At 40.1% G+C, this 144,179-nt stretch overlaps 7 protein-coding genes and 1 pseudogene across 11 annotated transcripts; 6 read left to right on the forward strand and 2 right to left on the reverse strand.

Annotated features, from left to right (window-relative positions):
• Positions 1–11,127: 11,127 nt before the first annotated feature.
• Positions 11,128–12,054, reverse strand: LOC116406816 (olfactory receptor 1Q1-like). The gene has a single exon (XM_031891729.1). It carries the CDS (start codon positions 12,052–12,054, stop codon positions 11,128–11,130), a length of 927 nt encoding a protein of 308 aa, XP_031747589.1.
• Positions 12,055–23,546: 11,492 nt separating this feature from the next.
• LOC100496443 (olfactory receptor 6N1) lies at positions 23,547–45,332 on the forward strand. 5 transcript variants are annotated; one of them, XM_031890926.1, is made up of 5 exons: positions 23,547–23,656; positions 24,672–24,762; positions 24,933–25,059; positions 25,804–25,902; positions 44,388–44,618. In XM_031890926.1, the coding sequence occupies exons 2-5, from the start codon at positions 24,673–24,675 to the stop codon at positions 44,522–44,524; spliced, it is 453 nt and encodes a 150-aa protein (XP_031746786.1). In that variant the 5' UTR covers positions 23,547–23,656; position 24,672; the 3' UTR covers positions 44,525–44,618. The 5 variants fall into 5 exon arrangements, with proteins under 5 accessions (XP_031746786.1, XP_031746787.1, XP_002942776.2 ...); XM_031890927.1 differs by lacking the exon at positions 44,388–44,618 and adding an exon at positions 28,733–28,876 and having other exon boundaries at positions 23,551–23,656; XM_002942730.5 differs by lacking the exon at positions 44,388–44,618 and adding an exon at positions 28,758–30,096 and having other exon boundaries at positions 23,552–23,656.
• On the forward strand, positions 36,043–37,298 carry LOC100496592 (olfactory receptor 6N1). The gene has a single exon (XM_002942731.4). It carries the CDS (start codon positions 36,121–36,123, stop codon positions 37,054–37,056), a length of 936 nt encoding a protein of 311 aa, XP_002942777.2. The 5' UTR covers positions 36,043–36,120; the 3' UTR covers positions 37,057–37,298.
• A 14,996-nt stretch (positions 45,333–60,328) lies between the features above and the next one.
• or12d3 (olfactory receptor family 12 subfamily D member 3) lies at positions 60,329–66,005 on the forward strand. The gene is made up of 2 exons (XM_002942733.1): positions 60,329–60,509; positions 65,059–66,005. Exons 1-2 carry the CDS (start codon positions 60,329–60,331, stop codon positions 66,003–66,005), a joined length of 1,128 nt encoding a protein of 375 aa, XP_002942779.1.
• Positions 66,006–75,790: 9,785 nt separating this feature from the next.
• Positions 75,791–76,750, forward strand: LOC100497081 (olfactory receptor 12D2). The gene has a single exon (XM_002942734.3). The coding sequence runs from the start codon at positions 75,791–75,793 to the stop codon at positions 76,748–76,750; it is 960 nt and encodes a 319-aa protein (XP_002942780.3).
• Positions 76,751–81,251: 4,501 nt separating this feature from the next.
• LOC100497240 (olfactory receptor 12D1-like) lies at positions 81,252–93,708 on the reverse strand. The gene is made up of 2 exons (XM_012968810.2): positions 93,108–93,708; positions 81,252–82,177 (listed from the first exon to the last, which is right to left on the reverse strand). The coding sequence occupies exons 1-2, from the start codon at positions 93,706–93,708 to the stop codon at positions 81,252–81,254; spliced, it is 1,527 nt and encodes a 508-aa protein (XP_012824264.2).
• A 20,648-nt stretch (positions 93,709–114,356) lies between these two features.
• Positions 114,357–114,946, forward strand: LOC100497403 (annotated as a pseudogene).
• Positions 114,947–117,561: 2,615 nt separating this feature from the next.
• On the forward strand, positions 117,562–120,286 carry LOC101731754 (olfactory receptor 8D1-like). The gene is made up of 2 exons (XM_004917471.3): positions 117,562–117,570; positions 119,327–120,286. Exons 1-2 carry the CDS (start codon positions 117,562–117,564, stop codon positions 120,284–120,286), a joined length of 969 nt encoding a protein of 322 aa, XP_004917528.3.
• The last annotated feature ends 23,893 nt before the right edge of the window (positions 120,287–144,179 follow it).

A 144,179-nucleotide genomic window follows, 5' to 3' on the forward strand; every position in this document is an offset into this window, starting at 1 on the left:
GGGTCCACACTTACTTTCCATGCTGCATAATGTATGTTGGATATCCTAATAGTTTAAGGTCATTAGAATTTGGGGATAAGATGTTCTTTTCGTCACTCTTACTGGCTGAAGTACATTGTTCCTAAAATAAATGAAACATAAAGGTATGGGGTTGGCTGTGTTTGAAATAATTTTCAAAGTAGACCAGAAGCCATTCAATTTATAGTAGTACAATGAAAAAAACAACAGTAGCTAATGGCAAGTCCCTAATGGTTAAGGAGCCTCGAGAGATCCAGAAAACTACTGACTGAGTGCTACAGTCTTACTAAGATGATATAATTACAAAAATATTATAGTGGTACAGTCATGCATTCTATGGATAAAAACAAATAGAAACATAAGCAGATCATTAAACAAATGATATTATATATGATATAATAACAACATTTTAAAAAGCTAATTTAGTCAAAATTTCAGTCTTCAAGACAGGAAGTTTTTTGGCGGTCCAAAATGTATACTAAATTCTTTTTAGCTTTTTTTATCATTCATAAAGTTGTGCGAGTGCTCCATTTATTTTCATTTATTAATATAGTACTATATATATTAATGTCATTGCTTAACATGTATGAGCAATGGCCTGCTATGAAAGGTTTGAGCTACATGAGAAAATGTTTATGTGCATGTGCCTGCTGCGACATAGAAACTCGCTAAGACAGTGCTGTCCTACTTCTGTGATACAGAGGGACAGAATTTTTCTGAGCTACGTGGTGGAGGGCCAGTAATGGAAGCCAGTTTTGACCACTCTGTCCACACACAGGCAGCATAGGGAAGGCAGAGTATGGCACACATAGGCAGGGTAGGGCAGGCAGAGTATGGCACACACAGGCAGCATAGGAAAGGTAGAGTATGGCACACACAGGCAGCATAGGGAAGGCAGAGTATGGCACACACAGGCAGCATAGGGAAGGCAGAGTATGGCATACACAGGCAGCATAGGGCAGACAGAGTATGGCACACACAGGCAGCATAGGAAAGGCAGAGTATGGCACACACAGGCAGCATAGGGAAGGCAGAGTATGGCACACACAGGCAGCATAGGGAAGGCAGAGTATGGCATACACAGGCAGCATAGGGCAGGCAGAGTATGGCACACAGAGGCAGCATAGGGCAGGCAGAGTATGGCACACACAGGCAGCATAGGGCAGGCAGAGTATGACACACACGCAGCATAGATCAGGCAGAGTATGTCACACACAGGCAGCATAGGGCAAGCAGAGTATTATTAAGTGCTATTCTCATATCTACTACAAGGTGAGGCATGGGAGCATTTTTAGCAAGCAAGAACAGTCTGAAACAGCACCACCTGTATTCTTGTTTAAAATTCCTTTATTGCACACATCTTAGGGCATTACAGCATTTATAGCAATACAGGTGTCTGGTGTAGTAATATGTGTGGGGACTAGGTGTGCATACCTTAATGTGTATGATATTAATATTATATGTCTGCATTAATGTACATAGTGTTAGTTATTTAATTTTGAATCACTCTGAAGTAACATTTTTAATGGTGAGGCTTTAGTTCATCAACTGAATTATCATTTTTAAGTGCCTACTGATATAGAACCAATGAGAAAATAAAAAATGGTGCAGGGTGTGAATAGATGTCAAGCATTACCTTATGTAATAAACATACTTCTTTTTGCATTTCAAGTGGATTGATGCCTTTTTTCTCTATACTTATCTAGAAGTCAGCATGTAAGGGTACAATATAGAGTGAGAATGTATCCTTAATGTATAAAATGTTGATATTTTTTTAAATGTGTAAATGCTTAAATGTTTAGTTAACTTTTGGTACATGCTGAGGCCAGGGGGTGGAGTTTGCTGTTTTTCTGAAGGAGCAGAAAGGCAGAGTAAGTTGGTTATGACTGGTAGGTCATCTTAGGTGACTGGAGCCAGAGTGAGGGAAAACCTGTAATTCAGCTCAACAAGGGAGGGTAGTCCTGGAGGAGCCCTGGAGATACAAGGTCTGTGGCTGGAGCAGATGGTAGAATTGGGCTCTCCTGCACCAGTATTGCAGCACTTCTGGAAGTTTATCTATGTATAAATAGATGGAACATCTGAACAAGGACAGGTTAAGAACATCTGTTGCATCAAACTCTGCACTTGGTTGTCATACCTTTGGGCATGTTTGCTGGATGTCTTCATCAATACCAAAATAATAAAGAAAATAAGTCCAACATGTTAAAGCATTTTTACAAGCCAGCAGGTTTACTGTAATGCTAGTCTTGGTAGCTAAGAAAATATTAATAAAACACAAATAGGTATACATTTACTATACATAGATTATACACAACAATGTATTATTGCCCTATATCACAATACTAAAAAATCATCACACTAAAGAATATTACAAGCTGGCGATCAAAAATATGTGTAAAAAGTATTAAAATGATTAATGCAGGAATGTCAAATATTTCTTAAATATAAATGGCAGTTAAAGTTTATTAAAATATACTAAAATAAATATCACCCCACACTCCGTGAGTCCTTAAATAGAAATCCAGAACAGGGAGACATTTTTAGATCAAAAATGTGTGGTATGTGAGCCCAAAATACTTAATTTTGAAATTTGACATAGGGCTACACATATTCTTACTTTTCCAGTTGCCCACAGTCATGTGACTTATACTCTGATAAACATCAGTCACTCTTTACTGCTGTGCTGCAAGTTGGAGTGATGTCCCACCCCCTTAACCCCACCAGCAGCCAATCAGAACAATGGGAAGGTAGCAAAATAGAAGCTCAATGACACATGTACTGCTAAAAATGCTCTCATGCCCTAGTGGACCACAATATTTTTAATTTTAAAAAATATTGTCTTACAATGAATACATTCTTGTTCCATGGTATCTAAGACAGCAAAAGAAAAAAAAATCCGATTTGAGTGACACTCAGGATGGTCACCAACAATAATTCCTTTTGCTGCCCCTATTTTGGCTTTCCCCACATATAGTGGACCTCTGCTCTTTTGGGTAAAGATTTTGCCAAATAATAGTACTCCTTATCCATGTGTATGTGTCAGTAGAAAAGAACCAAAAATAAATAGCTCTTCTGATTTACCTAGCAGCCTTGCTATATGTTTCAGATATATTAGATTCACCTTATATTCCAAAATTTAAACAGTGACAGTTTTACATCTTTATTTCTAAGAGTGTAGATGAGAGGATTGCATAAAGGTATTAGGACAGTGTAAAGAAGGGAAAGTGACTTTGCTTTAGCTGAAGAATAAAAGGATATAGGGCTCATATGGACAATTAAAATGGTTCCATAGAAGATAATGACCATGGTAAGGTGAGATACACAAGTAGAGAACGTTTTCCATCGCCCCTGAGCAGAATGGATTTTCATGATGGCAGATACAATACACACATAGGAGGAGAGGGTAAGTATAAAAGCAGGTATTCCAAGCACAGACCCAATAATATAACTTATTAAATTAATAAAATAGGTGTCATCACAAGAAAGTTTCAGTAAAACTGTGACATCACAGTAGAAGTGGTTTATAATATTAGACCTGCAAAAGTTCAGCTGAGAAATGCAAACAGTGTGTGCCATTGGATCAAGGAAGCCAACCAACCAACACATTATTGTCAACAGGGCACACATTTTTTTGTTCATTAACATAAAGTAATGAAGAGGGTTGCAAATGGCGACATAGCGATCATAAGCCATGGCTGTTAGAGACAAAATCTCTGTAGATGCCAGAGACAAAAAAACATAGAGCTGCAATATGCACTGATTGAATGAGATTACTGAATCATTTGTTAAGAGCATGGAAAGAAACTTTGGCTGAGTGACGGATGAGTAAGAAATATCCAGTAACGCCAGATTGCATAGAAGGAAGTACATGGGAGTTTGAAGCACGGGATCCAGGCATATGATACTTATAATCAGGACATTTCCTGTCAGAGTGAGGGAATAGAGAGACAAAAATGCCAAAAAGCATGGAATCTGGAACTGAGGAAGGCATGAAATTCCCTCAAGTATAAACTCCATGGTTTTGTTCTGATTTGGAATAGACATGTCCCACCCTGTAAATGTAAGAAATGAATACAAATCTTCATTGGAAATTAGTTTAAAAAATTCTAAATAAAACTTTAGTGTTAATTCTATTTTGTTATCTGCAAAGAGCCTTGTAAATACCAATAGATAAACATTTGTTTGGCACATTGCTCACATAGCACACCGTGGCACAGGGTGTTACAGCATTCAAGGGACGATTATCTATTGACGTAAAAGGGAGGGAAATCATAAACATGGTCAACCTGTTCAAAAAAACAATGTGTTAAGTGATAACAATCTTTTGTGAATCAGTCCCTATGTGTTAGTGTAAGGGTGTGTGCTGTTTTGGGGTTTACCAACCTAGAATTCAGTTTTCTTGCCCACTGATGTCTTTGATCAAAAATCTGAGAAAATCATTTCGATAAGTTTTGCTCTGATTTTTCTCCCTTATGAGTACCAGCCTTTAAACTGCCCCAGGTTTTTTTAAGAAAGACTTACATAAAGTAATTGTAGTAGGTAACATAGAAAAAAAATTAACTTTATATTACTTGTTATCTAGACCTAAAGGTGAGTGATGTTGGTTATATGAGATCAGCTCATTGTGTTAATCAGGTATCCACATACAGTGTAGGATCTGAAAGGGATGTAAAACAGCTTGTCCTGAACTGAACTGAAAAGGTCCACATGGGAAAGGTTTCAGAAAAGTACCGAAAGTGCGACTTTTTCGAACTGTTGCACAAAAAAGCAGCTTTAAAAATCCAAAACCACATAAGTTTCAAAGCAAAAGATGGATCCTCCAGGGAAGGGACATCTGCCATTGACTTCTACTCGGCAAGTGTTAAGGTCCCCATACACTATAAGATCCGCTCGCTTGGCGATGTCACCCTGGGGCCAAGCGATCGGATTACATTTGCGGCCATGGGGCAGTCGGTTCGGGGACCGCATCAACGAGCCGATGCGGTCCCCGATCCGACTGTATTTTCTAACCTGGCCGATCGATATCTGGGCAATTTCATGCCAGATATCGGTCGGCCAGGCCGCTCGGTTCTGCCCATACACGGCCCGATTAGCTGCCGAATCTGTCCAAGGAACCGATATCGGCAGCTATAATCGGCCCGTGTATGGGGACCTTTAGCTGGCCAATTGTAGGATTTGGTAAGAATTTCCTTTTGCCTTTGGATGTTACTGTTTCTATTTTTCTCAGGCAGCAGGTATAAATGTCCTTTTCTTGAACATTTTACTGTGGTCCAAAAAGGACAGAATACAAATTTGTGATAATATTGTTGACACCATAACATCCATGCAGCTCAGCAATGTTTGTAAATAAACCCCTGTGATCTCATACAGTCATCTCTAAGCAAACACTCATGAAGTTAAAATACCCACCCCTGTTCTTTACCAGAATAAGTCACCAGTGTGCCTGACTGTGCTTTTTATAACCCGTTCATACTATAGCCCAGATTTACTAAAGTATGTAGTTTGTTCATTTTGATGAATCCTAATTTTTAGCGCTAAAAATGTGTCTTTTACTAATTTTTCATGGGTGGGTTTATATGTATTAAGCTTTAAATTCACATTTTGATAAATCTGCCCCTTAACCTTAAACATATGGATGGCAACTGAGATTAACAGGGGTGCATTTACTATCATCAGTTCACATTTCACTGTATTTAAACAATAAGCAATTAACAATTAGGCACAAGCTATTTAGCACTAATAATACACCACATGTTGCCAGCTTTCAGCATTAATATTTACTCGCTCCCATGCTTATATAGTGCATGGGAAAATGCAACATCCTGTGCATCGGGTCCTCCGATGCCCTTCTGCCCATGCTCTAAAGTAAACCTATTGGTCTGTATTTTGTAAGCCAAAATACTGTATTGGCAAATATATTATATAACATATACTCACTATTAGTAGAAAAATATTATTTGTTGCTGCAATATGTCAATTGGCACTGGTTACATTTAATACCAACTACATTGGCATCCTTCTACTGCTTCTCAGCACTCAAAAATACCAAGTATTTATTGTCTGTGAGTGGCTCTGGGAGCATTTCCCTAGTGACCTTGGCAATGATGATAACCTTGTTTAAAAGACACTAATCATAATTCAATATCTTAATATTCAGCAATTCAAAAAAATAACTGTAGATGATGTATATAATGACTTGTGAGAAGCACAATGGACGCCATTTTGGATGTGGCGCCAAATATTATAGAAGCACCATTGGCGCTTCTAACATGCACAACCGTAGAAGCGAGGTGCATTGTGTATTTTGGACAAGCATTAATAATAGGGTTCTATTGCACTCATGAGTGTTGTGCTCTAGGCCTTGCCCCAGATGCACTAACAAAGGTGTAACAAAAGCACAGAACACAACATTTGTAGACACAAGTACCAAATAAATGGTGCTCTAAGGGCTGTTACACATGGGGAGATTAGTCGCGGGCGACTAATCTCTCCGAAATGCCATCCCACCGGCGAAAATGTAAATCGCTGGTGGGATGGCATACGAGGTGGTGTGATTTGCCTAAGTTGCCTTGAGAGGAAACTTTGTCGACTTTGGCAAATCGCGCTGCCAAATATGACAAGGATCTCTCACCAAAATGCTTAGCACACAAGGCAATGATAGCTACTTATAATAGAGTTTGACAGCATAAACTGGTAGACCCGAATCACTCTAATTAGTCAAGAATGTAACTGCACCCATTGTGTAAACACTAATTATTTAAATGTAAATACATTGTTAAAGGACCTATAAAGGCCTGGACCAACTACTTGAAGGATCATTTTTAAATGCAGTGTGTAGAGTGCAATTTTGGACACAAATTGGCATATTTCCTTATAATTCTAGTAGTATTCCTAACTTCAGTCGCATTCCATGTTATGCCACAATTGTTTAGTATGTGTGAGAATGATTGTAACTGTGTTTGGATGCAAAATGTATGCATGTTGTGCCTAGCAAGCATTTCAGTGAATGGCGTTTTGCAGGCTTTTTTTTCATTTTTGATATTTAATATTTTAGCATAACCACAGTGAGGTGGGAGGTTCAAGTAGAAAAAGCTTTCTTCCTTCCTGCAGCAGAATGGATCTCAATAATAGTGGACAGGGTCAGACTGGGCCGCTGGGACACCGGGAAAAAACCCAGTGGGCCCGAGCCCTAATGGGCTCCGGCGGGCCAGACCCGATCCCTGTTGATGCTTCTCTTGGCTGCCGATGTCCTCCCCTGACACTTTTCACTGACGCACACTCAGGGGAGGGCGTTGGGCGGGTGGTGGGGGCCCCTGCAGAGGGTTAGGGGGGTGTGGTGGGGGCCCCTGCGGGAGGTGTGGGTGACACAGCTGGTGGGGGCACCTTGGGGATTGTGGGGCCCCTGGAGCGGCAGCCCCAGAGGGCACTGCACCATGGGCGTCCACAGAAGGGGGCAAGAGGGGGCACTTGCCCCCCCCTGGAAAAGTAGCAAAAAAAACAAAAACCTTACTCCGTTTCTGCACTTTCCCCTCAAGCCCGTTTTTGCTGTGCTCCGATTGGATCTTTCTTCTTGTGGATTCACCAATCAGAGCACAGCTTCCTTGACAGACAGTAAAATTGACCAATCAGAGCACAGATGCACACAGGGATCGGGAGATTTTGCAAACTGGAAACAGAAATAAAGACTGAAAAGATGAATCTGCAGCTGTAACTTTACCTAAGAACCAACTCTCAACTTTTGCTGCAGTTTTCATCCCACAGGTACTATACAGTTCTAAAGAATCACTAGCTGACATTAAATTGTTCAATTTATAATCTATCCCCTACCCTAACACATGGAGGGTAAGTTAACTCTTTCCCTCTGAAAAAGCTCATTGTGAGTTTATAAATGTGTTGTTGTTTTTTGCACTTACTATTTTTTTTTTTTTTTTTTTGTCATTGTTTTGTTCATTTATAGTAAGTTACAGTGGGGCCAATGCTGTGTATCAGTGCCAGTGTTATAGTGCCAGGGCCTGAATATCTGCCATCAGTACCCACTGCTCCTCATGGCATATAATGTGCTGGGTTTGTAAATACGGACTGCATCTCACTGTATATAATGGGGAGTCAGTACCCACTGCCTTTCTTGCTATAAAACTAACATAAACACATCTAAAGGGGTGGTTCACTTTTAAGTTAACCTTTAGTATGTTATAAAATGGCCTATTCCTAGCAACTTTGCAATTGGTCTTCCTAATTAATTTTTTTGAATAATTTGCCTTTCTCTTCTGCCTCTATACAGATTTCAAATGGGGGCCAAAAAATATTGTATTATTATTATAATTTTGTATTACTTATTTTTCCAAGTAGGCCCCTTAACTATTCATATTCCCATCTCTTGTTTAAATCACTACCTGGTTGCTAGGGTAAATAAGACCCTAGCAACCAGATAGCTGCTGAAATACCAAATGGAGAGCTGCTGAACAAAAAGCTAAATAACTGAAAAACCATTAAAAATAAAAGTGAATTCGAATGCGAACTACCCCTTTAAGCTAACTGATCCCAAACACAAATGTTTGCAGATCCCCTAACAGAAGTGCGCGTATGAATACTTTTACTACTAATACTAAACATTTTAGGGTAAAAAAAAAAAGCACCCCCACCCGCACTTTTGTACAGTATCCCTGGGAGTCAGTGGGAACGGCAAGAGGTAGTTGGGAGGTTAACTTTTTACGTCAGCAGTGAATCCACTAAGTGTCACATTAGCTGTAGGTCAGTCTGTGTATGGGCCATATTTAGCCTCCCCTAGTATCATCTTGCAAAAAAAAAAAATATATATATATATTTATCTGTTGCAGGATGATGCTAGCTTACTTGCCCCCCCTTGGAAAATTTTCTGCGGACGCCCATGCACTGCACCCACCAGTCTGACCCTGAAAGTGAATATGATATAGTTTTAAAACTGGCCATACACGCACTGATAATATAGTACAAAACCTCATTTTGTACGATATTCAGTGCATGTATGGCAATTCGGCGAGGTGATCGATATCGCAGAAGGCTGCTGAGCAAAATCTGCCTTCAGGGCTGAATCGACAGAAGGAGGTAGAAATCCTATTGTTTCTAACTCCATATCTGTCGATTTAGCCCTGAATGTCAATGGAGGGTTGAAACAATCTTTCGTGCTACTGATGGTCGCATGAGAGATCGAAAATCGCCACGTGTGTGGCCAGCTTAAGAGGCTACTCTAAGTGCCACCAATGAGCCCAAAACAATGTCAGCAATGCAATCGAAAAAGTGTTTGCAAAAGACAGGTTTAATAAAATTAAAAAGATCACAAAAGAATTGACCAGTTGTCCTTGATCTGCAGATAGGTACATGGGATATGAGCACAGTGTGTAACACTGGTTCTGAAAAACTAAACATCCAGCAAAAGATGACCAAAAACCCAGACCATGTGTTCATCACAATCAAATACCGCTAAGGATTACAAATAGCAACATAGCGGTCAAATTCCATGACAGTCAATGAGACAAATTCAGCACATGCCGTAGATAGAAATAAGCGTCGTTGGGTCATGTAGCCACTAGAAGACATTGCATTGCCCCCTTTTAAGTGCATGAAAAGAAGTTTAGGATGCTATTTGCCCTACATGGAGCCCCTGCTACCTTCTAGAGGCTCATGGATAAGATAGTACTCCCTCCTGCAGGTTATGTTGTTTCCTTGATGAAGCCAGCCTGATAGCAAATCCCAATAAATGAGCATTGGGTACAACTAAAGGTGGCCATACACGCTAAGATCCACTCGCTTGGTGTCAGTCGCAAGCAATTGGATCTTCTCCTGATATCCCCACCTACGTGTGGGTGAAACAATCGAATTAGAATGGCGGGTATAGGCACCCGTTGATTCGGGGACCGCATCAACGAGCCAATGCAGTCCCTGATCCGGCAAAAAAATCAAACCTGTCCGATCAAGATCTGGCCTGTCATTTGTGCCCATACATGGGCCGATACGCTGCTGAATCGGTCTAAGGGACCAATATCGCAAACTAGTATCGGCCCGTGTATGGCAACCTCAAGACAAAGTAGTTGCTCTCAAACAAATTCAGTTCCAAAGACAAAAACAGAGGTAAGGTCTTTTTTGGGGTCTACTATCTACTACCACAGCTTTGTCACAAAACTTTAATTGGGTTAAGCATCCCATTCTCTTTACTATCAGGAAGTGTTTTCCTAGCGAAAATAACTACTCTAGGGAAAGAGTGTTTGGCTGCTAAATGGGCAATTAAGGCACTATAGTATTACCTGGCAGGGGTACAGTTTGTATTGGTTACTGACCATGGGCCTTCAAAATGCCTTGATGCCATGAAGGATACAAACCCCAGAATGAAGAGGTGGTATATGGCTCTCCAACCCTATTCCTTCAGGGTTAAACACATGCCTGGAAAGGAAAATCATAATGAATATTTCCTTTTAAGACAGGGCTTGTAAAGTCGGGGTTCAGCCACGGGAAGCCAGGACTTACCACAAACTGGGAGGAACATAGCAGAGTGAGGTGCTACAGGCTGACCAGCTGGGCATGTTTAGATTCAGGTGACTGACATCATTTCTATATACAGTACCTGTGCAACTATTTTACAGATCTTCACAAGGAGCAATATTTTCTAGTTGACAACATAAAATGATTCCGCAATCTAGAAGACAATAGGCAATTTTACTATAATGCCAAAAAAAACATTCACCTCAATTGGCACTCAGGGCTGCCCCTACATATTGTGAGCCTCTTTTCTTTGGAGTGAACATACTGCCAAATATTTCCTAGAGATAATACTGCCTGGACCAACCTATTAGCCTGCTCTAAACTATGCTTCTGGGTCCTGATTCTGTACTCCACTGCCTGTTTGGTTTTGACTCAAGCCTGTTCTTCCTGACTCTGCTTTGCCCTCAACCCATTACTTCAGTAAACATCTTGGTTCCCTTGTCTGCCCAGAACACCTGCAACAATTTTCATCACAATGATTGAAAGGTGGAAGTTATAGGCAAAAGAGTGAGCCTAGACTGGAATCTCAGCACTTGTTCTGGGTTTGGGAGTCTGTACCTGACACCTTCACTATATGTTGTAGATATAGCAGATTCACTTTACATTAAACAACTTCCAAAGTGACAGTTTTACATCTTTATTTCTGAGAGTGTAGATGAGAGGATTGCATAAAGGTATTAGGACAGTATAAAGAAGGGAAAGTGACTTTGCTTTAGCTGAAGAATAATAGGTAATTGGACTCATGTAGACAATTAAAAGGGTTCCATAGAAGATAATGACCACGGTAAGGTGAGATACACAGGTAGAGAAAGTTTTCCATCGCCCCTGAGCAGAATGGATCTTCATAATAGTTGATACGATACACACATAGGAGGAGAGGGTAAGTATAAAAGCAGGTAACCCAAACACAGACCCAATAATATAGCTCATAAATTCTATATAATAGGTGTCATCGCAAGAAAGTTTCAGCAAAACGGAGACATCACAGTAGAAGTGGTTTATAATATTAGACCTGCAAAAGTTCAGCTGAGAAATGCAAACAGTGTGAGCCATTGGATCAAGGAAGCCAACCAACCAACACATTATTGTCAACAGGACACACATTTTTTTGCTCATTAACATAAAGTAATGAAGAGGGTTGCAAATGGCGACATAGCGATCATAAGCCATGGCTGTCAGAGACAGAAACTCTGTAGATGCCAGAGACAAAAAAACATAGAGCTGCAATATGCACTGATTGAATGAGATTACTGAATCATTTGTTAAGAGCATGGAAAGAAACTTTGGCTGAGTGACGGATGAGTAAGAAATATCCAGTAACGCCAGATTGCATAGAAGGAAGTACATGGGAGTTTGAAGCACGGGATCCAGGCATATGATACTTATAATCAGGACATTCCCTGTCAGAGTGAGGGAATAGAGAGACAAAAATGCCAAAAAGCATGGAATCTGGAACTGAGGAAGGCATGAAATTCCCTCAAGTAGAAACTCCATGGTTTTGTTCTGATTTGGAATAGACATGTCCCACCCTGTAAATGTAAGAAATGAATGCAATGTTATGTGCAAGGAGTCTTATAAATTCCAATGGGTAAATGTTCGACACATGGCTCACACAGCACACCATGCACAGCATTTAAATCAGTGGAAAATAAGTGACATTTATTGAAGTATCATGAAGGGACATAGCGAACACGGTGAACCCATATTATGTAGCTAATAACTAAACAATTTAAATATGGGGTTCATAAACAAACATGCCTAAACCAGGAGGCAGAAATGATATATCCATAGTAGAACTACATCTCTTGGGTTGAGACAGTAAACCGGACGCCAGTGGTTCTTGAACCTAAACGGTAAAGGCTGAATTAACTGGATTCATATAGGAGTACTTAAAGAGTTAAGCAAGAGATACAGAACACAGAAGCTAGGCATATACTTACAATTATAGCTTCAAGTATTCAGTACATGGCCCCTCAGGTTCAATCATTGAACAGAGGATTAGTTCACTTCCAGCTTACTGCATCTTCTTTCAAGTGGAACCAGTCTGTACACTTGGTCCCTACTATGGGCAGTAGTGCACCGGGACCGGGGCCCAGGGATTTTAATCCCCCAATGTCTCCTCAGCAGAGCTTCAGGATGCTTATCTAGCTAGCACTAATCCTATCTGTCACACTTAGGGGCTGATTTATTAAAGTACGACAGGTGCGAAAAATTTCGTATTTGTACTGTGCATATTTTCTGCAACTTTTTCGTATATTTGCGCAACTTTTTCGTACTTTGTGACAAAATCGTATTTGTCACGCCGAGTACAAAAGTTTCGGATTCATTCAAGCTTCAGTATTGTGACTTTCCTTGGGCCGGGTTGGAGCTGCAGAGTGCCATTGAGCCCTATGGGAGACTTTCCTTGGGCCGGGTTGGAGCTGCAGAGTGCCATTGAGCCCTATGGGAGACTTTCCTTGGGCTGGGTTGGAGCTGCAGAGTGCCATTGAGCCCTATGGGAGACTTTCCTTGGGCCGGGTTGGAGCTGCAGAGTGCCATTGAGCCCTATGGGAGACTTCCCTTGGGCCAGGTTGGAGCTGCAGAGTGCCATTGAGCCCTATGGGAGACTTTCCTTGGGCCAGGTTGGAGCTGCAGAGTGCCATTGAGCCCTATGGGAGACTTTCCTTGGGCCGGGTTGGAGCTGCAGAGTGCCATTGAGCCCTATGGGAGACTTTCCTTGGGCCAGGTTGGAGCTGCAGAGTGCCATTGAGCCCTATGGGAGACTTTCCTTGGGCCGGGTTGGAGCTGCAGAGTGCCATTGAGCCCTATGGGAGACTTTCCTTGGGCCGGGTTGGAGCTGCAGAGTGCCATTGAGCCCTATGGGAGACTTTCCTTGGGCCAGGTTGGAGCTGCAGAGTGCCATTGAGCTCTATGGGAGGCTTTCCTTGGGCCAAGTTGGAGCTGCAGAGTGCCATTGAGCCCTATGGGAGACTTTCCTTGGGCCAGGTTGGAGCTGCAGAGTGCCATTGAGCCCTATGGGGCCGGGTTGGAGCTGCAGAGTGCCATTGAGTCCTATGGGGCCGGGTTGGAGCTGCAGAGTGCCATTGAGCCCTATGGGAGGCTTCCAAAATCATGCACAGAAGGATCAAAGTCAGAAAGGTTTTCCTGCCGTTTACGATTGTTCGGATACGAAAATTTTGTGACTTTCGGATCGCCAATACGATATTATCGTGACGTTAATATGATTTTTTTATAAGCATTTTCTTGATACTTGCGATCATCAGAAATTATTGTATTTAATCCAAATTTTTCCCATTTCGGGATTCGAACTCGTACTTTGATGAATGTGCCACTTAGTTTGATCTATATCCTAGCACTTATTAGGCCCTACTTAACCTATCTTCCAATCTGGTTGCCCCCGGTCTGTTCAGTTGGAATTTCTCTTAGAAAGAACCACAATCATGTGTGCCTTAGTGATACCCTCTGGAATACTTCAACACAGGCACTTAGGTCCCTTCTCTAACTATAACCATAGCTGTCTAAGATATAGGGAATTGCCTGAGAAAAGGGGTAGCAATATCAGTCCCCTACACTAGTTAGAATCAAATAATATTCATATGGAGATACACGTGTATGTAAAACTTGGATAATTCTTCAGTTTACAGAAATAATTTTCTGTGTCAGCTATAGTTAGATGCCACAGTCAGAAACAGACAACAAACTGTTAATGATAGAGGGAAAACACAAGATACAAGGGCTAATTTAAGATCACTAGATGCAGCAATTGTTGGTAAAATTGGTGCTGATAAACACATTAGTGTTAGGCACTTCATTGTGTTCTGAGTTCTGTGGCATGCAACAGGTTTCCAGTACTGGTGCATAAGACAGAAGCAAGATGCTTTGGGAGATCCCTGCAACTAACACCAACATTAGCCTGGGTGAAAGTACTGGGCTCCCTTCCTTTGTTTACACACAATCTAGTGAGGGAGGGCACTCTTTGCACCTCTGGTATCTGGCACAAGGGTCTGTACATAATCGCTCACCCCCTATTGTCAGCCAGATACACACATATTTTATAGAGTTCCTTTGTAAACAAAGGCAGCAAGCTAAAATACTGCACTGGTAATATATTGTATGTTATATACTGTATACTCACTGATAGCTGGAAAATATGTGTTGCTATAATACATCAATTGGTGCTGGTGACATCTCTCAATACATTGGCAGCCTTCTACAAATTCTCTGCACTCCAAAATACCAAGTATTTATTGTCTGTAAGTGGCTCTGGGAGCATTTCCCTAGTGACCCTGGGAATGATGTTAACCTTAAGGGACACTAATCCCTTAAGAGACACTTAACATAGAATACCTTAATATTCATATAATAATATAATATGCATATATTAATAGTGTAAGATTTACAGTCAAAAATTAGGGTTTTATGTTTAATATACATGTGCAACAGTAGGAGCAAAGTGTATTGTAAGCTCTTGCACAAGGAGCATTGATTACAGGGTCCTACTATCACTGCGCTCTGAATCTCACACCAGTTGCACTAAGAAAAGTGCAACAAAAGCAAAGCACACAGCGCACTTGGATTGCCCCATTGTTAGACACAAAGGCTTAATGAATGGCGCTCTAAGGGCTGTGGCAAACGGGACGATTAGTTGCCCGCAACAAATCTCCCTTGTCGCGGACAACTAATCTCCCCAAAATGCTATCCAACCGATGGGATGGCATACGCAGCGCGGCGCTTTGCCAAAATCGCCACAGTTGCCTCAAGAGGCAACTTCGGCGATCGCAGCGCCGCGTATGCTATCCTACTGGCGATTTACATGTGCCTGCACCCAAATAAATGAGATACGCTTGGGTGCAGGCACATGTAGCCGATATATGCATAAAAACGGGAGACTTTGCATTATCTTGCGTTTTCATGCGTATATAGGCTACATGTGCCTGCACCCAAGCGTATCTCATTCATTCAGGTGCAGGCACATGTAGGAGGCATAGGGTGAAATTCTCAGCAAGCGTTTTTCCGCTTGCTGAAAATATCTGCCCTATGCCTCGTCTGGCATTAGCCTAAGAGTTGAAGAGCTATAAGCTTCAAAATCCAGGCTCGTCAGTTTGACTAAGGCTAATGTCAGATGAGGCAGAAAAGCGCTTGCCGAAAATACATAGTTACATAGGGTTGAAAAAAGACCAGTGTCCATCAAGTTCAACCCATCCAAGTAAACCCAGCACACCTAACCCACACCTACCAATCTATACACTCACATACATACACTATATATACAACCACTAGTACTAACTGTAGATATTAGTATCACAATAGCCTTGGATATTCTGATTGTTCAAGAACTCATCCAGGCCCCTCTTAAAGGCATTAACAGAATCTGCCATTACCACATCACTAGGAAGGGCATTCCATAACCTCACTGCCCTCACCGTGAAAAACCCCCTACGCTGCTTCAAATGGAAACTCCGTTCCTCTAATCTAAAGGGGGGCCTCTGGTGCGTTGATTGTTTTTATGGGAAAAAAGAACATCCCCTATCTGCCTATAATCCCCTCTAATGTACTTGTACAGAGTAATCATGTCCCCTCGCAAGGGCCTCTTTTCCAGAAAAAACAACCCCAACCTCGACAGTCTCACCTCATAGCTTAAATCTTCCATCCCCTTTACCAGTTTAGTTGCAGTCTCTGCACTCTCTCCAGCTCATTAATATCCTTCTTAAGGACTGGAGCCCAAAACTGCACCGCATACTCAAGGTGAGGCCTTACCAGGGACCTATAAAGGGGCAAAATTATGTTCTCATCCCTTGAGTCAATGCCCTTTTTTATACAAGACAGCACTTTATTTGCTTTAGTAGCCACAGAATGACACTGCCTGGAATTAGACAACTTGTGATCTACAAAAACCCCTAGATCCTTCTCCATTAAGGAAACCCCCAACACACTACCATTCAGTAGATAGTTCGCGTTTATATTATTTCTACCAAAGTGCATAACTTTGCTCTTATCAACATTGAACCTCATTTTCCAGTTAGCTGCCCAGTTTTCCAATTTTGTCAAATCGCTCTGCAAAGCGGCAGCATCCTGCATGGAACTTTTTTTGCACAATTTTGTGTCATCAGCAAAAATAGAAATGTTTACAGGGTAACCCTTTTGAAATAAAAAATAACAAAAGTGGTATAAAGGTGATACCTTTATTGGCTAACTAAGATACCATAGCAAGCTTTCAGAACATTTTAGTTCCTTTTTCAAGCTGATGTTCTGAAAGCTTGCTATGGTTATCTTAGTTAGCCAATAAAGGTATCACCTTTATACCACTTTTGTTATTTTTTATTTCAAAAGGGTTACCCTGTAAACATTTTTTGACTGGCTAACACGGTACATCACCTTTTCCTGCATCAAAAATAGAAACAGTACTGTCTATGCCCACCTCCAGGTCATTAATAAACAAGTTAAAAAGCAAAGGACCAAGGACTGACCCCTGCGGTACTCCACTAACCACACTGGTCCAATTAGAAAATGTTCCATTTACCACCACTCTTTGTACTCTATCCTTCAGCCAGTTCTCTATCCAATTACAAATATTATGTTCTAGGCCAATATTCCTTAATTTGATCATTAACCTTCTGTGAGGTACTGTATCAAACGCTTTAGCAAAGTCCAAGTAGATGACATCAACTGCCATTCCAGCATCAAGGTTCCTGCTCACCTCCTCATAAAAGGCGACTAAATTAGTCTGGCAAGATCTGTTACGCATAAAACCATGCTGGCACAAACTAATAGTATTGTGAACTGCAATGTATTCAAGTACCCTATCCCTTATTACCCCTTCCAAAAGCTTTCCTACTACTGATGTCAGACTAACAGGCCTATAGTTTTCAGGCTGAGAACAGGATTCCTTTTTTAAATAACGGCACCACATTAGCAATCCGCCAGTCTCTCGGCACCATGCCAGACCTCAACGAATCCTGAAATATTATGTGAAGAGGTTTGGCAATCACAGCGCTCAGCTCATTTAATACCCTGGGATGAATCCCATCCGGCCCTGGACCTTTGTTTACCTTTACATGTTCAAGTCTCTTTTGAATTTCCTCCCGAGTGACCCATGCCCAGAAGCAGTACCCATAGCAACCAATAAGATGTTTACTTTTAAACAGGTGACCAGTAAATTAGGCCTACTAATTGGTTGCTATGCGTTAATGCTCATGTGAAAACCTAGTGCCTTTTATTACATAACCCCTTAAAAGAGAAAGAGATAGATCAAGGTCTCTAAACTGAACCTACAGAAGTCTATGTATCTGTACACACTAGGGCTGATTTCTAAACAAAGCACATAATTGAATTATTCACACAGAGAAAATTAGCCCTGCACATGTTTAAAAAGCTGGATTAGTGTATTTAATGTGTAATTCCAAATTGACACACTCTGAACCTCCATCTTTTTACTATTAATATATTTTACAATAATATTGTGATTAGTTTTTGCAAGCCAAGCAATCTGTTTCTCATTTTCTAATGTTGCCTTTCTGATTGCTGCTTTACACTTGTAAGATTCATAGGCCCTAGATAGCATCTTCCCCTCTGACCTCATTTTTTAAAAATACTTTCATCTTCATTCCTATTTGCTTCTCTACATCTTAGTTAGGCCACCTACTATGGTCCTTAATGATGTCATATTTCTTTCCTAAGGAAATACATGTAGACCAGTAATGGTTCAATTTCAAATGCTGCGTGCAATTAGCTGAAAACCTTCTGTCACAATCTACCTGTTAAAGTAATGATCTTGGGGTGCTAACGTTTGCTTCCTGAAATTGAGAGTCTTTGTTGGGCCAATGTTTTATGTTTGTTTTTGCAACAGTTATTAAGGGCTGCAATTTAAAACCCACTTGGTCAGCTTAAGCCTACAGGGTATTCCATACATGTGGAAAATTTAGAAGGGATTCAGGGTTTCTTTTATTCATATTGTAACTTGGTTGGTTGATTAACCAGTGAACTCCAAATGTAAATTGCATCACAAAAAATGAATAACTTATTTATATTAATAATCATTACAATAATTATTTCTGATAAATAGATGGTGCATCTCTTTGCTAAGCTCAGCCAAATGTAATTCGTTCATTTGTTTTTTTTTTTGTACCAAGCATTCAGATAATCAATGTGAAGTCTGTCATCTTGTGGTCTCCTTAGAGTATTGCACTAACCTATGAGTCCATATGGCTAATGAAGAGCATGCAATTTATGTATGAAGCTATTCTATGGGGCTGATTTACTAAGACACAAATTCGAATCCGAATTGGAAAAATTCCGATTGGAAAACGAACATTTTGCGAGTTTTTCGTATTTTTTGCGATTTTTTTCCGTCGCCGTTACGACTTTTCGTAAATTGTCGCGACTTTTTCGTAACCATTACGATTTGCGCGAAAAGTCGCAACTTTTTCGTAACCGTTACGATTTGCTCGTATCTTGTTGCGACTTTTTTCGTATTGAGCGCTCGTAAGCGGCGGGCGAAACTTTCAGACTTAGCATGATTTTTCAAGCCTCCCATAGGACTCAATGGCACCCTGCAGCTCCAACCTGGCCCAAGGAAAGTCTCCCATAGGGCTCAATGGCACTCTGCAGCTCCAACCCGGCCCAAGGAAAGTCTCCCATAGGGCTCAATGGCACTCTGCAGCTCCAACCCGGCCCAAGGAAAGCCTCCCATAGGGCTCAATGGCACTCTGCAGCTCCAACCCGGCCCAAGGAAAGTCTCCCATAGGGCTCAATGGCACTCTGCAGCTCCAACCTGGCCCAAGGAAAGTCTCCCATAGGGCTCAATGGCACTCTGCAGCTCCAACCTGGCCCAAGGAAAGTCTCCTATAGGGCTCAATGGCACTCTGCAGCTCCAACCTGGCCCAAGGAAAGTCTCCCATAGGGCTCAATGGCACTCTGCAGCTCCAACCCGGCCCAAGGAAAGTCTCCCATAGGGCTCAATGGCACTCTGCAGCTCCAACCTGGCCCAAGGAAAGCTTCCCATAGGGCTCAATGGCACTTTGCAGCTCCAACCTGGCCCAAGAAAAGTCTCCCATAGGGCTCAATGGCACTCTGCAGCTCCAACCCAGCCCAAGGAAAGTCTCCCATAGGGCTCAATGGCACTCTGCAGCTCCAACCTGGCCCAAGGAAAGTCTCCCATAGGGCTCAATGGCACTCTGCAGCTCCAACCTGGCCCAAGGAAGGTCTCCCATAGGGCTCAATGGCACTCTGCAGCTCCAACCCGGCCCAAGGAAAGTCTCCCATAGGGCTCAATGGCACACTGCAGCTCCAACCCGGCCCAAGGAAAGTCTCCCATAGGGCTCAATGGCACTCTGCAGCTCCAACCTGGCCCAAGGAAAGTCTCCCATAGGGCTCAATGGCACTCTGCAGCTCCAACCCGGCTCAAGGAAAGTCTCCCATAGGGCTCAATGGCACTCTGCAGCTCCAACCTGGCCCAAGGAAAGTCTCCCATAGGGCTCAATGGCACTCTGCAGCTCCAACCCGGCCCAAGGAAAGTCTCCCATAGGGCTCAATGGCACTCTGCAGCTCCAACCTGGCCCAAGAAAAGTCACCATACTGAAGCTTGAATGAATCCGAAACTTTCGTACTCGGCGTGGAAGCTGCAAAAAAGTCGCGACAATTCGCGAAACATTCGGAATGGCTACGAAAAAGTCGCGACAATTTTGCGAAAAATCGCAAAATACCGATCATTACGAAAAAACGCATTCGGGCACATTCGGCCCGTTCGTGCATTAGTAAATATGCCCCTATGTGTCATGGGAAGGGTTAAGTTTTCAATTTGGAAGTCTGTTCAGAACCACATTTGAGGGAAACCCTTCACAGTAGGGGGTAATTCACAAATACCCCCTAAAAGACACTGAAGACGGACTGGCTAGGAGACTGTGAGGTGTGAAAAGCCAGACAGGGCCAAATTAATCAACAAGGTAACTAAATGGTCATATCTGTACTACAGGAGGTGGTCTATCTCTTCTTAGCAGATTCCTAGCTAATATTTCTTTAGGCCCATAAAATAAATACTTTTACTAAAGATAAAAATCACGGCACCCAGTCATTAGCTTGTAGCTAGGGCTCCCACAGACTCCAAACACTCCCGTGTTATGATGATCCATCGCGGGATTATCCAATATTCAGGTAAAACCAGAATAATATATGTTAGGCCTGGTTTGTTTGGTGTCTATGAAAAGAGAATTCCATTTCCCACATAATGCTCATGGTTCCATAATTTAGTTGTATACCCATAAGTATTTAAGGCTAGCTGGAAAATAAAAATGTCACCAGAACAGCCAGTTACCAAATGGTGACCTGCCCTCACCTTTCTCATTGGACCTACCTTGTAGCCTGTATATCAATGGCCCAGACAACTGGGAAGATATATGCCTTTGGGGACCAAGCTGCTCGGGAGGTATAGGAAACAGGAATTACATAGGACATTTCTATTGGTGATGTATGTAGGTTTCTGCATTTTTATCCCTTTTTATTTTATAACTGTTTTGCAACTTGTGTGTCATTTTTGTAACCTTAACTGTTTTATATAATATGTGCACTGTCCACTTTGGATTATAAAATTTAATATGTTTTTCTTTGTGCTCTAAATGAACCTTTATGCCTTACGCAGAGTGTGTATGTTAAATGTGTTTTAACCCCTTGCTAGTTATAAGGAAAGTGTGTTTGCTTAACCCTTTGTTTGATTGCGGGAAAATTGTTTATTGTCTGTAGACTAACTTGCATTGTCTGTTGGAGTGTCTGCTAGAGTGTTAGAAAGTCTAGGGTGATTTGCCTCTGTGAAGCATCAGTGTGCAATAGAACAGCTAGACTTGGGTGCTGGCAGCCTTTAAAACGCAGTGGTGGCAGTAAATAAGTTTAGGTAGGTTGGGGCTGTTTGGGGTTTGATTGCATGAGTTAGCGAGAAACTGTGTAGTTGATGTGTTAACCATTACAGTCGCCTGCCTGGTCACGTATGTCTGTGGTGGCGTTCGTGACACTATGTTTTGACATTGACTGTTTTATTAGTACAATAAAAAGGAAATCATTTCGAATTTTTGATTAGAAAGGAATCTATTGGAGATGGCTTTTCCGTAATTCAAAGCTTTCTGGATAACCGAGCCTATGTCTGTACTATATAAATCATATTTCAAAATGTTTTTTAAATTCTTAATATCAATATAACATGACAGAGTGATATTATTGGCTATACACAGAATGATAAAAGTTGCAGACTTCAGACCGTGTGGGGCCTCCCTGAGGGCCAAGCTCGCCACCTTCAGACATCTATTGGCCTGAAATTTAATCGGATTGTTGGCTGGCAGGCTAAATGATTGTATCTTTCTGTAGGGATGTAGCGAACCTCAAAAAAAAAGTTTGCAAACCCGTTAGCGAACTTACGCCAAAAAGTGCGAATATTTGCGAACTTTGCGAACCCCATAGACTTCAATGGGAAGGCGAACTTTAAAACCTAGAAAAGCCATTTCTGGCCAGAAAACTGATTTTAAAGTTGTTTAAAGGGTGCCACGACCTGGACAGTGGCATGCAGGAGGGGGAACAAGGGCAAAAATTTATCTGAAAAATACTTTGTTGACACAGCGTTGCGTAAAACCGCAAAGGCAGCTGGCAGACCTAGCGGAAATACGCAGCGTTTTTTGCTATTTTGCGTTATTAGCACCATGGAAATGGGATTTGCTGAAAAACGCCATGTGTGGCTTGTGCGGCGTTTTTAGGCCGAGAAAAAACGCCGCGGAAAAACGCCACGCGAACCCAAATTGCGAACATACGCGAAAAGTTCGTGACCTTGCGAACTCGCGAACATCCGATGTTCGCGCGAATTAGTTCGCCGTCGAACAGTACGCTACATCTCTCTTTCTGATTCAACTCAGAACTCTAGTGGCCAAATAGGGTAAAGATCCACTAGTTTGGAGGCCATGAATTCTAAATAATGCATCCCAAATCTATACTACAAAATTATTTTATATAAAACAAATGCTATTCCCAGCTTGGTTAAAGAGGAATACAATACCATTAGCTGGAATATGTCAGAATGCTTTGCATTAGTGGAACACTACCAGTCTGGGAGAAGAATCAGTAATGGTGCTGCTTCATTGCATTATATATTAAATAAAAATGAATGGCATATCCTCCCTATATTCGGCTGTGCCTAATAGTTGTAGGGTTCGGTAGGAGTTGCGTGCATGTATATATCAAGTAGTTCCTGACAATATTTTTACATGAAAACTGGGAAATATTGATTGTTCGATTTCACCCAGACTGCCCAAACCTTATGCAGATCTCTTCATAATTCCCTAGCAGTAAGTTTAATGTCCCTTCTATGTGAGGGGCAGGTACTATTACAAAACAAAATGGAGGCTGTGTGCAGTTAGTTGCTTGGATCTGACATTATAAAAGGGTTCCTTGCAAACCGAGGTGACTTAAATTCAGTATGTGAGAGTCTGAAATAGTTTGCCTTGGCCAATACGCATATTTTGTTATTTTTTTTTATAAAGTTTCTGTGGTACCATGGGAAAATATTGCCCCAGCCTTGCGGTTCACAACAACCATTATTTATTTATTTATTTATTATTTATTTGGGCGCCCCTTGGTCAGTCCTTGTAACGCCACAACCATGGCTCAATCAGACACCCATCACACCCCCAGTTTACAGTAATAGTTATAAATGGGAGGGGTTATAGGGTTTGTAATGACTGCTTTTAAATGAATTTGGATGCAAACAGGACGCTGGAGACTGGCCTATTACTTCAGCCAGTTACAATGAGAAAGGGGCCAAACCCATGTGTATATCTTAATATATAGTACATGAGGATTAACACGAACAATGCATATGTGAAACGTAGCAGTGCACATTTATGTGTATCAATAAAGCTTTGCAGTGCTTTTTTGCGTGCCAAGCCTCTTTCTGAGTACCGCACTTCCCGACCAGTGATTATGCATTGCTCCTGCAAGGCATGCTGGTAGTTGAAGTTTTTTTTTACACGGAACGTTCTAAGGCTCGGACGGGAACGCACTACAAATCCCAGATTCTACAGCTCTTGCTCGCCCTCTAGTGGGCGCTTTATACACCGACAGCTGAATACAAGAAGGTTTGTGCTGCTGGAAGGTAGGCTTTTTAAAAGACGTTTGCCTTATAATTGGTTTTTAGTCCTCTTTTACCGAATCCCCTTTGTGTTATTAGCAAAGAGTAACTGGGTACAGGCTGGACCATGTGCCTTGGTGCTTAGTAAGCTGTTGTAATGATGCATTGTTATGTACAGAGCCAATAATATAAAGTTGCTGATGTTGTCCTTCACCTCAAAACATCTAAGCAGCTCTGCAGTATACATTGATTAGTAATGTTAAAGTTATATGTACATGTAATTGCTACTGAAAGTGATATCTGTCTATTATTTGCTTTTCTGTGGTTTAGACTAGAAACAATGCAGCAGAAATCATTTCCCCTCCAGGTTTGTTAATCAGTTGGCTTCTGCTACATTGTTTCAGGGGTCAGAACCAGGAGTTCAGACAATATACACAGCCAGACAGAATCTGCCTTTACTCCCAATTACATTGGCAGAACCATTAAAACCTCTTAATGACTGTATATTGGAAATTCCATTGCACATGGTTCCATAGATTATGGCGGAGCGCTTTTACATGGGAGCTGTGCTGCAAGATCAAAATTAGATGCTCAAATGCAATTAATATTATTGGCATTAAGGCAGTTACATTCAGTTGTATTGCACTGCGTGACATGGTGACCTGGTTCATAGAAGATAGGGAGATATTAGGAAAGCGGGGTGTACAAATACTATTATTCAAATGAAATTAATTGTTTAATATGCAGCTAATACAACAAATCTGTACTTATAGTTACTCTATAGCCTGTCTGGTTTTCAAATTAGCTGTCTGGTTCAAATCTACCTGCACGTATTTGAGAAGTCTGAAATCAGGATAGGTCTTTTCACTGATTGACACAGCAGTTAGCCAATCATCAGCTGCTATGTTTCGCCTGACACTCTAATTGTAAAAGCCTGCCCCCTGACTGATATAAACTATGTATAATTTCTGCAGAATGTGTTGCCACTATATAAAGTGAGGATATTAATACTGTATAAATAAATATCTCTGCTTTGCAGGATGCCCAGGCTGAAACTGGTCCTTAAGAAGACATCAAAAAGCAAAGCCTTTGGCAAATGGGTTATCAGGGATGTGCAGCCGGCTCTACAGGTATACAGGCAACACACATTAACAAAAGAATCAGATATTTATTTATTTATTTATTTATTTGCCCACATTGGCTAAGCTGGGTTTAGGCCTTTGCTTAGGTGAGCAAAGGTTGGTCTCACGTTCCCTTCTCCAGCATAATTCTAACAAACATTCTTTTCCTTGTGTATTAGGCTCCTGCTCACTTCAAAGAAGTTGCTGTCTATTTCACGGAATCGGAATGGATATGTTTAGAAGAAGGACAGAAGGAGCTTTACAAAGAAGTGATGCTGGAGAACTACCTGACATTCAATTCACTGGGTAAAATGTTGGGTTTATAGCTTAGGGATCCCCAACCTTTCTTACTCGTGAGCCACAGTCAAATATAAAAATACTTGGAGAGCAACACAAGCACCATAAAAGTTCATGGAGGAGCCAAATAAGGGCTAAGATTGGCTATTAGGGGCCTCTATGCACACTATCAGCTTACAGGAGCTTTATTTGGCAGGAAATCATGTTTTTATTCAACCAAAACTTGCCCCCAAGTCAGGAATTCAAAAGTAACTCCTTGATTTGGGGGCACTGAGAGCAACATCCAAGGGGTTGGGGAGCAACATATAAACATCTCACAGAAAAGAACTATTTACAGTACCAGTTGCCCTTTATTACATAATAAATATAGTGTTTGGCCAGTAGCCTAGTAAAGCCAAGCCAGATGTAAAGGCCAACTTTCCACAGTCAGTTTGTCAACAATAGAAGGAAATATGTACCCCCTAATGCCTAATGTAAAATATAAGGATATTAGAAGTCACCAATGACTCTGAGGCCACTTCCAATATCTTCATATTTTTAATAAGGGGTATCCTCTGTTTTTTGTAAGCACAAGTAAGTCCTGGGACCTAAGTGACCTCCCAAAGTGCCATTTGGACATATAAGCCTTAGCGTATATATCCAGTTTTTTCAGATATTATAGAATCTCTAATCCCATAATCATCAGCCAAACAGTATTAGCTTTAGACTGCAAGGTTTATCATTTTATTGGATATCCACACTTTTTCTGTTCAGGTTATCTGCACAAGAAACCAGACATAATATCTAGAATCGAGAGGGATGAAGATCCATGTTTATCATATAACAAGGATAAGAGGAAATCTTTCCACTTTGGTAAGCAGAGAAGAATGAAAATATTAGAAAATGAGTTACTGGTAATGTGAATCATATATGGCTGATCAGTGTAACTCCCATATGTAATAAAATAATTTGCCCAGGAGCAGTAACCTATAGCAACCAACCTGCTTTTAAGCAAGTGACCAGTAAATGCTACCTGCTGATTGGTTGCTATGGGTTACTGCTACTGGGCAAACTTAGTGCCTTTTATTTCATAACCCCATAAGACCTTACCAGCAGTATAGGAAGATAGTAAGCAATATTCCATGCATAACATATGAAGCTCCTGACTGTTAAAGCTGTGTTTGCCTATTATCCTATTAAGGGTTCAAGTGGCTGCATTATTCTAAATCCCAGGTACAAAACCATAAATTTATCAACACTGAATCCCAGCTGCCACTGTCCAGGTTGCCAGTTTGTCTGAAGAGATTAGGTTGCTTTCACTTTCATCCCCAATTATGATGGGTGATTACTACTTATAATACCATTGTCAAAGTGATATTCTGGGATGTTGAGCTTACATGGCCATACATGGGCAGATTTGGGTCTTTAAGACTGAAGCTTATCTGCCTGTGTATGTGGCCCTTGACAGGCCTCCCTGACTGATATCTGGCCAAAAATTGTCCAGATGTTGTTTGATTTTTTGTGATTGGGGACCGCAAAATATCAGCACAAGCCGTTTTACACTTGCATCCAGGACAAAGCTAAGTTTGGCCTTTTATGTAGGTGTAGTACAGGTATCAGATCTGTTATCCAGAAACCCATTATGCAGAAAGCTTAAAATTTACAGGAAGGTAATTTTCTTGATCCCGACTATATAATTAATTCTTATTGGAGGCTAAACAGTCCTATTGGGTTTGATTAAGGTTTTAATAATTTTTAAGTAGACTTATAGGGGCACATTTACTAACCCACGAATCCGAATTGGAAAAATTCCGATTGGAAAACGAACATTTTAAGATTTTTTTTGTATTTTTTGCGATTATTTTGTCGCCGTTACGACTTTTCGTAAATTGTCGCGACTTTTTCGTAACCATTACGACTTGCGCGAAAAGTCGCGACTTTTTGGTAACCGTTACAATTTGCTCGTATCTTGTCTCGACTTTTTCGTATTGAGCGCTCGTAAGTGGCGGGCGAAACTTTCAGACTTAGCATGATTTTGGAAGCCTCCCATAGGGCTCAATGGCACCCTGCAGTTCCAACCCGGCCCAAGGAAAGCCTCCCATAGGGCTCAATGGCACTCTGCAGCTCCAACCTGGCCCAAGGAAAGTCTCCCATAGGGCTCAATGGCACTCTGCAGCTCCAACCTGGCCCAAGGAAAGTCTCCCATAGGGCTCAATAGCACTCTGCAGCTCCAACCTGGCCCAAGGAAAGTCTCCCATAGGGCTCAATGGCACTCTGCAGCTCCAACCTGGCCCAAGGAGAGTCTCCCATAGGGCTCAATGGCACTCTGCAGCTCCAACCTGGCCCAAGGAGAGTCTCCCATAGGGCTCAATGGCACTCTGCAGCTCCAACCTGGCCCAAGGAGAGTCTCCCATAGGGCTCAATGGCACTCTGCAGCTCCAACCTGGCCCAAGGAAAGTCTCCCATAGGGCTCAATAGCACTCTGCAGCTCCAACCCGGCCCAAGGAAAGTCTCCCATAGGGCTCAATGGCACTCTGCAGCTCCAACCTGGCCCAAGGAGAGTCTCCCATAGGGCTCAATGGCACTCTGCAGCTCCAACCTGGCCCAAGGAAAGTCTCCCATAGGGCTCAATGGCACTCTGCAGCTCCAACCTGGCCCAAGGAAAGTCTCCCATAGGGCTCAATAGCACTCTGCAGCTCCAACCCGGCCCAAGGAAAGTCTCCCATAGGGCTCAATGGCACTCTGCAGCTCCAACCCGGCCCAAGGAAAGTCTCCCGTAGGGCTCAATGGCACTCTGCAGCTCCAACCTGGCCCAAGGAAAGTCTCCCATAGGGCTCAATGGCACTCTGCAGCTCCAACCTGGCCCAAGGAAAGTCTCCCATAGGGCTCAATGGCACTCTGCAGCTCCAACCTGGCCCAAGGAAAGTCTCCCATAGGGCTCAATGGCACTCTGCAGCTCCAACCTGGCCCAAGGAGAGTCTCCCATAGGGCTCAGTGGCACTCTGCAGCTCCAACCTGGCCCAAGGAAAGCCTCCCATAGGGCTCAATGGCACTCTGCAGCTCCAACCTAGCCCAAGAATAGTCACCATACTGAAGCTTGAATGAATCCGAAACTTTCATACTCTGCGCGAAAGCTGCGAAAAAGTCGTGACTTTTCGCGCAAGTCGTAATGGTTACGAAAAAGTCGCGACATTTTGCAAAACATTCGTAATGGCTACGAAAAAGTTGCGACAATTTCCGAAAAAATCGCAAAATAGCGATCATTACGAAAAAAACGCATTCGGACGCCTTCGGACCATTCGTGGGTTAGTAAATCAGCCCCATAGTATTGAGATCCATATTACAAAAAGACCTCTTATCCAGAAAAAACCCCAGGTCATGGGCATTCTGGATAACACAAGTTTGAGAATTCCCTACATCAATAACTGCCTTGTTGGCTACAATTTCATTTTATACTCCTGATGGATATGGAGAATGTTACAAATATACTCAGTCCTTTACTATTAAATGGGCATGGTCATAAACATATAAACGTTAGTAGCAACAATCACTAGATTTTAGGGTTGAGCTTGCTACATGTATATGAAATGCTGAATATTGCTTATGGCTATCTCAAAATATTTTATATGTAATGAGGTACCCTTACTAAATCCGACAAAGTCTGATGCTTTTATTTTACGTATGCACTTTTCTGGTCAACCAGGTCCTCACAGTGTGTACCTTTCTAGATGGTGCCAGGTATGGAACAGATGAATTGTGCACATCCCTGTTTACACAAGATGGTTTAGCTGTGGAAGGTCTAAGGCTTGAAGAAGACAAACAGGTGGAACAGAGAGACCCATCTAATGAGAGTGACCGAGTAAGTGTGACACGTCGATATAACCTCAGAGGCAATGCATCCATGAATTACTCTAGTTTCTATGATGATGAGCCGCCGGAAACAAGAGCTCTTAAACCGCACAAGAAGCTACAAATGAAAAGGATAAGCAGCATGACAAATGAACAACTACAAAAGAAGGGCCGTAGGCTTTATGGCTGTTCAGAATGTGGGAAAACATACACTCAGAAGTCCAACCTTGCTAAACACCAGAGATTTCACACTGGTATTGCCCTCTATGTGTGTGCGCAGTGTGAAAAATGCTTTACCCTCCGTTCCAGTCTAATAAGGCACAAAAAAATCCATGTAGTGCACAAACCGTTTCACTGCTCCGACTGTGGGAAAAGGTTTACTGACAACTCGACATTACTTAAACACCAGAGAATCCACACCGGGGAGAAGCCTTTCAAATGTTCTGAATGCGGGAAAAGGTTTAGCATCAGCACGTACCTTATTGTGCACCAGAGAATTCACACTGGGGAAAAGCCTTACGAGTGCAGCGACTGTGGCAAAAGCTTCACTCAGAGCGCACACCTTATAACACATCAGAGGACACACACGGGTGAGAAACCCTACGCTTGCATCGAATGTACGAAATGCTTTACTTCCAGTTCCCATCTTGTTACTCACCAAAGAATACACACAGGAGAGAGGCCTTACTCGTGCTTGGAGTGTGGGAAGAACTTTAAGCACAGCACCCATCTTGTACTGCACAGGAGAACACACACAGGAGAGAAGCCATTTGCCTGTACTGAATGCCAGCGGAGGTTTGCACAGAGGCCCCAGCTTTTGAAACACTTGCAGAAAGCTCATTCGGATGACTGGGACATGTAAATCACAGGGCATTTCATTGCTTCAGATCAGAGGGGACATGATTTACTTTGAATTGGGCCTTGATATAAGTCAAGCTTTTTTTGTGTTACCTTAGGGAGTATAACTGGTCTCTATTTTTGTCAGTCCTTTAAAAGTCAGTTGTTTTGGGTTTTTTTTTTTTTTGTATAACAACAGTATATACCTGAGTCAGGTTAGTCTGAAACACTACTAAGGCAAGGCAGTATGGTGTCCATTTTAGGAAATCTATTTGCCAAATTTAAGTGCATCCTGCTCCCCTTTAAAGTCTCTGTGTTTTCTAATTCATGTGACAGTATTCCGACTGAAAGAAAAAGATCTCTACGCTAGCAGCATTGCATGATCATTACATTTTCCATAGGGATTGCTTTTTGAAATATACAAGTATTGAGGGTGGGTGGAAATACAGTGAGGCTCTGGTTAAGGGGCAAAGGCACTCTGAGCTAATTAGTAGCTACTTGTCACTGCTACAAAATGCCAGAAAATACCCTGCCAAAGGTAATACTGCTAACACAGACATAGAGACAATTATCAGTAAATTATCAGCATTGTCTGTTTTTGTAGCTATGACAAGTAGCTGCTACTAGTAGCTCCATGTGTCTTCACCCTTATTTAAAGGAGAACTAAAGCCTAACTAAAGAAGTAGGGCAAAAATGTTTTGTGCTTCTGTACCAGCTCAAGGCCCCTGCAGGCCTATAGCTGGGAAGATCTGTGCCCCCAAAGATGCCCCAGTTGCCCCCCATCTTCTTTTCTGCTGATTCACTGCACATGCTCTGTGTTGCTGTCACTTACCTGAGCGTAGGGAGCCACTCACAATAACTGTATTTATAGTAGTACACTACTTAAGTACTTAGTCCACATTCTCATTAGATGGCAGCTCAGAAACCTGCATAAATCGGATTACAATTTAATATTCAGCCCTGTAGGGTCAGCTTATATCACAGGAAAACTACATTTTCTACTCGACCCCCTAAGCTCAGCTTCTCAACAGCTGTCCAGAGCCCACTGAGCAAGTTTACTATATAAAATATGGCATTTCTAGGCAAATCTTTTTTTAGGGTTCAGTTCTCCTTTAAAATGTATTTGCATAGTCAGGGGCGGGCCAAGCCGACCGGGCGCCCTAGGCAACCCGGTCACCCCCCCCCCCGTACTTTCACGCATGCGCAGTCGAGGGGGGCGGGGTTTGCGACGCGATAGATCATTGCCCCCACCGCATGACAAGCGGCGAGGCAATGCAAAGAGAGCAGACTAGGGGTAGGCAGGAGGGGTTCCTGCCTGGCGCCCCCCAATGGTTGCGCCCTAGGCAGCTGCCTCTTCTGCCTACCCCTAGTTCCGGCCCTGTGCATAGTATATTGTACATAGTATTAGTGGCTATCTCTCAAAATCTGGAGATACAGTGACCAATAAATACACATGTATATAATGAGATAACATTTATGCAACTTTATTCTGTATTTCCAGAAATGTGGCATCAACTGTAAAATGTCCAGTAGAATATATATTATTTAAAAACATTTTTTTTAAACAGAAGATTTACTGCTACGATGTGGGGGTCCTTTATACAACAGATAAAAAAAACTAAGTTATTTTTATTTATTCGGGTGTTACTCATAAAATAAGTTTTGATTCCAAAGCAAGTCCATGTGTTTTTTGCAGTGACCATTCTTGGGAGATGTTGCTGTGATAAGGTCTGGACTGGGGGGTAAAAATACACCCTGGCAAAGGCCTAAACAGCCCCCCCCCCATGAATTACTATGGCATCCTACAGCAGCCCCTCTGGCAGGACCCGCAGATAGTCCTGGCCTGATTCAGAGTCTCATTTAGGTGTTTCCATGCAACAAACTGCCATAAACATGTCCACTGTATCTGTCTCTTGTGAAGACAACATAGTCCTGTGGTTTATAAAATGTGTCTAGAAATGATATATCCTACCTCATATTAAGAAAAAGAGTTTGATATAATGGGAAAGAAACACAAATAAAAAAAAATAACTGCTTACTAATTTTCAGACCATATTCATTTGTAACACATTTCTCATGTAGCTGACTGGCAAAGATAATCTTTTTTAAATATTAACGAATAAGCACATATTTATTTTGTTTAGATAGACAAAAGTCAGCTTCAATTACCCCAAATATGTCACTAAAGGGTAACAAAATAATCCACTTTTTTTGTAATATGTAACTTCACCTACAAGTTAAAAGGACTTTTGAAGATGAAATGTCCTATCTTTATATTGCAGATCATGTCCACCATGAAGCCCTACAAGTCTATACAAAAATTTCCATCCATTTTATTACTAGCTATACTCTGGATTTCTGGGGGGGTTTTTTGGTTAGATGCATAAACCTGCACTTTACCAGTTTTTTTACCGCTCCTACACAGAGCTAATATTTTTAAATGAATGCAACAGTGTTTAGATTTGGTGCAGAGTATAATTTACATTTGTGTGCAACAAAAATATCCCCCAGTCAGACTGGGAGGTGCAGGGCACACTGGGGCTCCTGCCCCAGGGGCCTACGTACCCCTAAGGTGCCCCCGCCACCCACCTGACACCCTTCCAGTTAAACTTTTAGCGCATCAGAGCAGGGAGACCGGCGGCCAGGAGAAGCACCGGCAGGGATCGGGTCTGGGCCGGCAGGGCCTTAGAAGATATTTAAAGGGAGTGTCCACAAAGGTTCACAAACAAAGGTACAATCATATTAACAGACTAATTAGATTAAAGGTTAAAAAGTCAAATCTAACAGAGGTGCGCCCAAACAACCATGTTTGTGCTTTCAATGTTGAAGTCAATTCAAAACAAAGAAAACTTTATTAGACAAACCCCCCTCCCCCATCATTAATCCATTGGAACGCCTAAATGAAAAGCAGCAAAACTATCAAAAATCCTGTGTAAAAAGATAGCAGGAGAGATGACCAATCAGAAATAACAGGAAATATTCACTCTTCATGACATGGGGTTGTGTTGTAGTGAGTGAAAAATCCATTTGGTTTCATGAAATAACGGATTTGTGGGAGCACCGCTCAGCAACACACCCCTGTTTTATGCCCTTGTTGCCTATCCCTTTTGTTATCTGTTTGTCTCCTCTTACTGTCTGATTTATAACAACTGCACTGCTGTTTGTGATAACGCTTTGTAAAAACACTGCATTCAAATGTGGTGTTAAGGATAAAAGTATATAAATAAATTGTAAGGAAGTGGTTTTCAGACTCCCTTTTGGCTTATATGGAGGATTCAGCTTAGGGGTGCACTGAACCCAGTTTTTTGGGTTCGGCCAAACCCCCGAATCCATCCCAAGGGATTCAGCCGAACCGAATCCTAAGGGATAAATGTTGATCGAGAGAGTAGCACGTGGCGAAAAATTTTTCAATTCCGTGTTCACGCACATCTCCATGTTTTTATCACACAATGCAGTGTTTTTTTCCCCAGAATTCCAGCATACTTGCAGTCGCAAGAGGGAGATGCTTTTGGCTCAATTGTGCTAAACATGCCAGAATTGCTTCAGATTCGCCAAAATGAAAGCAACTGTGCACCTATTTTGAGCAAATTGGATGAAATTGCACCGAAGTCTGGCTGGCGTAATTTTCGGTGTTTGGTGTGCGAGTGACATCTATGCCTGATTCCTTAGCTGCAATAGTGCTGCTCCTATTGAGGCTGAGCCTGGTCAGAAGGGGGCGATAGCTCTAGGGTTACCTTGTGTCAATAGGTATAGCAACACCTGATTCAGAATGGAAGGCAGGAAGGACTGAGTGACGCCGAGTGCACCTATACAGTACTAAAAGATTTTAGTAGCCGGAGCGCATATGTGGAAAAATAAAAATATATAATGGTGCAATAACGTTTCGAGACAAGTACCTTTAATGAAAGTGCTTTTACACACAACTGACAGTGGGAAAATTGTGGGGATTTGTGCCATTTTAGAATGAAGGGCCTCCTCCTGGGATCATATGATTCACAGTGCACACAAACAAGCCAAGGCACACATATATGCTAGGCCCCATCAGCCAATGAATGGACAGAGTTCTGCCTTTTGCTCCCACACTACTTCCTGTTACAGTTAGAGCTGCATTATTTCTGGTCATGTGATCTCTGAGGGAGCACCCAGCCCATCACTAAATGGCGGCTCAAGGGAAAGGATGTAAAAGAGCAATATTTACTGATATATATATATTCCAGTTTGGCGAGATTCTTTAATAGGTCATAATATAAACTATCTGTTGGTTAAGTGTTCATTCTGGGGGTATATACACATTCCATATCTGTCACTGGCCTTTATGCTTCTCCCCAAGACCACAAGGTCCAGCCTAACAGTTTAGGAAGCAATAAAGTATGGGAGTATGCAGCATGAACAAATACTGTAATCCCAAACTCCCCTTCAGCAGACTTCTCTTGGTCCTGTATAGTTTAAGCAGAAAGGTTATATATATATATATATATATATATATATATATATAGCATATCCTACTAGTTATACAACCACACTAACAGACTTTATTTAACTTTTAAGATGTCCCCAATAAATTAATAAACCTAACTCACTGAGGTGATTCTTCCCAAATAACCCCATATCACACCTTTTTATTTCCTTATTATTAACTTAAACTAAAATTGATCTAAATTCCCATTTGTGTATGCTTATGTTAGCTGTCATGGGTAATTAAAACTGTGATAATTACCTTCTCATTAACAATGTTGATTATATAATGGATCAGCACTTGCTATTTTTCAATATCGGGAGTACGTTGAACAATTCATTGGAGTGAGAAATGGCAATTTTATTTAGAATTAGATTGTGTTGGTGTTTTTTTTAAGGAAACCTGAAATGATTTAATCATGTAACATGGGATATTGGTAAGTCATTTTACAAAATGTTATGGCAAATTGATTTTTCAAATATTTTTTTTGCTATAGTTAGAGAATCGTGCTCAGCTGGTAATTGCTATTATAGTAAGCTCACACCTTTACACAAATACAGTTCTAGATCAGATAAAAATAATTTAATTTACTATTAAAGCTCTAACGAGATGTTTTCATTCCTGAGTAAAGGACCACAAGCTCCACCTTAGGAAGGGGGACTGATATCTCCCCTAAAACTAATATCCCTAATCTATTTTGTAATACATATATTAAGTGTAACTGCCCTAAGAATGTGCAGAAGCTTATGATTCCGGTTATTTTAGCTGGAAAAGAAGTCACTTCAATGTTGTGGAATGTAAGAGCCTATAGCAGTGGCACTCTGGTCCTTTAGTGTCAGTGTCATAGATTCTATGATCTTCAACAATAAAATGGTTAAAATGCCTTTCATGTCTGTATAGGAGGGTTTAGTATAATGAGGGAACTGATCTGAAACTATTTATGTTTATTGTTACCCGCTCCTCTGCAAATATATTCTGTGTTTCAGATCATAAAGGGAAAGGGAAGGGGAGAAGCAATTTTATGTTTATTGTTACCCTCTCCTCTGCAAATACTGTATATTCTGTGTTTCCTCCCCTTTCCCATTAGGTACCCCCCTTGTTTCAGTCCCTTTAGTCTCACAATCTACTTTGTCTGCGTTTCCCGACTTACCTACTCCCCCCACTCACATTTAGATGTTGAAATTTCTCCTTTATAGAGGATGTTCACCTTTAAACAACAGTCCAAATTTGAACAGCCCCTGTCAGAAAAAAACAAGGCAATTTCGGGGAAATTGAGGTGCCGCGTATGCCATCCCACCGGTGATTTACATTTTCGGCGGTCGGATGGCATTTCGGGGAGATTTGTCGCGGACAACTAGTCTCCCCATGTGCCAGAGCCCTAAAACTCACACCAATCTGCTCTCTGCTCTCTCTGTAGGGGATTTCCCAGCACAGGACTTGGCAGGTAGCCAAACTGGTTTTTGCTCATGTCTTCCCTTCCCTAGCATTGACTGCCAAGATTCAGCCAATCAGATCAATGAAATGCAACTGAAGCAGGATAGGGAAAGCATGGGCAGTAACCAGTTCAGGGTCAAATTTTAGCAGCACTGATCCTGGTCTGTAGCTTTAAAACTAAACATTTTAAATAATAAAGATGAATTACAAACTTTTTTTTCTGACGGGCTCTTCAAATTCAGAGTAGTGTCTGAAGGTGAACATCCCCTTTAAGATGAAGAAGAAAAGTAAAGCTGGACATACACTTGATACAATAGCCTCACTTGATACAATATCCTCACTATTAATGAATAGTATTATTAGTATTATTAATATTATTATTATTATTATTAATACACTATTAGACTTTGAGCATCATTTTTATGTTTCTCTTTCAAGTAAAATATCAGGATATGATCTAAAAACTTGGAATATTGGAATTTATTTGTTCCTGGTCTCGTAGTCAGCATTCCAAGATGGATGTCACAAACCAGTCTGTAATTAGAGAATTCATCATTGTGGGTTTTCCCGAACGTAATGGTATCCAGCTTCTGTTATTTCCCTTTTTCTTTATTATTTACTTATTTATCATCTGTGGCAACGTTACAATAATTACTCTTATCTGCTCCCATCAGTCTCTACAAGTTCCTCTCTATTTTTTTGTTGCTGTTCTTTCTTTTTTGGAAATCTGGTACACGACGGTCACCATTCCGAAAATGCTTGCCAGTTTATTGGACCAGAAGAACATTTCCTACAACAGCTGCCTAGCACAGGTATATTTCCTACACTGCCTGGGTATCACCGAGACTTACCTGCTTACAGCTATGGCCTACGACCGTTACCTTGCCATATGCAACCCTCTAAGATATTCATCTATAATGACTAACAGGTGTTGCCTGCAACTGTCTGCTTGTTGCTGGCTTACAGGCCTACTTGGACCTATAACCCAGATCACCCTTCTTTCCAGATTACACTTCTGTAATGCCAACAAAATTGAACACATATTCTGTGACTTTAATCCATTGATCAGCTTGGCATGTTCTGACACAACTCTCAATGTCAGAGTGGATTTCTACATTAATTCATTTCTTCTTTTTCTTGCCTTTGCCTGTATTATCTTGTCTTACGTGAAGATCATATCTGCAGTTCTAAGGATAAGCACAGAAAAGGGACGGAAAAGGACATTTTCCACTTGTAGTGCCCACCTCACTGTTGTTATTCTGTTTTTTGGTAGCGTGACTTTCACCTATATCAGACTAACCAAAAATTACCCTTTAAACTATAACTACAGCATGGCGGTTATTTACTCGGTTTTAACACCAATGTGCAACCCGGTTGTTTATAGTCTGAGAAATAGAGAAATAAAGGAACTGTTGAAGAAAAAAATAAGAACATTTTGGGAAACAACTTAAGAAGAGAGAGCTTGTCAGTATATGTACTTTCAGTGTTGTTGTTTGGTTTCTTTTAGATTTTTTTGTAATCTCTGATAGAAATTTTCTCCTTTTGGGCGGCTGCATATTAAAGTGGGACTCCAGCTTCTGAACCAAAATTTGTTAAAGAGCCCCACTCTTCTCGGTGTAATCGGTTCCTTCATAAAGTATGAATAAATACAGGTTTTCATATGCTGAAATCCAGCTGCAAAACAGTTCTTCTCTTTCTGCATCATTTGAAATCCTGGCAGGGGAGGAGGGACTAAAACATTGATGTTACAAATTGTAATAATAACGCCACAGCTTACGGACAGAATGCAGGAACTACATAACCCACAATGCATTGTGCTGTGATGTTCTTTTCCTTACTGACATCACGTGGGCAGGGAATTGTGGAATTAGGAGGATGCAGGCTGAAGGCAGGCTGAGGACAGGCGACTACTGTTACATTTTATTTGAGTCTCAAAGTAGTCAGCCAGATCAGCAGGGGAACAGGGGCCCCAGGCCTAGGGAGCTGTTCCAAACCAGCTATTACATTGAAAATCATGAAAAGGCTGCATACTTGTAACTGGCATACATTGCAAAGTTGCTTGAAATTATGTTTACTTTTCAAAAAGCTTAAGTTGTGTTTGAGTGGAGTTCCCGTTTAGATATGAAAACCTCCCACATTTTTTCAGTAAAGCACATAAAAACTCACAAAACATTGTGTTGTAGTAATTTAAAATAAAAAAAAAAGCTAAGGATACTTTAATGTTAGTAATGGAGTTGGAGGGGGCAGTATGGGTTTTAAGAGAGAACAAAAGAGATGTGTAAAGCCAATTAACACATGGACTTCATTATTGTCAGGCAGGGAAGAATCAGGCACCTTATATATTAAAGCAAGGGTTAGTATGCTGGACAGTTGTCACTATAGGAACTGCAACTGATATCACTCACTTAAGTGCACAGAACTTACAAAATGAATAATCCCATGGTAGGTGATCCCGCTACTTGTTTCTAATTTGATCCTATTATTGACCCTTGCCTGTTTGACCCTGCTTGTTCTCTGCCTGCCCTGACCCATTACTTGTATCTGGACTTTGAGACTGTTGACACCTGTTGTGCCTTGCCTTGGAGACATTGCCTTGACATTTGCCTGCCAGTTTGCCCTGTATGTGCCTGTGCCTACCTTCTGCCTTGCTTGCCTTGCCTTGTTAACCCAGCCAGTGCTTTAATAAGTGTTCCTGTTTGCCATGCAACTGCCCTGCCTGTTTCCCTGTTCAGTCTTCTCTTTGGTCCACTCTAAACTCTAAACGTGTCCAAGGAATGCAAATGGTTCTTCAGTGTGAGGTTCTTCCTAGCATGCCCTGCTAGGAGATGTGATGGCAGATGGTATGTTTACTATTAATCTAAACACCAAAAATGGGTGATTTTCTGAACACTTTAGCCATTCACACATTTTAAGAAGTTTCTGAGATCTTTGCATTTTAGACTGCTAATAACAGACTTTTGGCTCAACTAAGAGTCTGCAACCCTAGGCTTACCTGCACCAGAAAGTGCAAAGAAAGTGTATAAACAGTAAAACTGGACATACTGTACATTAAAAGATCTACTTGTTAGACATGGTCACCAAATGAGCAGATCTTTCCCTGATATGTCTACCTTGAGGTTGGTGATATTGAGCTAATGCTATCATTTCGCTCTGGGCTGTATGATAGGATCACAATGATGGTAAATGCAGGCCATGGGAGGTGACAACCACATCAACAGGCAGATGCAGTCCTTGTCCCAATTGGATTTTTAAGCCTTCCCCAATCAATATCCAACCAATTTTTTTCCTGGCAAGTTTACTGGACGACACCATAGATGTGTCAATAAGCCAACAATTGCTAAAAGTGATTTTATAAGGACTGCATTGGCAGCTTTTATCAGCCCATGTATGGCCATCTTTGGGGTCACTCTGGGCCTTCAAAAAGCTTCTGCGCTAAAATCCTGCCTAGCAGTATAAAACTGTCTAAAGCTGCAAGTATCTTATATATATATAAAATTAATTTAAGTGGTAAGTGCCCAGAAAACCATACAGGATAAATTCCATTATTTTATTTTATTTTTTTTTGAGTGTATATTCCCTTTATTTTTTAGTATGTTATAACTGGTCCTGTTTCCACTGGTTTAGATGGGGCACACTGTGTAAACAGTCCCAAAGCAGTATCAATGGTACCCAAACATTCAGTGGTGGGATGCCCAGTAATATAGCCTTGTATCAATCACTCTCCAGTGTTAAATACAGAAGACAGATAAAGTACCGATAATACTTATTCAGTTGGGACAAGGTGTAAAGTGTCAGGTACTGAAGGGGTGTTCCAGCAACCCTTACTGGTTTGTACTGTGGATGAATAAGCATTTTACTCAAAACAGTGATTGATCAGTAATATGTATAGGTGCTGTGGGTTCCGGGATTGAAATAAATGAACTGAGCGCACATTTAGATACATTTCGATTTTATATGGATACTGGCTATCCCACGTGTCACTTAGGTGCCAAGTACACTGAACAGACTTTAATATTCCTGAAGTTACAGGAGAAGTTTATACTTCTGCTATGCATATTTCTGAACAGTTTTTAAACATTTTGTCCATATCTTCATATCTCAAGTTAGTGTTTTTTTTTTTATAAATATTTGGAATTTTTTCTTTTTTAAAAATCACCTCTAAGGGGCACATTTACTAATCCACGAACGGACCGAAAGCATCCAAACGCGTTTTTTCGTAATGATCGGTATTTTCGCGACTTTTTCATATGTCCCGCGATTTTTCCGTCGCCGTTACGACTTTATCGTATATTTTCCGCGACTTTTCCATTGCCGTCGTGAAAAAATCGGATTGGTTTTTCCGCCGTTTACAATTGCTCAATACAAAAAAATCGCGAAAAATATGTTAAAGTCGAGACAGCGACGAAAAATTGCGCAAAATATGAAAAAACCGTGACGGCGACGAAAAAGTCACAAAATTTTCGTTTCCAATACGATTTTTTCCCATTCAGGATTCGGATTCGTTGATTAGTAAATGTGCCCCTAAGTTTCCACTTTTCCCACATTTAATTACATACCTACCGAGATAAAAAGTACTAAAAAAGAACTTGAAATGTCTGTTGCATTCAGGGGCCCCAGAATGAAAGTAGCACATATGGGGTTTTTTTCTGTCAGTTCATCTACTTTAAAATAAAAATATTTACTGAATTTATGTGGGGTAAATCCATAAAAAAGTAAGTTCACATCAGAAAGCCATACCTTTTTGTAAAGTGCATATTCTCCTGAATCCAAAATGGGTTAATATGTCTTTCCTGAAATTAGCAGTTTTGATAACATTTATGAAAATCACATCAAAGCTTCTACTTTGCAGCATCTTATCTCCCACATATCATCAAGTGCCAAGATAAAACATCATAATATGAATGCCAGGGATCTATGCCCAATTTACCTATGCCCATAGGTTTACCTATGTGTGTGGCATGTGGAAGACCCCAGACTAAAAATAGTACATTTCTGTAATTTTAGCTACTGCAAAATCAACACATTTACCACATTTCATGTAGGGAAAAGCCATAAAAATCACCAATGACCTGCAAAACCATATATTTTTGGAAACACAAAAACAAAAAAAAAACCCCAGAAAAGCTACCTTAACCAAAATGTGTATTTGTGCATAAATTTGTATATGTATAAATAAAGGTTTTTCCACACTGTGCTATGGGCGTTTTTTTTGTGGAGAAACGTGGTGAAAAAGTTTGCCCATCACTAATCCCTTGGCTTCTTGCAGAGGGGGGTTGTCTGCACCCCTGACTTACTGTACCGGTGGCTTTTCATACATTCTTGGCAGAAAGAGGCTTTGTCTGCCAGCATGTAGGAGATACATACTCGCCAGCCAAAGGGTTAAATGATACAAAAGTATATTGCTACAAGTGTCTAGCAGCCCAGGAGGGTGGGATGGCTGTGCATCGGCATTTCTGTGCTAGTAGAACTTGGCCTGGTGCTGTCCTCATCTCCTTTGGTTACAAAGAAAATCATAAACAGGGCTGGAACTAGCGATAGGCAGAGATTGCAGGAAAACAGCATGGCAGCTGGTGGGTCAAGTAGGGTGCCTGGTAACTGGTATGCAGACTGGGGGGGGGGGAGATATGTGGGAGGTAGTATAAGCTTAAGCTTGGGGGCCGCCTTACACACTTGGCCCAGGTCTGATCATAAATATGAAATTCCACACAAGGTTGGAGTGCTCTACCTGTGAATGACCTTTCTGCAGTTGGGGTGCTAAACTCGCAGAGGAGTAAGTCCTCCCTATTTTTACTGTTAGCTTGATCATAAATAGGGAGTTCTAGTTCTGCTAATTTTGTATCATGTTTTTAATGGAAGCTACAAATAAAGAATGATTATTTTTAATTTAATACAGTAGTCCTGGTGTGCTCCATCCTACCACATTCCTTTTTGCAGCTTGATCATAAATATGAAAGCCACATAGGCATATGATTAGTTAAACTATGGGTATTTGGAGGCCCCACATTTATCATTTTTACCTGAAGCAATGCAAATGAGGATTTTAAAACTGCGGAATGCCCTACTCAGCGCTGGATTTGTGATGCGGGCGCCCCCAGGCCGCCCCCCCGCCTCCCCCTGTGCGCATGCGTGAATTGCCAACCCCGCCCCCCACACAGCGAGCGCATGCGTGAACCCTCCCTCCGCGTCAGCTGCGCATGCGCATACATTTCATCTCCCATACGGAGCAGTGGGGAGAAGTCCCCATTGCTCCATATAGGAGCAAAATTTAAAAATTTTATTGTGGCGGGGCGGCATGCCGCCCCTAAACTTCTGCCGCCCTAGGCCTGGGCCTTTGTGGCCTCTCCACAAATCTGGGCCTGGCCCTACTATGAGATGTTGGTAGAATCCCTATGCATCTATGCATTACTTTTTAGTATGTTATAAATGATCCTGTTCTAAGTAACTTTTCAGTTGTTCTAGATGGGACATACTGTAAACTTGAATATCACACAAACACAGCCCTGACTGTGCCAAAGATTCAGTGGCGCTATGCCCCACCACAAATTACAGTGTTGTAAGCACATTGTATCTTGACCCCTGAGGTATAGCTCATTCTGTATGCATTGCTTTCTGCATTCTTTTAAGGTCCCAACCATAAGATTTATTTTGTCTGCACTTATCTTAGTACCCCAGTTGCAAGGGAGCCCTGCATTAAGTTAGGTGTTCAGTCTTTGCATGTTGTGTCCAGATTGACATGTAGATGGAAACTGATATCCTATCAATATTCCACCTCTTACTTGGTGGGTGCAACTCGTACCAAAATGCAAGCTTTTCACAGCAACAATTACACATAGATACTGGGAAACATAAGTCCTTTGTGACTAAAGATTAAGGTTGCAACAAAAATATATTTACAGTATGAAGAACTGGAAATGGGTTAGTATTTCTTTGGATAGAAATTATGAAATGGCAAATCTTGTGATTTTAGCAAAGTTTCCAAAAAAAAAAAAACATTGCCACTGCGAATGTACCATGACAGAAAGGCTTGATAACACATATGTATATGATTACACAAACTATGTAGGATGAGGCCAACCCAATATTGCATTATAATTTATATGAATGATGCTTTGGCCCCTGCAAATAGCAATAAGCTTGTTTTTTGCATTACAAATATGCATTACACCTAGGGGCACATTTACTAACCCACGAACGGGCCAAATGCGTCCGATTGCGTTTTTTTCGTAATGATCGGTATTTTGCGATTTTTTTCGGAAATTATCGCGACTTTTTCGTTACCAATACGATTTGCGCGAAAAAACGCGAGTTTTTCGTAGCCATTCCGAAAGTTTTGCAAAATCTGGCGATTTTTTCGTAGCGTTAAAACTTGCGCGAAAAGTAGCGATTTTTTTCGTAGAGTTAAAACTTGTGCGAAACGTCGCGCTTTTTAAGTTTTAACACTACAAAAAAGGCGCGACTTTTCGTGCAAGTTTTAACGCTACGAAAAAATCGGCAGATTTTGCGCAACTTTCGGAATGGCTAGGAAAAACTCGAGTTTTTTCGCGCAAGTTGTTATGGCTACGAAAAACTCGCGTTTTTTCGTGCAAATCGTATTGGTAACGAAAAAGTTGCGATAATTTCCGAAAAGTCGTAAAGGCGCCAAAAAAAATCGCAAAAAATACGAAAAAGTCGCAAAATGTTCGTTTTCCAATCGGAATTTTTCAAATTCGGATTCGAATTCGTGTCTTAGTAAATCAGCCCCCTAGACACATTGTTATTATTTGATTTTTTAATTTCTAGTTTCCAAGGTTAAAAGTCTGCTGATTAATCTCCATGTGCAAATGCCCACATGATTTAATTACCGGTGAAGCTAAAATAATTTCTACTGGGGTTAAATAAATGAGCTGAGATATTTTGTAATCCTCTAAAGGGCATTGCGAGTTACTTGCTGCAGGTATAAATGGTACTTCATTTTAAAAATAGTCATTGTGAGAGCACCAACGTTATATATCTTATATGTGTTTTTTAAATATGAAAGAGGCAATTGGACCACTATAAACAATATTTCTGTAAGTAACAAATGCAACAATTCAATTGGCTTACAAAGTAAAACCTTCACTTACTTGATGGAATACTAAATGCTGAATTTCCGGATTTACTGTAGGAGGCACTCTGAGAATATGGAAGTCTTTGTGTGACTCAAAAATCTTCTAACTTCAAATTAAGAAATGTTGGAAGGGAAGATAAGTGTAAGAGACAAAGGAGAGAGTTCAAGAGAATTTATGTACCTTTTGCAGACACAATATGGGTTCATGGCATTGCTACCATAGACAGACTAGTGTAGATACTATATTACATTTAAAAACGCAGACATGGGTTAAGCTTTGTTCCCCTGCCTCTGTTGAAATTACATAGCATAAGTAAGCTATCCATATATTAATAAATATTAATCCACCTTGATCAATATGTGTTTTAGGTTTTGGTTAGATATTGTTATAGGAAACTGAAAAATCTTGTTGGACTTGACATGTCAATGGCTAACTCTTTAACTGCTCTACATAGCCCCCTACCTACCACTGGATTTGCTCATCAATTGTGTGGCCAGATTAGACAAAGACTAAACCATTTAGACCACCTTTCTGTCAGAGTTCCCCAATATACTTGGATCCTTAATATGTTTTTAATATGCCTGGGCTACATGGTATACAGTGCTGTGTTTCATAGAGCATTCAATTTTTACATTTCAGTTGATTATTGTAAAATAATGTATTTAACCTATTTGATATTGTGTTCTGTTTTCTAGATATATGGACATCGCAAACCAGACTCAGGTTTCAGAGTTTATTATTGTGGGCTTTCCAGACGTCAAGGGACTTCAAACTCTGCTCTTTCCATTACTTCTCATCATCTATCTTTTCACCATCAGTGGCAACATCATAGTCATTTCTTTGATATGGACCCACCGCCATCTCCATGTTCCTCTTTACATCTTTGTGGCTATACTTTCCTTCCTGGAAATATGGTACACAGCAGTCACCATTCCCAAAATGCTTGCCAATCTATTAAACAACAAGACCATATCATATCATGGGTGTCTGCTACAAATTTATTTCTTGCACTGCCTGGGTATCACAGAGACTTATCTCCTAACAGCTATGGCCTATGACCGCTACCTGGCCATATGCAATCCTCTGAGATATCCATCCATAATGACCCCTTCATGTTGCTTCCAGCTTGCTGGTTTCTGTTGGTTTATAGGGCTCATTGGTCCTTTAGCCCAGATAATCCTTCTTTCTCGTCTATACTTTTGTGGTTTGAACAAGGTTGAGCATATTTTCTGTGACTTTGCTCCACTAATAAACTTATCATGTTCTGACACTTCTCTTAACTTTGTTGTGGATTTTACTATTAACGCTGTAATTATCTGTGTTGCCTTTACGTGCATCATATGTTCCTATGCAAAGATACTTTCAGCCGTGTTAAAGATAAGCACCAAAGAAGGACGGAAAAAGGCATTTTCTACTTGTGGGGCGCACCTTACTGTGGTTACGCTATTCTTTGGAAGTGTTGCTTTTATGTACATTAGACTAACCAAAAGTTATCCTGCAAACTATGATCGAAGTATGGCTGTTATATATTCCGTTTTAACACCCATGTGCAATCCAATCATTTATAGCTTAAGGAACCAAGAAATTAGAGAGGTGATGAGAAAGAAATTATCGAAACTAATGTAAAACCCTACATTATAAATGTTCTTAGATGCTATAAGGGCAGATGTATGTGACAAGGGCCACAGAAGATCATTGATCTAGGGGTGTTTTGGTGGCTACTATGTTTGGGTATAATTATATTGCCTTGTATAAAGCATCATTTACTACCCTATTGATTATTTAAATATGATAAATTCAGGGATTAGTTCAGGGTTTGGCCATGCCAAAAATCCAATTCTTAGGTGAAATAAAGGTTGACATTAGTTTTACATTAAGATTACACATAAACATACATAAAACAGTACAGGTATCAAGCCTGCATAATTACCAAACTTGTGGAACATACGTATACTAAAAATAAAAAGCAATGGATAATACTGGAAAATCGATGGTCAGGCTACTCACTGGCGAATATAGTCTGGAACAAGACAAAAAGTGAAGATCTATTCATAGGACATAATTCTCAAATACAAGCAATGATAGATACATGGCCATCCCTTAACAACAACTACAACCTCTCACCTTTTCCATCCCCACTGTTACCATTAGGTAACTACTTGGACTTTATTCCTGGAATCCTTGACAAATGGATGACCAATGCTTTTGGATTACAAAATCTACAATTAAAACACGCTCCAACAGCAACCTCAATGCAATCAGCGATTAACGCCAACTAAAATAACTGGTCTACTAGTGACTCATGGACACAAAAATTCCTCAAAAATATACCCACACAACAACCTCCTCGACCACTTACAGACTCTGAACGATTATGTGATATGGAAAATATACCAAAAAATCTAGTAGCCTCTGTTTACAAAATTATTATATAGAAAAAATATGCCAACTTACCTTATTTTGCGCGAACTTGGTCACAAGAACTGCAGATCAATTTGGAAGAAGAAGACTGGGAAAAATCTTTCAGACTTATAGCAAAATGCTCTATAAGTAATAGATTTCATGAGAACTCCTATAAAAGTTTATCATATTGGTATAGAACACCAACACAATTACACAGGATGCACTTAATATCTGATGATAAATGTTGGAGATGTAATGGTGATAGTGGGACAATATCACATATTTGTTACACTTGCCCTAGCCTAAAACTGTTTTGGGAACAAGTAGAAAAGATAAGTGAAGAGATCCTTGGATGCCAGGTAGAACTCAATCCACAACTAATTCTATTGTACCATACAGATAAATCTGAGAAAAAATTCAAAAGAAGCCTCCTTATACAATTACTTCTAGCAGGCGAAATTTGAATCCCTAGGAAATGGAGGGATACCAATCCTTCTACAATAGAGGAATGGATAGCAAGTGTGAATGAAATCTATTTAATGGAAGAAATCACATCTTCCCTAACCTCAACACCACAAAAATCAAAGTAACATGGCAACCACGGGTCTCCTACTTACACTTGCACAACAGACTCTAAAAACATTCTCTTACCACCTCAGTTATAGACCAGTAGTTACATAACCCTAGAATCTAGGGGTTAGGGGTTTGCTCTGGAAGTTTGTTAGTAGTTGGAAATAGCCATTAAATGGTCCCTAATGTGTGTAGTTATGTTGCTGGGGGTTGCTGTGCTACAGGGGAGGAGGCAAATGGATTTAAGGGTGTGTCTTAATTTGACATAATATAATTCTTTCATATATGAATAATGGTTGATATCCCCGCAGTGAGGACCAAGCATTTGGGTTTTTGCTGCACTACCACCATTGTGATTAAATGGGTGTGGCTTGAAGTGGGTGTGGTTTTAAAATGGGGAGTGGTCAAAACTGGCTTCCATTAGCGGCCCTCCACCATGTATGCGAGAGAAATTCCGGCCCTCGGCACCGCAGAAGTTGGACAGCACTGTTCTAGATAATCAAAGAAAGCACTCCATAGTCCTTTAAATTGCCTACCTGGTTATGAATCCACATATTTTTCCTTATGTATCAACCCTAAACTAAAGTCTTAATAGTCAATCTGAAAGAAAGTTGAATAATAAATGTTAATGATCATGAAAGTGAAAGGAAACTATATGTGCAATGTTATGTTTTGTATATGAACACAAATAAAAGAATTTGAATACAAAAAAAAAGATGACTTAAATGGTAAACCTGAAAATTAGCTCTTTAATACACATTTTTTAAGATTTACAGACTCTTTATCAAGGACCCCTTTGCTAATGTTTTGATAATTTCCTTATGATCTCTGTGCTTCTTAACAGCAGCCCAGAGCATTGTGAGCATGTTCAAGTGCCACTGCCACTCAAAAAATTGCTGTAAAGCAATCCATGAACATCATGGAAAGCATGAACAGTTATTATTTTAGGGCTACTAAACTTCTGGGCTGGTGCAGTAAATTTAGTATACAGGTATGGGATCCATTATCTGGAAACCCATTATTCAGAAAGCTCCAAATTATGGGAAGGGATCTCCCATAGACTCCATTATAAGTGTAGGGATCCCCAGATTTGGGCCCCTTAGGTTGGTTCCCGTTTAGACAGGCACCAGAGGGTGGCCTTATGGGATTTGGACACCTAAAGGTGGTCCTAGATGTTTATGTGCTAAAAGGGAGTTTCCCCTGCATTTCTCACCAGCAACCACTTGGTGGGATGCTGGGATATAAAAGGGCATGCAGCCATGTTCTATCAGGTTTTAGTCCTGGGACCTCCCTCTGTTAAGAGGTGTTCAACAAGCTTGTGCTCTAGTTAGGAGGGTATGGTTATAGGTCACTCTAGGAGTGACAGGTAGGATAGTAAGAACGGGCAGAAGTAGGGGGGCACAAGAGGGGTTAAGACCCCCCAGCACTCATGGCTGGAGTTCAGGGCATGTAGTGGCTAGTTAGGCGACCATACCGGGAGATTCCTAATCAAGGGTACCGGGGTGAATCCTTGTGGTGTGTCAGCCTGGCGGGAGTACTGGGGAGAGCCCTAAGAGAGGGTCTCCTGGCGAGAGTACCGGGGAGAGCTCCTAGGTAGGGTCACCTGGTGGGAGTACTGTGAGTAGCCCTGACTTGATCTGTCTGAGTAACATACCCTGGAAGTCCTGCCTGTCATCAATAAAGCAAGTTCATCTGGTTCAACATCACAGCCAGTGTCTTGTCTCTTCCTACAGAGTGGATGCTCAACTGCCTGGTAAGCAGCTACCCCAAGGGAGGGGCAAGGTACCAGGAGTTGCAGGGAGTCCCGGTTCAAGGAGGACAAGAGTTCCCAGGGAGGGGTGTTACAGTTCTACCTGTCCCTACCCTTGGTGGAGGCACGCTTAGTAACAGCAATATTATACCTGCCCCCCATAGTAAGCGGGGACACAGGGCTTCTGTAGAGCCAAAAGCAAGTAATTGCATGGTAAAAGTAGCAGCACCGTTTAAAGTGGGCTACACAAGCAAATAACTCAAATTTTAAATAATTATTTCCTTTTTGTCTGTACTAATAAAATAGTACCTGTCCAGAAAAGCACCAGTTCTAACTATTTTGGATAATAGATCCAATACTGCTTGAAGGGCAGGTGCAAAAAAAAGCAACTTTATTTTTTGCACACATATAGTTTTGCTCCAAACGGTTTATTTTTTTTTTTCTGAAAATCTTGTAGTGTTTAATCCGTAAAGGAGAACTATACCCCCAAACAATGTAGGTCTCTATAAAATATATAAGGCATAAACAAGCTCATATGTAAACCCTGCTTCAGCTAAATAATCCATTTTCATAAACATATACTTTTTTAGTAGTATGTGCTATTGGGTAATCCAAAAGGGCAGTATTTACTGATATATTATATATATATATATATATACTGTATATATATATATATATATATATATATATATAGAAAATAATTATCTGTGGCCAGCACACCCTTCAATGTTTCATCAAAAATTTTTTTATTGTAGATATATTGTTAAAACCAACGTTTCGGTCCTTATTAGGACCTTTCTCAAGGATCCTTGAGAAAGGTCCCAATAAGGACCGAAAGGTTGGTTTTAACAATATATCTACAATAAAAAAAAAAAAAAATTTTTGATGAAACATTGAAGGGTGTGCTGGCCACAGATAATTATTTTCTATACATACATAATTTTGGCTAAGCACCCTGCAGAATATTGAGCCTTGGAGTGCGGACACCATTTGGATTGATATATATATATATATATACAAACCCCGGTAGTTCAGCACTCCTTAGCGAAAATCCATCTGACCCAGGTGCTACCGATTTGAGCAATTTCAACAGAGTCCATGGATATACCGGTGCCCATTGGGAATCCTTTAAAAATTAGCTTTTATTAAAAAATATAAAACTTAGTACATGGCAAAATAGGTCAACGTTTCGGCCCCCATCTCGGGCCTTTATCAAGGTATTGATCCATGGACTCTATATATAATATATATATATATATATATAGAAACAACAACAAGAGATCCTCTGCACTCACCCATTATCAATATATAGAACATTAAGACATTCGGTGCATTAAGCTACTAAGAAATGCCCTTCCCTTTAAGCAAAACAGGGATTGTTTGTCCATATATTGCAATATACTTCAAGCTGGCCAACTGCGTCAAAGTCATCCCTTTTGACCAGTTCCTACACTGACTTAAGCGATTCATTAAGAATTCTACTGCTTCAATATACATTTAGCCAAGGGACCAGTCAGGTGATCCCAGTGGAGCCAATAAAAGGGCAACCATATGGGGGTTTTAACCTTGAAAGCAAGAAAGTTGCAGGTAAAACTTAGTCCCTTGGCTAAATGTATATTGAAGCAGTAGAATTCTTAATGAATCGCATAAGTGAGTGTAGGACTGGCCAGAAGGGATGACTTTGACGCAGTTGGCCAGCTTGAAGTATATTGCAATATATGGACAAACAATCCCTGTTTTGCTTAAAGGGAAGGGCATTTCTTAGTAGCTTAAATGCACCGAATGTCTTAATGTTCTATATACTGATAATGGGTGAGTGCAGAGGATCTCTTGTTGTTGTTTCTATGTATTTCGTGGTCACAACCTCATTGCACCCCCGCCTAATGGTTTAAAATTTAGTGATTGAGCACAACTTTCCCTTTTTTTGCTATATATATATATATAAATATTCCATGTTGAAAATGACTGCAAGTCACACACATTTTCACAAATTAGTGGCATCTTTCAAGTAATTAGCATTAATTAATCTTCTCATTCATAGCATTAAGAAGCCTTGCTATTAGACCTCAACCTTTGTCACCCAGAAATGTGCAGGTCAGTGTTTCTGAGCAAAACCGGTAACCAGAGGGAAACAGCAACTGCCTCTGAAGACTAGTCATTCCCCTGCTGAAAAGTTCATGTAGAAGACACTGATATGATTCAGTAAATGGATCCCAATATAAACAGCTGATGTTACTGTTATCTGTGTTGTCTTTTGCTTTATACGCAAAATACTTAGTTCTCGGCAAGTTACATAGCTTTGTAAACCGGTTTTGCGGAAGTTACGTAAAATGCGTACGTTTCGGCGTAACTTTATGCATAACTTATGCAATTGGCGTAACTTTTGGGATTTTGGGATAACTTTTCGCCCCCCTTAAGAAAAAAGATTTCATGGGGCCTGGCACATTTTTACCCCCTCCCCCCCCCGATGGCCGCCCTGCCTCAACCTGCCTCAATGATTCATTCATTGATTAATACTGGTGGTTAGGCATACATCTACGTCAAATTGTTGATGTCACGTATCCTCACATATCTTCAAAACCAAGGGGCATAGTTATCAACAGTGAGATTTTGCTCAGCACAGAAACAATCACCCACTTTCTATTTATTCCTGAGGGATATTTAGAAGCACATTTATCAGTAGGTGAAAGTTAAGAGTTCACTATTTGATAAATACGCTTCTAAAACTAAAATCCCATAGGAGTGAATGTTTCTGTGGTGCGCTCTAATCTCATATTTTGATAAATTTGTCCCTCAAGTGTTACTGGATTCATGCATAAAACTGGTGGCTAATAAAATGGTAAATGGTAATGTAGTTTCATATGAGTATTGGGCCACCTATAACTTTTTTTTAACTCACTGCTCAGATAGCCATCCCCAAACCATTTGTGTATGGAGCTTGCTTATCTTGTTATGGCATGCTGTGGGCCTTCTACTTCATCTTAAAATAAACAAATTGCAGCATTTAGAGCCCATGCACATACTGCTTGCATACTCCATGTGTGTTGTGCTCTACATAATGTACAAGTTGTAGAAGCTAGGGGATGTTCCAGGGGACCTCAATATGCCCCCCCCCCCCCCCACCTACTGTACACTCTGTATGCAGCACCACTGAGCACATCCATTGCTCAACCTGAATGTGGGCTGCACTTTAAATGACTGAGAAGTTAAGGGGTGTTACAGGAGGCCCCTATATGCCGCCTAACTAACATACTTTCTGTATGCAGCACCCCCAAATATAGAATATGGTCTAAGATACAGCTGCTTTTAGCTTCCTTCTGTAACTTTGCATGCAAGAAGCAGACAGGGTGCAAAAAGGAAAAACATTTTCCATTGTACATTTTTGCACTTTGCCCTCCAATCATAATGAGCCCTGGGGTGTCAGATGGTCCTTAGACTTTAGCAGTTTTATGCAAAAACACTCATTTATTTACACTAATCTATTGCAGGCATCCTCAAACTATGGGCAGATACAGCCCCCCCCCCCCAAGGTAATTTACCCAGCCCCCACTATGATCTGACGCAACACAGGGGGGAGCCAGAGAACGCAGGGGAGAGTCGGAGGCCTCAGGGGGGAGCCGGAGGAAGCAGCGGGGACTGGGAGGACGCAGGGGGGAGCCAGAGGACACAGGGGGGAGCCTGATAAAGCAGCAGGGAGTGGGAGGACACAGCGGGGAGTGGGAGAACGCAGCAGGGAGTGGGAGGACACAGCGGGGAGTGGGAGAACGCAGCAGGGAGTGGGAGGACACAGCGGGGAGTGGGAGAACGCAGCAGGGAGTGGGCCATAGTATGAGGACAGGGAGGGTGAACTTTAGTCCGGCCCCCCAGCAGTCTGAGGGACCATGAACTGGCCCCCTGCTTAAAAAGTTTGAGGATCCCTGATCTATAGCATTACATTGATTTAATTATTATAATGGGACAAACCCATTCAAATACTAACTGCTGGCTATGGGTTTATCTGTTCATAACCCCTTTTCACATATACTTCTCTAAATGTTATAATTCACTATTACTTTGTCTATAAAGATTCTCATTCATCCAGGTCATGATATACAGTATCTAGTGGAAAAGCCCAGTTGTTTTTAGACTTAAAGGAACTGTAACACAATTTTTTAAAATTCAAAAAATCTTTTTAAAATACTTTTATTAGAAAATATATCATGGAAAAATTACAAAAGTATAAGTGGTTTTCTTGAAAATTAACCTTTCCATTAATTTATTGAACTCAGGCAGCAGATCTCCTCCAACTCTCGTAGCAAGCTTCCGGGCAGCTCACCCCTCCTCCCCCTCCATTTCCCTGTGCAGGCTTACATAGCGATCCGTTGTTACAGGCAGGCAGTCTTAGCTGTCAAGTAGAAACGCTCTGTCCCCCATCCCTCTCCCTACACAATCCCCAACAAAACCATAAATCACTCCAAAAAACGACCCCGAAGACTCTAAAGAATGTGGCAAGATAACTTCCGGATTAGCACGGAAGCCAAGGAGTCGCCATATCGCCTTTTGAAGGTTTGCCCAGTAAATCAGTTGTAATATAAATTATTCAAAAACCACTTATGATGCTGCAATTTTTCCAAGATACATATCTTAATAATTGTATTTAGAAGGCATATATTAAAACTGAAATATTTGTGTTACTGTTCCTTTAATTTTACTAGATACTCACTAATACTTCAGTTACAGTTCTTTACTACTTTAGTTCTCTACTCTTTTCTATGGGATTCAACTTTTGTATTGCACCTACAGTGTTAAACAGCAAAGACACTTCCAGAATAACATTGCCAACCTGTAATTAATTCTAAAGGGATTGTTGTTAAGAAAACTCATTGTGATTAACGTACTGCTGAAACTCATAGCCAGCTGGCATCCCAGAGAGCAAAACAGAAATCTTCAGAGACATGGCTGTGGTACAAATAAGCTTGAAAGGTTTATTAATCCCATTGGTGAAAGTGATGGCAGATTATACACCTGAGGTTTATTTAGAAGTGTTAGCTTGGGGAGTACACAGTATCCATGCAGTTCAGAATAGAAAGAAACAATTATGAGTCCTGTTTGATTTGGCATCTTGCCACTTAATGCAATGTATGCCAATGAATTACAGTTTTACAGTCAATGCCAATAGCATTGGGTTAAGAGAAACAGCCTATGTAATCAATTGATTAATGTAATGTGCATTGAATAACATGTACAGTTAATTGTAGTTGGTCAGACACAAGGTATATGGTTGTATTTTTTTCATTAAGAGTCATTAGGCCAACTTTAATTCAGTGAGAAAAAAAAGAAAACAGAATGGTGCAGGTGCAGGTTAAAGCTAATGGAACCCTTGTTATTCTAGAAACACTAGTATAGGGTACTGATAATCAGGCCCGGATTTGTGGAGAGGCCACAAAGGCCCGGGCCTAGGGCGGCAGAAGTTTAGGGGCGGCATGCCGCCCCGCCGCAAGAACATTTTTTAATTTTGCTCCCATACGGAGCAGTCGGGACCTCTCCCCACTGCTCCGTATGGGAGTTAAAAAGAGCGTTCGCGCATGCGCTGGCGCTTTGCGCATGCGCAATGGGGAGCTGGCGCTTTGCGCATGCGCACTGGGGGCGCGCTTGCGCATGCGCACCGGAGGCGCGTTTGCGCATGCGCACTGGGGTGCGCGTTCGCGCATGCGCATGGGGGACTCCCACAGGGGCGGCCTCGGGGCGCACCAAAGACAAATCCGGCCCTGCTGATAATCCAATCATTAGTCCCTTTAGCAGTGAAAGAGCTGCTGCCCTGATACAAGTGGTCATTGACCCAACTTGTGCTATTTCTATAATGAGTAATAGTTTTGTGCCACTGAGCTAAGAATTGTATTGCCCTGGATGTCCAGGGCCAGGTCCAGTTCAGGGTATGACCATTGATGAAAAGCATCAGAATCCCATTACATATAGCACTGGTTTAGTACTGCTTTAGGCTATCACTGCTTTATTCACTTTAATCAAAATTAGTCAACATTTTTTGGGCAAGGGTCGTTGAATTAAAAAAAAATACATTTTGATAATAAGATGCACTGGCAATACAGATCCATTTTTTTAAATGTCAAATATACAATTTTCAGGGTATACAAAAAGAGAAGGTTTGTACTTCATGTACATGGATGTCTTTTCCAGTAGACATAGATAATTGACTTCTTTCCGGTTAAAGGGATGCTGAAGCTAATGGATCCTTGTTATTCCTAGGAAGACTAGTACAGGTATCCCTTATCCGGAAACCCGTTATCCAGAAAGCTCAGAATTACGGGAAGGCCATCTCCCATAGATTCCATTATAAGCAAATAATTCTAATTTTTAAAAAATTATTTCCTTTTCCCCATAATAATAAAACAGTACCTGTACTTGATCCCAACTAAGATATAATTACCCCTTATTGGGGGCAGAACAGCCCTATTGTGTTTATTTAATGGTTAAATGATTCCCTTTTCTCTGTAATAATAAAACAGTACCTGTACTTGATCCCAACTAAGATATAATTACCCCTTATTGGGGGCAGAACAGCCCTATTGGGTTTATTTCATGGTTAAATGATTCCCTTTTCTCTGTAATAATAAAACAGTACCTGTACTTGATCCCAACTAAGATATAATTACCCCTTATTGGGGGCAGAACAGCCCTATTGTGTTTATTTAATGGTTAAGGGCTCTGGTACACGGGGAGATTAGTCGCCCGTGGCAAAACTCCCTGCTCGCGGGCGACTAATCTCCCCGAGTTGCCTTCCCTCTGCCATCCCACCGGCGAACATGTAAGTCGCCGGCGGGATGGCAGACGCGGCGAGTCAATTTCGGGAAATCGCCGAAAAAGCCTCGCAAGTCTTTTTCGGCGATTTGCGCGAAATCGCGCCGCCGCGTCTGCCATCCCGCCGGCGACTTACATGTTCGCCGGTGGGATGGCAGAGGGAAGGCAACTCGGGGAGATTAGTCGCCCGCGAGCAGGGAGTTTTGCCGCGGGCGACTAATCTCCCCGTGTACCAGAGCCCTAAATGATTCCCTTTTCTCTGTAATAATAAAACAGTACCTGTACTTGATCCCAACTAAGATATAATTACCCCTTATTGGGGGCAGAACAGCCCTATTGGGTTTATTTAATGGTTAAATGATTCCCTTTTCTCTGTAATAATAAAACAGTACCTGTACTTGATCCCAACTAAGATATAATTACCCCTTATTGGGGGCAGAACAGCCCTATTGGGTTTATTTAATGGTTAAATGATTCCCTTTTCTCTGTAATAATAAAACAGTACCTGTACTTGATCCCAACTAAGATATAATTACCCCTTATTGGGGCAGAACAGCCCTATTGGGTTTATTTAATGGTTAAATGATTCCCTTTTCTCTGTAATAATAAAACAGTACCTGTACTTGATCCCAACTAAGATATAATTAATCTTTATTGGAGGCAAAACAATCCTATTGGGTTTATTCAATATTTAAATGATTTTTAGCAGACTTAAGGTATGTAGATCCAAATTACAGAAAGATCCCTTATCCGCAAAACCCCAGGTCTCGAGCATTCTGTATAACAGGTCCCATACCTGTATAGGATACTGATAATCCAACCTTGACTTTCTTGAGCAATTAAAGAGCTGCTGCCCTGATACAAGTAGCAGCCTTACTTGCATTATTCTTATAACGAGTAAAGGCCGAACATTTTTGAGACTGTACCATTGAACTAAGAATTGCATTGTATGTATGTATGTATGTATGTATATCTTTATTTATAAAGCGCTACTTATGTACGCATTGCCCAGGGTATGACAGGGAGATCACTAATGAAAAGCAGAATCATATTACAGGTATCGGACCCCTTATCCAGAAACCCGTTATCCAGAAAGCTCCGAATTACGGAAAGCCTGTCTCCCATAGACTCCATTTTAATCAAATAATTCAGATAGCACTTTTTGAGGATATTACTGCTTTAATCAGTTTTAATAAAATTGGGCAAAATTCTTTGGCAAGATTGGTTCTATAAAAAAATAACAGGCCCTGTTACACAATTACACATGAGTACTTCATCTACTTTTTAATTTAGTTTCCACAAGTTTGTGCCTCTAGAGCAGGTATCCCCAACCTTTCTTACTCGTGAGCCGCAGTGAAATGTAAAAAGACTTGGGGAGCAACACAAGCACCATAAAAGTTCATGGAGGAGCCAAATAAGGGCTAAGATTGGCTATTAGGGGCCTCTATGCACACTATCAGCTTACAGGGGGCTTTATTTGGCAGGAAATCTTGTTTTTATTCAACAAAAACTTGCCCCCAAGTCAGGAATTCAAAAATAACTCCCTGGTTTGGGGGCACTGAGAGCAACACCCAAGGGGTTGGGGAGCAACGTGTTGCTCATGAGCCACTGGTTGGGGATCACTGCTCTAGAGTAAGTCTGAGCACCTTTCAGAAGTAATGTGTAAAGGTGGCCAATATATAGTGACATCTACTCATTTGCTGAGGTGCCCAAGCAAGTGGATGTATGCCGGATTTAGTAACCCATGTGCTCAGGAACAATTTAACTGATTCAATCACTGGTCTGGTTGGGTCAATAATTGGACCACCCTGTTATTCAGAATTTTTTGTCTCAACATGATGCACCTTTATGGCAGTTACAAATGGGTTAACATTGTTTAGGAAGCTGTCCAAGGTGGCCTTTAATTAAATGGGAACGTTTTGTAGTTTCATAGGATGGATTAGGGCTTCCACAAGAATTGTGCCATGTGTGCCGCAAACAGAGAGACGCTGGCTACAACAACGCTTTACATTCAGTCATTCGTAGATATTTCTAGGGATACAACCTTGGGCTTTGGCATCACAACATGTTACATAGTCCAGAAACTATGAACACAGCAACTGTTTATAGGCTGGTTTGTGTGCAGTTAGAAGCTCAAATAATACTTCTGTGTAAATTGTAGTGCGCATAAAGTTGGGCCATATTAGTAAGTGAGATACAGTGTCACGTATGCTCAGGCCTGGACTGTCATTCAAAATAGGCCCTTGGATTTCAAGTACACAGAGGTCCAAATATCGCCCAACCAGCCCGCTATGTCTATGGCATCTTACAGCAGCCCCTCTGGTGCCAGTCTGGGCCTGCTTATGTTTTATCATGGATTCTAAGATAAACACTCATGCCTTTACTATAATATGGCCTTCCAAGAAATTCCAAGTCTCCCAGTCTACTTAAAGGTTCCACTGTTTTATTTGTATGAAATAATAATTTCATAATAGGGAAGCCCCAACATGATATTTTGACTGAAAACTGAAACACTTCTTGGAAATGTCTACTTTATACTCTTTGTTTCATCATTTGTTCATTCATTGTCTGTCTCAGTTTACTATAATGCTATACTATAGTACCATTGGCCTTAGTGTTATTGGTTGTGTTATGCAACATAATGCCATTATATTAGTTCATAGCACTCTTACTTACTAATGCTCAGTGCAAGTGCTATGGGTGCAAAATGGTTGCCATTAGTATGCAGTACACATACTATTTGTGGCACTGGTGCAGATCAGCGTTAATGAACTTTATCCCCACATTTATGTCAATGAACCCCCCTCTTGTATGCATTGCTGGATCTATTCAGGGAGCACAAAAAGAATTGTGTCTGTGAGCAGAAGGTGCAACTTGGAGGTGGCAAACAAAATTGTAGTCAAATAAGGCATTTGGCAAGTGTTTTTCTTGCCTTTATGTGTCTTCCTAGCACTAATATAACTTTAATTTCCATGGCACAATCTCAACACTGGGAATTGTTGCACTTCCCATTAGTAGTCAGTGGAAGAGCTCAGTTCCTATTGTAGTTAATGGGAAGCACCCACATTCCTGGTGTGTTTAAATGTATGCATTAGCCTTATGGCCATTTATTCTCTTTATAACAATATTTATATGTTATATATTCTTTTCTACACCATAATAGGCAATTATCATTGAGTGTACCTGTTAAAGAGTTTAGGAATATTATGTATTAACCATATATCTATATATAAAATGGATTCTAAGATTTGTATTGTAACTGTAATGTTAAACATCAATAGTCAATTCTAACAATAACATCTATGCTTAATTAATTCTGTTGGGATGTTGGTTAAACAAAGCCATAATGATTAAACAGTATTTAAACAGTTATAATGAGCAGGGATCCTAAAGACCAAAGCAGTAATCTACCGAGACACGACTGACTACACTAATTAGTGTGACTTGTTTATTAATCCCGCTGGAAAAGGCTTTGTCTAACAGTGCCACTGAGGTTTATTCAGAAGCATTAGATTGGCAGAAAAGTATCTTTTTATTTCTAGAGAGATTAAAATAATTAGGAAAGTTGTCTCTAACTGGTTTGCTGCCAGTGAATGCAATGAGTGTCAATGTATTTCCATCTATGTCATCAACACTGTCCTGCATTAGCATTACTGATTGAATTGGGCTTTCCAATACATTGATTTATTGGCATAGTTTTACTGTAAATGCCTTTGATATTTAGTAAATATAATAAAGTAAAACATAAACATTGTAACACCATGAGCTCCACTTTTCTGGAATTGGTTTCAGTCTTTCACCAGATAGTTCCCAGCCTTTCACCAGCCTTTCAAAACTTTATGATAGCCATTAACCCACTGCCCAGTGATTTTGAATACACAGCCTTGCTTACCTCATATTCCTGGCTACTTACTTTTTGCAAACCCACAATGTGAATGTCCAGTTTTTTCAGAGGTGTAAAAAGGAGCCAATTTTACATTTTCCATGCCTTGTGGATATAACAAGCACTGCCAACACTGCCTCTCCTCTATGTAGTCTATAGATTATGTTAAGTCTGCAGAAAAATATCGGCCATTTTGTTAATTATTTTGATTTCTTTGCACAGTGCAAGAATATACTATGTAAAGTAGTAGTACTGTATATATTGTTGTTTGTAATTAGACAGTTGACAAAGAAAAATTAACCTCCTTTTGATTTAGAATACAATTCTTTTGTATTTTTTGGGCTATGACGGGCAATAGGCGATTGCCCGATCACCACGTCAATGTTACTGAGTCCTGCCCGGTTTTCGTAATTTGGGAAGGTTGTGACTGGAGGTTGTGACCCGGGCAGCCTTTCTGAAAACCGGGCTGTCCGGGTCAAAACCGGACAGGTGGCAACCCTAGGTTAGACTGAAGGAGAAACCATCTGAAGGTTCAGGAATGTGTTTTTGCAGTGAGGGATATGAAGATGTGGAATTCTCTTCCTGAATTAGTTATACTGACAGATTCATTAGATAGGGGCCCATTTACTAAACAAGTTTAAGATAATTTCGTATTTTTCTAACATGCTTGGTAGCCTTTTACAAAATACAACTTTAGTAAATGTAACTATTAAAACCAGGAAAATGTTCGAAACCCGTTTGTCACGTGAATTTTTTGTCGCGCGACTGCGCCCATTTTGACGTGACCTTGCCCTTTTTTTACGCGACTGCAACTTTTTTTGAAGCACAACAACATTTTTCGTGGAGGATTTTCGTTGACATTTTGCAAAACAATTCGCCAATGGCGAAATGCAGAAATTCACTGCGAATCCATGCCTGGTGAAAACATTCACTCATCACTAATTCTGGCTTGTTTTATTGGTTCTATATCAATCTTTGGGATAATAAACTCTAACAATCATTATGGTTTAACTTTATTATCTCAAATATTGATTCAGCAGATTCTGTTAATGCCTATAAGAGGGGCCTGGATGAGTTCTTGTACAAGCATAGTATCCAAGGCTATTGTGATACTAATATCTACAGTTAGTATTAGTGGTTGTATATATAGTTTATGTTTGTGTTGGTATAGATTGGTAAGTATAGGTTGTGTGTACTGGGTCCACCCCTTTTAAAAGGGCAAGCAGGGGACCAAAATGCAGGGGACTAGTCCACCGGTTGTCCAAAATAACCAATTTGCCATTTTGGGTGACGATGCCGGGGACAGCTCTGAACTAGAATGTTTGATGCAGGCTGACCCTCAGAGCACCCTGGGGGCAGCGTCTCTAATACAGGTGAGGGGAGAAGTGCTAGGAAATTACTATGAAGGTGGACAGGGTAGTCTGTAGCAAGGATTCTGCAGACCGAATTGTCTGTCACTTGCTTGGTGCTAGGGTTTGGCGTGTGGTGGAGCGAGTAGGCAGATTATTGGGAGGGGCTAGAGAAGACCCACTGATCTTGGTACTAATGACAAAGTTAGAGATGGTGGGGGGACGTCCTCAAGAATGATTTTAAAAATGAGACTAGAAAAGCTGAAAGTGAAGACCAAGGTAATCATCTCCAGGCTATAACCTGTGCCATGTGCAACATTAAGAAGGTGACAGGAACTGTGGTGACAGGCAGATTAATGTGTAGCTGAGAGATTGGTTTAGGGAGGAGGGCTTTGGGTTTTGGAGAACTGGGCCAATGTTTTGGCTACAGGCTCTTTGCCAGGGATGGGCTGTACCTCAATGATGAGAGAGAATGGCTACAGGATTGTAGAGTTTAAACTAGGCACGGAGGGAGGGTGCAGTGAATAATTCTGTGCCAGATAGGTTACATGAGGTAGCGGGAATAATAGGAGAAAACTGCGGTGGAGATTTGGTTGGGGGATTAATAATGGCAGGGAGAGCCACGGGTTGTATGTACACTATTTACAAGTACCAGTATTGCAAGGAGTCTGACTATTAAATGAGAGAGCTGGAGCTGGTGCTGGAAAAAATTATGCTTTTCTTGGCGTTGCTAAATCATGGTTGAATGAGTCACATGACTGGGCAGGAAATATAGGAGGCTATACTTTGTTTCGCAGGGACAGGGGCAATAGAAAAGGAGATGGGTGTGTCTGTTTGTTAAGCAGGACATAAAAGTAAGAACTGATGGTGGAAAATGAGTGAGCTGAAGCTTTATGAGTGGAACTTTTTACAGATTGTAAAGAGTTCAGTAAAGTAATTGTAGGGGTATGCTATAGACCCCCTCAAGTTAGTGAAGAGGAAGAAGCTCAGCTCCTGTTGCAAATAGAAAAGACTGCTAGTTTGGGGCAAGTGATAATAATCGGGGATTTTTATTACCCAGATATTGCCTGAAGCAACTGTACTGCCAGGACAATTAATGGAAAGAATGCATAAGAATTTTATTTTACAGGTTGTTGAGGTGCCATCCAGATCATGCTACACTGAATCTAGTTATCTCTAAGGACCCACAATGTATAGCAAATGTCTAACAACCCAAAATATATAGCAAATGTGCAAGCAGTTGAACCCTTGGGTAATAGTGGCCATAATGTTATCCTATTTAATGATTGGTGATTGGTGCCCTTAGTTCCTTAAGGGCAATACAAAGAGTGATAGCTGGATGCAATAGAGATTGTAGAAGTAGTGGATAACTCATTCAGATTATATTCAAAGCCAAGCCTACAGAGCCTTATGGAAAGAAAATGCAATTGTTATTTAAGGTCCATTGTTTTAATCCGGGTAAGGCCTTACACAAACTTTATAATATGGATCATAATGATATGATCATAAGAGGCCTTGATATGATCAGTACCCCAAATATTCTCTTTTTTGTTTCCTAATTATAAGCTATAGTACATTGTTTTGCTTAGATTGTAAGCTCTACAGGGTAGGGACATGCTACCTACTGTGTTTCTTACCACAAGGTACTTAATCTTGTTATGTATACTTTATATATTTATTTATCATAATGCTTGTCCTCACTGTGTGTACTTTTGTACATTGTAATATTGCACAGTGCTGTGAATCCTAGTAGCGGTATATAAATAAAGGTACACATACATACATTAAGGAACACTATTACAACAAGGCTCATTAATGTTAAGCTTGAATTTTAGGTGGCCATTTACTGACCGTCAGATTTTTTTTTTTATGTGGATTTTAATTTTTAAAAGGTGCTGAAAATAAAAGACTTTTCCAAGATTTATATGTGTCCAAAGGGCTAAAAATCTGAATCTGACAATTCGCCGGCTTAAACTTGCCGAGATCATGTAGAAGCCAATGGCAGATATTCCTTCCCTTTCATGAAAGATCCTTCTTTTTCCTTGAAACTTCAAAGGTTTCGGATTTTTGATGAGTTTTTCTGCGACTATTTCTCACCCAGACTTCTTCGGTTCAGACTTTTTCGTAAGACATTTGTGCAAGTGAGTTTATTTGAATTTTTCTCAAAAAATGAGAAATGTTAGAGTTTTAGTAAATCTGCCCCCTACTGTTATTAGTGATAATTGTTACTTTTCCTTCTTTCAGCCATTTTCCATCTTCCAAACTGCTGCTGAACAGCTGTGGGATTTATTTCCTATGATTCTAGCAAGTGCATTATAACTGTTCTTAATTAAATTAAAAACAAGATGATAGAAGAGCACTTATCTAAGTAACGTGCGGGGGAAGCCTACACACTCCCCCTGCCTGCTACTTTTGGATCCTGCCAACCTCTCATGCATCCCGATCTAACTAACACAGTCTACTCTGGAACCAAGGTCCAAAATGGAGTGCAGTTTTAGTGGGAATTAGTATGCAACATAGCAATTTACATGCCAAAGTGGATTGTTTTCATATATTTTACTAGTGATAAACCCTATTCTAATTTATTTTATAGTGAGTTGCTTTCAGTAGGTCTCAGCTATCTTTATTAGTGTAGGTAATTAAAAAGAATGACACCCTTGGTTTTTATAGCCCTTAGGGAAATTATGGCCTAGCTCAGAACATTATATATAGCTGAACCTTTGTGCCACTGTTTAGTTCCAGAGTCAGAGCACTGCTAGCCTAATCCAACCATGTCTGCTTTCTGTATATTAGACAATATATATCAGACAGCTGTAAACTAGATTTAAAGAATCAGCTGAAAAAAGGTAACCCAACTCTGGGCACCATTCCCATTGTAATTATTATTATGAATATTGTATAAGGTTTTTTTTATTCCTTACGTTTGCCATGCTTACATATTTACCCCGAGGAGGCACTTTATTGAGCTCCTCCTACAAATCTATTGTGTGACCAATAGAGTTATAACTTGCAGCTAGTTCCTGCCGGAATCCCATCCTTCCCGTAAGCAGGCACTTGGATACGCTTACACACTCAGATGGAATTGTGTATATAAGGATGTGGGTTATACTTTTGCAATGATACCTAGGGTTCCAGTCAACATATCAGTATGGTCTTATTGTTTCCAGGAAAAGCAAACAGGGGACAGGATGCCTGTACAAGACACAGCTATTTCTTTCTTCATTCACCTGATCCTATATGTCCCTATTTGATGTTGTTTTCAAAGTCATCATATATATTTTGATTTCTGCCCTTGTGTGACTGTGTAGGACACAAACAAAATGTGTAACAAGTTACCTGATCTCTCCACAATGACAGGTCAGTGCAAAAGATGGATATTTAATAATATATGTACCAATCAATTTCTTTTAAATGTGTCTTTATCCAAAATGAGTTCTGTAGAAACTCAGCAACTGGTCCATATCCAGTATAGGGTTGCCCCCTTTTTCCCCTCCCTAAAGGGGGCAGGTGAAATCACAGGGGTGGGACTATGGCATGTTGATCAGCGATTGGCAAATCACTGCATCAGTCTAGGAGGGTCCTGTCTGGTTTTTCTAATTTGAAAACCCAAGCAGTTTTGACCTGGACGGCCCTCCCATAACCGGTCTGTCTGGATCAAAATAAGACGGGTGGTAAGACTAATCAAGTATACTGAAATTTTTTGAGTTTGACCCTTTGTTCATTTCTTTTGCACCACTTGTAGCGTCATTGATATTGCATTTTTTGTTTGATTAATTGTTAAAGGAAATGTGGGTAATTGGTGTATAATGGACACTGTAAATAGGCACATAGTTTTAAAATAATGTACAACCTCTCAAAAAAAAAAAATAAGACTAAACATTTTATGGGTCATGAAACGAATCTGCCCCATTTTGCTTCTATGAGAAATGGCAAAAATCTGTAAAATGTTTTCAATGGGGATTTTTTCATGGCAACTTTTTCCATTTTACTGTGACTTTGTTGTGCCCACTGGAGTCTAAGCTATGGCACCCACCACTGGTTTTAACTGTTTTTATTTCCCATGATCTCCTCTTCAGACAAAATTTTGGTAGACTTTTGCACAGAATTATAAATATGGGCTATATTATTAAAGTGCCATGGTACACATGCCTTAATATTGCTGAGCTTTAATGAGCACTATCATCAAAATGAATGCACATAGCTCTTATAATATATCATCTAGCACATATAGGGGGACAATAAAGGTGAAGACACACGGAGCTACTAGTAGCAGATACTTGTCACAGCTACTAAAATAGACAATGCTGAACGTTTACTGATAATTGTCTCTACGTGTGTTTTAGCAGAGGCAATTTTCATTATTGTTTATGGCAGGGTATTTTATGGAAATTAGTAGCCGTGAAAAAGTAGCTGCTACTAAGTAGCTCCATGTGTCTTCACCCTAAAAGTCCCTTGGAGGAAAACATTCAGCCTAAGTTCCTCCAGTTGGTTTGCCCTGCTTGGAAAGATATCAGAGATGACATAACTGGAGACACTTGGTGGGAGACTACTTGTGAGCAGCTAAACACAGTGCTATGTGTGAGCTCTGAGTAATAATACTGCATTTGCTCCCACAGATTCCAAGAATTCATGCCACACAGACAACCAAACATCAGTAACAGAATTTATCTTGCTGAGTTTGACTGATATACTTGAATTTCGCATAACTCTTTTTGGTGTGTTTTTGGCCTTTTTTCTACTAAATCTTACCGGGAACATCTCCATTCTGGTGATAACTATTTTAGAAAAAGCTCTACATACTCCCATGTATTATTTTTTGGGAAACATAGCCTTCTTCGACATATTCGTTTCTTATGTGACTGTCCCCAAGATGCTTACAGACTTTTTTTTCTTGCAGAAGACTATCTCTTTTAACAGCTGCATTTCACAGTTGCATTTCTTTCATTTTTTGGCGGGTTCCGAGGTTGTTCTCCTCACTGTAATGTCTTATGATCGTTTAATAGCAATAGGAAATCCTCTACGTTATTCCAGCATCATAAGCCCTACATTTTGTGTCATTCTTATATTTGGGTCTTGGGTGTTTGGATTTTTGCATTCTCTCTTGCACACAGTTCTTACGGCAATGCTTCCATATTGTGGACCAAATCTGGTGGAGCACTTTTTCTGTGACATTAAACCTTTATTGAAGTTGGCTTGTGCAGACACAACTCTCAACCAGAAAATTCTCAATATACTTACTGGCTATCTGACGTGTATGGCATTTCTGTTAACTGTTATTTCCTATGTTCTAATAGGCAGAATTATTCTTAAAATGAAAACAGTAGAAGGAAGAAAGCGTGCCATCTCAACATGTAGTGGACACCTTACCGTTGTGATTCTCCTCTATGGCACTGCTCTTTTTACCTATATAAGACCTGCAACACAAGACATCTTAGATCAGGACCGGGGCGCTGCAGTTTTGTTTACAGTTGTAACTCCAGCTCTAAACCCAATTATATATACCCTGCGTAACAAGGAAATGAAGAAAGCTATAAGGAGGGTTATTAAGAAACTGACATTATAAAGAATTAGATAACTTAAAAAGATGAAGCTGCTTCCTCTTTAATCACTTATCATTCAGTCTTGGATACATCAGTCAGTGGAGTCACTTCCTTGGGTTAAGTCACAATTTGGAGGTATAATTAGTCCGAAAAATATAGAGATATATAACAGAGTTATCTAGATCTTCCTGTTGTACTGAAATGGCCACAGAGTTGCTTACTGTTAACATTTATGCCTCAGCTATTTATTTCAATGAATGCCCTATGCATTGCTAAAGAACATGGTTTTGCCATAGGGTAGTATAGAACTAATGTAAAGTACACACTGTTTACACACTGGTACTTATTTATGAGAACTGCCGATTCAATGATTGTTATAACTTACCTGATACCTTGGGCCAGTGCCCTTGTTAGCAGAACACTACACTGGCCCGGGGTATTTCTGAAATAGTTCTTCAGCCCAAAAAACTAATAGGCCTGTCTTCTTCGCCAATTTTTGGTCTTATTTTGTAGTAGCCTCTGGAATATAATTTAATGGTCTTTGATCGTCAAACAGCTCCAAGGTTGAACAGTTTCTTATGAATTGTAAGGTATATTATTAGGGTGTATGGGAAGGAAGGCAAATATTTGCCTGTAGAAAGTTGTTACCCAATCCTAGTTTGTGGAACATATTGTAATGGAGACACTAAGACATGTATAGTAATGTCTCTTAGTTTAAGTAAATGTCCATTATAGCTTTTATGCAGGATTTTTTTTTTTGGACAACTAAGGGCTGAAGACACATATCCACCTAATCTGACAAGCCTTCATTCAGCAAACCTATACTAGATTTTGTATGGCCTTTTTAGGAGGTGGTGGCATTTCCCTAATAAGGAAGTCTCTATTTGAAGGGACAAGTGTATCTAAAAACCAGACAGTTTGCTGTCTTCCTGGTGCCAGGGTTCGGCATGTGGTTGATCGGGTCGACACATTATTGGGAGGGGCTGGGCATGACCCGGCTGTCTTGGTACATATCGGTACTAACGACAAAATGAACGGTAGGTGGGGGACCTTAAAGAGTGAGTTCAGGGATCTAGGCTCTAAAATTAAGCAAAGGTCCTCCAATGTCATTTTTTCGGAAATTTTGCCAGTGCCGCGTGCTAGTTTAGGGAGACAGCGGGAGCTTAGGGAGCTAAATGCGTGGCTAAAGTCTTGGTGTAGGAAGGAAGGGTTTGGGTTCCTAGAGCACTGGGCTGACTTTTCTTTGGGGTACAATCTATACAGCCCTGACGGATTGCACCTCAATGGAAGGGGGTCTACTGTGCTAGGGGAGAGAATGGTTAAGAGGCTGGAGGAGTGTTTAAACTAGACAAGGGGGGGTTGGTAAGCTAGATTCTTATGGGAAAGCTAGTGTAGATGGGGCAGTGGGACCAGTAAAGGGTTGTGGGGGAGGAGTGAGGGGGGCATATAGTTTATCAGATAAGGAGCTTCCATTGTTACAAGGGAAACAGACTAATTTTCACCTTAGCTCTAACTGTCCTTTAGCTAATGTAAGCATCAGAGGAAGAAGTAGTAATCTCCGCTGCATGCTGGCTAATGCGCGTAGCTTGTCGGGTAAATTAGGGGAGATGCAGGCTATTGCATGTATTGAAAATTATGATTTAATAGGTATCACTGAGACCTGGTGGGATGAAATGGGTATACGCTTTTTAGGAGGGGTGGAGGGGTTTGTCTTTATGTAAAGTCAGATTTAAAGCCATGTAATAAAGACATTACCAATGAAAACGTTGAATCTCTTTGGGTAGAAATTTCAGTAAGGCTGAAGGTCACAAAGAAAATGATCATTGGTGTATGCTATAAACCACCCCGTATAGATGAGGGGGATGAGTCCCAGCTACTTTTGCAAATGGAGGAGGCTTCAAAATTGGGTCAAGTTGTTATTATGGGGGACTTTAATTATCCGGACATTGACTGGAGTAATGGGGTGGCTAAGTCAGAAAAAGCTAGTAGGTTTGTAAATATGCTAAATGACAACTTTTTATTTCAGGTGGTTCAAGAACCTACTAGGAATGATTCTATTTTGGACCTGGTAATATCTAATAATACTGAACTCATCTCTAACATTTGTGTGGGTGAGCATTTGGGGAACAGTGATCACAACATGGTCTCCTTTGAGATAATGCTACAGAGACAGCTCTATAAGGGAGTAACTAAAACGCTCAATTTTAGACGTGCAGACTTTGCCAGTATAAGGGCATCTCTGCAATGTGTCAACTGGGAAAGGCTTTTCATGGGGTTAGACACAGAAGGAAAATGGAACATCTTTAAAACATTGCTTTGCAGGTATACACAACAGTATATCCCCCTTGTAAGCAAGGAGAGGCATCGCAAAGCAAAACCTTTATGGCTGAATAAAAGTGTTAGGGTCGAGGTTGGTAAAAAAAAAAACGTGCTTTTAAAGCATTCAAGTTAGCTGGGACAGCAGGGACTTTCATCAGGTACAAGGAAGCAAATAAAGCAGCAAAAAAGCTATCAGGCAAGCTAAAATAGAGATGGAAAGGGATATTGCAGCTAGGAGTAAAAAGAATCCAAAATTATTTTTTAATTATGTGAATAGTAAAAAAATGAAGCAAGAAGGGGTGGGAACCTTATTATCACGGGGGGGTACGTTGGTTGATGAGAACGGGGAAAAAGCAGAAATTTTGAACTCTTATTTTTCATCTGTCTATACATCTGAGGAGCCAGATAATGAAGGCTTCCCTTTTAATATGCCCAGTTCTAGTAATTTAGCTACTGGCGCATGGGTCACTCGGGAGGAAATTCAAAAGAGACTTGAACATGTAAAGGTAAACAAAGGTCCAGGGCCGGTTTGGGATTCATCCCAGGGTGTTAAATGAGCTGAGCGCTGTGATCGTCAAGCCTCTTCACATAATTTTTCAGGATTCGTTGAGGTTTGGCATGGTGCCGAGAGACTGGTGAATTGCTAATGTGGTGCCGTTATTTAAAAAGGGATCTCGTTCTCAGCCTGAAAACTATAGGCCTGTTAGTCTGACATCAGTAGTAGGAAAGCTTCTGGAAGGGGTAATAAGGGATAGGGTACTTGAATACATTGCAGTTCACAATACTATAAGTTTGTGCCAGCATGGTTTTATGCGTAACAGATCTTGCCAGACTAATTTAGTCGCCTTTTATGAGGAGGTGAGTAGGAACCTTGATGCTGGAATGGCAGTTGATGTCATCTACTTAGATTTTGCTAAAGCGTTTGATACAGTACCTCACAGAAGGTTAATGATCAAATTGAGGAATATTGGCCTAGAAAATAATATTTGTAATTGGATAGAGAACTGGCTGAAGGATAGAGTACAAAGAGTGGGGGTAAATGGAACATTTTCTAATTGGGCCAGTGTGGTTAGTGGAGTACCGCAGGGGTCAGTCCTTGGTCCTTTGCTTTTTAACTTGTTTATTAATGACCTGGAGGTGGGCATAGACAGTACTGTTTCTATTTTTACTGATGACACTAAATTGTGCAAAACTATAAGTTCCATGCAGGATGCTGCCGCTTTGCAGAGCGATTTGACAAAATTGGAAAACTGGGCAGCAAACTGGAAAATGAGGTTCAATGTTGATAAGTGCAAAGTTATGCATTTTGGTAGAAATAATATAAACGCGAACTATCTACTGAATGGTAGTGTGTTGGGGGGATCCTTAATGGAGAAGGATCTAGGGGTTTTTGTAGATCACAAGTTGTCTAATTCCAGGCAGTGTCATTCTGTGGCTACTAAAGCAAATAAAGTGCTGTCTTGTATAAAAAAGGGCATTGACTCAAGGGATGAAAACATAATTTTGCCCCTTTATAGGTCCCTGGTAAGGCCTCACCTTGAGTATGCAGTGCAGTTTTGGGCTCCAGTCCTTAAGAAGGATATTAATGAGCTGGAGAGAGTGCAGAGACTGCAACTAAACTGGTAAAGGGGATGGAAGGGTTAAACTACGAGGTTAGACTGTCGAGGTTGGGGTTGTTTTCTCTGGGAAAGAGGCGCTTGCGAGGGGACATGATTACTCTGTACAAGTACATTAGAGGGGATTATAGGCAGATGGGGGATGTTCTTTTTTCCCATAAAAACAATCAGTGCACCAGAGGTCACCCCTTTAGATTAGAGGAACGGAGCTTCCATTTGAAGCAGCGTAGGGGGTTTTTCACGGTGAGGGCAGTGAGGTTATGGAATGCCCTTCCTAGTGATGCTGTAATGGCAGACTCTGTTAATGCCTTTAAGAGGGGCCTGGATGAGTTTTTGAACAAGCAGAATATCCAAGGCTATTGTGATACTAATATCTACAGTTAGTATTAGTGGTTGTATATATAGTTTATGTATGTGAGTGTATAGATTGGTAAGTATAGGTTGTGTGCTGGGTTTACTTGGATGGGTTGAACTTGATGGACAATGGTCTTTTTTCAACCCTATGTAACTATGTAACTATTTAAATTTTTTTTAGTCACATGTAATACACTTTGCTGCTAGAGGTTACCATGCAAAATGTGTAGGACTATTGAGACTAATTGATCCTTATATGCACTGTGTCAAATGGATTTTTGTGAGTAGCCTGAATGCTATATGTCATACTTTTATAATAAATTTATTACACCATGGGGCAGATTTATCAAAACACCAGTTTGAATCCCGAATGGGAAAAATTCGGATTGGAAACGAAAATTTCTGGAGATCGCAAATATCACGAAAATACTTATGAAAAAATCGTATTAGTCACGATAATATCGTATTGGCTATCCGAAAGTCACTAAATTTTCGTACCGAACGATTGTAAACAGAGGCAAAACCGATCTGATTTTGTACGCGCTAAAAATACGAAAACGTCGTACAAGCGCCGAGAAAGTTGCAAAAGTGCCAAAAAAGTTGCGCAAGCAGCGAAAAAGTTACGCGAGGTATGAAAAAGTTGCGGAAAATACGATTGGGCCAATTGAACGAACGCTCGCAGCGTTCATGGATAAGTGAATGTGCCCCCATATGTGTCATCTACCGTAGTTCCAGGGTGAGATGATGACAGGCAGGGAAAGTGCAGTTCATAATGAACGCAATCTCACATACTGACCTTATACTCACACAATGGTGGTTCACACGCGGAGCAACTCACTGAACCCCTTTACGCCTTACAAATAGTGATGATTGAATCTGTCCAGTTTTGCTTTTCTGTAAAATTCACAAAACGACAAGAAAAATTCACGAAATGCGTTTGCCACGCATCTTTTTTGTTGCTCGCGTGTTTTTTGTCACCCGTGTCTTTTTTTGTGACCTATGCCCAATTTGATGCAACCGCAACTTTTTTTGATGCACAACTAATTTTTCCGCTGCAAATGTTTCTGGAAATTTAGAAATGCAGAGATTCGCTACCTGGCAAAAAAAATGCTCAACACTCCCCGGGGGGGAGGCGGCTGCTGTGAATTGTGGATGTGTGGGTGGTGCGGAAATGCTGGGGAAAGGCGGGGGCTCCTAGGTTGATAAGCAGGGAAAGTATTTAGAATTCTTAGACTACTTTTACTTACAAATATTGAACCATATAGTTTAATATAGTACCCACACACATCATAACACACCGTAAGAAACCACAGTGTCCTAATTCCAGAATGAATCCATGAAGTTTTGGCCAGTGTCATTTTTTTTTGCTAAAGGGCAATTGTGTATTTAGGAAAATGGGGTCAGACTCTCATATACATTGTTTTGTGTGGATATTATAATCTCTGCACTTACAACGGATTGATGTGAATGATAGTTTACAGAGTTCTTTTTGTTGCATACGCTCCGCATAGCTACGTTTTAAGTGTTTTTAATAAAAGTGGCTATGTGCACAAATGAGTTTAACTCTCTTTTCTTCTTTCTGTTTTTAAGTTTGTAAATAAAAGTTACGTTTTGGCTAGAATGAGAGACACCCTTCTCCAGTACCAATATATTTGTTAACCTAACTGATATAGGGGATACTGAATATGCGGTCTTTTCCTCCACTTTTTCCTCCCTTTAGGATATTTTTGTATAGGAGTAGGTTGGCTCACCATGTGGTGGGTAAAGACGAATTGCCCTAGTCATTTTTCAAGGATTGTCACTTTAAGGGCTCTGGCAAACGGGGAGATTAGTCGCCCGTGGCAAAACTCCCTGTTCACGGGCGACTAATCTCCCCGAGTTGCCTTCCCCTGCCATCCCACCGGCGAACATGTAGGTCGCCGGTGGGATGGCAGACGCAGCGGCGCGATAATCTCCCCGTGTGCCAGAGCCCTAAGGGGCCCATTTACTAAGGTTGTCTGACAAAAGAGAACACAATTATTCTCTAGGACAAGACTCAGTTCCTTTATCAGTCGCACTCCACACATATAATATCACTCTTTCACTTGCTGCCACTACCAAAGAAATAAAAAAAGACAGCATAAGGGGTTAACAAGCACAATGTACAGTACTAGTATATTTTATGCTATATCTATGGCTATAAATACCTTACTTTAGCTATCTGGTGTTTCCAGTTAGTGATGGGCGAAAATGTTTCACCAGGCATGGATTCGCGGCGAATTTCCGTGTTTTGCCATTGGTGGATTGTTTCACAAAATGGATGAAAAAATTTGCCGTGGAAAAATTTGCCATGCATTCAAAAATTGTCGCAAGAATAGTCCCAAGAATAGTCGCAGGCGTCAAAAGAATAGTCACATGGCCAAAATTTTCGAAAGAATAGTCTCAGGCGTCAAAAGAATAGTCGCACGTCCAAAATTGTCTCAAAAATAGTTGCAAGAATAGTCACAGGCGTCAAAAGAATAGTCGCGGACGACAATTTTTTTCCAAACGACATTTTTGCCGTTTCGCGAATCTTTTGAAAGATTTGTGAATTTATTGGCAAAGCGAAACGGGACAGATGACACCATCCCCACAACCACTAACTTTAATATGAGTTTGCCATTGAATTACTTTCAAGGTTAAATGCCAAATGAAATTATCCAATGTAGAAACAATTTTTTCCTTTTCTAATGTGACACTGATGCCCTACTGGGAAATAAAACCAGTATATAAGCAACACGATGGAACCTGCAATGCTCTGGTAACTGAGTTTTAGTGGCCGTCGATTAACATAGAGAGAAAAATAAATGTAATACATGTTGCTGGATATTTGTAATTTGTTTTTGAAACTGTAAAATTCCATTAAGGTATGGTGTGATTACAAATCATTTCTGCTAATATATTGGTAATATTGTTGGGTATTCTTCTTATCATGATCAAGGTGTTCTTCATAGAATTTATTCAAAGAGAAAGAAATATTTATTGGAAGAATTTATTTTGTACAAACTAGACTGCTATCTGAAACATATACACATTTTCGGTTCTATGCAATTACCTACATGTAGAAGAAGACAATATAGCAGTGGTGTCCAAAATGTTGATTGTGTGCTACCAGTAGATCTTCAGCTGGTGACCAGTAGATGACAACAAATGACCACTGTCTACAAAAAACATCTTTATATAATTCTTCTGGAAGCTTCTCATTACTTGGATTTTACTACAATGACTGAAGAAGCAGCTCTGTCTGTGCTGTTATTTAACAAAGTTACATTTTCCTTGGAAGTAGACCCTGACCTTAGTGAAAGTAGAACCCACAGAGCTATAGTATCTCACAGTACAAAAAAAGTCGCTCTTTTGTTTGTGCTTTTTCAATTCAGATCTTCTGATAAATGATTGCCATTTATGAAAATTAGTTTTTTTTCATGGTTTCAAACCAATATAAACCCCCAAAAAATCGAGTTTTAGTAATTCCCCCATAAATGTTTAATGAATAAGGCTTGTGTCCTTTTTGCCTATTGTTTTAATCATGAAAAATATATGTTTTTTTGCTATCTTTCAGGGCAAACGGAAGCTAAAGCTTCTCCTTGCTGGTTCTTGCTAGGCAGATAATTGGTTTGTCGCTAGAGCAGGAGTAGTAGAGCAGGAATCCGTTATGCAGAGGCATTATCTGTACACTGGTAATCTAATCATCTACCTCAGAAGGATCCATGCCTTACTACTTCTTATTAAAGGTGCTAGTGAGGAAAACCAGTAGCACTTGTACTCCAAAGGCATAATTGAGGGTATCCTAGATAATCCATTGCTAGGAGGAGTAATGACCTAGTGATGAGCAAAATTTTCAACCAGGTATGAATCTGCAGCGAACTTCCACATTTCACCATTGGCTAATCTGCCACAAAAATTTGCTGCACAAAAATTCGCCCAGTGAGGAAAAAGTCAAAAAAGTGGAGGTAGCTTAAAAAAAAGTCAAGGGCGGCAATTTGCACGGTAGCCACATTTCGTGTAATTTTCACCATTTTGCAAAATTTTCAGGATTTTCACCAAAGCAAAACAGGACAGATTCGCTCATCACTAGTCACAACCTTTTCCCACTGGAGGAGAGAGCGGCTTTGGGGTTACTTTTGCATTTGGTCCCCATACAATCAGAATTCCTTTTTAAAAAACTATTTCTGAATCTAAAATTGGCAGTGAGGTTGAAACACCAATTTTTCATACTGAAGAGTAAAGGCAAGGGCTCTCGGCCCTGCACATTTTTGCCTGGCTAAGAGAAGTGGATCCGCTTCCGTACGCCGCTCAGTGTGTGCACTAAAACCTATGGCACACAGAGCGGAGGTCGGCCTAGAAAACGTGAAAGCGAACCTTTTGAAGACCGACTGCCGATCCGCACCGCTCTGTGTGTGCACACTCTGGCTGTTGCGGATATACGCTTCGTCTGCTCTAAAGGAGTTAAGAATGTATTTATGTTTAACTCCCTAAAGGAGTTAAGAATGTATTTATAACGCAGCTGATTTGCAACGAGTGCAACACAGAGTTGTGCGCACTATCACTTGGTTGTTACAATGGTGCATTACACTAATAAAGCCCATTTTACTGTATTTGAGATCTGGGGAGCCCAAACTCTGTTCCTCTGAGCAGGCCAATGACTTCTACCATTGACTAAAATCCATGTACCTTTAAAGTTCACAGCTATATATCACCTTACCTAAGGAATATAGCTTAAGGAAGATGTAAAAGCTAAACAGCATTTCTTTAGTTGTGCCAGGGTCCCATCATTTACTTATAGCAAATATCTGAAGTGATATATAGTAGTACAGGTATAGGACCCATTATCCAGAATGCTCAGGACCAAGGGTATTCCGGATAAGGGGTCTTTCGGTAATTTGGATCTCAATACCTTAAGTCTACTAAAAAATCAATAAAACATTAATTGAACCCAATAGGATTGTTTTGCATCCAATTAGGATTAATTATATCTTAGTTGGAATCAATTACAAGGTTCTGTTTTATTTCTACATAGAAAAAGGAAATCAGTTTTAAAATTCTGAATTATTTGATTAAAATGGAGTCTATGGGAGACGGGCATTCCGTTCGGAGCTTTCTGGATAACAGGTTTCCGGATAAGGGGTCCGATACCTGTACTGTATATATATCAGTGATTCTATACAGTAAATGAGTTTCATTTTAGGTTTTGCTTGTGTACTCTCTACACCAATTTACTTGGAGCTGGTTTACTAGGTGGTAAATTTTTTAAAAATAAATAAAATCATTTTTTAAAAATACTATTTATTTTTACTTTTAATATTTTAGATACTGGAGGTCTGACAGGGAACGTGTCATGTGGTTCCAATAGACTATTACATAAAATACAAATGTTTTACAGTAGACAAGGTGGATGAAATGTAGTAATGAATCTGATCAGTGTTTCTGCATTGCCATATCTGCCATATTCTTATTGCTTATTGATAAAGCTTATTGTGTATCTAATTATAAGTTTTACCTAAATGTACATGGATCGCAGTGATTACATGGACTCCAAAAACCAAACATCAATAGGTGATTTTACCCTGATTGGTCTCACAGACTTGGTGGAAATTCAATGTATTGTCTATGGGATATTCCTATTATTTTATTGTTTAACACTTTTGGGAAACATTTCCATTATGATAACAACTATAAGGGACTCAAATCTTCACACTCCGATGTATTTCTTTTTGTGGAATTTGTCTTTTATTGACATTGGTTTTTCTTCTGTTTCTGTTCCAAAAATGCTCACGGATTTCTTTGCAACGAGGAAGCTCATATCTTTTGGGGGCTGCATGTCACAGATATGTTTCTTCCATTTCTTTGGAACGGCTGAAGTCTTGCTCCTTGCTGTTATGTCTTATGACCGATTTGTGGCCATTGGTAATCCGTTGCGGTATATCCTCATCATGAATAGCAAAGTCTGCCTCTCCTTGGCACTAAGTTGTTGGATATCTGGATTTTTCCATTCTCTTCTGCACACTGTGATGACTGCAAAGCTTCCATATTGCCAGGCAAACCTGGTCAACCACTTCTTCTGTGACGTGAAGCCAGTGTTGAAGCTTGCCTGCACTGATACCTCATTCATTCTTCAGCTTCTTACTAGAGTTGCTGGGTCTGTGTCAACGATAACATTTGCTTTTACATTTCTCTCCTACTTTTTCATTATTAAATTTGTCATACAAATTCGGACAAAAAAGGGAAGGCGAAATGCCTTTTCTACCTGTAGCGCTCACCTTACAGTTGTATTTATGCTTTATGGCACTGCAATTTTTACATATATGAGACCTTTGACTCAACAGTCTTTAGACCACGATAGAGTAGTGGCAGTTCTATTTACTGTAGTAACGCCAGCATTGAATCCTCTTATTTATACACTACGAAACAAAGAAATGAGAGTGGCACTTAAAAGAATATACAAGAATGTTTTTTATTTGTAGAGAATGGAACTTTAAATATTTACAAAAAACAATTCATTATATGACAAGTACTGTAACCCATGTTTGTATCTTATTTATGAGTAGTAATTAGTGAATTTTTTTTGGAAGGAAAGGATTCGCAGCGAATTTCAGCATTTGGCCATTGGCCGTGAAAATTCGCCGCTGAAAAATTTGTTGCACGTCAAAAAATTTCGGCACACAAATTGGGCATCGTCGCGTTAAAAAAGGGCGCAAGTAACATAAATAAAAGATGCGGGTGACCAAAAAAGATGTGGCCGACAAAAAAAAAATTGGGTGACAAATGTGTTTCACTAATTTTTTGCTGTTCCGCACATTTTTGTGCCGTTTTGCGGATTTTATGGCGAAGTGAAATGGGACAGATTCGCTCATCACTAGTGGTGAGCAAAATTTTTCTCCAGGTTTTGTGGTGAATTTAAGCATTTCGCCATTGGCGGATTTCTTTTGCGAAACGACCACAAAAATTTGCCGCATAAAAATTTGCAGAGTGAGGAAAAAGTCACGGTGATGTCAAAAAAGTTGCGCACTTCAAAAAAGTTGCATGCTAGCCACATTACACTAATTTTTTGACGAAGCAAAATTGGACAGATATTTATGAGCACAGTGCATAGTGCAAATACAGTAAACCGTGTATTTTGCCACAATGCAGCATTTTGTCCTAGAAATTCAGTGTAAGTTTCATCTACTGCTGTTGTGCACAACTGACCTGCACTAATTAGCACTAATTAGAGTGTTTGTTTTTGTAAATCATGTGCAAGTTCAGAATAACATTTTTAGGGTGAGTATGGTGTTTTATACCAGAAGGTCACTGTACCATTATATGCAGGGGATCACTGTGCCGTTTTATGTTTAGAAGTTATTGTACAATTATTGGATAAGATTTAACTGTACCATCATATGGTGAAAACAGCCACAGACTTTACTCCTCCCCTTTACTTCCCCTTCCTCTATGCACAATCTTTCTCATTACCCCACCCAGTGCTAAGCTGCTAATGCATATTAAAATGAATATTTAACATTCCTGCAGGAATGGATAGAGCAACAGTCACCTAACCATTTCAATTTCATCACCAGGGTTCATTGTACTATTTTATACTTGTTGGGACCCCAACGAATTGGGCCCCTTCAGAATGAGTTCCCCTTTAGACAGGCACCATAAGGGTGGCCTTATGAGATTTGGACACCTAAAGGTGGTCCTAGCTGTTTATGTGTGAAAAGGGAGTTTCCCTGTTGTTCAGCAGCAACCACTAGGTGGCAGTGTGCTGCAATATAAAAAGGGATGACACCCATTTTGTGAAGGTCTTTGTCCTGGGACTGCCTCTTGTAAAGAGGTGAACAACAGGCTTGTGTTCTAGTACAGGAGGTACTGTAATAGGTCACTCTAGGAGTGACAAGCAGAATGGGCAGCGATAGCCCCAACAGGAGAGAGAGGGGTTAAGACCCCCCCAGCACTCATGGCTGGTGTTCAGGACCTGTAGTGTGTAGTAAGAGGAGCCAAGTCAGCACTTGGGAGTGTTCCCAGTGAAGGGGCCCTACGCGTGGACTGGGGTGAGTTCCTAGGTGGGATCGCCTGGCTGCAGTACCGGGGGTAGCCCAAAGAGAGAGTGTGACTTGAGCCATCTGTGTGACATCTTCTGAATGTTCTGCCTGCATCATCTGGTTCACCATTTTAATCGGTGTCTTGGCTGTTCATATAAAGAGGATCCTCAACTGCCTGGTAAGCAGCTACCCCAAGGGAGGGGCAAGGTACCGGGAGTTGCAGGGAGTCCAGGTCCAAGGAGGAGTTTTCCCAGGGAGGAGACATATAGTTCTACCTATAACTACCCTGGGTGGAGGCACACCATTTATTTATATCATACCTGTCCCCCATAAATAAGCGGGGGCTCAGGGCTCCTGTAGTGCCACACGCAGCCGATTGCGTGTTAAAAGTACAACAGTAGCCAAAATAGGGTTACATACTCAAGGTCACAATACCATTTTTTGAACAAACAATATGTTTTTGGGAGGGCACACCACATGTACAGCACAAACCCAAAGCAATATCTTAAAAAAGAAATGGGTGCAAGTGAGAGTATGTTTCCCAAGCCAACATAGGGGCAAACAGAATATAGATACAAATAATTAGTGACTCAGTGCTCACCATGATTTTTGTACAAACATATTGTTTGCACTGTACTGATTTGGGCCAGGGGCAGAGAGTACTATTTTAAGCAGGGGTCACTGTATAATTTCACTGTTATGTTATGCAAGATACCAACCTGTGTAACCACTATTTACACCCCAGTTTTTAAAAATGTATTAATTAATTATTAACTTTATCACATTTCGCTATGATTAATGTCAATTCTGATTTTTTTAAAAAGAAAAAAACATTTTGGTATTGGCAGGTTTTTGGTGGCAAGATTCTATGAAAATTTGTGATTGCAAAAAAGAAAAAATGTAAAAGATGTGGTCGCTTATTTTTTGCTGTGATTGACAAAAATTGTGGAAAATACACATTGGTAAGCAAAATAATATATCTGCTCCAAGTGGCTTAGGTCTTCGGGAATGTGTATGTACATTAAATGCTTAAGGGCTTGATGGTGTTGTGGATTAGACCAGACAACTTTATTGTGGTGAAATAAAATGAACACTTTATTGTGACACAAAACATATTCAATATTGTTTGATGGGTAGACACTTTCTGTACTGAAAACAGAAATACAGTATGTACAAATTAGAACCAGTTTGAATCTATACAAACAGTATACAAAGAATATAGCATTGATCCATACAACAGATTCTAAAGTTAACAACTGCTGCGCTGAAAGAAAACTATATGTTAGTTTGTAGAAATGGATGAGAAGAAAATGAGGGATGTACCGAATCCAGGATTTGGCCGAACCGAATCCTAAAAATCACATGACTTTTTGTCATGTAAACACGGAAGTTGAACATTTTCCCCAGATTTAACCCTTAGCATATGCTAATTAGGATTCAGATTCGGTTTGGTATTCAGCCGAATCCTTTATGAAGGGTTTGGGGGTTCGGGCGAATCCAAAAAGTGGATTTGTTCATGGAAACAGATATTGTGGGTGAAGCAGTTCATTCATCTAGAAAATTCCAGTGATTCCTGTGAACTATTCCACATCTAAGTATTTATTTTGCTCATAGTATGATGAACATAGTAGGTTTTGGTATAATCTGTTTTTGCCATTACACACAGATTTTTAACCGGCTCATTTTTCACTTATAATTTCTCTAGAGACTTTATTTTTACCACTCTACGTGTCAGACTTACTTCACAGTGCAATGACTTTATTCTTTATAGAATGTTGTAGTGCTAAAAACATATCAAGACTATATTGTACATTCAAGGTCCAGTTGGCTAATTGCAAGTCATTTGGGACTATTGGTGCAACCGTTTAAGCGAACCCCAAAACGATGGGCAGGTTGAGGCTGGTAGTAGTTCCAGGGTACCTCGGGTCAAGGCTTTTCCTTTTACAGGAGGCTGGGAAGGCATATTGGCCCTTCCCAGCAGTTGCAAAGAAGCATGTATGGATGCAGGTAGCTTTTAGAATAGTGTCAATTCATGCTTAGTGCTGCTTGTCCATGCTTTCATATCAAAGCACCCAAAAGACTATACTTGGAATTAGATAGTTGTACAAAACAGCAGCCATTGCTTTTTATGGGGTCTCCTTTGAAAGGAAGTTTCAATTGATAGGTAACTTTTCAAGGCCCCCTGAAACACCTGTGTGCAAGCAAAGGGAGTCCTGGCTTCCAGGTTACTTGGAGGCAGCAGATAAGCACAGGATCGGACTGGGGGGTGCAGGGCCCACCAGGGCTGCCGCCCCTGGGGCCCCGCACCCCCCAAGATGCCCCCGCCAGCTACGTCCCCCATTGCACTCCGCCCCCCGACGCGCCCCCCTAACCCCCCCAGGGGCCCCCTCCCGACGTCCTCCCCTCCCATTAGTGAAACGTATCAGGGGAGGACTCAAATGGCTGGGGGAGCGGCTACAGGCATTGGGTCTTGGCCACTGTGGCTCACTAGGGCTGGGGCCCACTGGGTTTTTTCCTGATGTCCTGGCAGCCCAGTCTGACCCTGGGTAAGCACCTGCTTAAATGTCTTATGTAAGAGTGCTAGCAGTGTAAATATAAAGGGTTTCTGGATAATCAGTCTCATACCATTATATGCAGTAAGACCCATTTCCCACAGGATACCTATGAGTATACTGCTGCCTGGGGCAGAACTCATTACCTTACCACCCACTGCTGACCATTCCTGCATTGCAGCTTCAATCTCCTTTTATCCCTCAGCCCCTTTGTACAAGTGGGGGGAGTGCCTTAGAATACATGAATAGGAATATTGATTTTGGTCTAAAAGCTTCAGGTTCCTACACAGGTATTTAATGCAGTTTTCAAACTTTCTGGTGTAAAATTAAATACGCACTTTAAAAAATATGCCCCTAAATATTGAACCTGAGGCTCTTACAGATCTTTTAGTTTATGAGAAAAACCATTTCCTGGTCATTGTCCTCATAGCCTTCTTTATATCTTTGTTTCTCAAGGAATATATAATTGGGTTTAGGGCAGGGGGTAGCACTGTGTAAAAAACTGCAGCAGCCCGGTCTTGGTCTAAAGAGCTTTGTGAAGATGGCCGTATATATGTGAATATAGCTGTTCCATTTAAAAGTAGAACAGCAGTGAGATGGGCACTACAAATAGCAAATGCTCGCTTTCTGCCTTCTGTGTTTGTGATCTTCATTAGGCATCTGCTAATGAAAATGTAAGAAAGAATAGTGAGGAAGAGGGTGATCACTGTTAGGGTTCCAGTGATGCCGTTGAGGAGGTGCAAATTAAGAGAAGTGTCTGTACAAGCCAACTTCAGCAATGGCTTAATGTCACAAAAGAAGTGGTTAATCACATCTGGGCCACAAAATGGTAGCTTTGCAATTAATAGGGTATGCAAGAGAGAATGGAAAAATCCAAGCATCAAACACCCAAGAGACAACTGTAGACAAAGCCGTATGTTCATGATGGATGAGTAACGCAAAGGGTTCTGAATCGCAACATAGCGGTCATAAGACATGGCTGAAAAAAGCATGACTTCTGAACTTCCCAGGAAATGGAAAAAATGTATTTGTGAGATGCATCCGATAAAAGAAATAGTCCTTTTTGTTGAAAGCAAATCAGAGAGCATCTTGGGGACCACAACAGAAGAGTAGCAGATGTCAATAAAGGCTAAATTCCACAGGAAGAAGTACATAGGAATATGGAGAGTGGGGTCAGAAATGATGAGTAGCATAATCAAAAAATTGCCTGTCAGGTTCAATAAATAGATGATTAAAATACAAACAAAAAGGATTATCTGAAGCCTTGTTTGGTCCGTCAGCCCAAGCAGGACAAAGTCACTGACTGATGTTTTGTTTTCTGGAACCATGTTGAATGTGGAATCTGTATTGGAAATAATGGGATCACAAATGAACAGGAGGCTACTAGCTCCAATAATTATAAAAAATATATATGCATCCAGAATATTTCAGGATATCTCAAAACACCAGACTCTAATTAGACCCAGGGATGCATCTTAGAACTTAGCTACAGATGTACCTCTGGCTGAATAAGGTGAACATTTTTAAATAGATATGAAGCACTACATTTATTCCATTTCTTCCTTCATACACATCACTACTAGGTTTATTATATTTATTCTTCATCCAAATTATATAAAATCTCTTACTTGTTTTGGATGCTTACACTTCAGTTCTGAAATAATTTAAACAAGATGAGCCTTGGATGTTCTTTATACACTTCATACAAATCCTGGTTATGTACATAATGTAGTACAGGTATAGGACCCGTTATCCAGAATGCTCAGGATCAAGGGCATTCCCGATAAGGGGTCTTTCCGTAATTTGGATCTCCATACCTTAAAAAGATACTGACACCAAAAATTAAATCTTTTTTTTACATCTTTCACAACATTGTCTTTGCAAGAACTTTATAATTTTGCCATAAAAGTATTTGCCTGATGCTTTTACATTACCTGTCTGATCCCCCATGTTCCTCTATGAGGGGGCGGCCATATTTGTCTGTTAGCATTGGAAGCTATATCTGATCAGGTTCATGAACTTCAAGTAACAATTATTTACAAAAGCAACCCTGTCAGCGAAAAAAACAAGACCTATATGTAACTTTTTATGTATATTCATATTTTGAAAAGTAGTTTTTTCGTGTCAGTATCACTTTAAGTCTACCAAAAAATCAATAAAACATTAATTAAACCCAATAGGAATGTTTTGCCTCCAATAAGGATTCATTATATCTTAGTTGGGATCAAGTACAGGTACTGTTTTATTATTACAGAGAAAAGGGAATCATTTAACCATTAAATAAACCCAATAGGGCTGTTCTGCCCCCAATAAGGGGTAATTATATCTTAGTTGGGATCAAGTACAGGTACTGTTTTATTATTACAGAGAAAAGGGAATCATTTAACCATTAAATAAACCCAATAGGGCTGTTCTGCCCCCAATAAGGGGTAATTATATCTTAGTTGGGATCAAGTACAGGTACTGTTTTATTATTACAGAGAAAAGAGAATCATTTAACCATTAAATAAACCCAATAGGGCTGTTCTGCCCCCAATAAGGGGTAATTATATCTTAGTTGGGATCAAGTACAGGTACTGTTTTATTATTACAGAGAAAAGAGAATCATTTAACCATTAAATAAACCCAATAGGGCTGTTCTGCCCCCAATAAGGGGTAATTATATCTTAGTTGGGATCAAGTACAGGTACTGTTTTATTATTACAGAGAAAAGGGAATCATTTAACCATTAAATAAACCCAATAGGGCTGTTCTGCCCCCAATAAGGGGTAATTATATCTTAGTTGGGATCAAGTACAAGGTACTGTTTTATTATTACAGAGAAAAGGGAATCATTTAACCATTAAATAAACCCAATAGGGCTGTTCTGCCCCCAATAAGGGGTAATTATATCTTAGTTGGGATCAAGTACAAGGTACTGTTTATTATTACTGAAAAAATGGAAAACAGTTTCAAAAATCTAAATTATTTTATTAAAATGGAGTCTATGGGAGATGGGCTTTCTGTAATTTGGAGCTTTCTGGATAAAGGGGTTTCCGTATAACGGACCCCATACATGTACTGTAGTTTTGTCCATTATAATATTCCATGCTGTTACGTGAACAGCAGTTGCAGAAGACTTGAAATTCAGAATCACAGGGATGAAATGAAATAAAGGAAGGGTATTAAACCCCACTCCTCACTGTATGTATGTCAGTGTGTAGTATATTATGCAGATTTATGCATAGGAACAAATGTTTATAGATCACTAAACAAGTATGACAAATGTTTCAAGTATGTCTGGCAAATCATGTAAGCTCTACGGGGCAGGGACCTCCTTCCTACTGTGTCTCATACCACATGGCACTTATATATATATGTATTTATTGTATTTATTTATTATATCACTTGTCCTCCCTGTGTGTAGTTTTGTATTCTGTAAGACTGTACAGCGCTGCGTACCCTTGTGGCGCTTTATAAATAAAGTTATACATACATACATACATTAAGAGACAGATTTATGAAAATGTGAGTTTAGAGCTTAATACATAAAAACACCCATGTTCCTTTCATTTCTATGAGATTTATAGAAGCATATTTGTCAATGGGTAAAAGTTATAAAATGCCTGCAGATCAGAGTCAGTGGTGAAAAGGTTAAACTTTCCAGCCTGCAGTCAGTAGAATGTGTTCCAAGAGAGGGAGCAGAGAGCACTTGTTTACAAGAGCAACTGCCTATGAGATCGGCTCATTGGAGGATTGACGGTGGGCGTGGTTAAAGAGTTCAGCAAGTGAGCATGCTCAGTAAACGGCTTGAAACTGGGCATGAGCAGCACGCCAGGCAGAGAGAAGGGGGAGGGAGTTACTGAGCTCTGCAGTGAGAGAAACTCCAAGGGATCGCTGCAGCTTCACTGCATTTCACTGTATTTTTGGACTCCTTGGAGAATATGAAATGCAGTTTTGGTCTCAAGTACTCAAAAGAGGCATAACTGAAATGCAGTCCAGGAAAGAGCAACCAAGCATATGGATAGTTTCAATTATGATGAAAAGCTGGCTAGGTTGGGCTTATTTACTCTGAAAAAAGACAAATTTAAAGGGTATGATATATATACAGCAAAAGAAGTCAGCACTCACGTAAACTCGGTATATTTCACTGGGTGCAGCCCCCGAAGATATGAAGTAGACACCTTTCAAGGATTAGGTGCCGCTCACACAGGACTTAAGGATCATTTTAGTATTTTTATTTATGTGAACAAACCACTAACGTTTCAGCTGCAACACCAGCCTTTATCAACTTTCATACTTTCAACTTTCAGCCGAAACGTTAGTGTTTTTTTCACATAAATAAAAATACAGGTATCAGACCCCTTATCCGGAAACCCGTTATCCAGAAAACTCTGAATTACGGAATGCCTGTCTCCCATAGACTCCATTTTAATCAAATAATTCAGAATTTTAAAACTGATTTCCTTTTTCTATGTAGAAATAAAACAGAACCTTGTAATTGATCCCAACTAAGATATAATTACCCCTTATTGGGGGCAGAACAGCCCTATTGGGTTTATTTAATGGTTAAATGATTCCCTTTTCTCTGTAATAATAAAACAGTACCTGTACTTGATCCCAACTAAGATATAATTACCCCTTATTGGGGGCAGAACAGCCCTATTGGGTTTATTTCATGGTTAAATGATTCCCTTTTCTCTGTAATAATAAAACAGTACCTGTACTTGATCCCAACTAAGATATAATTACCCCTTATTGGGGGCAGAACAGCCCTATTGGGTTTATTTAATGGTTAAATGATTCCCTTTTCTCTGTAATAATAAAACAGTACCATGTAATTGATTCCAAATAAGATATAATTTATCCTTATTGGATGCAAAACAACCCTATTGGGTTTAATTAATGTTTTATTGATTTTTTAGTAGATTTAAGGTATTAAGATCCAAACTACGGAAAGACCCCTTATCCGGAATACCCTTGATCCCGAGCATTCTGGATAATGGGTCATATACCTGTACTAAAATGATCCTTAAGTCCTGGGTGAGCGGCACCTAATCCTTGGAACGTATATATATATATATTTATAAAGGGACCATATAATAAACTCTATGATTTTTGTTTCACTATAATGTTCCATTGGTCACAAGGGCATCCTGTCAGATTAGGTGAAGAAAGATTCACATTGTGGTGCAGAAAGGTTGTGTGATGTTCTCTCCCTAGAGCTGTTTTACTGGCACGTACATTAGATAGTTTTGAGAATAGGTTGGATGTGCTTTTAAAAACTGAGAAAAAATAAGGCAATTATTGCACTTAGTAATAAGGTTGAACCCACTAGTGGTCTAAAGCCCTTTTACAGTAAGGACGATTTTTTGCCACTTGAAGGCAAACTGGAAACAGGTTCCTATGGGCATTTAGTCACAGGTGCTGTAGTGAAATGTTGCAGACATTGCTTATTTATACAGTACATTTGTGTATCTTTTTCTACATATCAGTTCAGTAATAAATCTCGGTTCAGTGATTAAACCTTGATACAGTGAGCACACAGGGGCCCATTTACTAAACAATTTTGAGATAATTTCGTATTTTTTTCTAACATTTTTAACTTATAGAACATTTTGGAATGTATGCGAAGAGTTTGTTAAAATTCCATGACAAAAATTGTACTTTGCGCAAAGGCTACAAACATTTCGGAATTTGTTAATTCTCGTGTCTGTGGTTTTAGAGGCTTTTGAAACCATGAAAAAAACGTAATAACCCCCTAAATAACCATATGCATTGCTCACAGAATATATTATGATTCACAAAAGTAGCATAATAAATTGTATTAAATAAAGATAAAGCAGAAGTTCTTACCCATACTGAGCAACACACAAATATACATGCAGCCTGGTGATTCTTGAGTGTATTGATCCCTAGTTCATTGCCAATTTTGGTTCTGAACATGGGTTTATGATATCATTTATCCGGTTCTATTTTCCTGCTGCAAAATAAATATATAAATAAACAGATCATTATCTGCTATGTAAGATAAGTTACAAAGTGCCTGACATGCTGTTGTAAGTGCTAATGGGTTTGCGTCGATGTCTTGTCCACAGCATGAAGGGTTAGAATTATGCAGGGGGCTTTATAGTGTAACTATCACTGGATAATGACTACTGGGAATTATTGAAGCCCCGAGAGTAAAATCATATTTATCTCATTAACCAAAATGAGATGAGGGAATATGTAAAAATACAAACATTCTTAAATAGAAATTTATAGCTGAAACATACTACAGGTATGGGATCCCTTATCCGGAAACCCATTAAGTTCTGAATTACGGAAAGGCCATCTCCCATAGACTCCATTATAAGCAAATAAGTCTAATTTTAAAATTATTTCCTTTTTCTCTGTAGTAATAAAACAGTACTTGTACTTGATCCCAACTAAGATATAATTACCCCTTATTGGGGGCAGAACAGCCCTATTGGGTTTATTTAATGGTTAAATGATTCCCTTTTCTCTGTAATAATAAAACAGTACCTGTACTTGATCCCAACTAAGATATAATTACCCCTTATTGGGGGCAGAACAGCCCTATTGGGTTTATTTAATGGTTAAATGATTCCCTTTTCTCTGTAATAATAAAACAGTACCTGTACTTGATCCCAACTAAGATATAATTACCCCTTATTGGGGGCGGAACAGTCCTATTGGGTTTATTTCATGGTTAAATGATTCCCTTTTCTCTGTAATAATAAAACAGTACCTGTACTTGATCCCAACTAAGATATAATTACCCCTTATTGGGGGCAGAACAGCCCTATTGGGTTTATTTAATGGTTAAATGATTCCCTTTTCTCTGTAATAATAAAACAGTACCTGTACTTGATCCCAACTAGGATATAATTACCCCTTATTGGGGGCAGAACAGCCCTATTGGGTTTATTTAATGGTTAAATGATTCCCTTTTCTCTGTAATAATAAAACATTACCTGTACTTGATCCCAACTAAGATATAATTAATCCTTATTGGGGGCAGAACAATCCTAATGGGTTTACACAATATTTAAATGATTTTTAGTAGACTTAAGGTATGGAGATCCAAATTACGGAACGATCCCTTATCTGGAAAACCCCAGGTCCCGAGCATCCTGGATAACAGGTCCTATACATGTACCACAGATACATGAGATTTCACTTTATTCATATAGCAAGGGTTATGTGAGCTAGGCTAAACATTTAACCCCTTCAGTGCTGCAGGATTTTTCAAGAGCAGGCCTAAATTGAAACAAAAGACCCCTGGCATTACATTGGGTCAGAGCTTTCTACTTTTCATAAATAAGTCTCAGTTTCTCATAATGTGGCAAAACATATATGGATAAAAGAATATTATATGAAATACTAAAAATATAGTATGATGAGTGTCTGATACACTAAACTTATCATAGTATTATATAAATCAAATGTTTAATCTGGATCTTCTGCTCTGCTACCCATGTTGCCTCACTGCCTCATTACATGGATTCCCAATAGTAATGTGCGGGTCGAGAAATCCTCAACCTGTACCCGACCCTAACCCGCCCGCTCCCAGCAATAACCCTGCCTGACCCAGCTTCTCCCCTCTATTCATAAACCTGCGACCGTCCTGCAATGATGTCACAAAAGGGGTTGGGGCATTTCGTGCACGCGCCTATAAATTAGAGAGCTGGAACAGGAAGCCAGCAGTGTTAGGTCATGGGCAGGGAGGGTGAGCGGAAGAGCTCAACCCGAAGTTCAACCCAAATTCAGTTTCCTATTTGACTGTTTATCATGTGAAGTCTATGGGAAAAAACTGGATCTGTATTAGGTGAAAAGTTTTTTCTCCTCAAATTGGATCTCACTATTAGTTTTCATGTGCTAAACCATAACATAACCTTTTCTTGTGGAGCTGAATCTGTCCCTTTGTTTTTGTATATATAAAGCCGTCTGCAACCCTAGCTGTTACTCATTGAGCAGAGGAAAGTTAAACTGTTGCTTGGTTGTATTGGTGCAAGGGGTTGAGAAGCCCAAAATTGGTTATCTGAGCCAATTAAAAAACTTTTGAAGTTGGAAAATTCAAAATGAAAGGACTACCATGTGTTGATCTGTTGAGTTAGAGTAATATAATGTGTCCCAGTCAATTACGTGCCCTAAGAATCCACGTTTTTGTTGGAACAGGTGTCAAAGTACTAGGGTTTATCTTATAATTGTATTCTTACAAGGGTCTCATAGGAGAAAATACACACATGCATTGGTCTATATTAGTTATTTAGGATCTATACATACAAAAAGAAATACAGTTACAATTGTAAAGCCATTATTATTTTTATTCGGGTGTCCTGTAAAGTCAATTACGACTCCTGGCTTGTGATACATTTGTGCCAGGTTTTGTTTTTAAAAAACCCCATAGATTCCAATGTATTGTGCACTGGAAAAAGTGCTGTGAAAGAGCTGCCCATTGACTTCAATGTGTTTTGCTAATTTTCACTCAGGGCTAAAGGGAAATAATTCCTTATTAGAAAGTCTTTATTTGCGAAAAAGATGCAACGTTTCGAGGCCAATCAGCCTCTTTATCAAGCATACAGATCAGTGCAGACAAAGTGAATATATACAAATTTAATAACCATTTGGCTCTTACAGTCCCGTCACCCAAAAGGGTTAAACGAAGAATTTAACATGACCTGTTTTTTATAGTTATTTATCTTGAAAGAAGTTTTATATTTAAAAATTTTTTTACGTTTTTTACAGATAAGTATTCCTGATGTTCTTCAGGGATAAATACTCTTTTTTCTACATGTTAGGGTAAGATATCTTACTTCTTTGTGATAAAAAAATTTTTATATGTGAAATGTAACGTTTTAATCTTGATTATTGTTACTTTATTTTTCTAGCACTTTATGGATTCACTCAGGTTATACAATGTTTCAACTATATGGACTTACTTAGGGTATACATTGTTTCTACTTGTTAGGTCACTGAACATAAAATATAAAAAGGATGAAAAAGAAAACAAGAAGGTTACTATTTCATATTGATTGCACATAATGTTTGACACCTTTATATGAATTTACTGATTGTAAAATGTATATAGGATTACACAAACTGCTGTTCTTATACTTTTTATGTAATTTAACACCACTGTTGTTGAGGTAAAGATATACGTAAGCTGCCAATTAACTTGGGGGTGTGGTTATTAAATTTGTATATATTCACTTTGTCTGCACTGATCTGTATGCTTGATAAAGAGGCTGATTGGCCTCGAAACGTTGCATCTTTTTCGCAAATAAAGACTTTCTAATAAGGAATTATTTCCCTTTAGCCCTGAGTGCCAATTTGCTTTTTGTTTTCCTGTTGGTTTGTGTGAGGGTGCCGATCCCTCTGGCATTGTGCACCGGGCGGTCAAATTCGGAGAATTAGGGTGTGCGGTAAGGCCTCTGTTGTAACTTTTGCTAATTTTCGCCATTTTACAAATTTTTTGGTTAAGTGAAATTGGACAGATTTGCCCATCACTACTCCCTATTATAGTTATGACTCTTGGCATGTCTTCTGTTTGGGTCCTCAGGCTTCTACGTGACATTATCATGATTGCATGTCAGCATCTTTGTTTGTTTTCATGTTGAAGCTATTTTGCCCATGTAACCATATTTATATTACTTGTTATCATGTTAGTTGACTGTATGCCATCTGTTATTGTTTGGGTAATGTATTTAGAGCAGGGGTTTCCAACCTTTTTAGCCCCGCGGCCCGGTAGGAGGCACAAAATCTTTTACACGGACCGAGGGGGGCGGGGCGCAGCGCGTAATACATGCGATGCGCTGTGGGGGGAGGGGGCGCTGCGGCCCACTGCCATGCCGTCCGCGGCCCGGCGGTTGGGGACCCCTGATTTAGAGCATATAATTCTTTATATGCATTCCATGAGTGTATAGATTGGTAAGTATAGGTTGTGTGTGCTGGGTTCACTTGGAAGGGTTGAACTTGATGGACTCTTTTTTCAACCCTATGTATGTATGTAACTATGTTTTTTTCATTTAATTGTCAATCTAACCTTCAGCTCTTAGTCTTTTTTATTGTGTAGGAAAGTTTATCTACGTGTCAAACGATACACTACCTCAAGGTAATATGTACTGAGGTCAGAACAGGAACATCATTGCGTTCAGATCTTTTCTAGGACTAACATCTTTATTTTAACAAGTACAGGTCAGAATTGTATCCCTCGACAGTTGGAGTGTTTGTTATTATTTACTCAAAAAGGCTAAAACTGTCTATGACATGTTCATCTTCGCCATCAACTCTGTTAGTCTTTAGCCATGTCTATGTAACTGCTTTGCCAATATGGGGTTAGTTTGTTTATGTCTATGTCAGGACCTGTTCAATTTATGGGCCACTGCTCCTCCTGCTCGAGCCACAGGATGCTGTGTGGGTACCTGCCTTTCCCTCCTTGGCTTACACCTTTGTTTTGTCAGGTCCAGTTGCAGCTAAATTCCATATTAAGCAGCTGTTCCTGTGTTTCTGTGTGTGAGCTCTGTCCAGTTGTATTGATTTCTATTGTTCTCCTGAATGGACCTCTGCCCTGTAACTATGGATTTATTCTTGCCTGCACCATGACCATTGGCCTGTTTACAAAATTGTGTTTGCCGTCTTCCATAACTACTGGCAGTAGCACATATGGACTTGCAGCCTACCAGCTATTCTATTGCTTTCTGTTCACCTTCTGTTTACCTTAATCCAGTCTGATCATGATACCATTTCTTTAAGAACCATATTTTCCATTCTGGTTCTCACTAAGCTCCTAACATGTGTCTACATGGTAACACAAGGATTATTCTCCTTGCAATCAGTTTTACTCTTTTATTCTAGTTATTTTCTGTCATGACTGTGGCTTTTTGTTTAGTATAGTATTTCTTCATGAGAACAATGAGATGCTCAGGTTTATTTATTTTCCTGGGGACATTCCATAATTTTACACAGTCAACACAACTGAATGCTATGCTATTTTCACTAAAGCTCATGTTGACTTACTTGTACTAATTGGATTTCTCTGATTCAGATAATCAGTAGTCATCTCAGATAATTATTTGGCATCTCATTAGAGATGTCAGGGGAGGCACATTGGCCTTTCCTCTCTTGTCCCTATCTACCCTTGAACTTGCACATCATTCAGGCACAGACAGGCAGTAAGGACAAGACTCTTGCACCTAACAGCACTGTACTATGTATCTCACACTGTATTTTTATTCTGGCATTAGCACTAAAGGCATATGTATAAGTGAGACCAAAATAGTTCTTATAGCTTACGTAGGACTATGATAAAATTGCACATTTTTGGTTGTCCCTAATGGAGACAATAATAATTGTTTGATTGGCTATAGGTTAGATTTAAACCTGCCTACTTCACAGCTGGTGATACACTGAAGGAACAGCAATTGCAATAGATACATCCCAGTGTAAGATCCTAAAATGTACAAATAAGCTTTTTGTGTTGCTTTCTCTTCTTAAAGGTACTGGATCACATATGTTTTTATTTACCGAACATGTTAATTATCAGTAGCAGTAACATTCATGTCAAGTTGTCAGGATGACAATAGGAAAGAAGTGGATAAATATTCAAGAGAAATAAATAAGAAAAGCCATGAATTTTATGACCTAAAATGTATTTTATTTTTAGTGGATCCTACACAAAGTGCTCTTGTTATATAAGAAATACCCAGATAATGCTCTGGCATTGATATTTTGACAGCGGACTCTATTAATGTCTTTACAGATGGCTTGGATGACTTCTTGGACAAGCACATGGTTATTATTAATGTATCTATATATATATATTCTACAGCAAGAACCTGCTAACATTTTCAATTTTATATACACTATTATATATATAATGAAGTCCTGGCAAACTTGGCTAGGACTAGCTCTTACTCTTGATCTTGTAGGTTATTAGAACAGCCATTTCTTGGCTATTGCCCTCATAGCTACCTTTATTTGTTTGTTTCGCAAGGAATATATAATTGGGTTTAGGGCAGGGGGTAGCACTGTGTACAAAACTGCAGCAGCCCGGTCTTGGTCCAGTGAGCTTTGTGAAGATGGCCGTATATATGTGAATATAGCTGTTCCAGTTAAAAGTAGAACAGCAGTGAGATGGGCACTACAAATAGCAAATGCTCGCTTTCTGCCCTCTGTGTTCGTAGTCTTCATTAGGCATCTGCTAATGAAAATGTAGGACAGAATAGTGAGGAAGAGGGTGGCTGTTATCAGGGTTCCAGTGACACCATTGAGAAGGTGCAAATTAAGAGAAGTGTCTGTACAAGCCAACTTCAGCAATGGCTTAATGTCACAAAAGAAGTGGTTAATCACATCTGGGCCACAAAATGGGAGCTTTGCTGTTAATACAGTATGCAAGAGAGAATGCAAAAATCCAAGCATCAAACACCCAAGAGACAACTGTAGACAAAGCCGTATGTTCATGATGGATGAGTAACGCAAAGGGTTCTGAATCGCCACATAGCGGTCATAAGACATGGCTGAAAAAAGTATGGCTTCCGAACTTCCTAGAAAATGAAGAAAATGTATTTGTAAAATGCATCCCGTAAAAGAAATAGTCCTTTTTGTCGAAAGCAAATCAGAGAGCATCTTGGGAGCAACAACAGAAGAGTAGCAGATGTCAATAAAGGCTAAATTCCACAGGAACAAGTACATAGGAATATGGAGAGTGGAGTCAGAAATGATGAGTAGCATAATCAAAAAATTGCCTGTCAGGTTCAATGAATAGATTATTAAAACACAAAGAAAGAGGATTATCTGAAGCCTTGTGTGGTCCGTCAGCCCAAGCAGGACAAAGTCACTGACTGATGTTTTGTTTTCTGGAACCATGTTGAATGTGGAATCTGTATAGGAAAAAATGGGATTATACATAACGAGGAAAAAATAATGTACATTTGTACTGATAGACAGTTACCAAAAGTGTGTGTTTATGGTTGACTTTCATCATATAGCAATAACAGTGCATGCATAGTAAATGGAAGGCAAGTAGCTTCTTCCCCCCAAGCAATACTATAATTACTAGTGCTAATAATAAAGCATAGTAATGCATTCAGCATTATTCAGGTTATCTCGATATACTGGACTATAGTTAGGGACAGGGATGCAGCTAAGCATGTATATACAGGCATACATCTGGCTTTCGCAAAACAATTCGCCAATGGTGAAATGCGGAAATTCTCTGCAGATCCATGCCTGGCGAAAAAAATTGGCTCATCATTAGTCATTGCAAGTTATCAAACAGAAAATGAGGTTGTCATGTCATATAAGCTGATGTTACAGGGCTGATTATTACATTTTGATGCAGACTGCACTTGCTGCTGAGCTGCCATGTTCTAATAATCTGAATCAATTAATAATCAGCCTTATATTGTGACATTTATATTCTATATAAAGGTATGGGACCTGTTAGCCAGAATGCTCTGGACCTGGGATTTTCTGTAATTTAGATCTTCATACCTTATCATTACCAAAAAATAATTTAAACCCTAAATAAACCCAATAGGATTGTTTTGCCTCCAATGAGGATTAATTATATCTTAGTTGGGATCAAGTACAGGTACTGTTTTATTATTACAGAGAAAAGGGAATCATTTAACCATTAAATAAACCCAATAGGACTGTTCTGCCCCCAATAAGGGGTAATTATATCTTAGTTGGGATCAAGTACAGGTACTGTTTTATTATTACAGAGAAAAGGGAATCATTTAACCATTAAATAAACCCAATAGGGCTGTTCTGCCCCCAATAAGGGGTAATTATATCTTAGTTGGGATCAAGTACAGGTACTGTTTTATTATTACAGAGAAAAGGGAATCATTTAACCATGAAATAAACCCAATAGGGCTGTTCTGCCCCCAATAAGGGGTAATTATATCTTAGTTGGGATCAAGTACAGGTACTGTTTTATTATTAAAGAGAAAAGGGAATCATTTAACCATTAAATAAACCCAATAGGGCTGTTCTGCCCCCAATAAGGGGTAATTATATCTTAGTTGGGATCAAGTACATGTACTGTTTTATTATTACAGAGAAAAGGGAATCATTTAACCATTAAATAAACCCAACAGGGCTGTTCTGCCCCCAATAAGGGGTAATTATATCTTAGTTTGGATCAAGTACAGGTACTGTTTTATTATTACAGAGAAAAGGGAATCATTTAACCATTAAATAAACCCAACGGGGCTGTTCTGCCCCCAATAAGGGGTAATTATATCTTAGTTGGGATCAAGTACAGGTACTGTTTTATTATTACAGAGAAAAAGGAATCATTTAACCATTAAATAAACCCAATAGGGCTGTTCTGCCCCCAATAAGGGGTAATTATAGCTTAGTTGGGATCAAGTACATGTACTGTTTTATTATTACAGAGAAAAGGGAATCATTTAACCATTAAATTAACCCAATAGGGCTGTTCTGCCCCCAATAAGGGGTAATTATATCTTAGTTGGGATCAAGTACAGGTACTGTTTTATTATTACAGAGAAAAGGGAATCATTTAACCATTAAATAAACCCAACAGGGCTGTTCTGCCCCCAATAAGGGGTAATTATATCTTAGTTGGGATCAAGTAAAATGTTCTGTTTTATTATTACAGAGAAAAGGGAATCATTTAACCATGAAATAAACCCAATAGGGCTGTTCTGCCCCCAATAAGGGGTAATTATATCTTAGTTGGGATCAAGTACAGGTACTGTTTTATTATTAAAGAGAAAAGGGAATCATTTAACCATTAAATAAACCCAATAGGGCTGTTCTGCCCCCAATAAGGGGTAATTATATCTTAGTTGGGATCAAGTACATGTACTGTTTTATTATTACAGAGAAAAGGGAATCATTTAACCATTAAATAAACCCAACAGGGCTGTTCTGCCCCCAATAAGGGGTAATTATATCTTAGTTTGGATCAAGTACAGGTACTGTTTTATTATTACAGAGAAAAGGGAATCATTTAACCATTAAATAAACCCAACGGGGCTGTTCTGCCCCCAATAAGGGGTAATTATATCTTAGTTGGGATCAAGTACAGGTACTGTTTTATTATTACAGAGAAAAAGGAATCATTTAACCATTAAATAAACCCAATAGGGCTGTTCTGCCCCCAATAAGGGGTAATTATATCTTAGTTGGGATTAAGTAGAAGATACTGTTTTATTCCTACAAAGAAAATAATTTATACAAATTACTTTATTTTCTTAAAAATTGAGTTTATGGGGATGGTCTTCCAGTAATTAGGAGCTTTCTGCATAACAGTCCCTAAGCTCAGTAACTAGAAGCAGCACCGAGCATGTGTAGTGAATCTGACCCCTTGCTGCCCCAACTTGGAGGGAAGTTAAGTACAAACATTTTAAAAGCAGGTAATTAGTGAGATTCCAGTAAAATAAGAGGCTTGTTTTTAAAATTAAATGTGTTTATTACTGTTAACCCATTTCTGACAGGGTCACATGGTTGTATGTACTTTTAGTAAGTGATTAAACACAAGCCTAATGATATTAATGTTCTTAGTAAAATGCCGGGAGTTGCTCTTTAAGTAAAAGGAAGAAATGTTCCTCTTCTCAGGCAGACTGGAGACAGTTTCATATGTGCATTGTGTCTCCTTCTACAGCATATCAACTGGACTAGGAAGGATTTACTTAGACAAAATGTTGACTGTGATGAACATGATATTGTCTGTTGTGAAAGGTTGCAGATATTGCCTGTCTTTACATAAAACACGACATGGTATATATTCGAAATAAACTCGATCATTATTGTATTTATAAAATGTCACGATAATGCTTGAATCGTTCATATGAAAATTTCAAGTTTATATGAGAAAATTCTGAATTTTTCTAGCCAAAAGTATTGCTAAATCTTGAAAAATGTGAGTTTAAATGGCCATTCGTTTCCATGAATTCTCTTTATTTTTTTTTCCCAAACAGGAATTGCTCCAGCAGCCATTTTAGGTGCACTGGTGCTGCACTTGAAACTGGGTGCAATAGAAAACAATGAGGGGATTACCTTCCCCCTTAAACTGGGTGAAACAGAAACAATGAAAATGTGCCAAGGGCAGGCTGTCACTGACTATTCTATTCCTCTACAATTCTAAGCCTTCATAGGACTCAATGGTACTGGACAGATCAAACATGCCAAATTTTGTTTGACCAAAAAAGTTAACTAGTTAATTAAACATTAATTAATGAATTATGGGAGTTATTTTCCAAAAAAAATTTGGGGGGGGGGAATTAAAAAAAAAACAAAAAAAACTCATTATCAGAAAAATCAAGTACAGGTATGGGATCCCTTATCCGGAAACCCATTATCCAGAAAGTTCTGAATTAGGGAAAGGCCATCTCCCATAGACTCCATTATAAGCAAATAAATATAATTTTAAAAAATGATTTCCTTTTTCTCTGTAATTATAAAACAGTACTTTGTAATTAATCTCAACTAAGATATAATTACCCCTTATTGGGGCAGAACAGCCCTATTGGGTTTATTTAATGGTTAAATGATTCCCTTTTCTCTGTAATAATAAAACAGTACCTGTACTTGATCCCAACTAAGATATAATTACCCCTTATTGGGGCAGAACAGCCCTATTGGGTTTATTTAATGGTTAAATGATTCCCTTTTCTCTGTAATAATAAAACAGTTCCTGTACTTGATCCCAACTAAGATATAATTACCCCTTATTGGGGCAGAACAGTCCTATTGGGTTTATTTAATGGTTAAATGATTCCCTTTTCTCTGTAATAATAAAACAGTACCTGTACTTGATCCCAACTAAGATATAATTACCCCTTATTGGGGGCAGAACAGCCCTATTGGGTTTATTTCATGGTTAAATGATTCCCTTTTCTCTGTAATAATAAAACAGTACCTGTACTTGATCCCAACTAAGATATAATTACCCCTTATTGGGGGCAGAACAGCCCTATTGGGTTTATTTAATATTTAAATTATTTTTAATAAACTCAAGTTATGGAGATCCAAATTACAGAAAGATCCCTTATCCAGAAAACCCCAGGTCCCGAGCATTCTGGATAACAGGTTTCATACCTATACGGGTTAAAACCTTTTAGTAAATCTTCGAAAATATCTAGAAGTAAAAAAAAAAAAAACAATCAATTTTCCAATCAATTTTCTAAAAATTGTTTTGTAAATGTGCCCCTTAATGTTAGTGCAGTTTAGTGTCACACAGTCATTCACTATTAACAACTACTGCATTTGCATTGTTCACATTATAAACTGTATTAAGTAACCTGTTTTAAATTAGGACCAATAAATGGGTAAATACTTACCCCTGTTGAAAAGCACAAACATTAATACATTCCATACATGGTTCTTGATTGTATCGATCCCTAGTTCATAGCCATTCTTTGGTTCACAACACCATGTTATAATCTAATTTATCTGGTTCTGTCTCCCAAATGCAAAATATACAGGAGATCATTATCTGCTATGTAAGATGAGATCCACAATTGTTCTCAGTGTTGATGGGTTTGTGTCGGTATACTGTCCACAGCATCAAGGGTTAGAACAATGCAGGGGGCTTTATAGCGTAGCTATGACTGGAGAATGACTACTGGGAATAACTTGAAGCCATCAGAGTAAATATCATATTTATCTCATTAACCATAATGAGACAAGGGAATATCTTGATAAAAACAGTTCAGTTGTTAAGCAAGAAATTACTATGCATTGTACTGCCACAGATGTATGGCATTTCACTTCTCCCAGAATAAAGTTTCATATATAAGAGTTTATAGAAGGGTGTATATAAGCAATGCTAAATGTTTAACCCTTTCAGTGCTGCAGGATTTTTTGAGAGCAGGCCTACACCAACACATGAGAAACCCCAGGAATACAGATCACCAGCATACCTAGGAAGGTAGGAAATTAAATTCAGTTTTCTAAAATGCAGCAAGGCACATGAAGAATCTGAAATAATAAAATGATGGTAGGGGTATGGTACTATAAAACATAAAATTATATTATTTTGCCCTTTAGCCCCAATGTCTAGCTGCCGTACCTATGGATGGTCTAGCAGTGATCCCCAACCAGTAGCCTGTGAGCAACATGTCGCTTCCAGTGGCCTCAAAGTAGGTGCCCATTTTTTGCCCTTTTAGAGACACAGTTTAACTCCAAGCAGAGCCTTTTGTAGGCTAGCAGTCAACATGGGGATACCAAACAGCCAATCACAATACTTATTTGGCATCCCAAATGCTTCTGTGGCTCACAAGTAAAAAATGTTAAGGATCCCTGGTCTATGGGCTGAAAAGAAGACAGAGTAAATTATCCACTAATGTAGTGCTAGTAGCCCAAGGTGTGAGGCAGGGTGGCCTGATGACAGATGACAAATGTTATTCATAGTTAGGATATATTTTATGAATAATTTGTCTCTGTAAAGCACTAAGGGTTAAAAAAATAATTAACCGATATGAGTGATCAGTTATCAGTTCCCTAGATGAAAGTGCAAGGCATTATTTTGTGCTTTATCATGCCCCTTAATGATGGTTCACTCAGCTCACAGCTGTTGGGTGCAAGGCATCTGGTAATTGTCATCATTACAAGCTTTTCCTTGGCAGTGTCAGGCCAAGTCAAGCAAGGTTCTGATGTTACTACCCCACACCCTTCACCATATGGGGGGGGGGGGGGGTGAGGGTAGCATTCTGAAAAATACCAGCACAAATATCCTCATTTCACTCACCCAGGGCTAGAACTAAGGGGCCTATTCGTGAAAGCACGAACTTACCACAATAATTTCTGATGTGTGAAAATTGAGCAAAAATTATTTTCTTGGTCATACGAAAATATTGTGGTTGCGATCCAAAAGGCACAAAATTTTCGCGAAAACCTTTCTGGCTTTGAAACTTCAATGAAACTTCAATTGAAACTTTAATGCATGATTTTGGAAGCCTCCCATGGGATTCAATGGCACTCTGCAGATCCAACCTGGCCGAAAGATAGTCACGATACCGAAGCTTGAATGGATTCAGAAATGGTCATAGTCTTCACGGAAAATACGACTTTTTTGTGGAATTTAATGCAAACTATAAAAAAAGTTGCGTAATTTTAAAGATATTATTGTGGGCATTACAAAAAGTTCCATAAATTAGAAAAAATAAGTTTTTTAATAAAAAAAATCGTGCTTTAAAGGAGAAGGAAAGGCAAAGTCACTTGGGGGTGCCAAAATGTTAGGCACCCCAAGTGACTTGAATCACTTACCTTGTACCCCGGGCTGGTGCCCCTGTTGGGAGAGAACAGCACCAGCCTGGGGTAGCTGCAGTGCTTCCTACTTCCTGGTTCGGGTGCGCGCGCATGCGCAGTATAGTGAATAGTGAACTTTAACAGAGAAGTCAGCTTTTCACTCTACTGCGCATGTGCGCATCGTTTAGTCCTTAGAAAACGAAGGCGGAAGGAGAAAGCGCTGCACTTCAGGTGCCCCGGGTACAAGCTAAGCGATTAAATTCACTTGGGGGTGCCTAAAATTTTTGCACCCCCAAGTGACTTTGCCTTTCCTTGCCCTTTAATGAATGGGCCCCTAGGTGTAGCAGACAGAAGTAGAACATGCCTAGTAACCACTTGTGCATGTGCCTCTTTTGCCTACCCCAATGCTCTAAGACACCCCAGTTAGTGATCAAATCTAAATGTAAGCTGGAAGACGGATTATTATAGGTGGAATTCTAGAGCTACCCCCACCATCAAGTGTACAAGTAGCTCCAGGGTTCCCTACGCCAATAGGCACACTTTGCACAATTTGCAGGAGGAGGTGGGATGAAAGTTGTGGTAGTGCGCACAACTATGTGGAAGTGTTTTAGATGCAATTACCTTTAAAGACTGACATTTTTTACGCCACGGCTGCACCTAAAATTGTGCAACTGCACTTGCGGGTCATACTGTAAATGACCCCCAATATGATTACACTAAGGGCTTTGTATGCAATATTTGTTTGTGGTTCTTAACTTAATATTGCAGTCCTAGTTCTGTGGGAAAACACAGGCCAACAATCAGGCACACAGGGCAGATATCGGCAGTGAAATGTGAGAGTTTGCATTTCCGAGCAGATATACGCTATGTGTGTCTTCATCCGGGCACAGTAGTGGTTCAGGTGCAGGCAAAAAAAATGCCAGCATAGGGACTGATTCTTGGCCTTTGTTATTCTGCAGGAGGAAATCATCCCTGTGTGGCATTAGCCTCAAAGGGCTACTTATAATTAATCATGTAACATATAATACAGGTATCGGACCCCTTATCCGGAGACCCGTTATCCAGAAAGCTCCGAATTACGGAATGCCCGTCTCCCATAGACTCCATTTTAATCAAATAATTCAGAATTTTAAAACTGATTTCCTTTTTCTATGTAGAAATAAAACAGAACCTTGTAATTGATTCCAACTAAGATATAATTAATCCTTATTGGATGCAAAACAATCCTATTGGGTTTAATTAATGTTTTATTGATTTTTTATTATACTTAAGGTATTGAGATCCAAATTACGGAAAGACCCCTTAATCCGGAATACCCTTGGTCCCGAGCATTCTGGATAATGGGTCCTATACCTGTACTATGTTTTGTACTTAGCAATATGTACAAATTCTTACTTGTTTTAGAAATTAAACAAACAAGGAATATAAAGGAACAGCTTCAATTACACATTACATAAAAATGAACTAAGACGACGTTGTGTATGTGGATATATGCAATCCACACATCTTAAAACCCCAGCAAGAAAATAATTGCATTTTCAAAGCACTTGTATATAGGATTATTAGAAGAGAATGTTCATTACATAAGTGTTATGCAAAAGGTTTTTGCTCCAAACAAAGTTGTGTTGTTGCTGATTTATTCTGTAAAAAATCAGGGAAATGACTGATCGACAAATGCACCCTCGACTTACTGCACAATTTTAAACAGGCCAAAAAAAATAGCTATTATTAGATAGCTCCTGGCATCATGAGTTGTTACAACTGGGAAAATATGTTAGGTTGGGGGAGTAGTGTATAGCTGTTAAGCTACAGGGCTACCTAGATGGACTGGAGACAAAACAATAATAATCATTTTTAGGGGGTATTCACAATACTGGGCTTAATATTACTCAGTATAGATGCTGTAGATACCAATTACAACATTGTTTCACATGTCAGCAGTGGCCAGCAGCTGAATACCATAATACCATAATTTGCCAAAATCTAAAAGGCTCCTTAAACGAGAAGGAAAGGCTAAGTCACTTGGGGGTGCCAAAATGCTAGGCACCCCCAAGTGACTTAGATCGCTTACCTTTTACCCCGGGCTGGTGCCCCTGTACGGAGAGAACAGCACCAGCCCGGGGTAGCAGCGATCGCTTCCTCCGTCCTTTTCGCTTGCGTGCGCAGTAGAATGAAAAGCCGAACTTAAACAAGAAAGTCGGCTTTTCACTCTACTGCGCATGCGCCGGCCGACGGTTTTCGCCGGCAGAAGAAAAAGGAAGGAGGAAGCGCTTCCTGCAGGTACCCTGGGCTGGTGCTTTTTTCTCCTAACAGGGGCACCAGCCCAGGGTACAAGGTAAGCGATCTAAGTCACTTGGGGGTGCCTAACATTTTGGCACCCCCAAGTGACTTAGCCTTTCCTTCCCCTTTAACGGAGAAGGAAAGGCATTTTATGCATTTTATTGCCAGTACATTAGTCACAATAGTGCAAGCTAGAAGGTTATACTTATTCTGCAGAATGCTTTACCATACCTGATTAAACAGCCATAGAAGCTCCTTCTGTTTGTTTAAGATAGCAGCTGCCATTTTAGCTTGGTCTGACTTCGCTTCCAAGCAGCAGTGTGTAGGCACAGAACAGCTCTCAGCTCAGATTACAGCAGAGATGGGAAGGGGGAGAGAGCAAAGAGGGAAGAGAGCAGGTGGGGTGGGGTGGGGGAGAGGGGCAAACTGAGCAGACTCCCCATTAAGCTGGACTTGGATTTCTTACTATTGAGTGCTATTCTGATACCTACTGGGAGCTGCTATCTTGCTCCCTTCCCATTGTTCTGCTGGGAGGGGGGTGGGGTATCACTCCAACTTGCAGCACAGCAGTAAAGTGTGACTGAATTTTATCAGAGCACAGGTCACATGGCTGTGGCACCCTGGGAAATTAAGAATATGGCTAGCCCCATGTGAAATTTCAAATTAAATATAAAAAAATCTGATAAACAGAATTCAATGCTGGATTTTTCTGGAGAATTTCTATTAACTGATGCATTTCTTTTTTTTTTTTTTAAAAAACAGGTTTTCCCATGACAGTATTCCTTTTAAAGATTTGGGTCCTCATTTATTAACAAAGGACAAAGTGAAACAATCTCAACAATGTGCCACCATTAATTTTATCCTCCGTTCATTCCTTTACCCAGTGACTGTGAGTGCACCTCAGAATTGTTTGCCTGCTGCTAGACACAAATTGGGAAATAGCAAAAAAGTTACCTCCGCTTTACCCATTTGTAAATGACATGCAGTTTGTATAGGAGTTAATATGCTCATCTGATATTTTGACTATGGAGGATCTACAGTAGGCTGTGGCAGATAGTCCCTAGTACCAAATAGGTAACATCTGGAGTACAGTATAACAGACCATTCTGCTAAGCATTACTTTCATCCCTTCATTACCTTGTCATCCCTTTGCTCTTTTTCATAATTATGAAAGCCAATTAGAATACAAATAACACATGGGATTTATGATAAGTATTTGTAGAACATAAATTTCAGGGAATTCATTTAGTTGGTAAACAAGAACTAGAGCAAGTCAAGGTACACTATGTTATTTTTGAATCTGCAAAGATCTCACATACAGTATACACTTATACATAGACGGAATCCTAGTATACAATCAATACATTGAATCAAACTAAGCATGTTCAAATAATCTTTTACCTTAGGGCTACTAAAAACATTCAAACAATACAACATGGAATTGTTTTGTCATCAGCCTACATATATGCTAGCTTTGTTTAAATAGGACATAATGGAAAATGGCATTGTTGTATTTTGGATAGTGGGGCAGGTTATTAAACATCATGTTTTTTCCAAGAGTAACAATGCTTACAGCTCATAACAAAATATTTTTACATTTTCTAGCTGTTGGATATAATTCTTACTGCTGAAAAGATTTTTAAACCCCACATTATGATTTTGCAGACATATCAACCTCCCAACCTCCAGATCTGCTGAGAATATTGCTGTATTTTTAAATATCTTTTAATGACCACAGCCCTGCAACTTGCTAAGATAATAGAGTAGTATAATTATTATCAACAGAATCATTGGTAAAGCACCAATTTATCATCGTCAACAACTTAAACTGCTCAATCATCCAATATTTAAGATTTTTAGAAAACCAGTGAAGAAACAAAGAATGAAATGAAATAGTTATGGCTTTGCTCTGCAAACCATAGTTGTTGATATGTTCAGAGATAAAACTAAAACGAGATCATAGTACATAAATCAAAATCAGAAAATCCAAATTTTTGTGTGCAGCAAATAGATTGGGTTTATTTACATAAATAAAATATTGGGTTAGACAAAATAGGATGCTTGTGTCATGAATTAAGGTGAACATACACTGACTGATCCTCTAAAGCAGGGATCCCCAACCTTTTTTTACTTGTGAGCCTCACTCAGATATAAAACGTGTTGATGAGCCACACAAGTATGAAAAAAGTTCTTTGGGGGGATGCCAAATAAGGGCTGTGATTGGCTATTTGGTAGCCCCATGTGGATTGCTAGCTGCAGAAGGCTCTGCTTGGGGTAAAACTGTGTTTCTGTGCTTCCAAAACAGATTTTTTTATATTTAATGCGACGTGAGGCTAGCCATATTCTTCATTTCCCAGGGTGCCACAGCCATGTGACTTATGCTCTGATAAACTTCATACTTTACTGCTGAGCTGCAAGTTGGATTGATATCACCCCCCACCCCCCTCCCAGCAGCCGATCAGCAGAACAATGGGAAGGGAGCAAGATAGCAGCTCCCAGTAGGTATCAGAATAGCACTCAATAGTAAGAAATACAAGTCCAGCTTGGGACTCCTCCAGTTACATGGGAGTAGGAGAAACAATACCTGAAAGCAGTTCTAATGTGTAGCGCTGGCTCCTTCTGAAAGCTCAGACTCAATGCACTGAGATGGCGCCTACACACCAATTACAACTAAATAAAATATATATGTAAAACAAAAGTTACCGGCACTCCTTAAATATGAAAAAATCCACCTATATTGAAATGATTAAAAGTAGTTATGAGCGAATCTGTCCTGTTTGGGTTCTCAGTAATTTTTTTCTTTTACAAAAAATCCACGAAACACGTTCATCGCGCAATTTTTTGTTGCACAAGAGTTTTTTTTTGCCATGACTGCACCTATTTTTGACACAACCGCACCTATTTTGACTCGACCATGACTTTTTTGACCTGTGAAAATTGCTGCAAATCCCTGTCTGGCAAAAAAAATTCATTCATCGCTAATTAAAAGCAACATACAAAAAATACATGTGAACTTCCGGGACTCACGTCCCTTTCTCAAACATAATATATACTCCCAAATTGAATCACACTTCTTATACCCATAAGTCCCTTTGTTCCTGCTTGCAGCTTTATCTTAAGGTACATGGCCTAATTGTGTATCAATGTTCAACTACAACTCACAATGAAGTAAACTAGCATAATAAAACAAAGTAACACAATTGTAATTTACAAGTATTACACAAAGCCATTGGGTCATAATCACGATTCATCCCCCCGGGCTCTAATTTCCCAGAGTATGAATCCAAAATGCCTCAAATATAATTCTCAGTTAAGCCTATGAATAAGTGTGCTTGGCATACGAAACGCGTTAGGCGTTCCTTCTTTTAATGCAACAATAAAGATTTGATTTTATGAGAGACCCCGGAGTCCGGAGCGCTTGGTGTCCACTACGTTTGAAATCAGTTACCTCCACGCCTAAGATCCGGAATAGATTCTATCACAGTGTATCACAATTGCGAGGCGCTATGTCCTCCTTGTTTAAACTGATGTGGAACAGGCAATTTAACTACTTCATTCCTGATTGAGATCCCTAATTGGTTGTATTTTCTTTCCTACATACATTAGTCTACATGGACATTTAGGGGCCCATTCATTAAAGTACAATGGCCATGAATCCCAAAAATTTGTATTTTTTCTAACGTTTAGAACCGTTCATATTGTTATCAATAATATCGTAAAAAATACAAATTTTTCGTGATACGTTCATTATTGTACGAAAAATTCATACTTTTTGTACTGTGGGCAACGGTAACAAAAGTTTTGGATTCATTCAAGCTTGGGTATTGTTACTATCTTTTGGCCAGGTTGGAGCTGCAGAGTGCCATTGAGCCCTATGGGAGACTTTCCTTGGGCCAGGTTGGAGCTGCAGAGTGCCATTGAGCCCTATGGGAGACTTTCCTTGGGCCGGGTTGGAGCTGCAGAGTGCCATTGAGTTCTATGGGAGACTTTCCTTGGGCCGGGTTGGACCTGCAGAGTGCCATTGAGCCCTATGGGAGACTTTCCTTGGGCCAGGTTGGAGCTGCAGAGTGCCATTGAGCCCTATGGGAGACTTTCCTTGGGCCGGGTTGGAGCTGCAGAGTGCCATTGAGCCCTATGGGAGACTTTCCTTGGGCCGGGTTGGAGCTGCAGAGTGCCATTGAGCCCTATGGGAGACTTTCCTTGGGCCGGTTTGGAGCTGCAGAGTGCCATTGTGCCCTATGGGAGACTTTCCTTGGGCCGGGTTGGGGCTGCAGAGTGCCATTGAGTCCTATGGGAGACTTTCCTTGAGCCGGGTTGGGGCTGCAGAGTGCCATTGAACCCTATGGGAGACTTTCCTTGGGCCGGGTTGGGGCTGAAGAGTGCCATTGAACCCTATGGGAGACTTTCCTTGGGCCGGGTTGGGGCTGCAGAGTGCCATTGAACCCTATGGGAGACTTTCCTTGGGCCGGGTTGGGGCTGCAGAGTGCCATTGAACCCTATGGGAGACTTTCCTTGGGCTGGGTTGGAGCTGCAGAGTGCCATTGAGCCCTATGGGAGACTTTCCTTGGGCCGGGTTGGAGCTGCAGAGTGCCATTGAGCCCTATGGGAGACTTTCCTTAGGCCGGGTTGGAGCTGCAGAGTGCCATTGAGCCCTATGGGAGCCTTACCTTGGGCCGGGTTGGAGCTGCAGAGTGCCATTGAGCCCTATGGGAGACTTTCCTTGGGCCGGGTTGGAGCTGCAGAGTGCCATTGAGCCCTATGGGAGACTTTCCTTGGGCCGGGTTGGAGCTGCAGAGTGCCATTGAGCCCTATGGGAGACTTTCCTTGGGCCAGGTTGGAGCTGCAGAGTGCCATTGAGCCCTATGGGAGACTTTCCTTGGGCCGGGTTGGAGCTGCAGAGTGCCATTGAGCCCTATGGGAGACTTTCCTTTGGCCAGGTTGGAGCTGCAGGGTTCCATTGAGCCCTATGGGAGGCCACATTGTGCACATCCCAAACATGGGTACATTCTATCCTTCCTTGGTGCCAATGTCATCTTTCTGTCCTTCTTACTAGATCCAGTGTTAGCTTTCACTAACATATCCTGCATATTTTTAGGTCTCCTATATGATAGGGCATAGGGGGTTGTTGGAATTCTAACACTTGTGGATCAGCATGTGATAAAACAATACTAATGAATCAGCCTGTAAGTGTTATAAAAAGGAAATTGAAATAACAATAATAACAGTGAACCCGAATTTGCCATATTATTCTAGGTTCCAAGGAACCTTTACATTTTAAAGCCTCAAAACATATGAAAATAAAAACTACATTATCTTCACAATTAGCAACAGATATTTACTTCCCAGGTCCCATAACCACACGTTTTATTCCTGGGGAATTTCAGAATAAAATACATTAAATTAACTAATTCAAAGGAGAGAATATATTTTCAGAGCAGTCCCAATCTCTTCCAGACTATATAAATGAGTTCACTGTATATTTCGTTAAAACTACTAGCATACCTGATATCACATACTGTGCCATGGAGCATTAATTACTGATTAGCAACAAATGATTTTCTTCATTATATCATGGTACTGGTACATGCTGCTGAATAGACTAATATGGAACAAAAACAGATAATTCAGAAAATAAGGTGATGTCTTAAAATGACTGCTAATATTGCTGTGAGCTGTAAGTACGAGGCTTTAAGCTTCAAATGTTTTCTTTTTTCATATTTCTAGAATGGGAAAATGTACTATGACATTTGTTAAACTGGGGTTCCTGTCTGCATTTGTGCCCCAGCATTTGTGTAGCCCTCTATGCTCATATCAAGGTTACAGGTACATGCAACCCTGCTGTAGTATTCCCAGAGTATCCAGAACAGGTTTGAGTCTTTTATAACAGTGGCAGTTTATTTTTCACATTAGTAATTAAATATGTGTACTTGGCTAATGTCACAAGATAAATAACCATTCCATTCTATTTGGTTTCTAATTGACCTGGGGTGAGCATCTTTAGAATTCTACCATATTTTGCAGATAATCCCAGACTGTGTGTTTCCCTTTCTTATGGGCATTAAAAACAGAATTCAATGCTGGATTTTTCTGGAGAATTTCTATTAACTGATGCATTTCTTTTTTTTTTTTTTAAAAAACAGGTTTTCCCATGACAGTATTCCTTTTAAAGATTTGGGTCCTCATTTATTAACAAAGGACAAAGTGAAACAATCTCAACAATGTGCCACCATTAATTTTATCCTCCGTTCATTCCTTTACCCAGTGACTGTGAGTGCACCTCAGAATTGTTTGCCTGCTGCTAGACACAAATTGGGAAATAGCAAAAAAGTTACCTCCGCTTTACCCATTTGTAAATGACATGCAGTTTGTATAGGAGTTAATATGCTCATCTGATATTTTGACTATGGAGGATCTACAGTAGGCTGTGGCAGATAGTCCCTAGTACCAAATAGGTAACATCTGGAGTACAGTATAACAGACCATTCTGCTAAGCATTACTTTCATCCCTTCATTACCTTGTCATCCCTTTGCTCTTTTTCATAATTATGAAAGCCAATTAGAATACAAATAACACATGGGATTTATGATAAGTATTTGTAGAACATAAATTTCAGGGAATTCATTTAGTTGGTAAACAAGAACTAGAGCAAGTCAAGGTACACTATGTTATTTTTGAATCTGCAAAGATCTCACATACAGTATACACTTATACATAGACGGAATCCTAGTATACAATCAATACATTGAATCAAACTAAGCATGTTCAAATAATCTTTTACCTTAGGGCTACTAAAAACATTCAAACAATACAACATGGAATTGTTTTGTCATCAGCCTACATATATGCTAGCTTTGTTTAAATAGGACATAATGGAAAATGGCATTGTTGTATTTTGGATAGTGGGGCAGGTTATTAAACATCATGTTTTTCAAAGAGGTAACAATGCTTACAGCTCATAACAAAATATTTTTACATTTTTCTAAGCTGTTGGATATAATTCTTACTCTGAAAAGAATTTTTAAACCCCACATTATATTTACATTGGTGATGTACAATTTGGATGGGTATTGCTGAGATGTGGGAGTTCTAGCATCTTATTAAAATTAATGTGTTAAGAAGCCTTAAGTCCAGTTTTGGTTGGGCTGCTTAACTGATTTCAACTATACAGCCTGACCATAGGGAAGTTCCAAGTGATAATCCTGCAATCCTATTGGATTGGGGATTATTGGTCTATGGGATTGTTTTTATTGATCAGCAGAAACAAGTGGAGTTGCATTTCTTTGACTTCTTTGATTTGACTTCCTACTGTTCCTTTTTTTTGGGTGTTATATAATATGCAATGTAGGTGACTAATTCCACCCCCTTTCTTCTGCATTCACACTGCATTGCACACTTACGCATTTGACAAAATGACCAATTTATTTTTCTGTAGGCATTTCAGTAGCTATTTGTTCACCAAAACATATATTAACTAATGAATCAAAATTGATATACTGTATATTGGAATCCAGCCCAGAGTTCTGTTATGGACTCTCATTTATCAGGGTTGGTGCCACAAGGCTGGCAGATCCCCATGTGGTACTGTGTTACCAATACTTATAGAGGGAACAAGATCACAACTAGGAAATTATCTACGTGTAAGCTGAACATTTATACTGATACAAAATGTTTGGACAGATAATAAGAATTCTAAACAATATGAGTAGAGAAAATCAGACTTGATTTATGACAAATTGATTATACCAAACAAATTTGATTACCTTTTATGAGGAGGTTAGTAGTAAGTTGGGTCATAACTACTCATGTAAAATATTTAAAGTTTTCTAAAGTGTTTTGTCCAATATAAAAGAATGATGCATAAAATAAGGGACCTTTGGCTAGAGAAGATGGTTTGTATTTAGTAAAATGATGCTGTGAGTTGGCAATGTTTTAACATTTTACTGGCCAAGCACTTACTGTTATGTTCTTTGCCTGGACCCTAACATTCTTGTAACCTGTCTACATGACTTGTGGATGAGGCACATGACCGCTAATTACACTAATCAGGTATTTTGTTCAGTTATGGATTTGCCTCATGTTATTTGATTTTTAGTAAATTAATGATTACATTTGTAGTCATGTATTGTTATTCATTATTTGCTTCTTTTTTAGCAAAGCTTTGTGGTTTGTTGAATATTAGAAATTTCATAGAAAACACCAACTTTTTGTAGTATTAACTGTATTTTGCAGTACACAGACATATTCACCCCCCTTTATACAGTACAGGTATGGGACCTGTTATCCAGAATGCTCGGGACCTGGGGTTTGCCATATAAGGGATCTTTCTGTAATTTAGATCTCCATAACTTAAGTCTGCTAAAAATCATTTAAACATTGAATAAACCCAATAGGCTTGTTTTGGCTCCAATAAGGGGTAATTATATCTCAGTTGGGATCAAGTACAGGTACTGTTTTATTATTACAGAGAAAAGGGAATCATTTAACCATGAAATAAACCCAATAGGGCTGTTCTGCCCCCAATAAGGGGTAATTATATCTTAGTTGGGATCAAGTACAGGTACTGTTTTATTATTACAGAGAAAAGGGAATCATTTAACCATTAAATAAACCCAATAGGGCTGTTCTGCCCCCAATAAGGATAAATTATACCTTAGTTGGGATCAAGTACAGGTACTGTTTTATTATTACAGAGAAAAGGGAATAATTTAACCATGAAATAAACCCAATAGGGCTGTTCTGCCCCCAATAAGGGGTAATTATATCTTAGTTGGGATCAAGTACAGGTACTGTTTTATTATTACAGAGAAAAGGGAATAATTTAACCATGAAATAAACCCAATAGGGCTGTTCTGCCCCCAATAAGGGGTAATTATATCTTAGTTGGGATCAAGTACAGGTACTGTTTTATTATTACAGAGAAAAGGGAATCATTTAACCATTAATAAACCCAATAGGGCTGTTCTGCCCCCAATAAGGGGTAATTATATCTTAGTTGGGATCAAGTACAGGTACTGTTTTATTATTACAGAGAAAAGGGAATCATTTAACCATTAAATAAACCCAATAGGGCTGTTCTGCCCCCAATAAGGGGTAATTATATCTTAGTTGGGATCAAGTACAGGTACTGTTTTATTATTACAGAGAAAAAGGAAATCATTTTTAAAAATTAGAATTATTTGCTTATAATGGAGTCTATGGGAGATGGCCTTTTAGTAATTCGGAACATTCTGGATAACGGGTTTCCGGAGAAGGGATCCCATACCTGTATTTCATTTTGGTGCCTTAGTGATGGGCGAAATTATTCGGCATGCATGGATTCGCAGCCAATTTCTGCGTTTCTTACTTCCTAATGACATGTGGGAGATAAGATGCCTTTAAATGCAAGCTTAGAGGTTTCCTGACATTTATCAAAATCACCTCAAATTTCATGAAAGCCATTTTGTAGTATGTAAATCCAAAATGTGTTGTACTTTCCAGAAATATATGGTGTTTACTTGAACGTTTACAATCCAAAAAAAATGCAGGCATTCATTGATTTTTCACTATATGAAGTGACAGCCATAATAGTTTTAAGAAGACATATTGGATAAATGAAAAAACTCTAATTTTGTAGGCAATTATGGATAATATATGGTGCTGGTTTCACATTGCGCTAAAATTGAACTGCAAAAACGGCCCCTTTATTGGAGCTCTCTATAGATCCTCTCAGGTCTCTGTCCGTGTTTCAAATGAGGGGTGGGCGTGTTCTTACGGTCTCTGCCAGAAGCACAGTAGAAGGGGGAGAGCCAATCACAGCCCTGCAGTCACACAAGCAAAGACAGTCTTCAGTTCCCTATCAGGTCAGCCTAGCTGCTGATTGGTCCCTATCCTACAGTGCCTGTACTAAGTGCCACCACCCCCCCTGCACATACAGAGAATTCAGCCAGCAGGAAGTGGAACAGGTGGGCAGGACTAATAGGGTCTTGGTGGAATTTCTCAATAAATCAGTCCGAAACACAACTTTTTAAAGCACGATCCTTTTATAGTTAGAGTATAATTCACTGGTGCATTCTTAATTTTTATATGATAAATTTAAATGCACTATTTTATCTAAATGCAATAGACATTGCTTATCCTATGAAAATTAGCATAGCCCTAGCATTTATATTGTGAATCTTTTATCTCTGTGCCTTATGACATGTGCAACGTAAAATGCTGTACAATGAATTCTAAATTAAATTTTAAAAAAAGTGCTAATTTTAATGAAGCTTTTCAATTCGGTAGTTTGGTGTTGAATAATTCATTTGGAATTTCTCAGAATGTGTACTTTCCAAAAATGTATAGAGTTGTGAGTAAATTTATTGTTTACAGCGCTTATGGCTTGCAATATAAAGTATGTTTTTTTGTCAATTTGTTACTGTGCTACTGTGACCTTTTCTTATGTATACAAGGAACCTGACAGCTTGCACCACCTTGCTTCTCTTTAGGTATGGATCAAGTTTTGCTTAAGACTAGCCTGTAAAATAGAATGACACAAAACTATTATTCAAAAGAACCATGTCAAAGCATATCTGAAATTTTGCAGAAAAAAAGGAGCAAGCCTGTTCCAATATAGCAAAATGTTTATGATTGGATGAGACCAAAACCGAGCACCTTGGACAAAGTTCAAAGCAATTTATGCGGTTTAAATTTACCAATGCCCATACATAAAAAAACATTCCTACAGTGAAGTAGGCTGATAGCACCATGCTTGGGCTGCTTTGTATCAGCTGGGTCTGGGCATCTTGCTATACCAGAATGAAGAAAAATGGTACAAAATACAGGTATCCAGCTGTGAATCCATGAAACCTGACAATTCAGGTGCACAGGTATCATCATCTGGCTAACCACAATATTATGGAGCATTTCTGCCAAGAAAAATGGGCCAAATAGTGTGCAAAACTGTGGAAACTGAATGCTTATGCCAACACCGCATTTCACTTTTAATTTTTAACATAAAATATTGTCACATAAACAATGAAATTTGAAATTCAGTACTTTGGAATAAAATGAATGTCACCCACTCTCCTTGTGTTCTGAGTCGCAAATAGTTCCCATAGACCTTAAACTAGTGTCTCTAGCATGAGATTTGTTATCAAAGACAGTTCACCCTAGGCCAGCTCCTCCTTCTAACACAGGTTTCAGAGCTTGGACAAGTCTTTTTAAAAATGTATTATTGAGACTGAGGAAAGTAAGGTGTCTATCCATGTTTGAAGATGGCACTAAATACTACAGTAGTGGTATCCGAGTTTGCAGAGAAATAGCAGTTGAGGTTCAGTGTGAATATATGTAATAAATGTAGAATTATGCCCATAGCAACAAATAAAATTTTATTGTCTAAAAGATATCACACTTAATGCATATCAGTGATAGGAACGGAATAATGGAAAATAAACCTAGATGCAGAAGGATGTGCCAGACAAATACTACAAATACAAACACAAGGTTAGCATGTATAGAAAATACTTTTGTACCTCTCACCTCTCTTCTTTGAATTAAATCATGAAGTGTACTACTGTTCTACTGTTGAATCTAAGGAGAAGTCAGTTCATTTTGTAAACCACTACAAGTAGTTCACAACAGTAGTATCAACAACCATTTTGCTCATCACAGTTGCTTTTTCCTGCCAGCATTGGAGAAACTTATGGGTAACCAAACTGTCGTCTCTGAGTTTTTCCTTGTTGGATTCTCTGACATTCCACAATGGAACATGCTCCTCGTCTTGGCATTCACTTTTTCCTATATATGGACTCTTTCTGGAAATACTTTTATTCTCTCTTTAATCATATTTGACTCTGGTTTGCACACTCCTATGTATTTCTTTTTGAGTAATCTGTGTGTTTTGGATATTTGCTGCATTTCGGTTACAGCCCCTCAGTTCTTGTACATGTTTTACCATTTGCATTATAGTGTTTCCTTTTCAAATTGTATTACTCAAGTGTATTTTTACCTTGCCTTCACAAATGTTCAGTTCTTTCTCCTCCCAGTTATGGCTTATGACCGCTATAGGGCAATCTGTAACCCACTGAGATATCATGTCTTCATGAGTAAGAGAGCCTGTGTCTCCCTTGCTGTAGGAACATGGGCCTTTGGTTTTATTAACACTTTATCCTACAGAATTTCCCACCTTATATACTGCATATCTCCTGTGATCAACCATTTCTTCTGTGACCTTACAGCTGTCATGAAACTATCTTGTAGTGACACTTCCACTATTGAACACTTCACTTTTATTGAAGGAGTTCTGTGTGGTTTCCTGCCTCTTTCCTTACAGTGGCTTCCTACATCTACATTATTCGCAGCATAATGAAGATACATTCTATTAAAGGAAGGAGAAAAGCGTTCTCAACTTGTTCTTCACATCTAACAGTTGTTACACTTTTTTATGGAACAATTATCTTCATGTATGTTAGACCTACCTCTAAGTATTCACCTGCCCAAGATAAGCTCTATGCGGCATTCTATACAACTGTTATTCCAATGATGAACCCCCTAATATATAGTATGAGGAACAGAGATGTTAAAGTTGCTTTTAGAAAGATGATACGTGATGTCACTTGGTTTTCAAAAAAGATGTAATTACACAAATAAAACAAATGTTACTTCCATTTTTTTTATTTTATCATATTATATAGAGCTATATTTTAATAGCTGGGCCAAAGGGGTATTTACCCAATCCTTACCAAAGTCAGTGATTCACTTCGGTTGTGCTCCTCTTTATTGTACTGCAAGCAACCTGCAATATAAATGCGTGCCTTTTTAACGGATAGCTAGCCAAGCCTTTTTCCATGGATGTGGGTGCTTCCATTTAGGAGGATAAATGTCTGAGATATTATTGGTTGATGTGGGCTGGATATTCTAAGGTCAGCCACCTGCATAATCCAATAGCATATCAGTAATTTATATCCAGAGAGCTTTAGATGGGATTACAAACCTTAGTGGATTATACAAAGCATCTTTAAAATATCATTAATAGTGATAAGTAAAAATGTTCCCTATGTTTTGCCATGAAAAAGTGCCTTTAGACTCCAATGGGTGCAAAAAAAAATAAAAGTTGCGTGGAATGTATAAAATTGCCATGAAAAAATGCCCCATTGAAGCTCATCAGTAATCATTACTGCCATCATTTTTAGGAGCTGGTGAATATTATAAAAGTCTTTTTTTTACTGTTTTAGCACTAGTTCCAATAAAACTGTCATATAATACTTACATCAGCGGTCCCCAACCTTTTTGCACCAAGGACCGGTTTCAAACAAGAGAATTTTTCCAAGGACCGGTTTCAAACGAGAATTTTTCCAAGGACAACACAAAACACAACACATTAGATATATAGCTGCATTGCTATGTGAAGGCTGATCATATAAAATTGCTAAGGGGCCCTGTGGGCTATAGGGGCTTCTAGATGGAAAAATATGGGGTTACTGGCCTGTCTAGTGATCCCCTTTTCTACATTTCTAAGAACAGTCTCAGGTTTGGTGGATTGTTAGCTGTAAAGCCTCCAGACTGGCAAAATCCACCACCTGTCATGTAACCACAGCCAGGATCAGAGACGGCCCAGGGAAACACAGCACATGGCCTGCCACTGGTCCGCGGCGCATTGGTTGGGGAACCCTGACTTACATATTTAATTTGGGATTTCCTGCATTGTGGAAAAATTGCAATTTTAAAATAAATATGCCCCTTAATGTGTGGCTTGCAGATATTTTAGTTAGTCAGCTTAGTTTTTTTTTGTAGTACAGGTATGGGATCCATTATCCGGAAAACCGTCATGCAGAAAGTTCCGAATTACGGGAAGGCCGTCCCCCATTGACTCCATTATAAATGATTTCCTTTAAAAATGATTTCCTTTATCTCTGTAATAATAAAACAGTTACTTGTACTTGATCCCAACTAAGATATAATTAATCCTCATTGGAAGCAAAACAAGCCTATTGCGTTTAATTACTCTTTTAGTATGGAGATCCAAATTACGGAAAGATCCCTTATCCAGAAAAGCCCCGGTCCCAAGCATTCTGGATAATGGGTTCCATACCTGTACTGTTTTTAAGCAAAAGGTGGAAAGGTATGACCCTGTCTGCTGGAACTATACACTTCATACATACGGATGCCATTACTTATTGGTCATGCTTTTGGATACCTCTATGTTTAATAATATGTGCATAAAATAGCTTAAAGCAAAGTCCAAAGTGAAAATAAAAGCTTCTGGGTTTAGCGTTTGAATGTGCTCCTTTCTCACTTACTGACCATTCCCTTATCAAAGGTTGTTTGCTCTTTGATTCCCGGGTATTTCCCAACATTCTCAGTTGAATAACCAGGACATTTTAAGCAATGCGAATGGTCACCCAAGCCTAGTCCAAAATTCATCTTTTGTTAAGCCCTACCCCTTTTTAGGCCAGCAAATCAGTGCTGTCTTTTCTAAATAGAAATGGTTGAAAGAGAAATTGTGAATGTATCATTTACTATGTGATGAGCGAATCTGTCCTGTTGTGATTCGCCCGGAAAATTCTCGAAATGATAGTAAAATTTGTGAAATGGCGAAAAAACTGTGAAACAGGTTTGCCGCACACGTCTTTTTTTGTTGCGCGCGGCTTTTTTTTGTCATGCACTGTATTTTTGCCTATTTTAGATGCAACCATGCCTATTTTTTACATGACCATGCCCATTTTTGACGCAATTGCACCTGTTTTTGACGCAAAGCACGCATTTTGATGCAAATTTTGTTGAAGTTTCGCAAAACAATTCACCAATGGCGAAATGCAGAAATTCACTGCGAATCCATGCATGGCGGAAAAACGGGCTCATCACTATTTACTATAATTGCAGCACTTACTAGAACACCTTTTAAGATGGCCTGTGATCTATCAGGGATATCTTTTTAAAGCTTTAGAGCAAGCACAGTACTTTAAATAGGGTTGTCACTTAAGGCCTTTAAAAGTCTATACATCTACACATCTTAATTTGCACTTTATTTTAAAAGGGTTAAAACCTACTGGTGAAAGTAGTAATTTAAGTTTTCATATCACTAATAAAGGACTCAAAATACAACCGTAGGATCCCAGGGGAGTAAGCCAGAATACCTGTATATTAATAAACATTCATCTGGGGGTAACTGCCTAGGTGTATAATGAATCCAGAATGATATATAAACATCATCACAGTGTAAACTGTACAAGGCATATGCACCACATAGTGTAATGGCTTTTGTGAGTATTTATACAATACATGAACATACAAATAGGTTACAGTAACATGTTTTTTTTTTCATTTTAAAAATATGAATAATGCCAAATGAGGGTGATATCATTATTCCAAATCTGTTTGTGCCAAGGCATGCTACTCATCTGTGTACAATTTTGTTCAAATGATTGTCATATTATTTGAGTGTCAATGTTGGGGTTCTTTTCTCTGGAAAAAAGGCGCTTGTGAGGGGAAATGATTACTCTGTACAAGTACATTAGAGGGGATTATAGGCAGATAGGGGGTGTTCTTTTTTCCCATAAACACAATCAACGCACCGGAGGAACGGAGCTTCCATTTGAAACAGCGCAGGTGGTTTTTCACGGTGAGGGCAGTGAGGTTGGGGAATGCCTTTCCTAGTGATGTGGTAATGGCAGATTCTGTTAATGCCTATAAGAGGGGCCTGGATGAGTTCTTGAACAAGCATAGTATCCAAGGCTATTGTGATACTAATATCTACAGTTATTATTGATGTTGGTATATATTGTTTATATATGTGAGTCTATAGATAAGTCAGTATAGGTTTGTGTGTGCTGGGTTTACTTGGAAGGGTTGAACTTGATGGACATACATGATGGTCTTTTTTCAACCCTATGTAACTATATCTGCAAAAAATGACTGAAAAATTGTGTTCATACAGTAAACAAAGAAAGTCCATACACTCATGGCTCCCCGTTAACCCAGTCCACTATCCACCGGTGCAGATCCTCCCGATGCACCTGGCCAGGTGCCCATAACAAAGAGCACAAGAAAAAAAGGAAAAAGCTCACAAAACTACTTGCTGGTGTAAAAAGATACATCCAACCTGTTTATTGCGGAGTGCACATACAGACCACTGTATGTGCGTTCCGCAATAAACAAGCTGAGGATCTGTAGTTTACGCAACATTTTTGTGTAAACTAGTTCTATAATATTCCCATTATTCTATACCACCTAGCACTCTACTATTAAATACCAATGTGTGAGCTCCTCTTATCAGTTGGCACAATTTATACCACTTTAATAGATGGACATTTGTCCTGGTCTCATCAAGACAGAGAGCTGACTCTCTACTTTTCTATATACAAGCCTGGTTATCACACTAGAACATAGAGCACAGTGCCTAACAATGCCTCTATCTACTCATGGTTCACGATCATCAAATATATCTCTTTTTTTTTTTTTAAACAATGTTGGTTACTTAGTTGGAGTTTGTAGAAAAGTATTCTACTTTCTTACTTTCAATGGGTTTTTCAATTATGTTATTCTAGATCAGTTTTTACCAAAAAGTTTCAGTGGTCAGAAATGCTTTAAATATCAATATACAGCAGCCTATTGATTTGTTTATACAAGAAAAGTTCAGGGAATAAGAAGAGAAACACAAACATATTATAAAAGTACTACATTATGTTTTATTATTACCCAAACTTTAAAGGCATTAAACCAATATTAAGTGAATTAAATAAAAAACACTAATTAAGTTCAGTGTTCTGCTATACAGATACCAAGAACTAAATGCCTATACACTTTACTTCATAAATTGCCATAATGCAAAACAAAGGGTGGCTCTGTTGTTGTGTTTTCTTTTGAATATAATGAATGATTATAGTGATAATAGCTCCCATTTTGTAAATATTTAGAAACAGATTGGCATAGAGTGGTCAGTAATCTTTACTTTAATTTATTATGTATAACAATAAATAATGAGGAAACCATTCTCTGTTTCTATATAATACCTTTAAGGAACTGGCAGCCACATTAGGCTTCAACAATTTTCTAAACCAAAGCAAAGTCACACAAGTGATTATTCTTGGAATTACAGACAGTCATGTTCTACAGACCCCACTCTTTATTGTTTTCCTTATCATATACCTTCTTACTTTGGCGGCCAATCTTCTTATCATAACAGTTGTAAGCCTGAACCCCTTACTCCACAACCCTATGTACTTCTTTATCGGCAACCTTTCCTTCTTGGACATCTTTTACTCTTCTGCCATTCAACCAAAGCTCCTTTCAACTCTTCTAGCAGGTCCCAGTGTTGTTTCCTTTCCCGGCTGCATAGCACAGCTTTATGTTTTCATGTCATTGGCATGCACAGAATTTGTCTCCTTAACAGCCATGGCTTATGACCGCTACGTAGCCATATGCAAGCCCTTGCACTATGCCGTTTTGATGAACACGAGAACCTGCATGCTGTTGGCTACCGTGTGTTGGATTGTTGGATTTCTGGATCCATTAGCACACACTATGGTTATTTCACAATTGCCTTTTTGCAAGCCACCAATTATCAATCATTTCTTTTGTGATCTTTCAGTGTTACTAAACTTGTCTTGTGTGGATAAGGTATTTATTGAAATCTTGACTTATGTGGTGGGCTCCATGGTGGCACTACCTGCCTTCGTGCTAACGCTCACTTCCTATATATTCATAATATCCAGTATCCTTAAAATCCATTCTTCTGATGGAAGGCAAAAAGCCTTCTCTACTTGTGCATCCCATCTTACTGTAGTCATTTTGTTCTATGGGACTGTTCTAGTCATGCACATGAGACCTTCATCCCACTATCTGCTTGCCCAAGACAAGCCCCTTTCTGTTTTATATACAGCAATCATCCCAATATTAAATCCTCTAATCTACAGTTTAAGGAACAAGAATGTTAAGAAAGCTTTGGGGGAAATTCCAAGATTCTACTTGCACAAATAATATTGGTAATTTTCAAGGAAACTGACTGACATAATCACAGGGTGCTGAGTAGTGATGATCGAATCTGTCCCATCTTGCCGTAAAATTCGCGAAACGACAAGAAAATTTGCGAAACGGTGAAAAATCCGCGAAAAGTGTTTGTTGCGTGACTTTTTTTGTCGCCCTGCATTTTTTTTGTCACCCGCATCTTTTTTTGACGCGACTGCACCTATTTTTAAGGGACCGCATCCAATTTGATGCGACCTTGACTTTTTTTTCCGTGTTGAATTTTCGCGAAATGGAGAAATTTGGAAATTCTTTGTGAATCAATGCCTGCTGAAAAGATTTGCTCATTATTAGTGCTGAGTTCTAGATAATTATCTTATTGGATATATATACGTGTATTGTCTGGATGGATTTACTGACAAACCTGTTTTATGGTAAATCACATGAAAACTTTAAAGGGTCAGATTCAGTTCCATGATAAAAAAAAAACTTATCTCATTCGTTACCTTATGAAAATGTAATGAAAGTCTATGGGGAAAGTTGGAACTAAATTAGAAGATATTTTTTTTTCTCTTATAATTACACTTGGCCCTTTAAAGTCTGGAATTGAATGAAGAGCTACATTTTTATTTTCTTTTTTAAATTTGACACTACAGGGCAGATTTATGAATTAATTAGCATTGGGACTAGTGAAACTGATGTGATAAAGAGTGAATGATTCACTGAATTTATTCAAATGTTTTTTGTTTTAAATCACAAACTGTTTTTTTGTGGTCAGCTTTCAATTTTTTTGCAAAAGATACACTTTTTTTAAAAACATCTGTAACAAGCTAGAGCAATGGATTGCAGAAAATAACGAGTGCATTCAGAAAAAAACTTTCTGATATTTTCTAATATTCATTTGCCAGGCCACAATCAGCACCAGATTTCTGATCCGTGCGCCCCGAGGCCAACCACTTTCATCACCCTCCCCCGCATGCGAGTTTGCGCCAATTTAAACTCATATGGAGCAGTGGGCAAAGGTCCCCATTACTCCGTATGGGGGCAAAGCCTCGGTGCGGCAGGGCGGCATGCCGCCCCTAAATTTTTGCCGCCCTAGGCCTTTGTGGCCTTGCCACAAATCCTGGCCTGGCCACAATCCTCAATTATCTATTTTACACCTTCACCCCCATGCCTATCATTTTGGTTGCTGCCTCAGACTGCTGTTATCAGTTGAATACCTCTGCAATCTAATGCGAAGGCTTAGCACATCCTGACCCAATGCACTTAAAAACCCTAGTCCAATTATGCAATGAAAAATTGACAGCCAGTTCTCTATCAAGTTACATCAAAATAGCACCACCAAGAACAATAGACCTTAATATAGAAAGCATATATTTATGTGACCCTTATCAATAAGCCTGCCTTAGGAGCCTAGGGAGACTACAACACCACTGTCCATATTCCTACTTTCTACATAAGGGATCCCCAACCTTTCTTACTCGTGAGCCACAGTCAAATGTAAAAAGACTTGGAGAGCAACACAAGCACCATAAAAGTTCATGGAGGAGCCAAATAAGGGCTAAGATTGGCTATTAGGGGCCTCTATGCACACTATCAGCTTACAGGAGGCTTTATTTGGTAGTAAATCTTGTTTTTATTCAACCAAAACTTGCCCCCAAGTCAGGATTTCAAAAATAACTCCCTGGTTTGGGGGCATTGAGCGAAACATTCAAGGGGTTGGTGAGCAACATGTTGCATCATAGAAAACAAGTACCTTTGTTTGACTCCATCTATCCTTTATAAAACCCTGCTGATTATTACCTGCAATACTTTTCTCCAGTACATAATCTTGAACGTGATCTCTTAGAAAACCTTTTTTTACCTTAAAAAATACAATTTTCCCTAATAAAAGGAAATGTTATTTTATCCAATGCTCTAATATACATAAATTACACATTTTCAATTATGTTAAAATTCTTTGTATATGTAATTGCTATTGGTCAGTCCTTTGCTATTCTTGACGCTACTGTTTCTGACTATTAGAGCAATATAGCAGAAGCCTCATCTGCCTTCTCTGATTATGACTTAAAAGTTGGCTAAATGGTTGCTCTTGTTAGACTTATGTCTTTTTTCCTTTGCAAAAATCCAAAAATAGGAAAAAAAAGCTCCAGCAGATTAACTGCAAAACATTTATTATGGGTAGTGGTAACACGACATGTTTCGGGTTAATACCCTTTATCAAGTGTACAAAGACCATAACCATGTGATCTCATTTAAAGCCAAATTGACCTATGACCCACCAAGCACACAGCATTTCAGGAAACATTCTTAAAGTGATAGTATAATAAGTTAACAAGTTAAACATAAGTGAAGGGTCATTATATAATATACCTTGTGTAAAAAATGCTATAGTTAAATATGGTAATGTTTCATTATACATTAACATTAAAGTGATAGTGCAGCAATTAGCATAAATAATGCCACAATGTGCATAGATTTGTTTAGGTTTGTTAAAATAGCATAAAAGATAATAATTTATAAGATAATCAAAAACAAGTGCAAAGTGAATAAAGCATACAGTCCAAATACTAAGTCCGTAAGTGTTGATCCAATGTCCTTGGAAATCCATTAAAAACAGTTCCATAAAAGAGGAAGGGAGGTCCAGTTGAACCGAATCCACAAGAAACACTCCTGGGGGCCACTGCACGTTTACACGTGTCTAACCACACCAATGATAGGAAACTGCCCATACAGGGCCTATCCAGGGTAATGTAATCCTTTATATATTGAAATTGCCTATACATGTTTAAATGCAACATTTTCAAATCATTTACGTAAAAATTATTGTTACAAAATGGATACAATAAGCTGCAAAATATGCAAAAAGTTACTAATGAAGTATTACTTTTAACAGGCCGGCCTTATTATATATCTCTATCTCCTGTAATAGGTGACTCACCCATACCAAATTTTTTTATTTTTATACAGCAGGAAATCCGTGTTTCGCAACGACTAGCAGGCTAACTTTATTCACCTGAAAAATAGAATGGACAATACATAATTGAACCTACAGGAAACAGAGTAAACTATATTGTTCATTCATACCTCTGGGCATGACACAGTCTAGGCGCCTTATCCACCTAGCCTCTCTTTGTAATAGCAGCTTCTTCCAATCCCCACCTCTTACAGGTTTTTGTACCACCTCCAACACTTTCCATTTTAACTGACAGGCACTGTGCTTATTATCAATAAAGTGCTGTGACACAGATGTATCCGTGTAAGAATCCTTCTTAAAATTCCGAATATAGTTCTTATGCTCTTTTATACGTGTATTAACCGGACGGAAGGTTTTTCCCACGTATAGCATTCCGCACGGGCACTTTAATACATATATCACAAACTTGCTCTTACAAGTGGCATATGCTTTTAAAGGGATTTCCACTCCACTTAGTGGATGGTGTATGTTAGACCCCTTAATAATGGAACTGCAGCAATTGCATTCCATACATGGAAAAGTGCCTATCTTAGGTTTGCCTTCAAACAATGTCTTTGTACTAAATGATTGTGTTGGACATAAGATGTCCTTAAGAGACGAACCTCTTTTATACGCAAACCTAGGAAGCTTGCTGAATAAACTGCCATGTTTTGTATCTGATTGTAATATGGGCCAGTACTTTCTAATCACATTTTCTATTTTCCGGCTTTTCTTATCAAATTTCCCCACAAAAGTCATTCTATTGTCATTACAAATATGAGATTTAGGCTTTAATAATTGCTCACGAGGCAACTTACCAACCTCATTAGCGACATGTTCTAATTTTTGTTTGGGGTAACCCCTATCCATAAAACGCTTTGTCAAATCATTAGCAGCATCTCTATACAAAGAGTCATTAGAAGCGATTTTCCTTGCCCGAATATACTGACCCTTAGGTATTGCTTTCAATGTAAGGGGGTGGTGGCAGCTCCTGATATGCAAAAGGTTATTCCTATCCATTTTTTTGTGATATAGCCCTGTGACTAGTTTATTACCATCCAATTTAATGTTGACGTCAAGAAAATTAATCTCAGTAGTAGAGGTCTCAAAAGTGAATTTAACCGTTGGGTGTGATTTATTTGCTTCAGATACCATTTGCTCAAATTTACCAATCGGACCAACCCATAAAATTAAGGTATCATCCACATACCTGAAATACTGTTTAATATATGGTAAATAGGTCTTGTTAAGAAACAATTTTTTCTCCAACTCATAAACAAAAAGGTTGGCAAGGGATGGCGCGACCGCTGACCCCATTGACGTGCCTTGTTGCTGCCAGAAAAATTGAATTTGAAGGCAAACCTAAGATAGGCACTTTTCCATGTATGGAATGCAATTGCTGCAGTTCCATTATTAAGGGGTCTAACAAACACCATCCACTAAGTGGAGTGGAAATCCCTTTAAAAGCATATGCCACTTGTAAGAGCAAGTTTGTGATATATGTATTAAAGTGCCCGTGCGGAATGCTATACGTGGGAAAAACCTTCCGTCCGGTTAATACACGTATAAAAGAGCATAAGAACTATATTCGGAATTTTAAGAAGGATTCTTACACGGATACATCTGTGTCACAGCACTTTATTGATAATAAGCACAGTGCCTGTCAGTTAAAATGGAAAGTGTTGGAGGTGGTACAAAAACCTGTAAGAGGTGGGGATTGGAAGAAGCTGCTATTACAAAGAGAGGCTAGGTGGATAAGGCGCCTAGACTGTGTCATGCCCAGAGGTATGAATGAACAATATAGTTTACTCTGTTTCCTGTAGGTTCAATTATGTATTGTCCATTCTATTTTTCAGGTGAATAAAGTTAGCCTGCTAGTCGTTGCGAAACACGGATTTCCTGCTGTATAAAAATAAAAAATTTGGTATGGGTGAGTCACCTATTACAGGAGATAGAGATATATAATAAGGCCGGCCTGTTAAAAGTAATACTTCATTAGTAACTTTTTGCATATTTTGCAGCTTATTGTATCCATTTTGTAACAATAATTTTTACGTAAATGATTTGAAAATGTTGCATTTAAACATGTATAGGCAATTTCAATATATAAAGGATTACATTACCCTGGATAGGCCCTGTATGGGCAGTTTCCTATCATTGGTGTGGTTAGACACGTGTAAACGTGCAGTGGCCCCCAGGAGTGTTTCTTGTGGATTCGGTTCAACTGGACCTCCCTTCCTCTTTTATGGAACTGTTTTTAATGGATTTCCAAGGACATTGGATCAACACTTACGGACTTAGTATTTGGACTGTATGCTTTATTCACTTTGCACTTGTTTTTGATTATCTTATAAATTATTATCTTTTATGCTATTTTAACAAACCCGAAACATGTCGTGTTACCACTACCCATAATAAATGTTTTGCAGTTAATCTGCTGGAGCTTTTTTTTCCTATTTTTGGATTTTTGCAGTTGTATTTGGTTGCAGCACAGAGCAACAACTAGGAGCTAAAGCATTTTTCGTAAGTACTTTATACAAAGTTCACCAATAATTTTTCGTCTTTTTTCCTTTGTGGTTACTATGTAATAATTACTGACCTTTTAAATGATGACTGTGGGACTGTCCTTCCTATAGGGTCCATCGCTAGATAGGGGGGAAATACATATTTTATCTCCTGGAAGCCCACCTTGAAGGTTAATTCTGGGTGAACACTTCTTTATATTTGTATTAGACCCGGATGTACCTCCTGTTCAAAGGATATAGTGGTGGGTACTTTATTGGGGCCCCTGCAATACCCTCCACTCTGCTTATTGTCATGCCTGCAGATTCCGCACTAAATACAATGCCATTGCCTGATTGGGAGGATGGGCCTGCATGTTGGGTGGGGCCAGGGGGGCAGATAGGCAACTTTATCTTGGGCATTTACTGAAGTTATAAGCAGTTTGGCAATACATTTGTATAGAACCTGTTAGACTCATGGTTTCTGTTGTTTTGTGCTCTCCTGGCAGAAAGCATTGGAGTATCCTGACTGTATGTTTGTGGAGTGGCCAGAGGAAACCCACCCTTGATATTCCTTGAACCCAAAAATGAAGGTCACATAGGGTCAGACTTGAGGGTAACTTATTTGCTGCCCTAGATATACTTGGAACATTGACTTAATGACTGATACCCATACCTGTAACCTTGTTATACGCTAAGGGGAGTTCAGCTCAGATGTTGGACCTCCAAATGGGGCTTGGATAGAAAAACTCAGAAAGCCCCTATGCACCCTCTTACCCCTCATCGTTATATCTTTTCCAGTGTTCCCATCTAGTCTTTGTCTCCCTTCCTTCTGGGGGAGTCCTTCTTCATCTTCCATTTGGCTTTACTTGGCCTCTCTGAATACATAGAGAAACCTGCACCGTTGTAAGATTATGATATATATATATTATATTATTAATCACCCCTTTTACTAGGGTTACGGATATATATATCAAGAATCTTACACTGTGCTGTAACTGGTTTGATTGTTCCATCAATCCAACCCCAGCCCTACCCAGCATCCCATGGGGCAGGCACTCGAAGTCTCACTGAGTGGCCTGAATTTTAAGAGAGACTAAACCTGGCCATAAATGTTTCTATTTTATCGCCAATGGCTCTACACCCGGCCCATTCCCAAATATATCTGTGTCCCCCTAGCACCTCCCCATGTTATGTAATGGGGTTGGCCCCCAGATACAGGACAATTCATGATAGACCCCCATGCCCCAAAGCAAAATTCATTTTTTGTTTTTTATCCATTATCTCTATATTATGTCTATCTACCTATCACCTATCTATTTATCTATCTACAGGATACAGAAACACCAGACGTTACACCCCCATTACTAAGAATTGGTCACAGCCACAGCATGCAAGGAGAACAAAACTATGAACTTTATTTATGAGATTAATGAAATACAATATTCCAATATCAACAAAGATTTCTGGTACAACTTTCTGCAGGATCAGCAATCTCAGGAACTCAAGCACTCAAGCTCAGCACAGTCCAGCAGGAGCCTCAAGAACAGGGGACTCGTGAACTTCAGATCAGAATCAGAGGGTTCCGGATCAGCAGATTCAGGATCAAAAGGTCAGCAGGAACAGCCGCCTAACTAAACCCAATGTCTGGACAGAGAGATACCATCACAATATCAGGATGGTTATTTCTCTGTACTAAGCACAATTCAGCAGGATCAGACCCCAAACCATACCCAATGCCTGGACAGAGAGATAACATCAAAATGGTAGCATGGTTATTTCTCTGTACTAAGCACAATCCTGCAGAAACAGCCCCCACACCATACCCAATGCCTGGACAGAGAGATACCATCATTTTCTTTCACCTACTAGAGGTAGTTGAAAGAAGAGGTACCTGCCTGGCACCCCCCACCGTTACGCTCTAGGCAGGTGCCTCTTCTGCCTACCTCTAGTTTGATAAATGCGGCTTCCCCCCAATGCTGCATCCCACATTTCCCTGGGAGAACACCTCACACTTTGGGAAACTGATATAACTTATAGTACGTACAGAATGGCTGCCATATTGTTTTACATAGATATTACAGTGTCAGGGAATAACTGCAGAAAATCCCTTCTGTGTATTTATGGCTGGGAGCTGCCATATTATTTTCTTATTGATATACAGGTGTAGGATCTATTATCTAGAATTGTTTGGACCTGGGGTTTTCTGGATAAGAAATATTTGATCACCATACCTAAAGTCTGCCAAAAATTATTTGATCAGTTGAAGGTTACTAAGCTGCATGAATACATAGAAGTATACGTGAGCATATAAGTATATGTATTCATGCAGCTTAGTTACCTTTAAGTATAAGGCCCTGCTTAGTTACCTTTAAGTCATTCCCTGTGGCCCACGGACCAGTGACACATATATGATGTGGAGAGGAGCTGCCTCTGTTGGCAATATATATCTATACTGTATAAATGTACAGATTACATTGCCCTGTATAGGTTATAGCTTGTGCACTAGTAGAGCCCATTAGGCCATTTGTGCTGCAGTGTGGAGTAAATGAATGGTTAATTGGTAAAGCCAGATACTCTCTCCCATTAAATGATTCTATAGCCTGATGGGAGATTGGGTCTCATAATAACATCAATCAGATGAGAGGATAAGAAGGAGGAATACAACCTCCACACCATTCCTGAGTATCGTTGTACCACTGAATCAGTGACTTTACAATGGGAATATCTATCGGGAAGGAGATAAGGAGCACATTCATAACAATGGTATATAAAGCTACACAAGGGGAATAATGAAAATGGCAAAGTGCACCAGGTCTAACAACCCACAGCAACCAATTAAGTGAAGCAGCCTTGCTGGCCACCCTTGAGAGCAAACATCTGATTGGTCACTATGGGTTGCAAGACCTAGTGAAAACTTTTATGGTGCCAGTGCCACGGAATTGACCTAAATCAGTGTGACTATGACTCCTGAACTGTTATTTGATAATAATGGTCCCAGAATACCCAGAGAATTAAAAATTGCATTTGACCCATTCCTCTAATCAGCTTTATACAGTACCGACCCACCAAAACTAATCATGTTTCTCCAGTGTAATGCACTTTCCATATGTTGGGAGCTTTCCTCAATATTAATAACACTGTAATCAAGCATTTTACAGATCAGACTGGTAAAATACCAGATAAACTAAATTCCCAACAGGCTGCCCCCCTCCTGTGGCCGCTGATTAGAACTGCCCTGAGTTCAGTGGGTGGATATTCTGTGCCAGTTCCTAATCACCCGGCTTTATGGGTACCAGTTGGGAATGGGTCAGCTGATTGGATGGTGCCGAAGAGATTCATTTTAAATGTTACCCTTTTACCCAGTGACTGAGCTGTTAGACTAATCAGTACCTTTTATAGCCACAATCACAGATCGGATCATTTTAGTTATGTGCGTTTTGACTCACAGGACCTGTGGGTTTATAGTTCAGGGTTAGGGGTAAAATTTGGGGGACCATTGTGGGTTTCGGGTTGGTTGCAGGTCAGACTGGGGAAATACAGTCTTCTTCTTCATTTCTGAAGTTGCACAAAGATTCCTGCAGGGAAAAAACTGTGACCCTCTGCTGCCCACCCCAACCGCTGCCTGTTTGCCAGCCCCATTATAGGTTACTGGGAGCAGGGCAAGATTTCATTAAACACTTCCATATTGGCACTGAGCTACAAATGGCAGGGAAAATCCCTCAGCCCCTTCATAATTTAGGACCATTAAACCCTGCTGGGGGACGGCAAAAATAAATTTAATAGCCCCTTAGCTTAACTGCCATTGTCCAACAGACTGTCAGCTGCTCAAATCCCCCTTTTTATAAACAAATTATATATTATGGGACAAATACAAAAATTTAACAACATCCTAAGAATCCAGGGGATAGTTTCCCTTTAGTCTGTCTTTTCTGGGGAAAGAACACATTTAAGCTCTTAGTGAATCAGTAACGTTCTGTTGTTTAGGCTTTAAGCACTGACTTGTGGGTTGAGACTTCAAATCCCATGATGCCCAGTAAGCTTATCATTCACACAAGGGGAGCTGTAGCACATGGCACCAATGTCTTTGCATCATCAGCAATTCCCTGCTTGTGTCTCTCAATGCATTACTATTAAATGCCTACACCACATTGATTAAAGGGGAACTAAACTCCCCCAAATGAATAAATGTAGAATTATTCCGCTATCTTTTGCACTGGTGCCAGGAGGGGATTTAATAACAAATGTTTGTGCCAAACACAGCACCCTTGCCATGTTGGCCTCATACACATGTGACTGGGCCGGTGCTGAGATATTCTTGGTGTCTCCCGGCGTGGGGGTTACAGTGTCAGCAGAGACGCCAGCACCAGCGCCCCCCGGGCTAAATCTCATCCCTGCATCTTGCTCCTTATCAGGATTCAGGATTTTAAAACGGATTTCTTTTTTCTCTGTAGTAATAAAACAGAACCTTGTATTTGATCCCAACTAAGATATAATTAATCATTATTGGATACAAAACAATCCTGTTGGGTTTAATTAACATTTTATTGACTTTTTAGTAGACTTAAGGTATGGAGATCCAAATTACGGAAAGACCCCTTATCCAGAAAACCCCTGGTCCCAAGCATTCTGGATAATGGGTCCTATACCTGTACCAGTAAATATCCCCGTGGGCACTTCCCCCTTATAAAACACACAAAAAGAACACCCCCATTTGTGACCCTGTGTGAATACGGTTGACACCTTTTCTGGAAAAAAATCTGTCCTTTGTATATTTTTACTTTTTACCCTAATAATAACATTGGTACCAAGTGTAAGTTTTACTGGCCTGGTGGCAACCCCATGTGTCACTGTTTCTGACTGAATCAGGAAGTCCCAGCAAATGTTCTGCTAGCAATGACTGAGGCCACACCTCCCAGGAAGTGACAGAGCAGGAATAAGCCCTCAGGGCTGAGACAATGCTTCCTATTGGCAGTTAAATGGGCCGAGCTTACAGGTGCTTCCTGCTTCTGTTTGAAGAAGAGAGAAGGGGCGGAGCAAGCATGGGCCTTGTTGTGCAGAATGTCAGTTGCTAAACTACAGCTCCCAGTATCCTCTGTTGCTCAAAGGTAGATACCCGGCAGCTGTACAGCCCTGGTGCAAATGAAAATAGGGACAGAGAGAGGGGTGGGCAGTGGTGCAAGGGGGAGGGGGTTGGTTAGGGGAGGGGGTTGATGGGCGGGTGCTGATAGGATGGGTGAGGGGGCAGATTCTAGTGGGCCGAGGGAACAAAGAGGGGGTGCTGATGTACCATGATGGAAGGCAGAGAGGAAAGACCAATGGGAGGTGTAGCTGGTTGGTACCACTGTGTTGGGATGAGGGTAGAATGACATATCTGGCCCCACCCCGTGCCATAAGGAGTTCAGGGGTTACTTTATTGCTGTAGATAATTCAGTCACTGGGTGGTTAGTGAGCCCATTTGTGTACCCAGTCCGACACTGCTCCTGGTTTTTCTCTCATCAGTGTTATTATGTGTATGTGCTACTGATATTACCCCCACAGAGCTAACACTAATGGGAGGCTCTGGGCTACTTACAGCCGCCCTGGGCTAATGTGTTGCCCCAGTTCCAGGCTATATAGATATCCTCAGGAGATACACAAACCACTCACACACTGCATAAAAGGAACAAAACTACAGTCCATCTCTTTAAAGGGCCAGTTGCCTATTAGTGTGTGAGAGAATGCCCTATTCTTTGCACCTTTCCAGTTGGTCTTCATTTTTCAATTGTATATTAATTATTTGTGTTCCTCTTCTGCCTCTTTCCAGCCTTCAGATCTGGGTCCCTGTGCTACCTGGGGTCACTCGTAACATCAGGGCACCCAACGTAATATCACTGAGAGCAGCAAAGTGTAACGCTGAGTGGCTAATGTCAGAGACTCGTGAGTGTGGGACCAGCCTGCCAGGTACCCAAGCCTCACATGGAATAATATAAAGGGCACATTTCCATTAGAAAGTACAGGTATGGGCTCTGTTATCCAGAAACCCATTATCCAGAAAGTTCCAAATTATGGAAAGGCCGTCTCCCACAGACTCCATTATAATAAAATAATTCTAATTTTTAAAAATGATTCCCTTTTTCTCTGCAACTTGATCTGTACTTGATCCAAACTAAGATATAAATAATCCTTATTGGAGGCTAAACAATCCTATTGGGTTTAGATGATGTTTAAATGATCTTTTAGTAGACTTAAGGTATGGAGATCCAAATGATGGAAAGATCCCTGATCCGTAAAGCCCTGGGCCTTGAGCATTCTGGATACCAGGTCCCATACCTGTAGTTAGAATTTTCTCTACATTTGCAGGTCATTTAAGAGCAGCCCTGGTTGGGCAGAACAAAGATAAACCCTGAATGGAGGAGCTACAGTTCTGCTTTGCGCCGACGCTGTAACCCGTATCAACCAATAAACAACAAACCTTCATTGATCAATGGCAGCTGGAAGAGTAAAAGCAAAAGGTTGATTGGTTTATAATAATAATGGTTTCATATTGAGCAGCTCCACTTGTCATGAACAAAGGGGGGAGTGGGTTATACTAATTCTGGTGTGAATGTGATGGGCCCTTAGATTGGTGGCAGTAATTGGGGAGACTATACAAATAGCCCTACTATTACTGTAATCAATTACACTGACTCCATGCTCTGTGTTAAAGGGGAAGTTCACTATTATATTATCTATAAAAATATATACATATTATACTTATAAATAACATATATGTAAATACTATTTATATAATATAATATATATGTAATACACATTCTTAAATTATTCTTCCAATTCTGCCTCTTTACAGGGATAAAGGGGCGGCAGTGAGGCTCAGGGGTTGGCAGTGTTACCTGAGAGTGATTCTGGCCTGGGCACCATCTGCAAGGAGATGGGGGTGTCTGTGATCTTCCCATTGTGGGGTGCTGGGTAGCCGGGTCTGAAAATTAGGGGGGTAACTTATTTGCTGCCCTAGATATACTTGGAATGCTGACTTAATGACTGATACCCATACCTGTAACCTTGTTATACGCTAAGGGGGGTTCAGCTCAGATGTTGGACTTCCAAAGTGGGCTTGGATAGAAAAACTCAGAAAACCCATTCCTTATTAACTGACCCCTATGCACCCTGTTACCCCTCATCTTTATATCTTTCCCAATGTTCCCATCTAGTCTCCCTTCCTTCTAGGGGATTCCTTCTTCATCTTCCATTTGGCTTTACTTGGCCTCTCTGGATATAGAGATAAACCTGCACCGTGCTGTAATTGGTTTGTTCCATCCAACCCCAGCCCTATCAAGCATCCCATGGGGCAGGCACTCAGGGTCTCATTGAGTGGCCTGAATTCTGAGAGGGACTAAACCGGCCACAAATGTTTTTATTTTATCCCCAATGGCTCTACACCCGGCCCATTCCCAAACTGTGTCCCCTTAGCCCCCCCTGTAATTATGTAACCCCAGATACAGGACAATTAATTTCATATAATGATAGACCCCCCATGCCCCAAAGCAAAATTCTTTTTTGTTCTTTATCCATTATGTCTATCTATCTATCTATCTATCTATCTATCTCTGTATCATCTATCTATCTATGTTTTACTGTCATTGGCCCCACCCTATAGAATCAGATCAGATAGATTGGGGGGAGGGGTTAGTAGGAGGGAACCAATGATAAGAGAATGGAACATTGCGCCAATAAATGATATGGGTTAACAGGGGCAGTGCTAGTGGCTCAGTGTTTGTTCCCCACACACAGTACAGGTTGGGCTCTTCCTTGATAGGAGCCTGAGAAGCTTCCCTGCAGTTGGTCAGAGCCACAGTATGTAAGGAGAACAAAACTACCAGAAATGGGAACATTTCATGTTTATTTATGAGATTAATGAAATACAATATTCCAATATAAACAAAGATTTCTGGTACAACTTTCTGCAGGATCAGCAATCTCAGGAACTCAAGCAGTCGAGCTCAGCGCCGTCCAGTAGGAACCTCAGGAACAGGGGACTCAGGAATTTGAGATCAGGATCAGAGAGTTCCGGATCAGCAGATTCAGGATGAAAAGGTCAGCAGGAACAGCTCCCAACCCATACCCAATTGCCCTATAGAGAGATAACATCAAAATGGCTGCATGGTTATTTTTCTGTACTAAGAACAGAACAGCCCCCAAACCGTACCCAATCCTGCAGGAACAGTTCCCAAACCAATGCCTGGACAGAGAGATACCATCATAATGGCTGCATGGGTATTTCTCTGTACTAAGCACAATCCTGCAGGAATAACCCCCAAACCATAAACAATCCTGCAGGAACAACCCCCAAACCATACCCAATGCCTGTACAGAGCAATACCATCATAATGGCTCCATAGGTATTTCTCTGTACTAAGCACAATCCTGCAGGTACAGCCCCCAAACCATTCCCAATGCCTGGACAGAGAGAAACCATCATAATAGCTGCATGGTTATTTCTCTGTACTAAGCACAATCCTGCAGGATTAGCCCCCAAACCATAACCACTCCTGCAGGAACAGCCCCTTAACCATACCCAATGCCTGGACAGAGCGATACCATCATAATGGCTGCATGGGTATTTCTCTGTACTAAGCACAATCCTGCAGAAATAGTTACATAGTTACATAGTTACATAGTTACATAGTTACATAGGGTTGAAAAAAGACCTGTATCCATCAAGTTCAACCCATCCAAGTAAACCCAGCACACCTAACCCACACCTACCAATCTATACACTCACATACATAAACTATAAATACAACCACTAGTACTAACTGTAGATATTAGTATCACAATAGCCTTGGATATTCTGATTGATCAAGAACTCATCCAGGCCCCTCTTAAAGGCATTAACAGAATCTGCCATTACCACATCACTAGGAAGGGCATTCCATAACCTCACTGCCCTCACCGTGAAAAACCACCTACGCTGCTTCAAATGGAAACTCCTTTCCTCTAATCTAAAGGGGTGACCTCTGGTGCGTTGATTGTTTTTATGGGAAAAAAGAACATCCCCCAACTGCCTATAATCCCCTCTAATGTACTTGTACAGAGTAATCATGTCCCCTCGCAAGCGCCTCTTTTCCAGAGAAAACAACCCCAACCTCGACAGTCTAACCTCATAGTTTAAATCTTCCATCCCCTTAACCAGTTTAGTTGCACGTCTCTGCACTTTCTCCAGCTCATTAATATCCTTCTTAAGGACTGGAGCCCAAAACTGCACTGCATACTCAAGGTGAGGCCTTACCAGGGACCTATAAAATGGCAAAATTATGTTCTCATCCCTTGAGTCAATGCCCTTTTTTATACAAGACAGCACTTTATTTGCTTTAGTAGCCACAGAATGACACTGCCTGGCATTAGACAACTTGTTATCAACAAAAACCCCTAGATCCTTCTCCATTAAGGATACCCCCAACACACTACCATTCAGTAGATAGTTTGCGTTTATATTATTTCTACCAAAGTGCATAACTTTGCACTTATCAACATTGAACCTCATTTTCCAGTTTGCTGCCCAGTTATCTAATTTTGTCAAATCGCTCTGCAAAGCGGCAGCATCCTGCATGGAACTTATAGTTTTGCACAATTTAGTGTCATCAGCAAAAATAGAAACAATACTGTCTATGCCCACCTCCAGGTCATTAATAAACAAGTTAAACAGCAAAGGCCCAAGGACTGACCCCTGCGGTACTCCACTAACCACACTGGTCCAATTAGAAAATGTTCCATTTACAACCACTCTTTGTACTCTATCCTTCAGCCAGTTCTCTATCCAATTACAAATATTATGTTCTAGGCCAATATTCCTTAATTTGATCATTAACCTTCTGTGAGGTACTGTATCAAACGCTTTAGCAAAGTCCAAGTAGATGACATCAACTGCCATTCCAGCATCAAGGTTCCTGCTCACCTCCTCATAAAAGGCAACTAAATTAGTCTGGCAAGATCTGTTACGCATAAAACCATGCTGGCACAAACTAATAGTATTGTGAACTGCAATGTATTCAAGTACCCTATCCCTTATTACCCCTTCCAAAAGTTTTCCTACTACTGATGTCCTACTAGCCCCCAAACCATACCCAATCCTGCAGAAACAGCCCCCAAACCATACCCAATGCCTGGACAGAGCTATACCATCATAATGGCGACATGGTTATTTCTCTGTTCTAAGAACAATCCTGCAGGAACAGCCCCCAAACCATACCCAATGCCTGTACAAAGTGATACCATCATAATGGCTGCATAGGTATTTCTCTGTACTAAGCACAATATTGCAGGTACAACCCCCAAACCATTCTCAATGCCTGGACAGAGAGAAACCATCATAATGGCTGCATGCTTATTTCTCTATACTAAGCACAATCCTACCGGAACAGCTCCCAAACCATACCCAATTCTGCAGGAACAGCCCCCGAAACAATACCTAGTCCTGAAGGAACAGCACCCAAACCATACCCAATGCCTGGACAGAGCGATACCATCATAATGGCTGCATGGCTATTTCTCTGTACACAATGCCTGGACAGAGCGATACCAGCGATACAATCCTTAATAAACAACCCCCAATCCATATACAATCCTTCAGAAACAGCCCCCAAACCATACCCAATTCCTGGAAAAAAATATACCATCATAATGGCTGCATGGTTTTATCTCTGTACTAAGCACAATCCTGCAGTAACAGCGCCTAATCCATACTCAATCCCTGACAGACAAATACCACCAAAAATGTAGCATGGTGATTTCTCTGTATTAAACGCAATCCTGCAGGAATATGCCCCACACCTTACCCAATGCCTGGACAGAGAGATAACATCAAAATGGCAGCATGGCTATTTCTCTTTACTAAACACAATTAAGCAGAAACAGCCCCCAAACCAAACCCAATGCCTGGACAGAGCGATACCATCATAATGGCTGCATGGTTATTTCTCTGTACTAAGCACAATCCTGCAGATACAGCCCCCAAACCATACCCAATCCTGCAGTAACAGCCCCAAAACCATACCCAATGCCTGGACAGAGCGATACCATGATAATGGCTGCATGGTTATTTCTCTGTACTAAGCACAATCCTGCAGACACAGCCCCCAAACCATCCCCAATCCTACAGTAATTGCCCCAAAACCATACCCAATCCTGCAGTAACAGCCCCAAAACCATACCCAATCCTACAGTAACAGCCCCAAAACCATACCCAATCCTGCAGTAACAGCCCCAAAACCATACCCAATCCTGCAGTAACAGCCCCAAAACCATACCCAATGCCTGGAGAGAGTGATACCATCATAATGGCTGCATGGTTATTTCTCTGTACTAAGCACAATCCTACAGGAACAGCCCCCAAACCTTACCCAATCCTGCAGTAACAGCCCCAAAACCATACCCAATGCCTGGACAGAGAGATACCATCATAATGGCTGCATGGGTATTTCTCTGTACTAAGCACAATCCTGCAGAAACAGCCCCCAAACCATACCCAATCCTGCAGGAACAGCCCCTAAACCATAGCCAATGCCTGGACAGAGCGATACCATCATAATGGCTGCATGGTTATTTCTCTGTAATAAGCCCAATCTTACAGTAACAGCCCCCAAACCATACCCAATGCTACAGGAAAAGACCCCAAACCATACATAATTCCTTGACCATCATAATGGCTGCATGGTTATTTCTCTGTACTAAGAACAATCCTGCAGGGACATCCCCCAAACCATACCCAATCCTGCAGGAACAGCCCCCAAACCATACCCAATACCTTGACAGAGCGATACCATCATAATGGCTGCATGGTTATTTCTCTGTAATAAGCCCAATCCTACAGTTACAGCCCCCAAACCATACCCAATCCTGCAGTAACAGCCCCAAAACCATACCCAATGCCTGGACAGAGCGATACCATGATAATGGCTGCATGGTTATTTCTCTGTACTAAGCACAATCCTGTAGAAACAGCCCCCAAACCATACCCAATTCCTGGACAGAGAGATACCATCATAATGGCTGCATGGTTATTTCTCTGTACTAAGCACAATCCTGCAGTAACAGCACCTAATCCATACTCAATGCCCTGACAGACAAATACCATCAAAAAGGTAGCATGGTGATTTCTTTGTATTAACCGCAATCCTGCAGGAATATGCCCCACACCATACCCAATGCCTGGACAGAGAGATAACATCAAAATGGCAGCATGGCTATTTCTCTTTACTAAACACAATTCAGAAGAAACAGCCCCCAAACCAAACCCAATGCCTGGACAGAGCAATACCATGATAATGGCTGCATGGTTATTTCTCTGTACTAAGCACAATCCTTCAGGAACAGCCCCCAAACCCAACCCAATTCCTGGACAGAGCGATACCATCATAATGGCTGCATGGTTATTTCTCTGTAATAAGCACAATCCTACAGTAACAGCCCCCAAACCCAACCCAATTCCTGGACAGAGCGATACCATCATAATGGCTGCATGGTTATTTTTCTGTAATAAGCCCAATCCTACAGTTACAGCCCCCAAACCAAACCCAATTCCTGGACAGAGAGATACCATCATAATGGCTCCATTGTTATTTCTCTGTACTAAGCACAATCCTGCAGTAACAGCGCCTAATCCATACTCAATGCCCTGACAGACAAATACCATCAAAAAGGTAGCATGGTTATTTCTTTGTATTAACCGCAATCCTGCAGGAATATGCCCCACACCTTACCCAATGCCTGGACAGAGAGATAACATCAAAATTGCAGCATGGCTATTTCTCTTTACTAAACAGAATTCAGCAGAAACAGCCCCCAAACCATACCCAATGCCTGGACAGAGCGATACCATCATAATGGCTGCATGGTATTTTCTCTGTACTAAGCACAATCCTGCAGACACAGCCACCAAACCATACCCAATCCTGCAGTAACAGCCCCAAAACCATACCCAATGCCTGGACAGAGTGATACCATCATAATGGCTGCATGGTTATTTCTCTGTACTAAGCACAATCCTACAGTAACAGCCCCCAAACCATACCCAATCCTGCAGTACCAGCCCCAAAACCATACCCAATGCCTTGACAGAGTGATACCATCATAATGGCTGCATGGGTATTTCTCTGTCCTAAGCACAATCCTGCAGAAACAGCCCCCAAACCATACCCAATCCCGGAGGAACAGTCCCTAAACCATACCCAATGCCTGGACAGAGCGATACCATCATAATGGCTGCATGGTTATTTCTCTGTAATATGCCCAATCCTGCAGAAACAGCCCCCAAACCATACCCAATGCTAGAGGAACAGCCCCCAAACCATACATAATTCCTTGACAGAGCGATACCATCATAATGGCTGCATGGTTATTTCTCTGTACTAAGCACAATCCTGCAGAAACAGCCCCCAAACCAAACCCAATCCTGCAGTAACAGCCCTAAAACCATACCCAATGCCTCGACAGAGTGATAGCATCATAATGGCTGCATTGGTATTTCTCTGTACTAAGCACAGTCCTGCAGAAACAGCCCCCAAACCATACCCAATCCTGCAGGAACAGTCCCTAAACCATACCAAATGCCTGGACAGAGCGATACCATCATAATGGCTGCATGGTTATTTCTCTGTAATAAGCCCAATCCTACAGTAACAGCCCCTAAACCATACCCAATGCTACAGGAACAGCCCCCAAACCATACATAATTCCTTGACAGAGCGATACCATCATAATGGCTGCATGGTTATTTCTCTGTAATAAGCCCAATCCTGCAGTAACAGCCCCAAAACCAAACCCAATACCCGGACAGAGCGATACCATCATAATGGCTGCATGGTTATTTCTCTGTAATAAGCCCAATCCTACAGTAACAGCCACCAAACCATACCCAATCCTGCAGTAACAGCCCCAAAACCATACCCAATGCCTTGACAGAGCGATACCATGGTAATGGCTGTATGGTTATTTCTCTGTACTAAGCACAATCCTGCAGTAACAGGGCCTAATCCATACTCAATGCCCTGACAGACAAATACCATCAAAAAGGTAGCATGGTGATTTCTTTGTATTAACCGCAATCCTGCAGGAATATGCCCCACACCATACCCAATGCCTGGACAGAGAGATAACATCAAAATGGCAGCATGGCTATTTCTCTTTACTAAACACAATTCAGAAGAAACAGCCCCCAAACCAAACCCAATGCCTGGACAGAGCAATACCATGATAATGGCTGCATGGTTATTTCTCTGTACTAAGCACAATCCTTCAGGAACAGCCCCCAAACCCAACCCAATTCCTGGACAGAGCGATACCATCATAATGGCTGCATGGTTATTTCTCTGTAATAAGCCCAATCCTACAGTTACAGCCCCCAAACCAAACCCAATTCCTGGACAGAGCGATACCATCATAATGGCTGCATGGTTATTTTTCTGTAATAAGCCCAATCCTACAGTTACAGCCCCCAAACCAAACCCAATTCCTGGACAGAGAGATACCATCATAATGGCTCCATTGTTATTTCTCTGTACTAAGCACAATCCTGCAGTAACAGCGCCTAATCCATACTCAATGCCCTGACAGACAAATACCATCAAAAAGGTAGCATGGTTATTTCTTTGTATTAACCGCAATCCTGCAGGAATATGCCCCACACCTTACCCAATGCCTGGACAGAGAGATAACATCAAAATTGCAGCATGGCTATTTCTCTTTACTAAACAGAATTCAGCAGAAACAGCCCCCAAACCATACCCAATGCCTGGACAGAGCGATACCATCATAATGGCTGCATGGTATTTTCTCTGTACTAAGCACAATCCTGCAGACACAGCCACCAAACCATACCCAATCCTGCAGTAACAGCCCCAAAACCATACCCAATGCCTGGACAGAGTGATACCATCATAATGGCTGCATGGTTATTTCTCTGTACTAAGCACAATCCTACAGTAACAGCCCCCAAACCATACCCAATCCTGCAGTACCAGCCCCAAAACCATACCCAATGCCTTGACAGAGTGATACCATCATAATGGCTGCATGGGTATTTCTCTGTCCTAAGAACAATCCTGCAGAAACAGCCCCCAAACCATACCCAATCCCGGAGGAACAGTCCCTAAACCATACCCAATGCCTGGACAGAGCGATACCATCATAATGGCTGCATGGTTATTTCTCTGTAATATGCCCAATCCTGCAGAAACAGCCCCCAAACCATACCCAATGCTAGAGGAACAGCCCCCAAACCATACATAATTCCTTGACAGAGCGATACCATCATAATGGCTGCATGGTTATTTCTCTGTACTAAGCACAATCCTGCAGAAACAGCCCCCAAACCAAACCCAATGCCTGGACAGAGCGATACCATCATAATGGCTGCATGGTTATTTCTCTGTACTAAGCACAATCCTACAGTAACAGCCCCCAAACCATACCCAATCCTGCAGTACCAGCCCCAAAATCATACCCAATGCCTTGACAGAGCGATACCATCATAATGGATGCAAGGTTATTTCTCTGTACTAAGCACAACCCTGCAGACACAGCCCCCAAACCATACCCAATCTTGCAGTAAGAGCCCCAAAACCATACCCAATGCCTGGACAGAGCGATACCATGATAATGGCTGCATGGTTATTTCTCTGTACTAAGCACAATCCTTCAGAAACAGCCCCCAAACCATACCCAATTCCTGAAAAAAAAGATACCATCATAATGGCTGCATGATTATTAAGCACAATCCTACAGTTACAGCCCCCAAACCATACCCAATCCTGCAGTAACAGCCACCAAACCATACCCAATCCTGCAGGAACAGTCCCCAAACCATACCCAATGCCTGGACAGAGCGATAACATCATAGTGGCTGCATGTTTATTTCTCTGTAATAAGCCCAATCCTACAGTAACAGCCCCCAAACCATACCCAATGCTACAGGAACAGCCCCCAAACCATACCTAATTCCTTGACAGAGCGATACCATCATAATGGCTGCATGGTTATTTCTCTGTACTAAGCACAATCCTGCAGAAACAGCCCCCAAACCAAACCCAATGCCTTGACAGAGCGATACCATCATAATGGCTGCATGGTTATTTCTCTGTACTAAGTCCAATCCTGCAGAAACAGCCCCAAAACCATACCCAATTCCTGGACAGAGAGATACCATCATAATGGCTGCATGGTATTTTCTCTGTACTAAGCACAATCCTGCAGACACAGCCACCAAACCATACCCAATCCTGCAGTAACAGCCCCAAAACCATACCCAATGCCTGGACAGAGTGATACCATCATAATGGCTGCATGGTTATTTCTCTGTACTAAGCACAATCCTACAGTAACAGCCCCCAAACCATACCCAATCCTGCAGTACCAGCCCCAAAACCATACCCAATGCCTTGACAGAGTGATACCATCATAATGGCTGCATGGGTATTTCTCTGTCCTAAGCACAATTCTGTAGAAACAGCCCCCAAACCATACCCAATCCCGGAGGAACAGTCCCTAAACCATACCCAATGCCTGGACAGAGCGATACCATCATAATGGCTGCATGGTTATTTCTCTGTAATAAGCCCAATCCTACAGTAACAGCCCCCAAACCATACCCAATCCTGCAGTAACAGCCCCAAAACCATACCCAATGCCTTGACAGAGCGATACCATGGTAATGGCTGCATGGTTATTTCTCTGTACTAAGCACAATCCTGCAGTAACAGGGCCTAATCCATACTCAATGCCCTGACAGAGAAATACCATCAAAAAGGTAGCATGGTGATTTCTCTGTATTAACCGCAATCCTGCAGGAATATGCCCCACACCTTGCCCAATGCCTGGACAGAGAGATAACATCAAAATGGCAGCATGGCTATTTCTCTTTACTAAACACAATTCAGAAGAAACAGCTCCCAAACCAAACCCAATGCCTGGACAGAGCGATACCATCATAATGGCTGCATGGTTATTTCTCTGTACTAAGCACAATCCTTCAGAAACAGCCCCCAAACCATACATAATTCCTTGACAGAGCGATACCATCATAATGGCTGCATGGTTATTTGTCTGTACTAAGCACAATCCTGCAGAAACAGCCCCCAAACCAAACCCAATGCCTGGACAGAGCGATACCATCATAATGGCTGCATGGTTATTTCTCTGTAATAAGCCCAATCCTGCAGTAACAGCCCCCAAACCAAACCCAATGCCTGGACAGAACGATACCATCATAATGGCTGCATGGTTATTTCTCTGTACTAAGCAAAATCCTGCAGGAACAGCCCCCAAACCATACCCAATCCTACAGGAACAGCCCCCAAACCATACACAATGCCTGGACAGAGCGATACCATCGATACAATCCTGAAGAATCAGCCCCCAAACCATATACAATCCTGCAGAAACAGCCCCCAAACCATACCCAATGCCTGGACAGAAAGATGCTATCATAAAGGCTGCATGGTTATATCTCTGTACTAAGCACAATCCTGCAGGGACAGCCCCCTAACCATACCCAATCCTTCAGTAACAGCCCCCAAACAATACCCAATCCTTACTTCCAGCCCCCAAACCATACCCAATGCCTGGACAGAGCGATACCATCATAATGGATGCATGGTTATTTCTCTGTACTAAGCACAACCCTGCAGAAACAGCCCCCAAACCATACCCAATCCCTGGAAAAAAAGATACCATCATAATGGCTGCATGATTATTAAGCACAATCCTACAGTTACAGCCCCCAAACCATACCCAATCCTGCAGTAAGAGCCCCAAAACCATACCCAATCCTGCAGTAACAGCCCCCAAACCATACCCAATGCCTGGACAGAGCGATACCATCGATACAATCCTGAAGAATAAGCCCCCAAACCATATACAATCCTGCAGAAACAGCCCCCAAACCATACCCAATGCCTGGACAGAAAGATGCTATCATAAAGGCTGCATGGTTATATCTCTGTACTAAGCACAATCCTGCAGGGACAGCCCCCTAACCATACCCAATCCTTCAGTAACAGCCCCCAAACAATACCCAATCCTTACTTACAGCCCCCAAACCATACCCAATGCCTGGACAGAGCGATACCATGATAATGGCTGCATGGTTATTTCTCTGTACTAAGCACAATCCTGCAGAAACAGCCCCCAAACCCAATGCCTGGACAGAGCGATACCATCATAATGGCTGCATGGTTATTTCTCTGTAATAAGCCCAATCCTTCAGGAACAGCCCCCAAACCATACCCAATCCTGCAGGAACAGCCCCAAAACCATACCCAATGCCTTGACAGAGTGATACCATCATAATGGCTGCATGGGTATTTCTCTGTCCTAAGCACAATCCTGCAGAAACAGCCCCCAAACCATACCCAATCCCTGGAAAAAAAGATACCATCATAATGGCTGCATGATTATTAAGCACAATCCTACAGTTACA

This window comes from Xenopus tropicalis, chromosome 8, assembly GCF_000004195.4.
Source record: "Xenopus tropicalis strain Nigerian chromosome 8, UCB_Xtro_10.0, whole genome shotgun sequence".
Lineage (NCBI taxonomy): Eukaryota > Metazoa > Chordata > Amphibia > Anura > Pipidae > Xenopus > Xenopus tropicalis.

What these genes read in the sequence shown, in the direction of transcription:
- LOC116406816 (XM_031891729.1), bottom strand. Translation starts at nt 12,054, where the DNA reads ATGTCTATTCCAAATCAGAACAAAACCATGGAGTTTCTACTTGAGGGA.
- LOC100496443 (XM_002942730.5), top strand. Translation starts at nt 24,673, where the DNA reads ATGCCCAGGCTGAAACTGGTCCTTAAGAAGACATCAAAAAGCAAAGCC. An exon ending in ATGTGCAGCCGGCTCTACAG is followed by an intron (nt 24,763 to 24,932) that starts GTATACAGGCAA and finishes CTTGTGTATTAG; the next exon opens with GCTCCTGCTCACTTCAAAGA. An exon ending in GAGGAAATCTTTCCACTTTG is followed by an intron (nt 25,903 to 28,757) that starts GTAAGCAGAGAA and finishes GTACCTTTCTAG; the next exon opens with ATGGTGCCAGGTATGGAACA.
- LOC100496592 (XM_002942731.4), top strand. Translation starts at nt 36,121, where the DNA reads ATGGATGTCACAAACCAGTCTGTAATTAGAGAATTCATCATTGTGGGT.
- or12d3 (XM_002942733.1), top strand. Translation starts at nt 60,329, where the DNA reads ATGCAGGGGACTAGTCCACCGGTTGTCCAAAATAACCAATTTGCCATT. An exon ending in TTACTATGAAGGTGGACAGG is followed by an intron (nt 60,510 to 65,058) that starts GTAGTCTGTAGC and finishes TTGCTCCCACAG; the next exon opens with ATTCCAAGAATTCATGCCAC.
- LOC100497081 (XM_002942734.3), top strand. Translation starts at nt 75,791, where the DNA reads ATGTACATGGATCGCAGTGATTACATGGACTCCAAAAACCAAACATCA.
- LOC100497240 (XM_012968810.2), bottom strand. Translation starts at nt 93,708, where the DNA reads ATGGTTCCAGAAAACAAAACATCAGTCAGTGACTTTGTCCTGCTTGGG. An exon ending in TAATTTGCACCTTCTCAATG is followed by an intron (nt 82,178 to 93,107) that starts GTGTCACTGGAA and finishes ACATGGTTCCAG; the next exon opens with AAAACAAAACATCAGTCAGT.